Here is a 144179-nt window from a genome sequence, read left to right on the forward strand (position 1 = left end):
TCACAATAGGATGCCGGTTATGATTCCATATTCCAGCAATCCAAATTTGATTCTTTAGATAACCCGAGGGAAGGAATAAAAGTAAATGTTTAATACTTGCATACTATATTGTTACACAATGAGGCATGCCTATTTATTGCAGTATATATGGTCCAATTTTGGCTGATCTAGGCCGTTCATTTGGTACGCCCCATGTAAGATCCTTAACAGCTAAACAATCATATCAATTGAGCAATTCTAACATCAAATTAAATGAATTTTTTGAACAGCGATGTGGACCATTGCCTATCCTTAAGCTCTTAATCAAACGATTAGGAGAATCTAATCCATATGTTTTTAACATGAGTGAAGATACAAGGTGAGGCCCACATCACAACATAGATCGAATCAAAGGCGGGACCCAGTATGTAATAGTAGGCGAGGTTCATTGTATTCTAATGTGGCTGCCCTTACTAAAGCATACCTCATACATGAAAAGGATCATACATACTATATATAAAGCCTAAGACCACTCCTAACTTTTATGTTGTCAATTAAAATAGAACGATTTCCTAAGTTAGGGGACCGACCTACCCTTCAGGCCTTAATAAAATTCCAATTCTATGTTAATATCTTTCATTTGCTTCTCTTTGCGTATGAAATTTTAAGGGGCCAATTAAAATTAGTTTTCTAAGTGAAATGCAAGTGTGACAACCCAAGAGGGGGGGGGGGGGGGGTGAATTGGTCAATTAGAAATTTTAGTCTTAATTAGGTGGGAGATTAAAAGTTAATCCACTAATTAAACACTAATTAGTCCAACCCTTGTTCAAATAGGCATATTAATCAAAGCTAGAGTTTAGACATTCTAATCATGCACATTTACTAACCTTTGTTCCATTAAAAGCATAAACAAGTTAGGGTTAGAGATTACCAATCACCATACGTGCAAGAGAGAGAGAGAGAGAGAGAGAGAGAGAGAGAGTAAGCTTATCCATAAGGCACAAGATCCATAGTGGTTCGGTCTATCGTAAGACCTACTCGACTCTTCCAAGTTTTCCTCTTTGAGATCTTCACTAAAAATGATGAAGCTGTACATCCGACTCCTCCATCTCCAAAGGGAACAAACCCTTTCTGCACGAAGCCTTGGCGAGGGGACACACTCTCTTACATGATTCACCTTTGTTAACGGGCCGAATCGGAGACCCTCATCGTCACAACTCTTAACGGGCTGAAGAGAAGATCCTCATCTTCACGTTTCTTACCGGGCCGAAGAGAAGACCCTCAATGAAGAACAAATAAAAAAGAAGAACTCTCGTGCCTCTTAATAGGCGGATTACAAAGTTATAAGCTCACAATCACTCCAAAAGAATAGCAAAGTAAAGCCTTATGGAGTGCCTCTTGAAAGAATGTGGAAGTACAAGTTCAAAGAGGTTTTGCTTTTGATTTTCAAGTTGAAGCTCAAAGAGAAATGAGATTTGATCTTTCTCAAATATTCAAAAGCTTGTTTAGATAGGTTTTAATGATGTATATATAGTGTATTTGAAAATATGACCGTTTGGGGTTAAAACTGTAAAAAACGAAGTTGAAAATGTCAACCTGCGCAAGCCCCAATGGCTAGTTTGCCAGACCGTCGCGGTCGACCGAGCCACAGTGGGCGACCGCCCCTATCGGGCGTCCCTTTTTATTTTCAAATTTCTTATCGTCGCGGTCGACCGGCCCATGGCGGTCGTCCGATGAGTTCAACCTGTTTATTCAACATTTAAGCTTAAAAACCTATCTCGGTCGACCGACCCATGGCGGTCGCCCGCCCAAATCCATGACGGATTGTTCCTAGCTTTTCAGGGACACCAACCCGGTCGCCCGGCCCAATCTGGTTGACCGACCCGATAAAATTCAGCAAGTGTTGGATTTCCAGCTACCTTGCCGCGGTCGCTCGGGAGACCCCTGGTCGACCGGCCTTGGTAAAAATTTCATTTTTACCTTAAAGCTTAGGGGCTTTGGGCCATGATCTTTGGGCTTAAGTCCTAGGTTTTCAAACACATTTTTGGGTGTGTGTATGATTTCCAAAGATGTAAAAAATCAAGTATGAAAATCATTTTGAAAACCTTTTGAAAGTGCATTTAACATAAAATCAAGAGAACTCTAACTACATCTAAAAATAAGAACATTGAGTCTTCTTGGAATGTATCTAGCTCTTTTGCACTTCCATGGACTTCTTCGACTATAGTGAACATCTTGAACTTGATTCAGCTCTTGTGACTTCTCCTCCAATCTTCAATGCATGTTGAGGTACATGAGGTGTCTCCACAGCGTGTTCAACTTCAAGCTCCTTCTTGACACTTGTTGGGAACTTGTGGAATCTTCACGATGAGCTTCTTGATTTGAACATCTTCAAATGAGGATGTCTTCACTGTAGGTGCAAGCTCTTGGTTCCTTTGCTCCTTGATCCACAAGATCCACAAGCCATGTGTTGAGTTGAGTTGTGTAATGACGATTATGACATGAAATCCTCTAAACAATACAACACCTCAAAGCAACACATTAGTCCATAAATACTAATTAATTAAGTCTGCTAACATCAAAACAAGAAGGTAAGGTGAATGATTAGACCCATGAGAACCCTTGGGCTTACACTAAGTTAGGGGACCGACCGACCGTTCTAAAGTTAATAAAATTCCAAATCTATGTTAGTATCTTTGAAGGAAAAAACTTTATCCTGGAAATATTTTCTAATGATTTTTTTTTGCCTCCATGATTTTGATGTAAATGATATAGCTATGGCTTATTTAGAAGAATATCATTACAAATTGAAGGTTCCTCTAAATAAAACTTTAATAGCTTTGGTTTAAGTTATTTTTTTCATTTTTAAACAAATAATAGAAAAGGAAGAAATCTTGATTTTTTTTACTTTTCCGAACTTTTCAAAAAAATTCCTGAAAACCAAACATGGCCTTACTTCTCTCACTCTGTTTCTGAGACTAATGCCAAATTTTCACTTTATTTCTCTCACTCTGTTTCTGAGACTAATGTCAATTTTTCATTCAACTATGCATTTCTTGAAAATGTTCTTTAACCACTTTTCTTCATTTGGTGATCAAATGATCAAACACTTTTCAATTTGGTGATGGCATAAGAAAAGAGAGAATATGTACGCTTTGCAACTACCATTTTCCATACACAAGTGGGCTGATCAAAATTTCCCAAAAGTGGAAAAGGACCTGTCAACTTTAATTGAGCTTTAATCTAGTATCAAACAACTAAGGGGTAGGAAATTGAAAGGAATCCTCTGCAACTAGTGAGACAAAAGAACTGTCACTTCCACCAATACCTAGTCATCAGCCATTAAATTTTGAACTGAACAAGATCCATGTTTTCATGTAAAACCATGGGCAAGAAGCAAAGATCCATAGATTTAGTGAAGACGGTTGTTGAAATCTAAAAGTTATTATTGCCTCCAACTAGAAGAAACAAATTAAATACATGATTTCTATATGGGGAATTTTTTTAAATTTAATGCCAACAAAGATCTAATACTAATTAAAAAGACATTTTGGTTGCACAATTAGGATGCCTAAGATCTATAGTAGGGTTTTACTTGGGCTTTGGGTGCTATGCCATCAAAGTCCCTTGTTTGATTGCCATTAGAGGAACGAAATCTCCAAAGACTACCAGAGAGTTGTTTCCTCCTTGTATGGTGACATGGAATGCCAGCAAACTCCCAACAAAATTCAACAAAAATAACCAAAAAGGTTATTTTTTGCTTGATTTCTTAGGTTTGATGCTTTATTCCTCTTTCCTCTTTCCATATTGGTAATGAGACCCCCTACCACTACTCTATAGGGTTGGCAACCAAACATTTCTTACCACTATTTTACGGGGTAACTACGAGGAGGCTCCAAGGCTTGTCTCCTCTTGACTACTCACATCACAACTCTAGGACATAACTCCCTCCAAGGCGTGTCTCCTGCCTCTTTAAACATGTTAATTTCATACAAAATAACATGGGATTTGCTTGGCAAATTCGCTGCTCTATTTTGCAGAAGAGAACAGCGACACAGGCTCAATTTTTAACACACTTGTCTTATTAATTTGATTCGTCTGAGGTGGCTGTTTTTCCCAAATGGCTTTCTGCAAAACTGCCTAGCAAATCCCAAATAACATACAGCCACGTTTGGGTTTGGTCATTTGAATTAATTGTCGAGAAATTGCCTGCAAAAGGGAACAAATTTAAGCCAAACGAAATAACATATAGCCACTTTTACAGGAGAGAACAGCCACACAGGCTCTCTGTCTTATTCATCTGAGGTGGCTATTTTTTCCTGCAAAAGTGAGCCACGAAAATGGCTTTCTGAGAAATTGCCTAGCAAATCCCAGATAATGTATAGCCACGTTTGGGTTTGGTCAATTTAATTAAGGGTGATGATATTTTCATCCCCGCTGCATTACTTGCACCCTACCCTTAAAACGTGATTTGACATAAAGTTGCCCACTTTTCACGTCAAATCAAGTTAAAGCGTGCATGTAATGCAGGGGTCAAAATATCATCTCCCTTGAATTAATTGTCGTGAAATTGCCTGCAAAAGTTATGCCAGACGGCCATTTGAATTAATTGTTGCATTTAGGTTTAACCGTATTGAGAAATAAACTTGCAGGGAAAGTCCCCCTATGAGAAATGACTAGGAAAGAAATTGTAGTAGAGATTGGTATTTTTAGGAAAACAAGAGCTTTGCCATCAAACTTTGATATTTATCAGTCCATGCAAACCAAAATTAAAGGTTAGCATGAATTAATTTATTTACAATCTGGAAAGGATCTCAAATATTTACTCATCAGTAGCCTTTTATACATACATTTTATTTCATTGGCAATAGAACCAGAGCTTTGTAAGCTGAAAAACGACAGATGTCCATTTTGGTGCCCACATCACCTGTAGTTACAAGTTTACAACCTTTTTTTTTAACACGGTAACAGAGATTTTATTGTAGATTTCTGCAGAATTATAGATATCAATTAGAACTTATTTCATGGATGAGTGAAAAATAACTCAACTGCAGTAACAAATCCTCAAATGCATATGAAACATATAGAAACTTACTCATGAATCCATTTCATAATCATCATGGGTGAATGACAGATATCAATCTGTATTTACAACTTAGGGCCCTGTTTGGATTGCAGGAATTTTTTGGAGAAGTTTGGAAAAGAATTTTTTATTTTCCGAATATCCTGCTTTTCCATTGTTTGATTACACATGGACAACAGTAACTTGAACCACCGCAGCTCAAGTTTTATTTAAAGGGACCTTCAATTTATAATGATATCTATTTAAATAAGCCATAACCATATCATTTTCCTCTAAATCATGAAAAAAATAGATTCCAAAGGAAAAAAAATTCAGCAAGAAATATTTTTCCTACAATCCAAACCAAGCTATATTTCATGGGTGAATGATAACTAAATGGCTAAACCAACTGTAACAATTCATCGAATGCATATGAAACAAATAGAAACTTACCCATGATTCTATTTCATCATCACCCTCCTCGTTAATGATTTCTCATATATGAGTGGTAGATTTGTCATGATATGGTGACCTCATGTTATAAGAAAGGAGATCACAACCTGACATTAGTTGTGAAGAGTAGCAAAATATTAGATTGTCACTGAACATGATAAACACGCATCACCTGCCCCTATAGCGAATAAGGATAGAGCCTACCTCTTAGTCTTGGGAAAGAAGGGCGTGGGGAAGAACTTTATATGGATTCATAATCCCATTGGGGTCCAACAGCTTCTTGATGGAACCCATCAGTTGCACCTGACCAACATATACCACAGACGGTGTAATCATGCTGTATAGTGCACTCTGGCATCATGTGAAAACAAAAGATGGAGCAGAGCATAATGGGCTAACATCAATGACAGTCAACAGCCTGAACCTTTATAGTTGTATGACAGCATTGGGTTTGGTCAACCATTGGATTCTATGTTGCATCAGTATGGGTACAAGTGTCGGAATCAGACACGGGTATCGAGTGTCGGATTCGGCAAACCCTCAAAAGAAAGATTCTTGGATTCACCAAAATATTTTAATTAATTCTGAAATTTTAATTCCAATAAATAATATATTAAATTTTTAGTAGTTTGAGTAAATATAATGTTTTATTTTTGTATAAAAATATAAAAAAATTACTATTAGGATGGATAAAACTTAAAACATGTGGTAACTGTAAGGTTGGGGTAGCAGTATTCAGGAAAAAAAAAACAATTAAAAGAGACCTAGAAGAGTAGAAGTGTCTCTGTGAATCCTAAAGTATTGGAACCCGAGACGTGTCCGACACGGATTCTTTGCCCGTTCAGAACAATCCGTGTAACATAATTTGGATTACTACCTAAGAATCTTGAAGATGATAAGTAATTCAAAGCTCCCAACAGTAGCTAGAAGTAGATTGCAATAGTTTTTTCAACGTGAGAACTATTGAAAGAATTTTATGGCAAGATTATGGGACCAACTAAGATTGACAGATCAATATTCTCAAGAATCTCAACTAACCGTTCCTTATGTAAACAAACTATTGAACAGAATTCCATAATTGTTAAGATGCAACTGTTAATTGAGAAACAAGAGGTTTCTCTTCACCGATATACACCTATTGGACAGAACTTCACAACTATTCAAGAGACTCGAGGACTTGCCCTTTCAAAGTGCACAACTGTGTTATACAGCCACCTGCATTTATTTGTAGAGGTATTTCCATCATTTTGAATAATCAGGGGAATTACTTTAAGCTCCTTAATGGTAACAAGAACAATAGGCATCCATAAGAAAAACCATTCAATACAGCACTGGTGATATTAAGGACTGTATATAGATACCACTTACAGTTTCTGAGGACTTGCTGTAATGTATTTTATTTGCTTTCATCAGTCCGAGGCCATGCTCTGCACTTATGCTTCCTCGGTGCTTTGATGTCCATTCATAAATGAAGGGTTCAATTTGTGCAAAAACCTGCATTATTTAAAGTTGAGAGCCAGGATGTTCAAGAAAAATGATCTGAATACAGAGAGTTCTTAAAGCAGGAAATGATCACCAAAACAAGCCCAAAAAGAATTAAGACTTATTTCAGGAAGAAGAAAAAAAGGGGAGAAGAATTAAGAGGCCCCAAACATGGCATATTGCTATTCAAAACAATCTCAAACTCTAGCATTGCCGACATTTTTTAAGCTATAGTAATGGATATTTTTTGAGGATTTTGTGAAGCTTATAAGATGGCTTTCAAAGATATGGCCTGCAATTGAACAAAAAATAGAATAAATCCACTAAGAGAAAGTTTCACTGCTTATCTGAAGACTCGAGGGGGCTGAGTTGGGACTGCACTACAGTGTTAAAGTTTAATTGAGAACTTGGGTAGATATGCTTTACAATTTCTGGGTTTCCGTTTTGGTGGATTACGCGTTATAGGGTTTCAGTTTCAATTTCAAATATGATTGTAAGTAGATTTTAGGAGGGAAAGAGGATCAAGTTTGTAAATCTGGGCTACAGGAAGTTCAAATCAAATGAATTTTATAAATATTTTTTGGCGAGAATTCCAAGGCTCTTCTTTCGGCTGTAAAATTTCCCCCCCTGTCTTCTTTCTGAATCAAAACTTTCCTTGCTATAATGGTTCAGTTCCTATTATTATCAATGATACGGGTCTACGAATTGAGCCTACATTTGCCTCCGCCTATGTTTGAAGAGTATAATCTGCAATTTCTGCAATTTGATTTCTTTTGGGTCTGTGTTAAAATTACAGCATGCCAAGAGTTTTTGTGGAGTTACAAATTTAATAATCTAGAATTTCGAGACACCTAAAATTTTGGTAACAGAAATTTCAGGAATGTTCTAAAATTTTAGCAACCTGAAAATTATTTAGAGCAGTGAAATTTCAGATTTGAGGTTCTGTCAAATTATTGGATTTCCAGACTAATTGCAGCAGTAAGTAATTGCAAGTTTAATTATAGTCATTGAATCAATTCTCTAAAGAAGGAACAGATAATTACAGTATCATCGTACTCAGGTGTTGAGACATTCAGATGCAAGTTACTATCTCCAAGGTGACCATATCCCAATACTTTTGCTGACTTGCCTGAAAAGGGTCCCAATTATTTAGACTGAAATAATCTCGTTTTATGGTTGAGTTTGAGTTATTATGATGCTAATAACCTCAGAAGAGAGATAGCTATCACTAGATATACACAGGCTTTTCTCAGCCACAAATCATTTATGAGCTATTCGAATAAAATTGGATGGTAGCAACGACACATTGCTAGTGCAACAAAGGAGCAAAAAAAATGACCAACTACCGAGTCGTAGTCGCATATCCTCCACAATATTGTAGAGCTGTTCAACAGGCAATGACAAATCGTACTTGTAGACTGCCCCTGCTTTCATCAATGCTTCAGTTATACCCTGCCATCATGAGGAAGTAATTTGTAGCATAATCGAAAGTTGAATGATAAAGAAAGAAAAACAGTAAGACTCAATTATTTTCTCAATTACCATCAAGCATGAAAAATACCATTTTGAAGGGGGCTATCAATGTGATGAGAAGATAATAATTGGGGTCATGAGTTCTTTGGACAAAACACACTTCCAAATGATATAACTTATAAGGGATTTTCTAGGGACCATTGCAGAAGGCATTTCACAGAGTGTCTTTTGCTCGAGAGAGCAACCACATAGGCTCAGATTTAGTCTTATTCATTTAATTCATCTGAGACAGCTTCTCTCTCATGCAACAGACGCTATGAGAAATACCTTCTGCGATGGTCCCTAGCAAATCCCATATTCTAAACCAATAATCAACCTATAACTTTCTTCGGGAAATATGTTATATTTTATGACAGGAGCTGAAGAGACACTAAGGTCGGATGGGTTGGGCTGTTCATATAGAAACTAGGGAATGGACGGCTTCTCATGCATACAGTTTCTTTCCCGCCGCACTAATACATATGCATGCATGCATACATGTGCAGACATGTTCATATACATATGCATGCACTATTGCATATGCATGCATGCATATGTATACGTTTTTTTTCTCAGACACCCTTGGCATACATTACACATCATGTAATTTATAAAAAGATACTCTTCAAATGTGTAAAACAAACAATACCAGAATTAGTACAAAAATATGTCTTTGACTAAGGAGGAGATATATGATTTATCATTTATGCATCAAAAGCTTCCTTTAGAGATGAGAATGCCTCTCTCTTGAGAGGCCTTCTATAAGTGTTACAACACGTTAATTGGAGGGTACATAGGAAGGATTTATATGGAGTTATGCACTGCTACATATTTCTCTCTTATTGAATGAATGAACATCTCAATTTGTCTTGATCATCAGTGGTCAACAGGGTTGGGGCTAACCAAAACAGCATCTTGGTTATAAATGAAGATGATTGAAGAAAATTGCTGTATTTTTTAGGGACATGACTTCCTGTAGTGTCCTACAAGAAGTCCCCCAGATAATGGCATTCGAGACTGCTCTGAGTGGAAAGGTCCAAATAATCACACACTAAATATTTGGGTTTGCATATAACCTATACAAATTCGAAATTTGTTTGGGAAGAATATACGCCACACAATTTATCAATCCAAAACAGAATCTTCTGATCATCTATCTTCAACCATGCTTCTTAGGATGTTTTTAAGGTTCTATGATTTCTTCGCAACCGACATGTTAGTGATCTGCAGCTTCCTGATGTCCAAAGGTTCTCCACCACTCCCTCCCTAAAAAGGAAAAACTCAAAGACTCATATTTCTGAATCTTAGATCATCATCTCTCTCAGATTCACATATAACCTACATGACTAGGTTTTTGCATCAAATTTCGATGTTTTATAGAACTATGCTGATACAAAAAAGATTGTTGGTGTTCATGCTTTTCTTGCTGCTATACGTATTCAATTGACAAAAATGAAGTCATTGTGATAAACCCACACCATTCAGATGCACTTTTTGTTCGAATGATACAACTTTTAAGAAAGTTACTCATAGCATACAATAAAAAGTAGATTAAAGTTGAGTACCATTATATCTAAGAACAGCTTTGGGCGGCCATGATATCTTTCCCATATATTGCAGGCGAAATGTAGCTAAGCATATAGTTTTTACTAATTTAGTCTTTGGTTCTCAATCATAAAAAGAGGTGAACGAATAATGAAATGAAGGTATAACGTGGATAAAGTCCTATTAGTTTGCATTCAGTTAATGTCAATCAGCATGAAGGTGTACCAAGATTGAAAAACTTACGAAAGAAATGTCACAAATAACAACAAATAATGCAATATGTCAAGAATAATTGTCAATTTATAAGATAGAACCTCACGAATGCGCCAAAATGAGGATGCTTGGTTTATGTCTTGGGCAACAACACCATCAGATATGAGACCACGTTCCATGGAGCGAAGTAGGAAAGCCTCAAGTTTTTCTCTACAAATGAAAGTAATATGAAATATCAGACTTCCAAAAAGCTAAAGAGATAAAAATCCATTGGAAACATGAAGTACTGATTTAGAAGAAAATACGTTGTAGAAAATCCTTAAAATATCCATTCCCATTCTCCTAAATGTTCTATAGTAAAATCTGTCAATTAAATAAATGACAGAACATCTAACAACAATACTTATCCAATGTTCAATCCAGACATTAGATGCTTGGAAAGTATGATGTATATTGGCCAAATATATATAGAAAGGCCTAGAGCCTTGTTAAAGTATAAAAAGGTTAAATAACGCCTTCTCCATCAGCTTAAGCTTTTGGAGTAATTGGTCGTTTCACATGGTATCATAGCAAAGGTCTTGGGTTCAAAACTCCTTGATATTAAAAATCCATATGTAATGGCCAAACCAAAAGAGGGGCCACATGTGGGCCAAACCTAAAAAGAGGGGCCACACGCGAGGGGCAGTGTTAAAGTATAAAAGGTTAAATAACGCCTTCTCTATCAGCTGAAGCTCTTGGAGTAATTGGTGGTTTCACAAGCCTGACAACTCTTGTACTAATTATTATCCCCAAATCTAAGAGGGGTATTCAATGAGAACCTCAAAGGAATTTATGCCATTATTAGGCTGTCTTTAGGAGAAATACACGTCACTAATAGGAAGAAGGATGAAGTGATCAATGAGTGAAATAGATCAGATACTTTCTTGGTGAATTTAGTTCATTCATTGATGAGGATTTCCAAAACCTGTCTCCTATCTTCAATTTGAGATCCAATTGCGTGCTGTGGGGCTGTGGAATTTCCTTGGGTAGATAATAATGACAAAGTTGTAATAGCAAATCAACTTGAGGAAGGAAAAATCTGTGGAATTATTTCTAATTCTGTATTAAACCAGTCGAAAATCCTTCGTATATTCTTACATTGTTTGTGATCTTTCCATTTTGGTACATTTAGTGTTTTTACTGACCTTTAGAGCTTGAAATCTATTCACACTTTTGTCCAAGGGTGTGGAAATAAGAGAAGACATGCTTGAAGAAAATAATTTTTCCAAATAAAATTAAGGAAAAGCTCCATGATAGGGCTCTGGTTCTTTATTATGTTCCCTCATCACATCAGCTTGCTGATATCTTTACTAAGGCAGTAGGGTCCACACTTCTTTAGGATACAAGGACCAAGTTGGGCATGTCAGATCTATATGCATGATCTTGAGGGGGAATTTTCTTAGGTGCATAAATGTATAATGTTACTACATGTCTTTTTATTCTCTGCCCCTCATTAAGGGTATTTTAGTCTTTGTAATAATCATATGTGAGTTAATATAAGGCAAAGGGGCCTTAATTTACTCATGGTTTTCACACAAATCTTTCTCTCTTCTCCTTCTCCATCAATAATCATGAGATTTATATGTCTGTAGAAGTAACCCAGAATTTCAATTCAATTTATTGACAGGAACATGGCGTTGGTTGAGTTTTAATGACAACACAGAAGAAAAATATTTCATGTAAACCAATATAGAACACCACCTTTCAACTGTCAAAGCACATTTATTTGATCGAACAATGGCAAATACTTGAGATAACCAAGTTACTTGTTATATGATTCGTCGCTACCCGTTGTCTCAATAAGAATATAAAAGTTGTACATCGAGGGTGGTAATGGATTGCGAACACCTTCCAAGTGAGTCAAAACCTGCCTCAACCAAAAGTAGAAGTAACATTAAAAGAACAATAAAGATGAGCAAATCATTAGGATCATGATATTTTCTGAAAAAGATAATTAGGTCCATGAAGAGGATAAGCCAGACAGCCCATGAATGGTGGTAATGAGCCAGAATGTCATGCAATGACATTGATGGATTATGTTTGCATCAAAGGTGAATTTCTATTCATAACTCAGACAACCTAAGAAAGATGTACCCCATCTACACTATACAAACACAATTGATTCTAGTAGTACTAATATTACTCTAGTCTCTATCCTGTTGTACAATATTACAGGACTGCAACAACAGTTAGTCATGGTTATCTTCGTTCTCATACTGTTGTTTATGCAATAGATAAGTGACAGTGTGCCAACAAGGAATGAATGCTGGAATTGTGTACCTTGGCCGTAGGTCCACTGAAAATTAGTTAGTAGTTTGATCTAACATAGATATACAAAGAATCATCTAAAAAATTCCAAAGAGAAAGAGAAAAGAGTGAGACGAAAGAAAAAGGAGAAGAAGGAAAGCAGAAATAGGACAGGAAGCTCTTAGGCAGAACCAGCAGCCAAAATTCCAGAGAGGAAATTGTAAATAATAATGAAAACTTATGTGAGTATTTTTGTTGAGGGAAGGGAAGAGAACCCATACATTTTGTGGGTCCACTATTGGAATTGTATGTGATACCGTTATCTTAGCCACTAGATTTTAGTTTTTTTTCCCTATTGCCCTATTGGACATGCGTTATTTTATATTAGCATTTTATTTGGATTATTAGCATTCTATTTAGCCTAGATGTGGATGATATCCACATCAACCCTAAGACCCACTTAATTTGTTTACTACTTAAGGCCCATTACCTTAGACCCAAGCCTAAGCCCATACCAAGGTTTTAAATTTCGGCTTCGGTGTCGGTGTCAGTTTCGACCACAACCATATTCGAAATATTTCGGTTTCAATGGAAATTTCAGATAAAATTATGTAAAACTCAGTTAAAAATTTGGGAATTTTAAAAATTCAACTGAAATTTTCAAAATTTTAGTGGAAATTTCAGCAATTTTGGTGGAAATCTTTGAAATTTCGGAGGAAATCTTTAAAATTCGGCGAAATCTTGTAAAATTATGAATCTATGTGAATTTCGTGTCAGTTTCGGTTGAAACCTTCACATGTCGGCTGAACCGACACATTTCTCCCGAAATTTTAAACCATGGTCTAGACATCACTAATGCAAAATGCAAATTTACTATTCTTAGTAAGCATAGACTTATTATTTTTAGTAAGCACAAACTTTCTATTTTTAGCTAAGTGTTAAAACCCTTAGTCCATATAAAAGACCAAAAAGGAGGAAGCCCTAAGAAATCTTGGGAACCTCGGTAACAAAAACATGAAAAGAAGCCCCTCATATGTCAAGGTACGCCCTCTCCTCTCCCCTTCTTTCTCCCGTCTCCTCCCCGTGATGGGGATCGTAGGCGCCCAATTAAGACTTACTCTAAGCGCGGTCAGAAACCCGTGGGGCCCAATAAGTGGCATATTTGCCTTTTCCTCTTATTTTTCTTTCCCTTCCCCTTTCCTCCCTTTTTCTTCCCCGCTCTACGTCACCCCTCGTCTACCATTCCATCTCCCTCTTCTCCATTCTTTCATCCTCTATTCATACCCTTTCTCTCTTACATCCTACGTTCATTGTCCCTACCTTTCCCCTTTTCACCATTCCCGGTTGGCCTTATTAAACCGTTCTCTCTTTTCCTCCATTTTCACCCTTCTTGGTTGGGTTTATAAATTGTTCCCTCTTTTTCTCCTTTTTCACCTTTCCTGGAAGGGTTTATAAACCATTGTTACAGCATAGTAGGCCACATCTTTAATTTATCCAAAACATTCATTCGAGAGGGATTTTATATGGTGTGGGGGCGTAAAGGCTAGTATTTTTCAAAAAGTAAGACGAGGCCCACTTCATAGGATGATCCAAATCATTCATTCGTCGGGCCACAATGTAAATTGGCTATATCCCGAAAATCATTTCCATAGGATGATCCTAACCCACCGATCTATAGTTCGGCTGCACATTATATAAACCTCTATAGATCGGAGGGTGAGGATCACCCTATGGAGATGATTTACGGGGTACAACATATTTATGTTGTGGCCCAACAAATGAACTTGATTAGGCAGAAATTCTGTTGAAATTGTGAAACTTGATTTGTAACCCTATGAGAAATGGTGTACGAAAAAATAAAATCAATTGCTGCTCCATAGTGACACACCTCGTTAACGCCATAGTTTTCCCTTCTCATGCAGAATGTTTCGTAATCACAAAACTTGCTCAGTATACATACTTAACAGATCGTAACATACATTTGGTGAACCATTAATTACGTCAATTGCTTTAATCCAATCATTCATGTTGGGATCTTCCAGTCTCTCATTCCGAGGACAACGATATCTCATAATTTTAATAGGAGCTAAAACGAAGGCACAAACACGTTCCTCTTCAACAGCATCGTGAGAGTACACCTCGAATGTCCCTATTAGAATTCTACCCAAGAGTGGCATTGTTAAACATATCACACACACACCTTGGTAACCATGTCAAATGCATGACAACTCAAGGATAATCACGGAGAGTTCAATACATTGAAGTATAAACCAATTGTGCAATGAAATTATATCTAAAGTATAAACCAATTTGTTAGACAACATAATGCACAAGCCTATGCAAGGATAAGCTAAATGCTATACATATACAAAGAAACGTAATGGAATTTTACAATTGGACACAGCAAGTAAATATCTATCACAATGAATAAGAATATTGGAATTTGTTTAAACAATTGAAACAGACATCACAATACTGGAATTTTACAAAATCCTTCTCATAGACATGGTTTTAAATTCCGGTTTCGGGATGCATTTCGGATCCGAGCGAAACCGAATCTTCGACTGAAATTCCAAAATTTCGGTATAATCCCATTCACCGATTAAAAAAATATTATATTCAGTATTAAATTTAGGACGAAATTACCGAAATTTTGACCAAAATTACCATAATTTTGGTCAAAATTTCGAGAAGTGTGGTATTTAAAAAAATAAACACTTAGACTTTTAGTGCGAAATTTCGACTGAAATTTCTCTTCGTTCGAAATTTCAGGAAAAGTGCGATATTTTTGGGAAAAAAAACCTATATCTATCGCATCCCATATTTGGTATCTTTATCCCACTCCCACTGTCTCACATTTGGGTCAAAATTAGAGGGGTAGTTTTGTCATTGTAAGAAAACTAAAAGCCAAAAAATCAGGAAAAGATTACCAACATGTGATAGCCAAAACTGAAATTTCGAGAGTATTATTTAACGGAAGAAAATATGGGTGAAATCCATCTACCATACCCTTACGGAATTCCACCCAAACCCACATTACGGCACCTCCCTACCCGTACGTCTCTACTAGGGGTGGACATGGTTCGGTTCCAAACTGAGGAACCGAACCGAACCGAACCGAACCGGCCAATTTGGTTCTGTTCGGTTCGGTTCCCGATTTATATGGTTCGGTTCCGGGTTTGGAATCCTGGAACCGTGGGAATTCGGTTCGGTTCTGGGTTTGGGAACCAAGAACCGAACCAAGAACCGAGTGGGTTGTATCGCCCAAATACCAATCGGATAAATTCACCCCCCTTTAACGTTTTGGCTTTTAAAGTTTTAACTTTTAATCATAACTTCTTAAAACAATAAAACGTATTGTGGAACTTGAAGCCCTACTTTTCCCCAAAACGAAAAAAATATCGCCGTCTTCAACCTCTTTTGGGTTTTGAGAGAACTAGCAGCGAAAGGAAGAAAAATCTCGCTGTCTTTCTTTTGGGTTTTGAGAGAACTAGCAGAGAAAGGAAGAAAAATCTCGCCGTCTTCAAGCCCCGACCACCTCCACCTCCCCTACCGATGATCTTCTTCATCTCCTTCACCTATCCCTAACCCACCAGCCACCACGACCATTTTCGACCTCTGATCATCATCTATCTCCGATCACCGTCACTAATTCAGGCAATTTCTTCGCCCTAATCACAGATCTGACCACCTTCCCCATCAAGACCTCCATTATCTCTACCAATCTCACCCTCCAAAACCACACGATCAGGCAAAATATCTACATTTGGTGAAGGTTGGGTAAACCCATAACCGAACCGATCCGATCAACTTCGGTTATGGTTCGGTTTGGTTCCAAACATATATGGTTCGGTTCTAGTTCCTATTTCTGGGAACTGATTATATATGGTTCGGTTCTGGGTATACCCCAGAACCGAACCGAACCATGTCCACCCCTAGTCTCTACCCCCGTAATCCCCCTCTCTCTCTCCCTCCCTCTTACGGTCATCCCAGCCTTGATCGTTTACGGCGGACATCTATAGTTTCTTCACCAGTTTAGTCTTTTCAGTGTGAGGCTTGTGAACTTGAGAAACACCATAGGGTGTCCTTCCCTTCTAGGCCTGTTAGTCAGGCCTCGCACCCTTTTGCTTTAGTACATTCAGATGTATGGGGTCCCCTAAGGACTACCTCTGTTTTTGGACATCGCTATTTTGTCATATTTATGGATGATTATTCACGTATGAGTTAGCTTTACTTAAAGACCGTTGCGAAGTATTCTCTGTTTTTCGTACTTTTCATGCAGAAGTTACTAACCAATTTAATTATACTCTTAAATGCCTTAGCACTGATAATGCCAAGGAATAATTCTCCAAATCGAATGGTTTTGATGAGTTCCTTTCCACTCGTGGTATCCTTCATCAATCTTCCTGTGCTCACACTTCTCAACAGAATGGTGTTGCTGAAAGGAAAATGGGATCCTTACTGGATCGAGCTCGCACTTTTCTCTTCCAAATGCGGGTTCCCAAGTCTTATTGGGGTGATGCAGTTCTCACTGCAAACTATCTTCCCAATCGGCTTCCTTCCTCGGTTCTAGGCGGTTTATCCCCGTTTTCCACTTTACGTCCTCATCATGAGACGTTTCCTCTCACTCCTAAGGTCTTTGGTTGTGTGAGTTTTGTCCACAACCTTGGGCCTGGATTGGATAAATTGGACCCTAAATCTGAACGATGTATTTTTCTTGGCTACTCAAGGACACAGAAATGTTATCGTTGTTATAGCCCTCGTTTACATTGGTCTTATGTCTCGAGAGATGCCACCTTCTTCGAGACTGAGTCCTTCTTTCTGAGCTCTCAGGATGCCACGCCTCTTTCTTATCATTCAGATCTTCCTCTGCCTATTCTAGTTCTTCTTGACCTGGTGGTCAGTTCCTCTCCATCGCCTCAATTACCTTCAACTGTTGTGGTTCCAGTTCCCGAGACTTCTGTTCCCTTACAGGTACCTGCCCGTCGTCCTGCACCAGTTACTAAGAAGACCTATCAGCGCCGCCATATCTATGCAGCTCATCCCTCTCCTGCAGCGCCATCGCCAGCCTAGCATGAGCTCCCTCCTTCTAAGAAGCACGGGTACGGGTGCGGGGTACGGGTACGACACGACACGGGTACGCGGGTACGTGATTTTCCAAAAAACCCGGGTGCGGGTACGTTCAGGTACGTTAAATATAATAATATTTTTTATTATTTTATTATATATTTATAAAAATTAAAAACAATTAAAGAACAATCAAATTACAATTAACATCACCAAAATAGCAAAATCTAATACTACTCCATATTTCATAAGTTCCAACTTTAAGTACAAGATGTTACGATCGCATCATTCATTAGATACCATGTCCGTCGCCTCATCTCCAATATCATCATCTACATCATCGGTAAAAACAACGGCTTCCAAATCCGGCTCATCAAGTGAAAGGCTAGCAACTTCAAGCACCCCAACATCCTCAAAAGAGTCAAATGAATCTCCACCTATGTCCCACATCCTCGTCTCTCCCTGTGCATACTGTGGAGATCGTCTTGATAGAAGACGAAGATTACTATGAACAAAAACCAAGTCCTGAGCCCGTTGTGGAGTTATCTTGTTCCTTCTCAAAGAATGCACAAAGGAGTAAGTGCTCCAATTTCTCTCGGCACAAGATGAAGACGAAGGCTGCATAAGAAGCTTCAAAGCTAAGCTTTGAAGCATAGGAGCACACGTACCGTGGACAGCCCACCAATCATGAGGCTCTAAAGTAGCTCGGTCATTGATGGAATCAACGTCATTGAATAATCCAGACTTCATAGAGAAGTGGGCAAACTCCACATTAGCCTTCGTGCGATCTGCTGAATTGGGAAAGTACCTTTTGAGGCACTTTACCCTCTCTGCATAAATCTCTGTATCCTTATGTGGAGGAACACAATTTGAACCGGCACTAAGCCATTCTTCGCTGTAATACCTTCAAGAATAGAAAAAATAATTTAGTTTCATGTTAAAAGTAGGAAATAAAGTTCACAATGAACATAACTAATAATCTAAATAAAATTTGAAGTCACCTAACCTTGGATTCAATGAATGAGCCAAGCAATGAAGCGAAGTGTTGCTCTTGTTCCAACGATCAAAAAGAATTTCTTGCACCACTTCATAAAAGCTAGACTCTTCTTCTTTTCTCTTTGCTTCCTTCCTATAGATTGCCGTCTTCACTTTCTCAATCATCGTGTCCCACATATCATAAACCAAATGAAGACAAGGCTTATCCGTGTTACACTTTCTTAGCATGTCATACATAGGAGATGTAAAAGAGAGTATATAATCGATAGAATCCCACCAAATGTCATCCAACACCTTATCTTTCACAAACTTTGCTTTTCCTACATCATCATCTCGATAGCAATTCCATTTGTCACTAATCACCATCGATTGTAGACCTTGCTTTAAGAGTTTAAATCGCTTAAGCATCACAATAACACTCGCAAAGCGAGTCTCGGCAACGGAAAGCAACTTCAAACTATTGAAGTCGTTGAATATGGCCAATCTCATCGAATGATTCATGATGAAATTCTTCACTAGCATGACATCTCCCGCAATATCCGAGATCCATCTACATTCTCCATACACAATTTGATTTACTTCTACATTTTTTGCCGCACAAATGTTCTTCAAAGCAAGATTGAGTGTGTGCACCACACACGGGGTCCAAAATATGGAAGGAAATTGAGCTTCAACAAGTTGTCCGGCCGCCTTGCAATTTGGAGCATTATCGGTAACTACCTGGACAACCTTATCATGTCCAACCTCATTAATGACTTCCTTCCCCCGAACAATCTATCGCCTTAAGAAACATAGCTCTACCTTCCGATACCGCCATGAAGTTAATGAGAGGCCTCCTCTGTGAGTCGCCCCATCCATCACTAACAATGCTCATGCCTTTCTCCTTCCACGTGTCTCTAATAGGTTGCAACAACCTATTAATATTAGCCCTCTCTCTTTGAAGTAGAGTTGTCCTAAGCAAGTTGTACCCCGGAGGCAAATACCCCGAAAGTGCATTGTTGGCGGCAAAAGTGTAGGAACTAGCATAGTATGGGTTTCTTGCTAGGTGAAAGGGCAAGCCACCGGAGTAAAACATCCTAGCAATCTCGGCATGTAGTTGATCACGGGCCACCATGTTGAAAGCTTTTTCAAGTGCACTCACATTTCCACTTGTCTTTCTCTACTTCAAATCATAACTTGGAGCCACAAACATACTTGTGCAACCCAATGATCCAGTACTCGACGATGGCGGCAATGGCACTTTCTTGGGAGCATTTTGCTTCATAATCTCTTTGCATTCTTCCTCAAACCTTTGCATTGCAAGTAGATCACTTGCTTTCACTTTAGGACATGGTCCGATTCCTTGTCCCGCTATCTTCAACAAGTGCGCCCTAACCCTTGTGTAGGAGCTACTGAAACTCTTACTGCAAAAATTGCTTTGCCACCTCACATTCCCTCCACCCTTAGGATCTTTATCAAATCTAGAGACATGCTTCCATAAAGGCTTCGACAAATCTTCATCAGTAGAAGACGTATGTGTGGCTTGGGCGGCGCTACTAGCACCGGATGAAGACATTCTAAAATCTATTAAACAGCAAAAACAATTTTAGTACGCAACGTTGCAACCCAACAAAACAAGGGACTCTAATTCTCAATTACACAAATTGAAACAAACAAGGTTACAAGGCAACACACCAATTGTAAATTTGTATACACAACCAAACATACCCATGTAAATTAAACAATTGTTTACACAACCAAACATACCCATGTAAATTCAAAAGGCAAGTGGCAAATGGCAAATGGCAAATGGTAAATGGTAAATGGCAAATGGCAAATGGCAAATGGCAATCCAATGCAATGCAATTATAAATTTATAATGAAGCAATTTTAGACTCTCAAGTCTCAAGTCTCAACAGGTATTGGAGTATTGCATCCAAAAATCAGTTTTGGACTCTCAACAGAGTAACAGACAACAGGTATTTGCACCCAAAAATAAGTTTTGAACTCTCAACAGCCAACAGGTATTGCACCCAAAAATATGTTTTGGACTTTCAACAGCCAACACGTATTGCACCCAAAAATCAGTTTTGGACTCTCAACAGCCAACAGCCAACAACCAACAGCCAATAGGTTTTGGACTCTCAACAGCCAACATGTATTGCACCCAAAAATCAGATTTGGATTTTGAGAACAGATTGTGAGTCCGAAGCTGATTCTTGGACTCAAAATTAGATTCAACAGATTGTGAGTCCAAAAATCTGCTTTGGATTCACAATCTGTTCTCAAATCCAAAACAAACAGGGCCCAATAATCTGTTTTGGACTCAAAATCGATTGACAAAATCCAAAAAATGTTCTCAAAATCCAAAACAAACAGGGCCCAATAATCTGTTTTGGACTCAAAATCGATTGACAAATCCAAAAAATGTTCTCGAAATCCAAAACAAACAGGGCCCAATAATCTGTTTTGGACTCAAATCGATTGACAAAATCCAAAACATGTGGTCAAAATCCAAAACAAACAGGGCCCAATAATCTGTTTTGGACTCAAAATCGATTGACAAAATCCAAAAAATGTTCTCAAAATCCAAAACAAACAGGGCCCAATAATCTGTTTTGGACTCAAATCGATTGACAAAATCCAAAAAATGTGGTCAAAATCCAAAACAAACAGGGCCCAATAATCTGTTTTGGACTCAAAATCGATTGACAAATCCAAAAAAAAAAACAGAGAGAGAAAGAGATACAGAGAGAGAGAAACACAGAGAGGAGAGAGGCTGAGAGGCTGAGAGAGAGAGAGAGAGATAGAGGCACAGAGAGAGAGGGAAACAGAGAGATAGAGAGAGAGGCTGAGAGAGAGAGAGAGTAACAGAGAGAGAGATAGAGGCTGAGAGAGAGAGAGGAGAGAGAGAGAGCACGGGGAGAGAGAGAGAATCACACAGAGAGAGAGAGAGGGTTACCTTTAATGGCCGTCGGAGGGGAGGGATTCGCCGGAGTGGAGAGACCTCGTCGGAGTGGAGGGAGCTCACCGGAGAAGATGGGTTTAGGTAGGGTTTTGAGAGAGGGAGAGAGGGAGAGATTTGGGTATAAGAGAGAATCGAGGGTTTTTTTTACCTTTTATTTGTTTTCTAAACAACCCCCCCAATATGTTATAAAGCCACCCCCTTAAGTAGCTGAAACACCCCCCTTCTTAATTAAAAGCCACCCAAACGTGTCGGGCACGCGTGGGTGCGCACCCACGACGCACCTGACACGCACCCAAAACAAAAAATTTTGTTTTTTTTTTTAAATGAGGGGTGCGCACCCAGGACGTACCCGGGGCGTACCCAAACTTACCCGCACCCCATACGTGTGGGGTACGGGTACGGGACCCCCGGGAGAGTACCTGTGCTTCAGAGCCCTCCTTTCACCACCGAGGTACCTGTCGACTCTCCTATCGCCCCATGCACTCGTTCTCATAGTGTAGCTCATCCTATTTCTTCTGTTCTTTCCTATGATTCTCTCACGCCCGTTTTTTCGTAGTTTTGTGTCTTGTTTTCTGTTTCTTTGCACAGTCCTTACCTGCGGCCCTTGATCACCCGGGGTGGCGCGCTGCTATGGACCTTAAGATGGATGCACTTCAGGCCAATCAAACTTGGAATTTAGTTCCTCTGCCTCCTGGTGCTTGCCCTGTTGGGTGTTGTTGGGTTTATACAGTCAAATATTTACCTGATGGATCTCTTGAGCGCCTTATGGCGCGCTTGGTGGCCAAAGGGTACACTCAGACCTTTGGTGTGGACTATGGTGAAACTTTTTCTCTGGTTGCAAAGATTCCCTCCATATGTGTTCTCCTATCTCTTGCTTTCAATCATGGCTGGCCTCTACATCAGTTGGATGTTAAAAATGCCTTTCTTCATGGTGAGATCACAGAGGAGGTGTACATGGAGCAACCTCCTGGGTATGTTGCTCAGGGGGAGATGTCCTCCTCCGTTTGTCGCTTAAAGAAATCCATTTACGGTCTCAAGCAGTCTCCTAGAGCATGGTTTGGAAGGTTTAGTGATGCTATCATGCATTTTGGCATGAAGCAATGTGCAGTTGATCATTTTGTCTTCAGCTGTCGGTCTACAGTTGGTTGTGTACTCTTGATAGTTTATGTTGATGACATCATCATCACTGGCAGTGATTCAGTGGGGATCTAGAAATTGAAGACCTTCTTGCAAAATGAGTTCTCTATCAAAGATTTTGGTCGTCTTAAATACTACGTGGGCATTGAAGTTGCATATTCTACTAAGGGGATTTCCCTATCACAGAGGAAATATGTCTTAGACTTAATTGAGGAGACAGGTTATCTTGGAGTGAAACCTGCCTCAGTTCCCATGGACCCAAATGTGAGGTTATTACCTGAAGAGGGAAACTTGTTAGGTGACCCAGGCAGATACATGAGGCTGGTTGGTAAACTTATCTACCTTACAGTCACACACCCATATATCTCCTTTGCTGTTGGTGCTGTCAGCCAACATATGAGTTCACCTCGTACTTCACACTAGGCAGCATTTCTTCAGATTCTTCGGTACTTGAAAGGTGCTCCAGGTAGAGGGTTGTTATTCAAGAAACATGGACATCAGAAGATAGAAAGGTACACATATGCAGATTGGGCAGGATCTCCAGCTGACAGGAGGTCTACCACAGGATACTGTACATTTGTGGCAGGTAACTTTCTGTCATGGCGAAGTAAGAAACATGATGTTATCTCCAAATCTAGTGCAGATGCGGAATATAGAGTTATGGCCCACACAAGTGGAGAGCTTATTTGGTTATGCTCTCTCTTGTCAGAGATTGGTTTTTCCCCATCATCTCCTTCTCAGTTATATTGTGACAACAAGGCTATGATTCAAATTGCCACAAATCCAGTCTTTCATGAGAGAACTAAACATATCGAGGTTGATCGCCACTTCCTCTGGCATAAGATTCAAAAAGGAGAGATATGCATAGTGTTCACTAGATCGGCAGACCAATTAGCGGATATGTTGACCAAGGCATAGAACAAAGCCAAATTAAGCGATATTTGTAGCAAGCTACGAATGTTTGACATATACATTCTAGCTTGAGGGGGAGTGTTAGTGTATGTATATGCCTATGGGCATATAGGTCATTTGTGTATTTCACTTTTTGTATATATAAATACATAAGTGAGGGGGAGATCTCCCTAACTCACAATTCTCCTTTCTACTCATTCTCTCACGTAATAGCTCTAATTGGGCGTAGTTGGGAATTTGGAATATTTAATAATATCTAGGGTTACTTAAGTCAATCCGCTTCAATCTAGGGTTAAATACTCAGTTATTTCCATAACTCTTTTCTCTTGAGAAAACCCTAGAGAGAGAGAGGAAGGAGAAACCCTAGAAGAGGGAGTTTTTGTTGGAGAAATCAATCTTCAAGGTAAGAGTTCATTAATCATTAATCTAAACGATAGAGAGTAGTTTTAAATTGATTTCAGTATGGATTTAGTATATTTACTATTCGTATCGTGTGTTCAGCGAGGGACGATGTCCGAGGAGATTTCAGCGAGATAGATTCAGAGGGATCCTTGCAATCGCAAAGGTTTCAGGTAGATCCGCATTAACTACCTCGATTTGATATGTTATATTTTAGGGTGTTTTCTTAATTAATTTGAATGTAAAATTCGACTTTGGTCGAAAAATAACAAAAAAGGGTGAGAAATCGTGTTATGGAAGAAAACCCAGATTCGGGGCGCGGTCGACTGACGCCTGATATCAGTCTTTTCCCAAGATGTCCCGGTGGTCGATCGGAGTTGGGCGGTCAACCGGGCATGGGTTTTTTGGGTTTGACCTTTCGGGGTCGTTTTGGGGCGCGAATTCACCAGGACGGGTTGTTTAAATGTAACAAACACTAATTTATGAACAATCTTGATTATAGGGTGATATCACACCGTGACTTGGCTTAGAGAAATAGCCGTGAGGAAGACTTTGATTAACAATTGTAAGTACCTTATCTCTATACCAATGTTTTTGAATTCCTGTTGATTTGGAGATGTTTGTTGTGCTTTCGTGATTATATTCATGTTTATATATTCATGAAATCATATCTTGGAAAAGTGATCATGTTTTTAGCATGCTGTATTTCTGAAAATTGGATCAAGCATGTGTGCATGTTTTTATGGTGGAAAGATTTACTGGTTTAATTACATTGTTGATTCCATGGAATCGGTTTTGGCCTTTGGGTCGTGAAATGATCATGGAGTTGCTAGACAAGCCGTGTACTTGGGTTTTCTTATCTGGCAGTGGAGCTATGGCACTGGAACTAAATGGGATACCCATGGTAACTATGGTGTCGTTACCTGCCAGTTGGGGCGCTGTGGCACTGGCATGTGGTCACGTAGATTGGTCAAATGTGCAATTTTGGGAATTTCCCGTCGTACCGATGTTATCGTTACATGCCACCAGTTGGGGCTATGGCACTGGATGTGACCATGTTAGACCAATCATCCACCTATCAGTTGGGGCTGTGGCACTGACTGTGATGTAGGCTAAGACACAATTGATCGTTGCATGTTTTTTGGTGCATGGCATCGTGGGTAGACTTTTCCGTTTAAAAAGTTGTTTCTGTTTCTCCTTTCATGATAAATGTTTTGGGATACGATTGTGTTGAAATTTTCCAGTTTTAAATCATGTTTTCCTTGCATGCTTGATCCGCCCATTATAATGATTTGGTAATTGCTGAGTGTTCGCTCACTCCAATATATCTATGTTTTTTGGATCACGAGGAATAGGTATGCCGCGGTATTTGGGGCGAGCGCGATACTAGCTTAGTGGGATATTTTCAGATTCATTTTTATTTTGAAACTTTGGCATAAACAATTTATTAGTTATTTTATTTTAGTTGGGAACTTCATGACTTGGAAATTTAATGTGATGGAACATCGTAAGACTTATTGGTAATTAATTGATAGCAGAATTCTAGTTGCTCTGCATACTTGTTTTGTGGAGCAGGTGATGATTCATCTGCTATCACCTTGCCTTGCGCTCCCGTGCAGGTGACCCATGGGCATGCGGCGCTGTCGCGGACCCCGGTTCGGGACATGACAAGTAATGGATTTGAATTAAACATCCATAAAAAATCACTTCATAGAAAGACACATGAAGGTTTAGAAACCAACAACCAACTAGATAGAAAATGTGAGACTTAATAAAGATCTGAATTAAAACCAAACATATAGGACCAATACCAAATCAGCAACTAGAGGCAAGTACATATGAAATTCTGAACAATCAGCAACTAGAAGCCTATAAATATGAAATTCTGAACTGGTCTGATTGAAATAAAGCTAGCCAACAAGTAGAAAGACTAATTAAACATGAAAGGCCACTAGGAATAAAACACAGCAACTAAAAGAAAGCAGGAAAGATCTAACACAACATGATGAACTAACTGGAAAAGACTACAACAACTAGAGAAACGTGGACCAGTTGGAAAAACAACCAGTAACTAGAAAACTGTGAATGAGGCAGCCCATGATCATAATCAAGGAGGTGGCCAACTATATTGTTGTCAGATTGGGAAACCTAGTCCAAATCATTAGAGGGGTGAACAGAATGGAATTGTACAAAATACTTGTCACAAATACCATTCAAGAAGCCAAGCAACAAGAGATACCGTTCAAGACGGGAAATCAAGCAACTTAAGAGAAGCAAAATAAGCAAAGAACCAAGCAAGCAAGCAACTTAGATCTATGTATAAACAGAGAACCAAAATAAAAGTTAAGAAAAACAAAAATTAAGAAGCCCAACTGCATGGAGATACGATAGAGTTTTCTTCTTTTTTTTGGTGGTCGGTAAGCTGGGATCGAACCTCTGACCTCAAGGTTGAAGAGCAGAGCCTTAACCAATTGAGCTAGAGGCTCAATCCTTACCATGAGTTATTTAGGCATAAACAATACAGGATCTGTTGATACAAAATCTGCTTATACAAAATTCAGGTTTAAAAATCAGGCTCCTTTAATACAAAAATAACAAAAAAACAGATATGCTCTCTCTTCAACAGATTAGGCATAAACAGAATTAGGGTTTTAGGTATAAACAATACAGGATCCATTTATACCTAATCAGCTCTCCCTTTAACAGATTAGGTAAAAATAGAACCTTAAAAATCAGGCAAAGGGCAAAGGGAATGACATAGGAGAGTTTCCGTATTGAAAGGACGAACTTCTTGAGGCCTTTGTTTGCTTCAATCTGAGTCGGAGGGTTTCTGAGGCCAGAGGATGGACGATAAATCCAGGAGCAATGTGTGACAAAGGTGAGAGTGAGACCACGAGGCAGATTAGACCTAAACGAGAGTGGCAAGGATCATGACGACGGCTGATTTTGGGCCAGGGCGCTGAGGGAGAGGATGGAGATGGCATCGAGCGAGAGAGAGAATGGAGTGGCATCAAGCGAGAGAGAAAGAGACCGACCTTTGAGTTATGTATTATGTATAACTATTTGTATGAATTACATATGAATGTGGTACATACCAAATAATCAGACATGTGTTAGGCTTTCAATGTTGTTAAACCATTATGAACGGTTGTCTTGCTTATGTGATGGTTTTTAAGTATGTATTTGTGCTTATTCTAGCATTTCGTGAAGTTTCATCTTAAAATTTAATCATTTGCATATGTTTCATAGGCATCCGTGTTTTCCACCAAAATTTCCAACCAAAACCGAAACATTTCTGTTTCTGTGGAGACCAAAATCAATACCAAAACTGAAATTTAAAACCTTGATTGGATGAAGAAATAATCTCTCCCTCTTCGGCACTTTTTCAAGTTTTTCAAAGAGATGGGAAACTATATCAAGGGATTTTGATACTGTTGGATATATGTAATAAGCCTGAGGGCATAGTTGTAATAGTACTTATCTCTCTTTAATTAAATGCAATAGTGGGGGGAGTTTCTTCTCTAACTCACTTTTTCTTCTCTAATCTTTCTCTCAACATGGTATTAGAGCCCTAGGGCTTCTGATCCCTAGGGATTACCTTTAGCCTCCATCTTCTCCACGCCCACAACTCTTAACCCTAACCCTAATCTCTCACCCTCACCTTTCCCTAATTCTAAAACCCTAATCCTCCATTCCCCGCTACAGTACCCGCTACAGTACCCAGTACCCGCTACAGTACCGCTACAGTACCTCCCCCAACCCTTACCCTCTTCAAATCAGCCCCTCTACCCCTTTCCTCCCTCCGTCAAGCCCTTATTCCCTCCACCCCTTGCTTTCCCAACAACCATACCCACCCAATCAATATTTTTCATTACAAATACATAAAACCCTTTTTTATTCTATTTTCTCTTGACGTGTTAAATTAGTCTCCCCTCTTATCTCTTCGCGGTCTCACTTCATCTTCTTCATGGCCTCTACTATCCTGTGTCCTCTCGTGAGGCAGCGCCATTCGTTCTTCTCTTGGGTAGTTGGTTCCTTTCCTCTCGTTTCTTCATATTGCCGTTGCTTGTGGGTTCTCTCATTCTTATGGATCCTCCTGTCATTGTGGATCCTTCTCTCAGCATGACTACTAACGTTCGTGCCAGCCCACCTCCTTCGGCTCCGTCTTCCTCAGCTTCTCCTAGCTATGCATCTGTGGATGGATCTTATCCACAGTTGAATATTGCAAAGTTTGATGAAACCAACTACTTACCATGGAAAGTTGTCGTTGAGACATACCTTCTAGGTCGAGGCAAAGTTAGCTATCTTCAGGATGATCCCCCCGTCTCTCAACGACCCTTCCTATTCTCGATGGGAGATGGCAGATGCCTTGATTCGTAGTCTCGTTTGGCAGAGCATGACCCCTGCCGTTTCATCCACTATGATTCTCCTTCTTACTGCAAAGGAGATCTGGGATCACACAACTGTTACCTACTCTGGGGTTGAGAACCTCAGGTGTATCTGTTCCACTTACTCTGAGTGGATGCGTCTACGACGTGGTGACATGTCCCTCGAGACTCATTATGGGCAGTTTATCTCATTATGTTAGCAGCTTGACATTTTTCTACCTCTCACTGGACAACAATAGTTCAGATTCTCCGCTATTTGAAAGGGGAACCAAGGAAATGACTACTATTCAAGAAAAATGGACATGTCAGGGTGGAAGGCTATTGTGATGCAGATTGGGCAGGAGCTCCAGCAGATAGGAGATCAACCACGAGCTACTGCACCTTTGTTGGTGGCAATCTAGTGTCATGGAAAAGTAAGAAACAAGAGGTTGTTTCGAAGTCTAGTGCCGAGGCAGAATACCGAGCTATGTCCCATACGAGTGGGGAGCTTCTTTGGTTACGTTCCCTCATGACAGAGATTGGTTTTCCTTCTTCTTCAGCTCAGCTTTATTGTGATAATAAAGTTGCGATTCACATAGCCACCAATCCCATCTTCCATGAGAGAACCAAGCATATAGAGGTTGATTGCCATTTTATTCGCCAAAGAATTTATAAGGGCGAGATACATGTTTCTTTTACTCGATCTGTGGACCAGTTAGCAGATATTTTCACGAAACCCTTGCCTAAGTCAAAGTTGAATGATATTTGTAGCAAGCTAGGAATGTATAATATCTACATTTCAGCTTGAGGGGGAGTGTTGGATATATGTAATAAGCCTGAGGGCATAGTTGTAATTGTACTTATCTCTCTTTAATTAAATACATTAGTGAGGGGGAGTTTCTTCTCTAACTCACTTATTCTTCTCTAATCTTTCTCTCAGCAGATACAAATCAGTTTTTCTCAAATACATAGACAAGGAAACTTAACGGGGACCATTTGACAGATATTGGTGTATCTTCTATCCATGTAATCTATTGACCTAATATTTAACTTTTGGTTTTGGTTTGGGCCCTTAGTGATGTTGGGGTCTTGTAATAAGCATTCCTATTTTGTATTTTGCCTCAACTCTCTCTCTCTCTCTCTCTCTCTCTCTCTGTCTCTCTCTCTCTGTCTGTGTGTTTTTTTTATAAAACCCCATTATTCAATTGTTTCTGTCTACATATCATGTAATAGCTTAACCCAATTAAAATTCAATTGGGTTGGCATTTTGCAGTACCCACTACTCATTTAGATTAAGGCACAAAAATGTATACCCAAATAAACAACCAGTTTCAAAATGGCATTCAACAATAATTATGAATATTAAGTAATGCATAAAACAAGCAGATTAATTAATAATTAATCAATGATAACATTCATATCTCTTACAAGAAACCTCTAAGGTGCGTACCATGTCCATAGAATGATCATCCATAAATTCGAAAGCAGAAAGAACATCCCCAAGTGTTCTCTTGGCTTCTACTAGAAGTTCCTAGAGGCATTGAAGAAAATAGTTCATTGAAGCTCAAATATTAGAATATAAGAAAAAAGAAATAAAAATATTGCAAAGACCGAATTAGGGTGCATGAATAAACACACGCACTCTCTTTCCATATCCATGCATATAGACATAGGGACATGCATCCACATGTCAAAGAAGATAATGAAAGAAAATTTTGAGTGTACATTCTACGTTTTCTACCTGACAAGTGAAATAATCTTTACAGGCAAGAAAAGCAAGATTGGTCGATGACAGCTTGGGAGGGGTCAGTATTGAAACCTTAGTGATAATACCCAAGGATCCTTCACTTCCTACACCAATGAGTTCAAGACACATAAATGCAATCCCATAAGTAGTGTCGCAATTATTTACATTGAAACAACACCTTCTCCTTTAGAAGTTAGATGCACACCTATGAAAAGGTGTTTCAAGTCATATCCAGTATTGTCTTTGCGTAAAGTCCCAAGCATGTCAAGTACAGTGCCATTTGCTAAGACAGCTTCAATACCTGGAATGCAACATAAAAGATAAACAAGGGAGGAAGAAATGCTTACAGTACTTGCATTCAGAAACTAAAAGACGAGATAATAACTGGTCATGAATTTTCATATGGCCCTGTTTGGTTGCTCGGGGGTGGCTTGGAGAGTAGTGGAATAAGAAGTCAAAAGGGAGTAGAAAAGCATGGAAGATGTCTAGAATTTCCACTAGGAGAATAGTGGAAGAGTGGAAAGTAGTGTTTGGTTGCTTGGCAATTCTCTCGAAGAGTAGTGGAAAATGTAGGGGTGCCATTTCCAATATAGATTTTGGCACAGAGAGAGAGAGAGAGAGAGGACCTTTACCACTCTTCTTCCACCCAAATTTCTCCATTTTGGTAAAATTTGGTTGGAAGATGAGGGGAGGGAGCATTAGCGCCACATGGGTGCCACGTAGGAAAAAAGGTAACGATGATGTCCCAAACATGTCTGGGCGTCAAATGGAATTTCAATGAAAATTTGGCAATGGCAACCAAACATGAATCGGCATTCATAGGAAGTTCATTGGCATTTGAAACTCCAATGAATGCCGAGACTTTGAGCAACCAAACAGGGAGGTGGAAATAAAGCAGTAGTGATCATCAATGTAGAAATGGATGTCCATAAAAAGGTCTAATAACAGTTATATTCAAATAAATGAATTTTATTTGTAAATAACTGGATGGCCATAAATGAATTTTATTTTAATGATAAAAGAAATATAACACCCAGAGGATCTCTACATAAGTACAGCATATTGAAATAAGGAATAAATATAGAACACTGAAATACATAACATGAAAAGAGGAAAGAGGTGCTTGTTCCTTCGGATACCAAAATGCATACAATTGCATAGACCCACAAGGATTAGAGACAGCGCATGTTATAATGCTAACATGTGCAAATACAGGCAAAGAACTACAAGAAACTAAAGGTACACTGAAGTCTCATACTCTAAATAAACATATATTAGTTGAATACAAATATTAAATTCAAGCAAGAAATTATTTTCCATTTTATAAAGTTTGGCATTATAAAGCGATGAGGAATGACAACTTCCTCTCTTATTCTTCTCTTGTTCTCAAAAACTTGATAGTGCACCCTCTTGTTTTGATAGATGCACCGCTCTCTTGATCTCTTTATTTTTAAGTTCTCTTGTATTGTGACACCCAATGAAAGAAGTTTAAAATAGAAGGTTTATTAATAAAACGAGGGATACGTGTACTAGTTTCCATTGTTTTATTCTTTTCTTAATCTATATATATTTTTCCAAATTTTCAACCTTTTAAATTGATCATCGTTAAGTTGTATTAAGTGTTTAACTTATAAGGGTTTTTTTATTTGCAATTCTACATGTAATTTGATTCAACTAAGCAGGGTAATACAATAGCCAACCAAATCTCCAAATCATATACAAGTTTCATGGTTTCAAATGGACATCTTTAGTCGTCATGTTTAACCTAAAAAAAATACCTTCATCATTAAAAAACATATCCCAAATTCAATAGGTTGCACCTAATACAAAAAATGTGTATCATCCCTGTTGAGAGAGAGGAGAAGAAGAGAAGAAAATGACAGAAAAAGAGTGAGTTAGGGAGATGCTCCCCCTCACTTATGTATTTAAATTAAAGAGCATAATGCCTTTAGGCAAATACATACACCTTCTAACACTCCCCCTCAATCTGGAATGTAGATATCATACATTCCTAGCTTCTTACAAATAACATTTAGCTTAGCTTTACCAACGACTTGGTAAATACATCAGCTAGCTGATCCACTGATCGAGTGAAGGAGACGTGTATCTCGCCCTTTTGAATTCTCTGGCGTATGAAATGACAATCAACCTCTATGAGCTTGGCTCTCTCATGGAAGACAGGATTGGTAGCAATGTGAGTTGCAGCCTTATTGTCTTAACTTACAACCTTCTCCAAAAGCTTAAGCTGTTAGAGAAAGGCATTATTTTATCTTTTATACTTTAACACTCCCCCGCACGTGTGGCCTACTTGGCAAACACGTGGCACATGGGGTCCCACTTTGGGCCGACCATTGCATGTGGATTTTGCTATCCGGGACCCGTCTTTAAAATAGGTGCAATTTGGTTCCTAGTGTCGAAGTGAGGCTTATTTATCACATGCAACTTTATGTCCTTTTTCCATGCCAAAAAAATGTAAAAAGTAATTCCTTTCACCTTCTAACAATCCCCTTAATAGGTGCAATTTGGTTCCTAGTGTCGAAATGGGGCTTATTTATCACATGCAACTTTATGTCCTTTTTCCATGCCAAAAAAAAAAATGTAAAAAGTAATTCCTTGTCCACACCTACCATGTGTCCTATGAAACATAGATGACTTATATACACCATCAGTGGGTCTACTAAGCCAAAGACATTTTGTAACCAAGTGCATCCACACAACATCAAGTGTATACACAAAACATCAAGTGTATATAATTAGATAATTTACTTGTATAGCCCCTTTGACATATACTACAGGGGCATGCTTGTCGGTTCACCCATTTTGTGTGCTTGCCCAAATTAACACAAGAGATTGATACAAGGAAGATCCATCAAACGAAGCCATTTGGTATTAACAAAGGATCCAAATAAGACTTCTTTTCCCAGACCTCTTCCCGCATTCTCCCTTGCCTTTTTTCTGTTTTCCCCTCTCTTCTCTAAGAAACTTCAGATCTGTAACAATATCTCTTCAAAAACCTAGATTTATACCCTCATATGGCTCAAACCCATATATCTACTCCTCTAATCCATTCGCATATCTAAACTTCTTCAAAAAACTGGCTTGAGCCATATCTCAGTTAAAAAATCCATCCTAAGTGTGATAGCCATAAGGTTGTGGGTTCAATCCATCTTACCTATAAAAAAAACCCACCTCATTTGAAACCCAAAACCCAACAGTAAATGTTCTGAAAATCGGAATCGTATCGTAAATCGTAAGAGGGGTCGAATCGTAAATTGAATCGTAAATCGTAAGATTTTTCAGATATATATATATATATATATATATAAATCAGAAAAAAATTATAAAAAATAGGAAAAATTATAAATAAGAATAAAAAGAGTAATTATCAATTTTCCATTCAAAACCATTAAAATAAATACCATGAAATGCTTGATAACCACTTAACCGATTGTCATGATTAAAATTAATTAACCATTCATTACCAAAATGGCAAAATCCATTCATTCTCTCTATAACGATCTCAAAAAGATAAAAAAAACTTAAAGTCTCACATATGAACCACAAAACAAAACATGAAACATATCATGATTGTATAAAATATAGATCGTGGATGTCGTTGATCCCATTCACATCCTCATCATTATCTTCGTCATCGGCATCGGTAGTTCTTCCCTCAATATCAACGCCCTCATCTCCATCATCTGTGTCGGAAGCAGAACCAAATTCTTCTTCATCTTGCAATTGGCGCTTGTCCTTCCTTTTGTTGAGGTTTCTAACGCCTGTTACATTTACAAGAATGAATATCAATAAATCATGTCTTTAACTCTTTATTACTAAGAAAAGAAATTACAAATAACTTACGTCTTTTCTTTTGTTGAGGCGCATGGCTGGAGCCGGCACCTGTCTCATCTCCTGTAGCTTCTTCCACAAAACATTCACCCATATCCAACCAAGTCCTGTCTTCTGGAAGCACAGGTCCATCCTTTTCCGTTATCCACTCATCGTCTGAGTCCATGTCAGATAACGAAATAGGATCAAATCCTTTGTTGTCCTTCTTCTTTGAATTGCGAACTCGAAGTTGAAGATTGTATTTGACAAAAACAAGTGCATTCATCCTCTTTTGTTCGAGTCGGTTTCTTCTTTTTGAATGTATCTAAAATAAAAAAAATTAATAATAAAAATTAAAGGGATACAAATAAAAAGATATGAATAAAAAAAGTAGACTTACTAACATTTACCTGCTCAAATGTGCTCCAGTTGCGCTCGCAACCGCTAGCACTACACGTCAGGCTTTCAATTCGAATTGCAAAATTTTGCAACTCGGGACATTCATCTCCAAAGGCGTCCCCACCATAAACCTATTTTTCCAAAAAATAATTATGATAATTTCTAAATACATAAGATAAGAATTCAATTAAAAATTTTTAGTTAAAGAATTTACCTGGTAACTGTTCTTTCCTCATTAACTTTGCCATTTTCCGTCCAAAGAGACCCTCTGCTTTCTTGAACTTATCAATTTGGTTACCAATTAACACGCTCTCTTTTGAACTTGGAATCATTCTTTCTAAGCAATCCAATAGCCCCACCTTAATTTCAATGTCCACGTTATTTGAAGTCTCATACTGAAACAGCGGATTTAAAAAGTAACCCGCTGCGTGCAAGGGTCTATGAAGTTGCCTGTCCCAACGTTCATCAATGATATTCCAAATTTGCTCATATTTCTTCTTTATGTTGCCCAAATTCTTTGCAATGGCTTCTTTGGCTCGGTCCATAGCCTCATAAATGTACCCCATGGCAGGCCTCTCATCTGAATCTACTAAGCGTAGGACTTTCACCAATGGGGATGTGCATTTCAAACAATAATACACACTGGGCCAAAATGTGGAATCGCCCAACACAATTCCGCATATCTTGCTCCCATCGGCTTTTTTGGAATATGGGCTTTTTTGCCAATCATCCGAGGCAAACATCTGTACAACTCTGCAGGAGAAGATGGAGGAAACCCAATCTCAGATAGTAGAGAACGTAGCCAAATGAGCTCACTGCAAGTGTGAGACATAGCCCTGTATTCTGCTTCAGCACTTGACTTAGATACAACATTTTGTTTCTTGCTACGCCATGACACAATGTTTCCCCCAACAAAGGTGCAATATCCAGTAGTGGATCGTCTGTCAGCCGGAGAGCCAGCCCAATCAGCATCACAAAAGGCCTCTATCTTCATGTGATTATGTTTCTTGAAAAGTAGCCCTTTCCTTGGAGCACTTTTCAACTAACGAAGGATATGTACTACAGCTGCCCAGTGAGAGGTACGAGGGTCACTCATGAATTGGCTGACCACTCCTATAGCATAGGAAATATCAGGACGAGTGACAGTAAGATATATGAGTTTTCCAACAAGTCTCCTATATCTGCCAGGATCCTTTAATAAGTCTCCCTCTTCTGGACGGAGCTTTTTATTTGGTTCCATGGGAGTACTGACAGGTTTGATCCCCAAGGATCTAGTCTCATCTAGAAGGTCCAACACATATTTTCGCTGAGATAGGGAAACATTTGTACCAGAGTACAATACCTCAATCCCTAAGAAGTATCGAAGGCTTCGTAGAGAACTGCTTTTGAAGAAAACTCTTCAATAGTTGAATGCCACAAGTCACTCCCTGTAATGATAATGTCATCTACATAGACTATGAGAATGACAGATTCAGCATCAGATTTGAGGTTAAAGACAGAGTGGTCCACCTCACATTGCTTCATACCATATCCTATGAGAGAATCACTGAACTTGCCAAACCAAGCACGAGGGGATTGTTTGAGGCCATATAGGGACTTGTGAAGACGGCAGACAGAGGTGGTCAACTCCCCCTGAGCAACATACCCTGGAGGTTGCTCCATATACACCTCCTCAACCAAAGTGCCATGGAGAAAACTATTTTTGACATCAAGTTGGTGAAGAGGCCACCCATAGTTGACTGCCAATGAGATAAGGACACGCATAGAGGGTATTTTGGCAACAGGGGAAAATGTGTCAGTGTAATCAATCCCATAAGTCTGAGTGTATCCTTTAGCAACCAAGCGCGCTTTGAGGCGCTCAACTGTGCCGCCAGGAAGATATTTGATGGCATAGATCCATTGGCATCCAACTTGGTGAACTCGAGGAGAGGGGGAACAAGAGCCAAAGTCTGATTCACCTGAAGGGCGCTCATCTCATCGTCCATAGCAACCCGCCAACCAGGGTGTGCCAGTGCTTCCTGCAATGACTTAGGCAAGGAGACAAAAGACAACGAAGCTACAAAGCCACGAAATGTAGGTGAGAAACGGTCATAAGAGACATAAGACGATAGAGGGTGAGCAGTAGTACGTGAGCGTGTACGAGATGCAATGGGAGACTCTAGTGGAGGGCCAGAAGGCGGCAATACCTGTAAAGTAGGTGCTGTGATCTTTGGTTGGGACAAGATTGGCGCAGGCAGAGCTGAAGACAGCTGAGGACAGGATCTGCGCTGGTAGATCCTAACGGGTCCGGGAACCTGCGGAGGAGGTGGAGACGGAGGAGCCTGCGTGGGGGCAGGAAGAGAGGGTACCACATCGGGAAGCACCGAGAGAGGAAGAGGAACTGAAGGGACCTGTGGAGGAGGCGGACTCGCAAAATACGGAACAGACTCGAAGAAGGTAACATCGGCAGAAACAAAGCGCCGATGAAGGCTAGGACTGTAACACCTGTATCCTTTCTGGGTATGGGAGTAACCCAGAAATACACACCGTTCAGCCCGGGAGTCTAGTTTGTCCACACCTGGGCCTAGCTTGTGGACAAAACATACACAGCCAAACACGCGAGGGGTAAGAGGAAATGGTTCACCGTGAGGGTGAAGGACCAAAAATGGGGATTGATTGCTTAAGACTGACGAAGGAAGACGGTTTGCGAGGAAGCATGACGTAAGAATGGCATCACTCCAATATACCTTAGGAACATGCATCTGAACAAGAAGAGTACGTGTCATGTCCAGAAGGTAGCGCAACTTCCTCTCAGCAACACCATTTTGCTGAGAGGTGTATGCACATGAGGATTGGTGTAGAATGCCATGAGTGGCTAAGAAGTCCTGAAACCCACTCGAAGAGGAAAAATACTCTCTAGCATTATCTGTTCATAAACACTTAAGGGGACAATCATATTGAGTAGTAATTTCAGCATAAAAGGTGCAGAAAGCAGTAAACACTTCAGAACTTTTTTTAAGTAAACCCATGTCATTCGACTAAAATCATCCACAAAGACAATAAAGTATGTATATCGAAAAAATGACTTGGTCCACGAGGGATCCCATACAACTGAATGAACCAACCTAAAAGGTCTCAAAACTCTACTATCAGGCTTAGAAGGGAACGACACACGATGGTGTTTCCCGAGTTCACACGACTCGCACTGAAATGGCTGAAGGGTAGATGAGACAATGGAGGTCTGCGTAAGGCGCTGAAGAGATGGATGACCAAGACGACAATGCCATTGATAGGCATCAATAGAGCTGCGCAAAATGGTGGGAGAGGGATGGCACTGGAGGTGATAGAGGCCGCCCAGCTCACGACCCGTTCCAATCGTCTTCCCAGTCGAGAGATCCTGAAAAACACAATATGAAGGGAAAAATGAGACTGAGCAATGCAAAGATTTAGTAAGCTGGCTGACTGATAACAAATTAAAAGGAGAGATGGGAACGCATAAGACAGATGATAGGGTTAGACCCTCATGCGGTGACAGAGAACCAGTACCAAAAATGGGGACTTTGGAGCCATCAGCCAGAGTGACAAAATGAGAATGAGAAGGAAAGGACTGAAATGATGTAAGGGATTGAGAGTTACCCGTCACATAGTTGGATGCCCCAGAATCAATGATCCAGGAGTTGGAGCTAGGGAGAAGGGAAGCAAGTGCACTACCTAACTGGGCAACCCCGGCGGATGGAGGGTGGCTTCTAAGGCGGAGACGCTGAAGCTCCTCATAATCAGCTCTGGTGAACTCAAAAGGCTCGTCTGGAATATCTGAAGCAGAAGACTGGAATGTGCCATCAGTAGGGAACGCAACAGAGAGGTGGGCAGCGCGGGAATGACGGAGCTCTGGATGAAGCACGAAGCAAGTATCAACACGGTGACCATCCCTCTGACAGTGAGTGCAATATTGCCTACCACGACCACCTGTACCACGGCCACCACCCATCACACGACCACGACCATGGCCAAAGGAGCCGCGAGCACGGCCAAAGGAGCAAGTGCCATGACCAAATGAACCAGTGCCATGACCAAATGAACCAGTGCCACGACCGGAAGAAGTCCCAGTATCATAAGAAGCAAAAGTGGAACCCTCTGAAGGAAGCATAGTGGAGGAGCCTCCCGGGGCACATTGCTGAGCACGGGAGTAAATCTCTGGGAGAGAGGGGATGGCCCCTGAGCCAATCATCTGCCGACGGAATGGTAAGAAGTTCGAGCCCAAGGACTCAAGGTAGTGTATAGCCCTAAGCTGATCCCGCTGACGAGCTAGAATCGTCAGATCTGAAGTGAGGGGCATAAATACATCGAGCTGCTGGCATAAAGAGATAAAGAGGCTGTAATGGTCGGAGAGGGATAAGTTGTGACGTTCAAGACGAATCCACTCAGAGTAGGTCGCACAGATGCGAGTGAGGTTATCAACCCCATAGAACATGAGAGCAACATGCTCCCAAATGTCCTTGGTAGTCGCCAAGTCCATCATCGGCCTAGAAATATGAGAAGCCATGCTCTGCCATAGTAACGTGTGAACCATCGCATCATCCTGACGCCACCAGTCATAGGATGGATCTGAGGAGGGTGGAGGACCCCGCTCAATGAGAGACACTCTGCTTCGAGCGAGAAGATAGGTCTCAACAGCCCTCCTCTAGCTAAGATAATTGGAGCCGTCAAGGTGCTCTGAAGTCATCTGGGGAATGGACTGCTCAACAGAGGGAGAGTACACTGTGCGATGGTAGCTCAAAGGAGAGGAAGCCCCGGGAGGATCAGTCACACTGTCAGTAAGGGAGGGTGAGAGAGGAGGATCCGAAGTATTCGATGGATCCATCGGAAGAGAAAATGCTCACGACGGCCCGAAAGGAGATGAAATAGAAGAGACAAAGAGAAGTCACAATGGTGACTCTATCAGACGAGCGCGGCTCCGACAAAAAAAGAGAATGAGAAGAGGCATAGAAAGACAAGCCACATGTAGCATCAAAGAGGAAAAAGGCTCGGGCCAATACCGAGTCATGCGGAGTCACGAAGACGAGGAATAGAAAGAAGGTGGGGATTTAGGTCATAGATAAGGTGGGAAAGAGAGGGATTGAGTGTTGGAGGGGTATGGGGTTGGAGTTAGATAAGGTAATGAATAGGGTTTAGGGTTTAGAGAAAAGAGGGAGTGAAGAAAGATGGACAGCAGGTGGGGGGCGGGAGTGGAGGAGGTAGAAGAAGAAGAAGAAAGAGAGAGGGGGCAACTAGGGGGGGCACGCAGGGGGGCAAGAGGAAGAAGAAGGGGCAGCAGTGGGGTGCAGGGGGCGCGCAGGGGGGGCGAGATGACGAAGAAGGGGCAGCAGTGGGGTGCAGGGGGGCGCGCAGGGGACAACCAGGGGGGTGCGCAGGAGGGGCGAGAGGAGGAAGGAGAAGGAAAAGAAGAAGAAGAAGAAGAAGAAGAAGAGGGAAGGGTTGGGTGGAGAGAGTGGGAAATGGGTTTAGGTCATAGGGTTGGGTGGAGAGAGTGGACAAGAAGAAGAAGAATGAGAAGAATCTCCAATTTGGTCCTTAGGGCACAAAAAAACCCTAAGGCTTTGATACCATGTTGGAGAAGAACCAAAATGAGAGAATAGAATGAGTTAGGGTCTCTCCCCTTCACTCAAGTATATATAAGATGGGAAAGAGGAAAAGACTACTATGCCCTTATGGCATACATACATAGAAACACACATTAGATATCCAACAAAGGTCTCTAACCTTCTTAAACACAATTCTAACACTCCCTAAGCCTCATTTGAATACATATTGAGTTAAAGAACACACTTGAGCCTCTCTTGATTCAAAAACAATGATTGGATTAGGAGCTTTCATTGTACATCTTCTACATCGAGATTGTAACCCTTTGAAAGGGATTTTTGCTTTCTTTCTTTTTTCATCAAACATTGTAATTGGGCGAGTGTTCGGAGACGCGTAGCTTTCTCTCCGTCGTGGGTATCGCCACCAAGGTTAAAGCGGCTGGTTGTATTTTTGGCACCGATCTTCGCCGAGGTTAAGAAGATCAAGTAGGGAAGCCATCAACGTATTTTGTCGGTGGAGTGGTGTAGGCCTCATGGGTTTGACGACCGAACCACTTTAAATCTTTAGTGCACTTCTTATTACTCTCTCTTTATATTTCTTGCACTTAGATTTATCTTTCTTGGTTTAATTTGTGAATTGATCTTCTAACTTCAACTTGGGATAAAATTGGTTAGTTGTTTTAGAAAGGGTAAAAGTTTTTGAGACACCCAATTCACCCCCTCCTTCCCCCCTCGCCCCCCCCCCCCCCCCCGCTTCTCGGGTTGCCACCATCATACTTGGGCCTAACATTGCATTCTCAGTTAACCTGATGCAGCTCACTTCATGGTAGGTGCAATACAAGTCTGTGTATCATGATTGCTACCAGACCTGAAATTCTGAGTTGATCAGCAAAGTGTTGGGGTAATAATCTCAATCCAGTTTAGAATAGAGCACAGTATAAATCCTATTTTCTCATTAAAATCCCAGGTGAATACATTTTTTGGAATTATTTAAACTTTGGCAGTGGATTTTAGATATAGATACCTTTGATGACATTCAGGAATTCTGTGAGGACTGTTGGACTTTAATCTGACTCATAAAGTTCAGATCCCAACGTATGTCCAAGTTATTCAGAAAGAAATGCTGAATTCATGTGTGTTCACAGCAGGTTCAGATTTATTATGTTGCAATCAATTATTGACAGTTGAATTCAAACTGTGGACATCGGTTGATTTTATTACAGAATAGCAAGAAAGTTAATCTCACTAATTTCAGTTTGTGTAAGTCCAGTAATAGCGCCCAATTTCCATTTGCTTACCTTGATTGCTCTTATATGATTATGTGGCTATTTATTTGAGATCAAGGACCAAAATCTTGAATTTATCATTGTGATTCTTGATTTTTTTAATAGTATTCTGATTCTTGATTTTAAAAGGAATAGGATTGTTTGATTTTTGTAGTACATAAGGTCTATCAATAGCGGTATTTGAGCTCCTACTTCTCCTACTTAGGGTCATTCCAGAATAACAATTCAACCTCAGAAAACAAGGATAGGTCCTGTCTTCGTTTGCTGACGATAAAGTGATATTCTAGGATAGATCCTCACTTTTTCATTCTTTAGGATAGTGTTATCCTGTCCTGAGATAGAAACATATGGGTTAGCTCTTATCTACGAAAACTTATCCTGGGATACACTTCAAGGCAGTCCAAAATAAGGTCTCATCTAAGATGACTTATCTTGCAATAAAAAAACCCAATAGAATACAATACATAAAGCACAAGAATGTGTACTTTTTATGAAGAAGTAATGAGTTCATAGCTACAATACTCACCAAGGACGTTTCCATGAAGTGATCCATAACGTATAAAGTGCAATCCACCAGCATTGGTTGAAACATTTCCACCAATTTGACAACTTCCTTTTGCACCCAAGTCAAGTGGCATTATAAATCTGAAGAGAAAAGTAAGCTATATTGATAGAACACAGTAAATTAAGAGAGAGAAGGAGAGAGAGAACCACACACTACAGAAAACTGTGGGCAATAAACATGAAATAAGATTGAATTAATATTAGAGTAACAAAATACAAGTTGCAGTTAATTGATATTACCTAAAAACTTTGTCTAAAAAAAATTATTCCAAGAAAACTGAATGTTGATATTAAAGCCTTTCAACGATGTGATGTAGAGACCAATCTCCTGCAAAGATCTTTCTTCTATAAAATCTTTGCATTTAGGGCCTTGGTGAATCGCTAGCGTTTTTAAACCTTTTCCACTAGCTCAACGAAAAATTGAATGCCTCAATATTATCAAAAAATATGCCAATGTTTTCAAAATTTATTTCATACTTGGATGTAATTGACGTTCCTCTTCAAGGAGGTAAAAAGACCAGGCCTAGTGGTCTAGGGAACCATGTTTTAGTCCTAGAACATTTCTAGAGAAACTTTTCAAAGGATTCTTTTCACACCCTACATGAGCCAATTATTCTCAGCATAAAAGGGGGTTGAAAAGGCCAACCCCTTCTAGAGATGAACAGGCTACTCACCTGGGTTTCAAATCTTCCATGAATACATGGACGTTTTTTTTTTCATTAAAGAGTACCTCACAAGATTAAAGCTATTAAAACGGCTCTCAGCCATGCAAAGAGAATTGTATCAAATTAGCATGACGAACCAGAAGGCCAGAATTAAGGTGACATTGACCTTTTAAATAAGGAGGACAAGACTTCCCCTTCATCTAATATTGAGAATTTCTACAATTCAATTAAAGCAAGAAGAAATATTTTAGCTTTAGAGAAATATGACATTGTGGCTTGAAGTTGGCGGCATGATTCAGAATTTTCTCATAAACTGCTACTTATGGGGTAGGAAGAAAATATTCCAAAAACCATTTCAAAAAAAAAAAAATATATATATATATATATATATATATATATATATATATATTCCAAAAAATATATATGTGGAAAGTTAATCATACGAAGCCAAGGAATGGTGAAAGAAGTCTGTAATATCTTTTCATCTTAATGGCAGGATTTTCCATTGAGTTATGGGGATTTCCCCTTTCTGTAGATGGAAATCCCTTTTTGTAAGTATCTATGAGAAGCTTTCGAAAGGATAAGGTTCGAGGACCAGATGGCTTCTTGGTAATGTTTTGAGAAGGATGGCATTGAGGTTGACATAATGTTGGTGATGCATCTTTTTTTCACCTCATTGTTGAAGCCTTCAATACTTCGTTCATAGGTTTCATTCCAAAAGGAATGTAGAAGCTATATATGGAATTTCGAATCATTAGTCTTGTTGGAGCTTTAGACCCATTGGTCTGTTCATAGGTTTAAAAATATTAACCATCGAAACCTGATTGCTTCATATTGTAGATTAGCATTTCTGGTTTATTCGGAAAGAAAGGAATTATTATCATGCATTTTCTGGAAAAAAAATATTGTTAAGGTAATAAATAATATAACTATTTTAGTCTCGAAAGAGCTTTGAAATCCAATATCTTTCATGGGGTTTTTTCAGGATCTAAGAAATGAATTGGTATCAGAACTTATGGTTCATAATCAGTTTGTTGAAATCACAATCCATGTTGCTTCTATTCCCAGAGAAATTGGGAATAGAAGCAACATCTTGATTAAAATTATATATCTTTTTTCTTGAAATGGCAATAAAATTATATATCTTTGTGACCTAGAATTTTTATGTAGCATAGAAATTGGTCAGTAAGAGCAGAATTTTAATGAGGGCAAAGAAATATGCTGTTAATAATTGACCTTCTTTGGAAGAGAGAAATAAGGAAGTAAATTATGCTACATTCCAGTCGAGCAAAATAAAAATGAACTTAAAAATCTGATAATTTCTCAAACAATGCAAGGAACTGATAAAGGGTTAATAACATCATTGAATCCTAAATGCTGAACTCCAAATCAGCCATTAGGCCCATTACCATTCCCAAAAAAAAAAATCCAAACCAGCCATCCATCTAAACAGGTTGAAGATGAATATGCATAAATTAGAAACAGATGATAAAATAACTCGATGCCCTACTGGAATGATTAGTGTAATCAATTATTAAATGCTAATAAAAAAATAAGAAAACTGTTGTAAGAAGTCGCATTACGCTGAATCTTTTTGGTCCACTTGAAATTGTTAGATGACTGACCCAAGCAAAAGAATCCAAGGTATATAACCCCAATTTTGTTGAAACTCGGAAAGTTAGCAACCTTAGAAGAAAACTGAAAGTCAGTCATTTGGACTGGTTATGGTAATATAATCAGGGTAATATAGCACTAGCCATCACAAGGAAAAACGGAAATTTATAAGTAAAATTTATTGGAGAATGTCAAAAGGAAAAAAAGCATTGTCAGCTGGTCACAGTAACTCATATATGGTGAAGAAGGGCACTGCTTCAAAAATGATAAAATCAGGGTAAGATAGCACTAGCCATCACAAGGAGACACGGAAACTTAAAAACTGGGGAACAAATTTAAGAAGCTGACTCATATAAGTAAAATTTATTGGAGAATTACAAAAACAAAAAAAACATGTTCAGCATATACCTACACAGAATATGTACAATATGTTCCAGGAATGAAACAGAGCCACCCTGATTCGACACGACCCTAATAATTTCTTGTACAATAGTAAAATCAATCAGGAGAGTATTTTAATTCCTCATGATCAAGTATTTTATGCATTAAGTATTTTAATCCCTAATGATCAAGCATATGATAAAGATATTCTTATCCAATAAATCATCATAGAACTTTCAGTTGTCAATAACAAATACCAGGCCCTAAAATTAAGAAAAGTAGACGTACTAGACAGTTACCCTTGGTTTGCCAGGAAGGAATCTAAATTCTCCAATATGCATCCCGCTTCACATACAAGTATACCACTAACCTGAAAAAAACTATCTAACATAAACATCCCATAGAGGAAAATCCAGCTACAACAATGCAACCATGCATTTAGAGGAGTTGAGTGGTGAAAATTTTACAAAACCAAATGATACATATACCTCATGGGATGGTGTTACAAAGAGTAAAGGTTCTTGTTTATACTAAGAAAATGCTAAGATCATAGTTAGCATATTCGAGATCCTGTGGAAAATAGTTGAAAAAAACAACGAATAAATGTAATGCAACTTTTAGCTCGTGAAAATACAAAAGAAAAAGAAAAATGCATGTATCAACTATAATCTTAGAACAACTTAAAAAAAAAACTATAATCTTAGAATACAGAGTCGAATCAGCCATACTCCATTCATCCAGAATCCTCGGATCCATCATCATATTAGTAACTCAGAAACACATGTATCAGTTCTGTTCTTAGAATAACGACTTGAATCAACCATACAACACAATAATAGGAACTCAGAGCGAGTTCATAACTGATTCGAATCAGTTGCCCTTACATGATTAGGGGTGTGTACAATTCATTAATTCTTAACGCTCCTTTCAAGGATATAGCTCACACAGTGTGGAGTGTGGACAGAGTTCACTTCTGAAAAGAAGTAGATCTTCAAAAGTCATTGGTAACTTTTTTAGTTTTTTGGGAAAAAAAACTTGCTAGTATCAAAGCCAATGTGATAAGCTAGGTGAACCAACCCAAAGAAGCGACAAATTTAAGTGATACCAGGAAAGCATAGGATTGCGCACATAGCGATAAAAGGAAGTGTAGTGCGGCATATAACCAGAATGACACGGACCTGCTTTAGCAGTTAATCGCTGAGAAGGTGATAAAATTCTGGAAGCAAGAAACTGACAAGGGATGGAATAACAGGTACAATAATTGATTAAATAAAATTTCACTGAGTCAACCCCAGGGAGAGAGGCATTGAGGAATGGTCTTGACTCTTGGTTACAACTTCCTTTGGCTCTAGGATATGTTTCTCTTCATGAGGTACTCCCTTTACTTTTCTCATTTACTTTCTTTGGATCCTGATACAAGCAGATAGAATTAAAGAAGAGAAAGATGTCATGTGAAGAAAATGGAAAAATTGGTAGAGGAAATACATAACACATAAGGAAGAAGGGTAACAAAAGAGTAACTTATGTAATAGACAAAAAATGTAATTATGGATGATTGTGGGAGAATTAGTAAGAGAATAAAAGGGAAAGAAATAGAAGGGATGCAAAGATTAATGAGGGAAGAAACAAGAGAAATTAAAGACAACGGTAAAGAAATCTCAAGAATGAGAGAAGAGGAAACCTGTATGTAACGACCCAATTTCCGTAACTGGGTCGCTAACAACCACAATAGAAATTTTTTTTTTTTTAAACAATTACTTGAATAATAAATAAACCATAAATTCTTATTCCAATAACATAAATTGGGCCACTACAATTGATTTAACTAAAACTCCCAAGGTAATCTATCTATTCAAAGTCTCAAATAAATTAATCATATCCAACTCAAGAAAACTTAAAATAACTGAAGGCATCGACGAAAAGTATCGTCTCCTTTATTTATTCGATCCTTTATTTCTCCTACGCTTCTAGACATCCTCCTTGGCAAACGCTCCTACGCTTAAGTCTTCTAATCCTGGGGAAAAATGTGGGTCAATAGCAGGTCGATAGAAAACGAGGCAAGTATAAAATTTCAAATCGAACAACAGTTCAAGATCAATATTTAACAACTGAAAAATAGAATAACTTGAACAATTACAATTTTTCCATAACAATGATTTATAAAAAAATTCTACAAAAGAAATAAGAGAAGTTAATTTAGAGAAAACATGACATAGATACAACTGGTATAAAAAGCAAAAGACAACATATCAGTTCAACTTAATCGTTACGAATTCTTAACCCAAGGCACTCCGGCTCCCAACTAGCTTGTTGCCTTCGCCGACACGGTCGGTTCCGTGTGGTCTTATTACGATAGATCATACCGCCTAAGGACTCGTAGTCTCCATAGGATTCCAACATCAACGAGGGGTTGCGCAGTTCTCCCAAGTTGTATACACTTTCATTATCCTTTTCCTTAATTTCGGGGATGACTCAATGGTCTCCCATCACCCTTCCCTATTTCCTCTTTGAATAGTTTTCTATATCCCTACTTTTTTTCTTCAAATCTTTCGTGTTATTGAGATAGCAACCAATTTGGTACTTATCAATTTACATTCAAATTACGTTCGAAAACACATGAAGTATAAAACTACAAGCATTAACCAGAAATACAACTTAGAAAGAAAATACAACTAGAATACCTCACCATCCCTATTGCAAGAATTGAAAGTCCATACAAACAAAGTTTAGCTATCACCTGCCTCGGCTTATGGAAGTTCCGGATTAAGGAGAGAAATTCTGTCGTAGATGAGAAACGCGATGCTCCTGTAATCATATTCACGATTGGAGCGGTGTCAATTTCCAATAGTCCTTGTTCTTAAATTTCCCTAACTCAAGAATGATTTCCACCCTCCAAACATACACGTAAGTGTCCATTAAATCTGGGCTGGGTTGGGGGTTAAAAGTATGTTCATGGAATGCCCAGATCTGGACTGTTTTGCTATAACTATGTAGGACTGTTGGATTGAAAAGATGTCAAGACTACAATATAAATAGCTATATACACTAAGGTCTGTTGAATACAAAACTATCTATATATTTTATTTGATCAATCATGATCACTCAACTGGTGGACTCGAAACCCTTACGAAATTTTTATTTGACCCCACATGGATATTCAACAGGTGTAAGACAAAGTCAAGCAAAATTTTCATCTTGATACTTATAGAGATTAACTATTTTGAACATACCATCAATTAAATTTTCCTCGATGCCCATAGTGTACTGGTAACATTGCTTATATTAAAAATCATTTTTCTTTTTCTTTACTACATACGACTTATGTACCATGTCTATTATCTCATTTCCAATGCACTAACGAAGTTAAGAAGATACCCAAAAAAATCATTTTCTTCCACTTAGGTACATAGAACTGATAGCTAATTGAGATATACACAAAATTTGTTTGTTCTATTCATATATGTATAGAACTGACATAAAAGGAAAACACATAAAAATCATTTTTATCCTATTAAATTACACAAAATAGACAGAGACACTGGATACGTACATAAAATGAATTTGTTCACACAAACTGATGAAAAGTCAAACATCTAGACGTACATCGATACTTAAGTGAATCAGACAACAAATACATAGATACATATATATATATATATATATAAATATACATATAACTAAACTCGTTTGATCTGAAAGATTGTCGAAAATCAATTATTTCATACAAAAAAAATCGTTTGGTCCTGATGACAAGACGAAAGATACGCATACACAGATATATATGTGTGTATATATATATATATATATATATATATATTTATATATATATATATATATGACAGGTACATGGGATAGATAATGCATATAAAATCATTTGATCCACTAGGTCTGTCAAAAATCAAGACCTGTAAATAAAATTATTTAACCCAAAAGAGTAGTCGAAATACACTAGTGCATAGGAAATTATTAGATCAAATGACTAAAAAAATGTTTGTAATATAAAATCATTTGATTTAAAAGTTCATAAAAATAACGTATTGAAAAGATTATCAGATACTTACAGTTATACACTCAAAAATTCATAATATATAAAAAATTTATTCGAAACTATATGCTCACGCACTGTTTTGTAAAAGAACCTTCACTGATGAAATAAAGACCGTTTAAAAATCCATTCGATTAACATAAAAGCATTCAACTAATACTACTAGACCGATAAAAATCCCTTCGATCTATATGATGGCATCAACTGTTGACATAAAGCCCAAAAATTTCGATTCAATTACTATGAAAACAAGAAGCATGAAAGAAGTATTTACTCGGATGATGAAGCTCTCAATGTTTCAGAAGCCCAAGACGACCAGCCACCACTTCTCTTTCCTCTCTGTTCTTTTTTTTTCTCAATTCTCTCTCTCTCTTGGGCGTCCAAAATTTTGGACGTGGGAGAGAGAGTCCCAACTATATTTTTTTTTTTGTCTTTTGATTGGTTTCCCAATTTTGTTAAATTAAAATCCCTCACTCCTTCTAATCTTTACGGTTACTTAGCCTCTAAGATATGTCACCCCTTTCTTTTATTGTTGAATAAATGATCAATAGGATTTTGTTTAATCTAATGGGCCCACAAGTTGACGCCCAAAAGAGGAATGGAGAGGAAAATCGTGCGCACGTCTCCCTTTTTGGGAGTTGTGCACGATTAGAATTTCCAAATATTTTAGTATAACTTCCTTATTTTTATTAGATTACTTAAATACTAACTTCTAATTTTTAGAAAAACAATCCTATTTAAGATGGCTTTACTAAATCTTTTCGATTTCTAAACTTTTTCTTTTTTTTCTAAAGTTGATAATATCTACCCAAGATGGGCCCACTTCTTGGGTGAGAGAGGCAGGAAAGAAAATATTGTCGTACCCACTCCAAGATTAGAGTGGGCGGCTATTTTATTGGAGGATTGGGAATACGCCCAATTTTTTGGGAGTTGGGGGACCACGATTAATATTTAGAGGTTCTACCAAAAGGTACATTCTCGCTAACTTTAACTAACCCCAAAATACCCCTTAAGTCCCTTTTTAAGAAATAAAGCAATTAGGTTTAGATTAGGCATAAAAAAATTTATAACTTTTGTGGTATTAATAACAAGGTTTTTATAAACATAAAATAAAGTTTTCGGGTGTTACAAAACCCTAGGTTTTGAAAGGAGAAAGTGACGACAGGGTTTGTTCGAACGAAATGGGGCATTTTTGAGTAACCGTCTTTTATATTGAATCCTCGCCTAAGTATGTGCTAATGTGAGCATTAAGTAGAGTGCACTTTAGCAAAGTGAGGGGTGAGGGAAAACCTTACGAGGGATAAACAAGTTGAAAAGGTTAAACGAAAAGGTTAAAGATGAAGTGGACAGTAAAGATGTGAGACTAATACGATGATTTTTGAAAAAATCATGGAGAAAGAAATCATTTAAAATTAAAGAAAAGAGGGTATTAGGGTTTCCAAACATATGGGAAAAGAAAAAGAAAGAATAGGTGATGATGATGAGGAGAGAGAGAGAGGTCCCACCCTCCATGGTTAAATTCCATCCTTGTAGTTTGATCACGCTGGCTCTGATACCATGTAAAATCTTCTTCAATCGTAGAATTTTTTATTGAAAGACGACATATTTCATTGATATTCGAATTTGAAATCCAAGTGTGACAACCCAAGAGGGGGGTCAATTGGTCAATTAAAAATTTAGGGCTTGATTAGGTGGAAGATTAAAAGTTAATCCACTAATTAAGCCTTAATTAGTCTAACCCTTGTTCAAATAAACATATTAATGAAAGCCAGGGTTTAGACATTTCAATCAAGTACATTTACTAACCCTTGTTCAATTAAAAGCATAAATACAAGTTAGGGTTAGAGTTTACTAATCACCACACGTGCAAAGAGAAGAAGAAGAAGAAGCATCCACAAGGCACATGATTTATAGTGGTTCGGTCTATCACAAGACCTACTCCACTCTTCCAAGTTGTTCTCCTTGAGGTACTCCACTAAAGATGAGATTCTTCAATGGTGAATCTCCAAGCCGTACACCCACCCAACTCCTCCAACTTCAAAGGGAACAAACACTTTCTGCACGAAGCCTTTCGAGGGGACACACCCTCTTACATGATTCACCTTTGTTAACGGACCGAATCGGAGACCCTCACCATGTCTTCACTTTTCTTAACGGCCCGAAGAGGAGACCCTCACCACGTCTTCACTTTTCTTAACGGGTAGAAGAGAAGACCCTCAATGAAGAACAAAAGAAAATGAAAAAAACTCAATGCCTCTTGATAGGCGGATTACAAAGTTGTATAGTTCACAATCACTCCAAGAAAATAAGCAAATAAAAGCCCTATGGAGTGCCTCTAGATAGAATGTAGAAATATAAGCTCAAAGAGATTTTTGCTTTTGATTTAAAAAGTTGAAGCTCAAAGAAATGGGATTTGATCTTTCTCAAATGTTCAAAAGCTTGTTTATAGGTTTTAATGATGTATATATAGCTCATTTGAAAATATGACCATTTGGGGGTAAACAGGGTTGAAAAAGTCAACTTGCGAAAGCCCCAACAGCTAGTTTGCCATACCGTCGCGGTCGCCCGCCTCTATCGGGAGCCCTTTTTTATTTTCAAATTTCTTACCGTCGCGGTCGACCGGCCCATAGCGGTTGCCCAGCGAAGGCTACCTGTTTGCTCAAAAATTCGGCTCACAAAACCTTTCTCGGTCGACCGACCCACGGCGGTCGCCCACCCAAACCATGCTGGATTGTTTCTGTTTGAAACAGAAACATATCTGTGGTCGCCCGGCCTAACCCGGTCGACCGGCCCGCTCTTTTTCCGCAAGTGCTGGAATTCTAGCAAGCTTGCCGCGGTCGCCTGGGATAACCCCGGTTGACCGGCCCTGTTTGAAAATCCATTTTAACATTAAAAACTCAGGGATTTTGGGCCATGATCTTTCTAGCAAGCTTCCAGAGTACGAATATGCTCTAAACTATAATATAACTTACGAGTTTGCAAATCGCTTATCCCTAGAATGCAAGAGCTCCCATTGACTATGTGCAAGAATACTAAATGCAGTTAGTGTAAGGCACATAGGACAATTGATTTGGGCTAACACCTTTAACCATTTATTATTAATCCATTCAACAAGATTTTTGCATTCAAAATGGGAATGGAGAAGTATCAGACAAAAGATATAGAGATGAATATAGTCTGATACAAAAATGCACATGGATATAAGAATAGAAAATTTAAGTCCAAGACTCATCCATGACAAAGGAAGGTCATGTATACATATGATAGAACAAGATGAGGCTCCTTATACATGAACCAAAAATGGAAGAGATTCAGCAATTAAAGCTCAAGGTATAGTACCATGATTACTCTCCCAAAGAACTTATCATGTGTATGAGATGTCTAAAGTGAACCATACATGATAAGAACAAACAAACATAGACATGTGAAATGCAAGTGTAAGGCACATCTATGTTTGAGGATGGGCATAGACGAAGTAAATTACTGTAAAGCACTTCTATGACCCATGAAACTGCAAAGATTATGCTTATAAAAGTTAGGCATAATGAATGATAAGCATATACCTTGCTCGGAAGGTTGTTAAGGAAGCCTTGGACATGATTAAAAATCCTCTTGGAAATGGCAGGTTTGTTACTTCTTGAGATGATAAAAGTGGCATTTGGAAATCTCTCTAAAGTAAAACTGAACTGCGCATCATCCTTTCCGGAACTCTTTTTCAAAATAATTTAGATGAGCTCTGCAATACTCTTCATATAGTTAGAGCTCTCACGCAAAGCCTTTCGACTCTGTCAAATGAGTTACGGAATGACTCTCTAAGAGGGAAACGATTGAGATACAAGACTACTGATGAAAGTTTAGAAGAACTTCGATCAAAGCTTGATCTTTTCATCCTTGTCCATAATGTTGGCATCCTTAACAATCTCCCTGGTTTGAGGGACTGTGTACTTGTCTTAACTCTTTCTCTCTCAATCAAAAGATCATCCTTAAAAGGATTCAGGAAATGCACATGCTAGCCTTTATGATGAATCATCAATTTTCTTTGTCTCTGTTCATCCTTCACTGTGGAAAGAGCTAGGATTGGACAGAGAAAAATTTGTGTACATCTACCATATTATTACATCTGGCATGATGAAGAGAGACAAGTACCTTAGACGAGCTGCGAAGAACCAATTATCTAAATTGGTCTTTTCTTTCGCAGACAAGCAAGCTGATGAGCAATGGGACATGACAAACTCAAGGATATTAAGAAAGATAATTTGTCACCCCAAAGAATCAGTTCTCCCTCAAACAATTGTCATTAGCCTTTGATAAAACCTATAGGGCAAGGCATGACAATACACAATGGCTATAGATATGACTGTAAATGTATAGCCATTGGATCTTATCATGATGAAAGATGTTCTTCACTTTAAGAGCACATAATAAGAGACTACTTCATAGGCAATGAGATGATCATCTCAAGCACTGTCCTATGAAGGAGAGTTCTAGAGATTTTTCAAACTCTAGAACAAGATACTTATCATTGGAAATGATGATACCATATGAGTCCATCCAAGATAAGTATAAAGCCTAAGAAGATATGGCACTGAGGCATAAGCTAAGGGATTTTATCACAAATGAGAGATGATCTCAAAATGTAAGCATAAGACAAATCCCAACTACCATACTTATTAAGCAATAAAGCTCCATATGAGTGAACTCATCAAATGTAGTGTGATACCCATATCAACCTACATATGACAAGATAGAAAGGACACATATTTTCATGTCTTGCTCCCCCTTTGTTAGAGACTCATACATGGTATGAATCCAAAGTGTTGTCCTAACACACAAGCACCAAGAGATTTTGGGGTGAATGATTGACAAACAACCCTTGGGCTACTAATGCATGATTGTTATAGGTAGTCATATGATACTAAACGAGATGACAACCTAGCAATCCATGCTCCCCCTAAATATGTGCATGCAATATATATATTATAACAAACAAGGCACATATGGCTTATCATGGTTAAGATGTTGGCTAGAAGCCAAAGAAATTAGATGTTTCAATTAAGATTAAGGTACAATCTCCCTCTTAACTAGTAAGAAGGCTAAAAGCACCAATTGAGTAGCTTTTAACTTTAAGGTTTACCATCTAACCAATCAGCTAATACCATACAAGGGGAAATAACTGTAGATTATATATACATATGTCTATTAAGCACAAATCTATAGAACTCAGACAGAAGAGGAATAGACTGTAGATAATAATGTCAGAGAGGATCCACCCTCCATGTTTAAATTCCATCCTTGTAGTTTGATCACGTTGGCTCTGATACCATGTAAAATCTTCTTCAATCGTATAATTTTTTTATTGAAAGATGACATATTTCATTGATATTAGAATTTGAAATCCAAGTGTGACAACCCAAGAGGGGGTGAATTGGTCAATTAAAAATTTAGGGCTGGATTCGGTGGAAGATTAAAAGTTAATCCACTAATTAAGCACTAATTAGTCTAACCCTTGTTCAAATAAACATATTAATGAAAGCTAGGGTTTAGACATTTCAATCAAGCACATTTACTAACCCTTGTTCAATTAAAAGCATAAATACAAGTTAGGGTTAGAGTTTACCAATCACCACACGTGCAAAGAGAAGGAGAAGAAGAAGCATCCACAAGGCACAAGATTTATAGTGGTTCGGTCATTCACAAGACCTACTCCACTCTTCCAAGTTGCTCTCCTTGGGGTACTCCACTAAAGATGAGATTCTTCAATGGCGAATCTCCAAGCTGTACACCCAACTCCAACTTCAAAGGGGACAAAGCCTTGGAAGGGGACACACCCTCTTACATGATTCACCTTTGTTAACGGGCCGAATTGGAGACCCTCACGATGTCTTCACTTTTCTTAACGGGCCGAAGAGGAGACCCTCACAATGTCTTCACAATTCTTAACGGGCCGAAGAGGAGACCCTCAATGAAGAACAAAAGAAAATGAAAAACACTCAATGCCTCTTAATAAGCTAATTACAAAGTTGTATAGCTCACAATCACTCAAAAAAAATAAGCAAATAAAAGCCCTATGGAGTGCCTCTTGATAGAATGTGGAAATACAAGCTAAAGGAGGTTCTTGCTTTTGATTTAAAAAGTTGAAGCTCAAAGAAATGGGATTTGATCTTTCTCAAATGTTCAAAAGCTTGTTTAGATAAGTTTTTATGATGTATATATAGCTCATTTGAAAATATGACCACTTGGGGGTAAAACTGTAAAAAACAGGGTTGAAAAAGTCAACATGCGAAAGCTCCAACGGCTAGTTTGCTCGACCGTCGCAGTTGATAGAGCAACCGCGGGCGCCAGCCCCTATCGGACGCCTTTTTTTATTTTCAAATTTCTTACCATCGCGGTCGACCGGCCCATGGCGGTCGTCCGGCGAGGGCTACGTGTTTGCTCAAAAATTCGGCTCACAAAACCTATCCCGGTCAACCGACCCACGCGCGGTCGCCCGCCCAAACCATGCTGGATTGTTTCTGTTTGAAACATAAACATATCCGCGGTCGACCGGCCCGCTCTTTTTCCGCAAGTGCTGGAATTCCAGAAAGCTTGTCGCAGTCGCCCGGGATAACCCCGGTTTACCAGTACTGTTTGAAAATCCATTTTAACATTAAAAAGTCAGGGATTTTGGGCCATGGTCTTTGGGCTTTAGTCCTAGGTTTTCAAACACATTTTTGAGTGTGTGTATGGTTTCCAAAGATATAAAATGTTACGTATGAAAACCATTTGAAAACCTTTTGAAAGTGCATTTAAAAATAAAATCAAGAGGACTCCAAATACATTCTAAAGGTGTATACCGTTGAGTCTTTTTGGAATGTCTTTGCTCCTTTGCACTTCCTTGGACTTCTTCAGCTTGTGAGTGAACTTCTTCAACTGATTTGGCTCTTGTGACTTCTCCTCCAATCTTCAGTGCAGGTTGAAAGGTACATGAGGTGCCACTATGGCATGTTCATCTCCAAGCTTCTTACTTGACACTTGCTAGGCAACTTGTGGGATCTTCATGTTCGAGCTTCTTGACTTGAACATCTTCAAATGAGGATGTCTTCAGTGTAGGAGCAAGCTCTTGGTTCCTTTGCTTCTTGATCCACAAGCCGTGCGTTGAGAAGAGTTGTGTAATGGCAATTATGACATGAAAATCCTGTATATAACACAACTTCTCAAAGCAACACATCAGTCCATAAAGACTAATCAATTAAGGTTTGCTATCATCAAAACAAGAAGGTAAGGTGAATGATTGAACCCATGGGAACCCTTGGGCTTACAGAATTACAGCAGGGACCAAGAGTCCCGCCCTGTATTACAAAATATCAAGCTGGTTCAGGCATACCCTATACCAGGAGAAAGTAAGACGGGAAAAACAAAGCAAAATACAGTAACTTCTCTTCCTTCATCCTTTACAACCTTCAGATATGCCACACCTGCTCTTACTTCCAAACCTTCAGTGAACAAATTGTAAAGTAGAAAGATCCAGACAAAAATCCAGTCTTAACAAAAAACTACCTTTCAAACCAACGCCGATCGTGGATATAGCCCATATCCAGGACACCTAAGCCGCACACTTCTCCAATTCGTCCAAGATATGTTGAATTAAAAAGTCTGGCATTTCGATGAGAAGCTCCTCCGGAACCCGCTCCAAGCGACTTGGGAATTTTCTGTCCGCAATCCTCTCTTCCACTTGTCAGATACCAACCACCTTATTGGCTTCCCAATTTAGCCTCCTATTAGTCCTTTCTTCAGCCAATAGGAATTTAAAGAAAGGATGCGAAGATAATGGCGATTGGGTTTCCCTAATCTCACTTGTCCCAGAGAGACAGCATACGGTGAAGGGGCAGTCCTGAGCATCCAATTTAAAAATTTCCCATTGCTTACGAAGCAAATCTTTGGCTATCTCTTTGGGCATCAGGTCCATGATAGAAGCCCTTTTCTTCGTCATAGGACATCGATTTAATCCTCTTAAGGATATTTTCTAAAATCATTACCTCCGTAAATAAACGTCTCCTTCCACCGGAGAAAGCAGACAGATCACCTTGATTCTCCATTTCTAGAGGATATCATAGTTGTCCAGAAATAAACTCACCCAGAGTACCAAAAACGCCCCAAATAGCAAATGAAGTCCAAGAAAATCCTTCAAATACTTGCAAAAATGCAGAAGCTGGACTAATAAAGTCCAAGCTTTCCGCTCCTCGGAACCTGAAATAATTATTCCTTTTCGTGATAAGATCAATGAGGCCAACCTCAAAAGGCATTGACGGGATAGACCATTCAGAAATAGGATCAACTCTATCCAATAAAGACAAAAGTACGAATTTGCCTTTCACCATTACAAAGACTTCCAGGAGCCATCCCTAGATATGAGTCGGATGATCAGGGCCCACCCTATCCAAAAGATTTAAACAAATATTACAATCATCATCTAGCCACTTAACTTTCTGTTTAAGGACTAGGGAAATCAGCATCACGGGCTCCACCAACAGGGTGGCGGGATCTGAGGGTCTGCCAACACCAGACATCAAGCTGGATTGAAAACCCACGTTGGCAGAGCACCATGGAAGGAAGATTTGAAATTTGAAAACGGGCAGGGCACTAGGGAGGCAACGAGGCCCCGACTCGTTCGAACGACCGGGTCTGGAGCCGAGACGGCACCGGGCAGCCGTCGAACCAGCTGAGCACCAGGCAAAAGGAGGAGAAATTCATGCGGAGGGGGGAATAGACTGATTATCGTTAAAACACAATAATAAATTTTACACTTTCTTAAATACAAAGAATAAACAAAAATCTAATATACCCTTAAGAACACTCAACTAAACATGTAAAGACACAAACGGACATAAGGTATACAAAGCGGCTGCCCGCATCCAGCTGAGCACCAGGCGATTAACTCCTTTGATCGGGGAACATCCTACACCACCATAAACAGGCATAAGGTATACAAATGTTTCTAACAAGAAAATCCGCTTCCCTCAACATATTTCAAGTCACCAGATCACAATTTTCTCATTCATATTGCTACTGGTTGTTAGAATTACTAGGGAAATGACAGGGAGAGATGTATTGTTATCAATCATCTCGCTCACAGGTCTTTTAAACCGCATCATCGACCATGATCTACTCCTGCCTGCATTTGGGATTGGTCAGACATCGGTATTGATCCACCATGTCGATGGGTGGCAGGCTTAGCCGTTTGAGAACATAGGCCTCACCAACTAAGGACCAATCCAATTCTTGTCTACACTGCGTCGATTGTATTAAAGGAATGCCTCCGTCAAAGGCTTAAGTCATAGGGTAAATTCTTGCTATTTTTGTACTCCTCTTGTAGCACAGTTGGGGCAGGTTGGGGGATTAGGGCCAAATAACCATGGACGGTATGGAGAGGGATTGTCAGAGATAGAGAGGTGCTGAGAAAATCTGCTTTGCTAGACACATTTCATGCCACCAGATCACAATTTTTGTCATTCATATTGCTACCCTATATAAAGATGTGTTCCATTCAAAATGTCAACAATACATTGAGAGAAATTAGAAACAGACATTACATATTGTTCACCAATACAATAATTGAATTTGACTGTATGACAAATCAGGCAATGCTAAAGTAAGAATAGGGTGACCAACTTATGAATCAACCGAATAAAAATTGGGAGATGATATTTTCATCCATCACCTCACCACCCCCCCCCCCCATGACGTGATTTGACATAAAAAAGCGTTAAAGTTGCCCATTGTTCACGTTATAAGGGGGGCGCAAGCGTACTGCAGGGGGAGTGAAAATATCATCTCCCGAAAACTACTGTAAATTCATTATAAAAGACTAGCACTCTTGGCTCATGCTATGCATGGGTGTAAGATAGTGGTCCCACCATATTAAAACATGAAGTGCAAATGGTGGGCCCCACACTATGCATGGGATTGGTGGAGATGGGCGCTACTCATCAAAACATGAGGTGTAAATTGGTGGACCCCAGTGTGCTATGCAGGGTGTAAAATAGTGAGCCCCACCCCATCAAAACATGAGGTGTAAATTGGTAGCCCCACTATCCTATGCATTAGTATAAAATGGTGGCATCACTTCATCAAAACATGAGGTACATTGGTGGGCCCCGGTTGATGCATGGTTTTGAGTAGAGATGGTGGGACCCACTCCATCAAAGCATGGTAAAGATGGTGGACCCACTATGCATGGGTTTGGACGGGGATAGTGGGCCCCACTGCGTTGCATCTCACCAATCAAAGATGGTCCTGATTGCATATTAGATTGATCGGATCGCACGGAGACTTCGAAATCGTGATCGGATTGCTTAGGACTGGTGGATTGACTATCAGACAGTACAGATCGTTTATCAGATCCAGATTATGGCAGGAGATTATCTTTTGAAGGCCGCTGATTTCTAGATGATCACTAGATCGGAACGCCGACCGGGTCAACGGCCCACATTGATCATAGAGCTTCAAGAGTCATTTAGTAGGAGTTTCTTTTGTTTTTTTATTGGAATTTTATTTTATTAGGATTTTGCTGAAGTGGACGAATTTTATTTGGACTATTGGTCCTCCAAAGTCCTAGAAGTTTTAGGAAGTTGAGGCTGTTTAGCAGTTTCAGAAATTTTAGGAAAGTTTAGGAATTTTAGTTGTCCTAGGATAAGAGTTTGAGTTGATTAGGAAAGCAATGAAAAGCCTGTAAATATGGCCATGCAAGTGTAAAAAAAATTGGGCTGAATTATTTATGAAATAACTTTAAATTTTTACGAATTTTATTCCTTCTACCATTCAAGAAAAAGAGGAATTTTATTCCTTCTATCTTCATCTTCAACCTTGGAAATCAAGAAGTAGAACACAAATGATTTTTACTTGACTTCTTCCTTCCCCATCCAATCTTGCACTTGTTTCGAGGCAAGTTTTAATCACCATTGGAAGCAACCACTTATCTGCTAGGATCTCACAAATACATCTTGAAAACCAGCCCCATCATCCCTTTGTATTAGTCTATTCTCAGCCCCTTCTTTATCCACGATTTCCACCAAGATCCCTGGGTTGTTTCATGTGAAAGCCCAGTCCTATCAGCCCAATGAACCTACTAACAGCCTCACAAACAGCCACCTGTGGTCCTTAGTTTTAGGCGTCGAATCACCCTTTTCTCTATTAGTAATCACTCTTTTCTCTATTAGTCAAGCTATGAACCTCACCCTTGATCTTCAACATGTTTCAGCCACGAAAACATCTTGTCCACACCGATCCCAAACAGCCCTGTTTTCCTACTATTTAGGCCCCACCAGCCACACACGAACAACCCCTTTTCTTTGTTAGATTTAGGTGCCACCAGCCACCCCTCCCAAATCACCACCCTTTCCATTGAATTTAAGCCTCCCAAAACCTCCCCTAACAGCAGCCTAAATTCACCATACGTCTAGCAGGTTTTCAACCCAAGACTCAGCCGAATTGAAACGAAGCTTAGTAAGCCTAAAACCTGCAAGTTAGCCGGCCGAAATCTATTCATCTCTATTAACCAAACCCCCTTAAACACCTCTTATCTCAGCTGAATATATTCCCAAGAGAGATTTCCATCCAAAGTCATAAAATCTAGCCTCCTTAACCCATTGTTAACCATCAAAGACCCCTTCTTGAATCTATAGCTCCTTAACTCCCTACAGCCATCCATTCTTGTGTTTCCCCTTAAAATCCCAACCCATTCTTTATTTCCAAGACCAATTCTTGAAAACCAAGATTTATCCTTTTCACCATAATAAACTTCCATTAGCTTACCTGATCATTCCTTACACAACCACCATTCCTCAATAAAGATTTTCACTAGTTTCACGTGCCCTTTCCACCATTCCAATTTCCAAGTGCCCTTTTAACTATTTTCATTGCCCTTTTCAACCCTTTCAACTGCCCCTTTCATTCCCATTTCCTTAGTTTGCCTTCACTTTACCACCACCTTACTCTTAAGCTTCGGCTATAGCATTCATCCAATCGGTATAAGAGCTTCAACTTATTCGATTTCGTCACCCACCCATTGGTGCAAAACGCTGGGCTCTACAATATCATAACATGAGGTGTAAAATGGTGGACCCACCCATGCTATGTGTGAGGGGTAAAAACATCCACCATGAAAAAATTCTAATAAAATTTTTTCATGAAACCAAAATTTCAATAAAATATTCCATGAAAAAAAAAATAAGTAGAAAATGGAATCGTATTACCTCCATTTCTTTAAGAGAGAGAGAGAGAGAGAGAGATTTCATAATAAAATGGAGAGAAATTAGGCGTGGATAAAAATAGAGCTTTGAGAGAGAGAGAGAAGGCTTTCCTAATGAAGTGGGGAGAATAACTACTGAGAATTTTTATTTATTTTTGAATAGTATAACTACAGAGAATAATACCATTAAAAAAATAACTACAGAGGAGAATTACATATTAAACTGCTATTTAAATTTAGTTTTTTGTGGAAAAATATTATTGGTATAAGGCAAGACCGAATGTGAAGGGGAAAAGGTTTATGTATAACAATATGCTGACAGCTGTGAATAACTGCACACTTTAAATTTAGTTTTTTATGGCAAAACATGATTGATATATGGTACAACCGAATTTAAAGGGGAAAGGTTTTCAAATAAAATACTTCTTAGAAAAAAGCGAATTACAATGGAAAGAAATTGTTGGACTCGAAATTTTATAAAAAGGAGATAATAGAAAAATCTCTTAGTAAAATAAGAAGAGAGAAAATGGGTGTTTACACATCACATTATTCCCTAAGGTAAAAATGATAAACATAAAGTTAAAGTACTTTACTAAAAAAATAAAAAAAAGGAGCCCGTGGCTAAGGCAAAAGAGATCCCTAAATTTTAGGGAACAAAATAGCTCTCACAACAGAAGAAGTGAGTCATCCACTATTCGAAAAGAGGAAGTTATGTAAGTCCCCACAAAAAGGGAAGTGGAGATCGTGAAGTTGAGAGATAAGGGATGAGGTGGCAGTTGCCAACCACTTCAAGAGAATTCTATAAATAGAAAGAAGGCTGATGCAGGACAATACCTAATCTAGGGAAAATCCTACACTCCTAATGGGATAATGGTTTTAGGAAAGGCTTAGGGTTGACTCGAAAGACTCAAAACTTCTAAAGGCACTAACCTAGGGCTGATTTAACGAAGGTTTAATTAACGGGCAGCAGCAATATCGAGGCTTAGAATGCATTCAATAATTAGAAGGAACATAATTAGCATGAAATAAATCTTATACAAATCAACCAATAGATAAAGCTCTTTCAGGTGAATTGTTAATGACAAAATTAGGCCTAAACTATGTTTTACGCATGTAACCAATTAAAATAACTAAAAGCTAATGTAAGTACTAATGAAATAGATGTAACACAAGCATGAAAATAATAATATCCAATGAATAAAAACAAAAAAATGTCCAGCAGCAGTAACAGGCTCAAAACGGTCCAGTTTTGGGCTGTAGGGGTATTTTGGTAATTTGGCAGATCTGGGATTTTGGTTTAATACTTCTGTCCAAATCTTAGGTTAAGGTTTAGAAGGTAAAAGAAAAGTTAATCTAGGGTTTAGGCTCTGATTTGATGGTAGGTTTAGGCTAGGGTTCACTAAAACTAGTTTTAGGGCTTGAAAATGGTGAAAATTGCAACAAGGCTCAAAAGGGTTTAAAGTTATGGTTCTTGGGTGTTTAGGCTGAGGTTTAATCATAAAAACAATCCTTCAAAATCTCATAATAAGATCTTGGGGAACAAGGGAGATCTATGGATTTTGGGTTTTCTAGTTTTAGAGTTCAAGAACAAAGAAAATAGAAAATCTGATTTACTAACCTTGTTTGTGTTGATTTGATTAAGAAATAGAAGATAAAGAAGAGAATAGATGAGAGGAGATGAGAGAAGAATGGCTCCAAGCCACCAAGAGGAGAAGAGAAGAAGTCCAAGCTACAATAGCTCTCACAAAACATTCTCAATTAATTCTATTCAATATTCAAAAGTATTTTACATTGCTTTCGTAAGATAGATTTATAAGAAAAAAAAACCTAGAAGATAACTTAAAGTTAAAAACTAGGGAAAATTACATTTACACCCCCTCTAGTTTCTGACATATCCACTTCCACCCCTATAGTTTAAAACGTGACAAATACACCCCTGTAGTTTCAATTTGTTTAAGGTTTGCCCCCTCAGCTGAAGGTTCGTCCATAGATTGAAGGGTTAGGATGATCCGATGGAGCTGATTTTTTGGGCACACCTTATCTATGTCAGGACCCATCAAATGAACGCTTTGGATCATCCAAATAATGTGGGCCCATACCCAAATCCAAACACTACCAAAAAATCATCCAAATAATGTGGGCCCACATTGTTTGGATGATCCAAAGCGTTCATTTGATGGGCCCTGACATAGATAGGGTGTGCCCAAAAAATCAGCTCCATTGGATCATCCTAACCCTTCAATCTATGGACGAATCTTCAGCTGAGGGGGCCTACCTTAAACAAATTGAAACTACAGGGGTGTATTTGTGACGTTTTAAACTATAGGGGTGGAAGTGGATGTGTCAGAAACTAGAGGGGTGTAAATGTAATTTTCCCTAAAAACTAATCTCAACCATTCATCTAATCCAAAGTAAACTAAGTAAAAATAAAAACTTACCTAAAATAGTAATCCCGTAATAGACCTTTACCACTTCCTAAAAACACTCATAACTTGCTCAGATCACATCCAAATCATGTGATCTTGGGCCCATTAGATAGGTGATGCAGCACCGTGAAGAAAAGTTGAGAAAATGGGAGAGAAATAGACGAAAGGGGAGAGAAATAAACGAAAGGGGATAGAATTAGAAGAATAGGGAAAGAAGAGAATATAAGGAGAAGAATAGAAGAGAATAGGAGAAGAAGAAGAAGAAGAATAAAGGAGAAAGAGGAGAAGAAGACTTGGGGAAGAAGAAGAGAGGAAATTAGAGGGGAGAATCTCAATTCATTCAATTAATCATTAAAGTTATAAAATAAGTTGTAAAGAGACCTATATATAGGCAAATAAACAACCTAAAAAATATAAACCTACTACAATAAGAATTCCTAAAAATAACATGGAAATAAAATCCTAGAAACTAAATAATATGGAAATAAATCCCTAAAAGTCCTAATGGGCAAATATGCCACTTATTTGGCCTATTATCTGCATCATTCTCCCCCGCTTGAAAAAAACTCGCCCTCGAGTTCTAGTATGCCTGGATCAAATGTGTAAACGACTCACTCAAGCAGCATGAGTCGTAATCCGTCGAACTCTGGAATGTTGTACAACGCTCGTGATGTCTGTGAAAGTGGTATGGAACGCGAGTGTAGTGATATAGAAGACATCATCCATGGTGAACCATAAAGAAATGAATTTCTCCTAACAAGTAATGAAGCTGGAAAAATGGCAACTGCTATCCCAGGGGTGATGGCAACCCAAGAGGGGGGGTGAATTGGGTTATAATTTTTTTTACCAAAAATGAATGCGGAAGCTAAAAATAATGGCAAAACCAATTAAGCATACAAGAAGTAAAAATCAAAATGCACACCACAAAATAAAGAGCAAGGGTAAAGAGAGAGTGCACCGAGATTTTAAGTGGTTCGGCCCCAACCTCGGACCTACTCCACTCCACCAACACAATCGTTGATGGCTTCACTATAGATTCCCTTAATGGCGGGGAATCAACCCAATTACAACTTGGTTCGGCTCTGCCTCGCAAGCCTCGCCACGAACCTGAGAAAGCTCCGCGTCTCCAACACTCGCTCTTGAGATGGCTCCGCATCCCTTCGCACTTGCCGTATTACAATGATTGAAACAAGAAAGAAAACTAAAATCCCTTCAAGAGGGATACAAATGATGGATAAAAGATTAAAAATAAAAGCCTAATCCACTTCCTTGCTTAGAGATGAGAGAGGCCCTAAAACACTTTGATTTTCTCTTTTAGGATATTCAAGATGATGTAAAAGAGTAGTTTAGGAAGGTTTAGATAGTGTATATATAGCCCATTTGAAAATATGACCGTTTGGGGGTAAAACTGTCAAAAACTGGATTAAAAAAGTCAACCTGCGCAAGCCCCAACGGCTCTTTTGCCAGACCGGCGCGGTCGACCAAGCCACGGCGGTCGTCCGCCCCTATCGGGCAAACCTTTTTAATTTCAAATTTCAAACCGTCGCATTCGACCGACCCTATGGCGGTCGCCTGACGAGGACTACCTGTTTGATAAAAAATTAAGCTCAAAACCTTTCCATGGTCGACCGACCCTTAGCAGTCGCCCGCTCAAACAGTGCCGAATTTATTTCTGTGAAACAGAAACCTATCCGCAGTCGTCCAAGACACCCCGGTCGACCGGCCCACTATTGAAAGCCAAGTGCTGGATTTCCAGCACTCCTTCCGCAGTCGACCGGCCCTGTATAAAATTCCATTTTTACTTTAAAAGATCAGGGCCTTTTGGGCCATGGTTTATGGGCTTTAGTCCTACATTTTCAAATACATTTTCAAGTTTATTTTAAACCTTTGTTAAGTGCCTATGACATCTCTAAAAACAAAGGAGAGGAGTAAAAACTAAATTGACTTGAAAAGCACTTCAATCTTCTCTTGAACTTCAAGGCTTCACGTCAACATGGATCATCTCTTCCATTCTTTTGGCTTCACAAGGCCTTCATGAAATGCTCCAAGCCTTCATCTTCCTTTGACTTCAAATGATCCTCTCCATTTGATTCATGCCACGATCCATCCAATGTCCTTGACTTTTGTGTTTGATTACTTGAATTTCCAACACATGCACTTCAACATCAAACACATTAGAAATATAACACAAATCAACTTGTGTTTGGAATCATCAAAACATAGAAGATTGCCAAGGTGGGACCATTGGGCAGACAGCAATGTACTCCCCCTGGATCGGTATAACAGCTATGGGCAGTATCAATCCATGACCAGCGTCAAGATGGTCATCTTGTGCACTGAAATCGGCGAGCTCGACCTCCACAATCATCTTGATCGAGGCATCTACTGGAGAAGCAATGGTATCAGTGTGCTCATGTAATGATATGGAATCGGCATCCTCAATGATCAGCTCGTTCTGTGTACGCTCTGGTAATGCCTCAACGATCTGGTCACTCGGCTCAGAATCAGGCAATGGATCAGCCTCACGTGGATCTGCCACAATATCTGCCTCAAAAGAGTGGAACTCGCTCTCTAGATGATCGGCAATTAGTGCGGCAAAAATCTCAGAAGCATCATGCGCAACGATGTCGATATCAGCAATCAACTGAGTCTCTAACTCTGGATCGTCCATCTCAGATTCTAAATCCGAATCTGATGGAATCAAAGGCTCAACATCGATGATCTCATCAATACTAGCATCGGGCTCCGTAAGAATATCATCAACAAGTGGTACAGGGGAAGTAGTGAAGTGGCTCTGCAAATCTGACTCACGCATGCAACGCTCTAAATTCTCAGCTTCAATTTTAGCTTCGCGTGCACGACGGGCTGCAGCTTTTCTCTCACTGTGAGCTGCTGCTTCTTATTCACATCGAGCTGCTTCTTCTCGTTGAGCAGCTTCACGCATCAATTGTCCTTCATACCGATATACCCTTATAGCATAAATACCCATAAACTCATCACGGACATCCTCCCATTGACGGAAAAAAGAACTGTGATGACGGTCCGTGATTCGACTTATCCATAACCTCTCGGGTTGTTGTCGTACAGTTTCTCTGGCTGGGTAGATGGTAGCTCGGTGATCATAGCCGTAGTACTCATGATATGCATCCAAAGCATTGATCCACCATAGACAGTCTCATAATAACTATAGGGAGTGTGGTCTTGGAAATATTGATTATCGTACCCGTCAAAATATGGAACATAGGGCAGAGCCATTGGGATCGACGTCGAAAACTTAAATCAACTGTTTGATTTGTTTGTCATGTCGAAAGGAACACAACGCATGTCTCGGATCTCAAATCGGATGAGTGAAAGCTGATAATCGGAAGGGACGCGATCAACGGCTGAGATAGCTCCTAAAACTGTGTTGAAGCTCACTGTCTGTTGCTGAAACTGAGATGGGTGTGCTCTACTAATCAAATACTTCAACTTTCGTGTTGAAGTCTCAGGCCAATTCCAAGCGAAAATAGCCCGAAAACAAGAGAGAAAAAGTAGGGAGAGAAAAAGAAAATTCTATTTCTCTATTTTTTGGATTATTTTTCTGATGTTTTTTTTGTTGGGGGGTGGCTACTGTAAAAGGGGGGGTTTAAATTGGTTTGTACTAAATGGGGGGGGGGGGGGTGTCTGAAGGAATATGGGGGGTGAGATATAACACCTTTTTTTTTCTTCACTTGCCAGCCTCACGTGAAAACGTAAGTAAAAATAGGGGGTTGCCCAAGGAAAGAAGGGGGGGTTGGATAGTAGAGAAACACTTAATATAGGGGGGTGCCCAAGGGGACTAAAGGGGGATAGAATTTATGATGGAACTTTTCCAAAGAAAGGAAAATAATGTGCGTCTCCTGCTTGCCTTGGAATGGTAACCTATTAGGCAAGTTATCCAGCCTACTTTCACACAGCTACCAAGAATAGTTGTTACCATTTTTACTATTACCTTTTTACCCCAATAAATAAGGTAAGCATAAAGTAAACAATATCTTACCTTCTCAGTAACTTGCCTTTGTTGGAAACCTGCTATGCAGTAACTCTTTATTGCATGTCAGTTGCTTATCCTCCGAGTAAGTGTATGGTGATGTGGCAGGCAACTTGCTTTTCTTGTTATTTTTTCACTACCCAACAGATAAACGTGACTGCACTTCCCAAATTGAGGAAAACTGCTTCACCTGGTGGTCCCTACCACCCATGGATTAGTATGGCCTGCAGGCTACCACACCACTTTAAGGCTTTGGTGATATCACCCCTTCAAAAAGAATACCAATCCAACAAGTTATCTGGTCTAAAATCAAGGACTTAGATGCTGCTGAAACAGAGTCTGGCTGGGTGGTTATTGAACAGAATGAAATTGCTGCTGTAGGGTTAAAAAAAAAACCAAAAAAACAAAAGAAGGTTCGAGGGGCTATTTCTCGTAATAGCAGAAGCTACTTTGGGCTGCAACTATGGGCTTCGGATGGTGGTAGAGAATAGGGACCAATTTTGGGTTTAAAACAGAGTGGGTTTGGGGGTTTATATAAATCTACAAGACTAACAGGTTTTGGTGGAGGGATTTAGAATCTGTTTACAGATTTTGTTAATTGAAGGTTGGAAAAAGAAAGGTTCGAGTGATATAGTGGGGCTTGTTTTAGGGTTTATAGATGGATGGCAAAGAGGTGGCTGGCCATGGGATTAAAACTACCAGGTGGTTAGGCTGGGTGTAAGAGGCAATCAAGACGGCAAGGCTTTTAGGTTGGGTAATAAGAGGGTATTGTAGTAGAGGTGGTGAAAGGGTTCTAGTGTTAGGGATAGGGAAGAGGACTGTTGGGTTTTGAAGATGATGAACGAACCTGAATTTAAGGGCGATTCCCAGCTCGATCTTCGGAAACCAATCTTCGAAAACTTGGATATTTAGCTCTGATACCAAATTGATGCAACACCGTGAAGAAAAGTTGAGAAAAGGGGAGAGAAATAGACGAAAGGGGAGAGAAATAGACGAAAGGGGATAGAATTAGAAGAATAGGGGAAGAAGAGAATATAAGGAGAAGAATAGAAGATAATAGGAGAAGAAGAAGAAGAAGAATAGAGGAGAAAGAGGAGAAAGAAGACTTGGGGAAGAAGAAGAGAGGAAATTAGAGGGGAGAATCTCAATTCATTCAATTAATCATCAAAGTTACAAAATAAGTTATAAAGTGGCCTATATATAGGCAAATAAACAACCTAAAAAATATAAACCTACTCAAATATGAATTCAACCAATGATATGATCTTATCTCGACCAAAGTGTCATGCAGTTCCTCTAGCATGTAATTCCCATACCATAAAATCTCGCAAGAAGGTACGAGGCAGACACAACTTAGTTCCCTTGAACAAATAGCCATCCCACATTAAATAATCAGAACGTAAATCGGAATGTCCATCGTTCAAGCTAGCATACACAACTCCAAAGTCTGTGCATTTGACATATTCATCTTTTATCTTGTCAAACCCAGACTTCTACACTCATGGAATTCAATAAGTTCTTAACATGACTCCAACCTTGAAATTCACATGAGGCATTAATCTTCTGGAAGGCCTTAGAAGTCATGAGAAGTGTGACACGACAGAGGACATCTTCCGGTAGAAAGATGACAGAAGACCTTTTTCTTCCGAGATCCGATAGAAAGATGAAATGACTCAAAGGAGTTCCTCTTCCGGAGGACTCTCTTACAAAAGAGTCTAAATAAAATCATACAAGATGACTCAAAGGTGTCTCTTTCCCAAGAAGACCCTTTATAAAAGAGTCGAAAATAGGGCATCTTCAATAAGTTCTTAACATGACTCCACGCTTGAAATTCACATTAAACATTGATCTTCTGGAATGACTTGGAAGTCATGAGAAGTGTGACACGACTGAGGGCATCTTCCAGTAGAAAGATGACAGAAGACCTTTCTCTTCCGAGATCCAATAGAAAGATGAAATGACTCAAAGGAGTTCCTCTTCCGGAGGACTCTCTTACAAAAGAGTCTAAATAAAATCATAAGACATGACTCAAAGGTGTCTCTTTCCCAAGAAGACCCTTTATAAAAGAGTCGAAAATAAGTCATCCGATATGACTCAGAAAACAAGATTACCATTTCTCTAGGATTAAAGGAAATGCCGCATCCGAGAAGATCTGATTACAAAAATCAGATATTTGATGAAGCCCCCCCCCCCCCCCCTCTGGAGCAGCCGATAAAGCCGGAAGTGTACGATCCCTGCCAAAATTAATAAAACCTCTTCTAGCAAAAGGGATTTAATCTCAATGCATTTTTATGTGTGATTCTCTTTTTCATGCATGTGAAATTTGTTGCGAACAGAAACATGCTTAGCTTCTTCAAAAAAAGAAACATGCTTGGTATATATAATATAGATAGATTGAAAGATGGCGATAATGAAAATGTAGATAATTATGTTTCAGCTGTGATAAATCTCTTACCTTGTCAAAAGAGATTACGTTGTTCATGGAACCAATGTTGATAATCACCTGCACAAATATTATACAAAGGTTGATGCTAACATATGAAAGAACAAAATCAGAACTTCGGAATCTTTAAGTGTATGTACTCAGAATATCTCTGTTTGTTTGCTGATGCTGACAAATACTCTATGCATATGCATCAAGTTCAAAGCCATAAAACGTGAAAATATATATTCGAGCAAGTCAGAATACTGAGATAGCAAAACATATTTCCATGGGACTAGAATGTAGACGTGCGTCTACAGATCTGTCGGCAACATGAGTACAAGGTACACTTTTCGTTTATCTTTTTTTTTTAAATCTTTTGTTGTCAACATGTTAGCAACCAAATTACCTCATCAAAAACAGGCACGCTTCCACCAACAAGACCGGTATTACCACCTTGTGGAACAACAGCCAATCGTCTAGAATTACAATATTTCAGAATCTGTGATATCTGTAGAATTGAGCACATAATAAAAAAGCAAATCAAATTCCATGTCTATAATTGGTTGATGCATTACCTAGCTCTACAATCTCTAAAAAGTTCTTCAGCGCTAACTAGGAACATCAAAAAATTATTGGCAAAATGCAGACTGCTAAGCACAACAAGAAAAGATGTCCTGTTTAAGTTGGTCATACAAGTGCCAATTAAGAATTAATAAGGCAAAACTAAAATATCATGAATGTAGAATGCCTCATCCTGGAACATTCTTTTAGCAGCTGAAGAGAAACCATTGCTTTGTATGACCCAAGAAAATCTCATCTTTTTTTTAAACAAACTGAAGTTCTAAAATCCAAAACTCCAGCAATTTCTCAAATATCATGAAATTTAGCGCCCCCCCCCGACACCCAAAAGAAAAAAAAAACAAAAAACAAAAAGAAAAAAAAAAACCAACACTCAGTTGTCAAACTCTTACGATTCGTACGAGTCAACTCCCGAGTTGAGTCGTTCGGCTTTCGAGGCAAGTCACATTGGTGACTCGCCTATGTTGAAGACTTGTCCGAATCGTCTGGTGACTCAAACGAGTCGCTGGGATTCGACTAAAAAAAATAAGACTCTTACGAGTCGAGTTGAGTCACTGGGCTTGGGCATTCTTGTTTTGATGGTTGAAAACTTAGATGTTGGAACTTATAACTTAATTATTTTGTACATGCAAGTTACAAGCATATAGTTATTTATATTTTTTTAACTAAATTTTTGTTCTTGTCAAAAACTCTTTTGAGTCACGAGTCGAGTCAAGTCACAAGTCATAAAATTAAGAAATCGAGTCACGAGTCGAGTCAGTGGTTGACAACTATGCACACACATCAACTTTTCAATTGAAGATATAAATGACCAGTACCAATGGAAATCCTTGCAAACTTAAGAAAATCATAGGGAAAACGAAAATTCTAAATTTGGAATTGTTAAACAACCAGTTACTCCAAAAGCTTAAGCTGATGAAGATGGCATCATTTGATCTTTTATACTTTAACACCCCCCCCCCCCCCATGTGTGGCCCCTTCTTTCTAGGGTTGGCCTACACGTGGCACATGTGGCCCCTCTTTTGGGTTTGGCCATTGCATGTGGATTTTTGCTATTAATGAGGTTTGAACTCAGGACCTTTGGCTTAGATACCATGTGAAACAATCAGTTACTCCAAAAGCTTAAGCTGATGGAGATGGCGTTATTTAATCTTTTATACTTTAAGAGCAATAAACATTTCAATCGAAATCTGTAGAGAAAAATTCCAAATTCATTTTGAAGAACGAGTAGAAATGAAAGTTCTAAACACGTAACAAACATATAAAGCACGTGTGACCCTTCCCCGAAACACATACCAAATGGAAAAAAGCTGGAAGATTCCATCTAAAACACATCGAAAACACTTCTGAAAGTATATAGTCTAAATAAAGGTAAGAATATGTCATCTTTTGTGAAAATAGGAATGAAATTATAAAATCTAATAATTTTGTTGGGTTTTTAGAAAGTCAAATAACAATGGGAGAGAGAGGCAACTTTTCCTAAAACCGGTAAAAATTTATGAATATATTATTGACTTCGTTTATGGGTCAAAGAAGAGAAAGCTTACTTTGTGGCAATCAATTGACTCATTTCCTTCTACAGTTGATTAAGATGGATTGGAGCAGTAACATTTTCCTCTTTGTAAAAGACTTGGTTATATTTAATGAAAAATAGATTTTAGATCTTGTCTATTTTTCAAACTATGTCAAAAATAAGTTCAGACTACATTTGATAGGAATATACCTTTTATGTTCTGAGAATGCTAAAGAGAATATCACAAGAGTTTTATAGTTATCTTTGTTGCATGGTATTCTTCGTCAAATTCAAACCTCTTGTGCTCATACTACCCAACAAAATGGTATGGCAGAATGTATAAACATAGGTATATCATTGAAGTCACTTGTACATTACTTTTCAACATGCATCTACCAAAGGTTCATTGAAAAATGCTTTATTAACAGCATGTCAAGACGCAATTCTCCTCAATTTGCCCTTTTTTTCCGAGCATTGCGGTATTTTCCATTCCTGCTTGTGTATTTGGTAATCTGTTTTTTTTTTTTTTTTTCGTTAGTTAGGTCAACTAACTGATAAATTATTCTCGTGATGTAAAAGTGTTTTTCTAGGATATTCTCGCACCCAAAAAGGGCAATGATGCGATCATCTTAGTGTTCGAAAAAGGTTTGTGTTGATGTTACTATGTTTGAGAATACTCCATTTTTTTGGAGGCGTCTACTCTTATAATTGATTTCCTCCATAATTCTCATGAAATGACATCTCCATCTTTATCTATTCTTGTTCCTCTTCCAGTTGTCTCCAGCATTTTTATCTAGTGAAGTTGTTTCCTATACAACTAATGTGTCCTTGAAGGGCGATGGATGAGATGGCAGCTCTCATGCAAAACAATAATATGTGGGAGCTCATTGATCTGCCTGTCAAAAAAATGTGATTGGTTGGAGATGGATCCATACAGCCAAGTGTCTCCTAAATGGTACAATTGACAGGTTAAAATACAGAATAGTAGCTAAAGGGTACACTAAGACCTCTGGCATTGACAAGTCAAAGACTAGGACATGTTAGCAAACTTAATTATTTGCATGTGGCCATCTCTATTGCTACTATCAAGGGTGTTGAGATGTAGGGGTTTCTTAGTCCTGCTATGACAATTTGGTACACAGGTAATTACTCATGTAGCTGGGGGTATATTTGTCTTTTCATTAATATTTTATTACCCTAATAAATCAATCACAGGGACATGAGAACAACTAATCGCATTTTCCCTTTCCCTATAATTTTTCACTCCTCTTCTTCCTTTCGTCCCATCTTCCAAACTCTACACATTCTGTCAGTATTTTCAATTTGGTGTCAGAGCCACGAGATCGAAACTGCACATATACTGATCAAAAACATCTAGAGAATGTGTAGGAAGCTGCTGACATCAGCAGTTGTAAGGTTATTTTATGGATATTTTTCAGATTCCTTTGAAGCATCTGATAAGAGTTTAATGTTTGGAAAAAATGGGTCAGAATCTAAAAAAAGATGAATGTGATGATTTGAGACTTTTTCTTGCATGGATTGGGCCTAGTCGGATCATTTTTTGGTAAGGAACTTTTTGCTTCTGGTCTCGTGATCGAAACTGCACATATACTGATCAAAGACATCTAGAGAATGTGCAGGAAGCTGCTGACATCAGCAGTTGTAAGGTTATTTTATGGTTATTTTTTCAGATTCCATTGAAGCATCTGATAAGAGTTTAATGTTTGGAAAAAATGGGTCAGAATCTGAAAAAAGATGAATGTGATGATTTGAGACTTTCTCTTGCATGGATTGGACCTAGTTGGATCATTTTTTGGTAAGGAACCTTTTGCTTCTGGTCTCGTGAAGTTTGGATCAGATTTGGGTTAGTTCTAATGATTTTTTAGATCTAATGTGCTGCCCAAAGGGTTTTTCTCAATTTTTTGTTGGCATCTTGAGGTATGAACCTAATAAGCGTTGCTATAGTTTGTTTTAATGATTCATTAACATCATTTGAGAATGTTGGCAAAACAATCAGTGTTTAGTTGCCTTCTAGAGGATTATTTGGGGTTGACAAATGTGAACCTAAACAAGAGAAAGCTTCGAAAGAGTTGTTTTTCGTATGTTGAGATGTCAAAAAGCACTGAGTTAATTCACCTAATACCGGGGACTAAGGAAATTTGAATTTGCTAGGAAATTCCTTGGATAATCTACGAGTGTCAATGATGAAAGTAAAATTGATGGTCATACAAGCAATGGGGCAGTGAAGATGTTTATAGTGGGGAGAGGCAAGCTTGGCGATTTGACAGGAACGACAAAGCAACTGGCATCTACATATCCGACACATGACCGGTAGGAAGCAAAAAGCTCCCTCTCTCGTCTTATCTAGTGAGTTCGATGGAACTTGATATTAGTAGTCGCTTCATGTTTCTAAAAGCAGCCAAAGATATTTAGGATGGTAAAGCTCAAATTTATTCTTAGGTGAAGAATTTTGCTCAAATGTACTAGCCAAGGATAGAAATTTCAGTTTCAGTTTCGCCCTCAGCTGAAAACGAAATTTCGGTGGAAATTGGAAATTTCAGTTTCGGTTTAAATTTCAGTAAAAATGTTACAATTTCGGTCAAAATTTCGGTATTTCGGCCGAAATTTAAAACCATGGTACTAGCTATGACAAGACATTTCTCATCTTAGGCGGGGAAAAAGTTATTGGCCAACTATTTTGTAGCCCTCAGACATGTGGGAGGAGCTTGATTTCTATGACCCTTGAGAACCTATCCACTGGAGATGCCATCACTCATAAGAAGAAGTGGAGTGCAATCGCATCATTGAGTTTCTTATAGGTCTTAATCCAAAATTTGAACTGATAGGGATTTAATTACTTGGACGAGAAGAGCTGCCCTCCCTGAATCGAGTCTATCCTCAAGTTCATAGTGATTAGTACTCGAGAAATTAGTACTTGCCTCTACTAAAAAGGGCGGCCCAGTGCACGAGGCTCCCGCCATTGCGGGGTCTGGGGAGGGCTAGATGTACGCAGCCTTACACCTGCTTTTCAGAGAGGCTGTTTCCGTGACTTGAACCCGTGACCACCAAATCACAATAGAGTAACCTTACCATTGCGCCAAGGCTCGCCCTCTAGTACTTGCCTCATTGAGGTTTAGCAAGAAAAATGAACAGTTGAAGTGTACTCATTGAGGGAAGACAAGGCATGACAGGGAGCATTGTTGGAAGCTTGTTTGTTGTCCAACTATGTACAATCACAAGCATAGTATTCTTACAGCTACCAAAATGTCTACAGTAGAGTATTCTACATCCAATGCTTATCGGTTGTTTCCCATGATTCGTCAATATATGTTGCTACCCACTCTTCTCGGATAGTCTCAATTTTTGAGGAAGAATTGGAGCAATTGCGCCATAAAGTATCCTGGTTAAAGAGTCCATCTACATCATGTTATGGTCACACAGGTACATTGGTTTCAACAACTGTAACGACCCCCTTATCTTTCTTATTGAATTTTAATTATTCTGTGATGTGGGACCACTAAATTGCATCTTTTAATTTCTAAATTAAATTAAAACCTAATTTAGAGATAATACAAATATGGGTATATAAGTAAATAAGAAATAAAAAGATTAAATAGGATTTTCTCTTCGAAAATTTAGGGATGAAATCTCTTCAGATTTTATCGCTGTGCTAGTGGGAGTGTGCTTACGCCATATTGGGCCCACTTTCTATAGATTTAAAACCCCCAAAATCTGTTAATTTCTTTAAATATCAAAGATAAGTATTGAAAATACCTTAAATATAGCAAGAAAACTAATTAATTAAAGAAATAAAGAAGGGAAGAGAAAAAAATGGAATTCGTGAGAGTTTATAGGGATTTAAGATCCCTATTAGGGGAGAATAGGTATACGACTCCCAATTTTTGAGAGTTTTGCGTCAAAACATTGTGGGACCACCGACCACTTATTTTACGTTATGTTCTTTCTTTTAATATATCTAATTAGCTTTTTGATAAGATCAAGTAGATTAGAGGAATTATAACAACCAATTAAAGCTTTAGAGTTATATTGAGAATCAAATTGTAACTATGTATTAAAAACGTGATTTACATGTATGAATGATCCTAAACATACGAAACAGTGTATTTCGTGTTAAATAAGTGATCTTGTGTATAATGATGTTAAAAAAAATTTAGTTGTTGAGAATAGTTATAAATAGCATGATTATTGTGTGTATAGATTTAATCCCTAAACTTAACAATTGCTAGTTTAGAAAAAAAAAATTATGATTGCATATTAACATGGATTCCTTGTACTAACCTACATATATATAAATTATAATTTTTGTGTGTGAAATCTGTAAAGTGATAAAATTTAGAAAGTTAACCTTGGTGTAACTATTGATATGTTTGAATAATCTAAAAATCTCATAGTTGACTACTAGAGGGAAATCATGGAAATCATGTATTGGACTGGACTTTGAATCCTTAACAATTAATTTTATTTTAACTGGTGGTTTTGAATGGACATATGAACCCCAAAATCTAGGATTGAGTACTTGATTAAAACTTAATTAGAACTTGATGGTTTAGATAAATAAACGGATAACTAACGTAAAAGTGAAACAAAAACATAAAAGTGTTTTCGAAATTTAGCCTAGAGGAAAATTAAGGAAACTTGAAAAAATAATGTACATGCTACCTTATATTTCAGGTCGATCACAGTCTCTTCTCACTTAGAGATTTTCAGGTTTTGCCCCACAAAATCCAGTTTAAATTCAAGGGTACTCTATTTTAGTACTTCAAATAATTATTGATTTTAAATGTGAATGATAGGAATTATTTAGCAAGCATGAGATTATTATTATGATATGGTTGAACTGCAGAATCATTGAATGATAGTGGTTTCATATCCTGCTATGTTAGTATTTGTTAAAGTATAAAAGATAAATAACGCCTTTCTCCAACAGCTTAAGCTATTGGAGAAGTTGATAAGTTAACATGGTGTCAGAGCCAAAGGTCTCGAGTTCAAACCTCCCGGATAGCAAAAATCCACATGCGATGGTCGGCCCAAAGTGGGACCACATGTGCCACGTGTTTGCCAAGTGGGCCACACGTGCGGAGGAGTGTTAAAGTATAAAAGATAAATAACGCCTTTCTCCAACAGCTTAAGCTATTGGAGAAGTTGGTAAGTTAACAATATTACTATAGACTGAAGAATTGAAGTATAGAAATTGTTTAAACTGGTATATGAATAATGATTGGTAAATAATACCAATACACTTGCAAAAAAAATAAATGCATGAGCATGAGGGTCATATGGTAGTTTGGGCAAAGGATGAGTCGTCCAGGAATCATAGAATTCCAAGCCGGCCTTGGGTTTTAGCGCACCCACTTGGCGGTAAATGCATCATCTTAGACCACGACGTCAAGAGCCGGAGCGGCCAGTAGACGCATCGTAAAAAGTCCCCCGTGCCCACTATCTATGAGCAGGGGTAGTGGAACGTATCGGTGGGCAAGGTAACAGGCTATTTAGGAGCTTGAGTACTTTAGGAAAGTTATCTCATGTTACACATCTCATACTTCTGAATTTTAATCACATTATTAATAACATATCTAGAGTTATTATTGATTTGCTATGCAATGCTAGTGTAATTATGGTTATGTCGTGATACATAGTTTCTCTTTTTAATTATTTAGTTGCCATATTCTTACAAATATAGTTATTAATCTATGCTCACTAATGGTTCAATTATGCACTTTAATTTAGTAATTATTTTTAGTACTTGTTTAACCAAATGACTCTGTATAGTTCTATGAACTAACAGCAAAAATCCACCCTACAGGTTTCACAACTTTAGATGGCGTTGAGACAAACACAAATGGGGTCGACTAGATCTATTGCGCAGAGGGGGAACGAACGAATGAATAAATTGATGACGGTTATCGTCATCTTTAGTAGAGATCATTTTATTTCTACTTTTATTGTTTTGTTATGTTATGACTGGGTATTCCTAGTGGAGGAGATGAATTTTTATTTAGAGACTATATTAGTTAGATGGTTAATTTCATTAATGTTCAAAATAAATTGCCATGGTTAATAATTGTTCTCTTGTGGTTTAAAAAAAAAATCTTGGTAAATTTTGTTACAAGTTTGTGTTCTGTTTGTGGTAACGGCCTGATACGGTTTTTGGGTCGTTACAACTATTCTACTTCCTCATCATGGCTTATTGATTCAGGTGCTTCTAACCGTATGACGAGCATGCCATATGCTTTTCCTAGTTATTACATCTGATCTAGTAGGAAAAAAGTAAAGGTTGCAAACGGGTCTCTATCTGTTATTGCTGGAAAAGGAGGTCTCTATCCATCCTAGCATCTCTTTCATCTATTCTACATGTCCCAAACCTTACCAATAATTTTCTATCCATAATTACCATCATTAAATCCTTGAATTGTAGAGTGAATTTTTTTCCAACTTATTTTGTCTTTCAGGATTTGCATTCAAGGATGATGATTGGGAGTGGAGGGAAATGGTGATACACAGACCTATGAAGTGGAGTACAAGGAGACCATTGCTTTTGTAGCTAAAATGAACTCTATTAGAGTTTTGCTAACTTAAAACGAATTATTCTAGGCCATGAATCAGATCAATGTAAAAAATGCATTTCTGATTGGAGACCTGTTATATTACATGGTGTAAGAGTGAGAGAGAGAGAGAGACGAGTGAGGGAGAGAGAGACACGAGGCAGAGGGAAAGAGAGAGTCGTAAGAATGAGAGAGTTACTCTCCCCTACCACAAAAATGTATTTTACTATATTTTATAAAATGAATGACTGAAATACCCTTAATGAAGGGTATATACGTCTAACACTCCCCCTCAAGCTGGAATGTATATATTATACATTCCTAGCTTGTTACAAGCATCATTTAACTTAGCTAGCCCCAATGGTTTAGTGAACACATCTGCGAGTTGATCTGCTGATCGAGTGAACATAGTGCATATCTCGCTTATTTGAATTCTATGACGAATGAAGTGACAGTCTACCTCAATATGTTTGGTTCTTTCATGAAAGACTGGATTAGTGGCAATATAAATTGCTGACTTGTTATCATAATATAACCGTGCAGGATCTAGAGATGAAAGACCAATCTCTGACAAAAGAGCGTAACCAAATCAATTCTCCACTGTTGTATGACATAGCTATGTATTCTACTTCTGCACTAGATTTAGATACAATGTCTTGCTTCTTGCTCCTCCAAGACACCATATTACCTCCAACGAAGGTGCAATAACCAGTTGTAGACCTCCTATCTGCTGGAGATCATGCCCAGTCTGCATCAATATACCCTTCTACTCTTTCATGACCATGTCTCTTGAAACATAGTCATTTCCCTGGCGTACCTTTCAAGAACCTGATAATCTGAACTATTGTTGCCCATTGAGATGTGCGAGGAGAATGCATGAATTGACTAACAATTCCCACTGCATACGAGATATCAGGATGAGTAACTGTCAAATAAATCAGCTTCCCAACAAGTCTCCTGTATTGTCCTGGGTTTTCAATCAACTCTCCCTGATCAGGAAAGAGTTTAACATTAGGATCCATAGGTGTTGATTCAGGTTTCACTCCCATAGAGCCTATCTCTTCCAATATATCTAAAGTGTACTTCCTTTGTGACAGAGAAAGCCCGTAGCGAGAACGCACTACCTCAATGTCAAGAAAATATCTTAGGGATCCCAAATCTTTGGTGGAAAACTCTCCCTGAAGGAAAGTATTCAATCTCCGTATACCAGCTTGATCATTTCCTGTGATCACGATATCATCTACATATACTATCAAGAAAATATATCCTGCAGTGGAGTGATAGCTGAAAACGGAGTGATCAACGGCGCACTGACATAAAAAGGCTCATAACTTACTCAAATCACGTTTGAATCGCTAAATCTTGGATCCGTTGGATACGTATTCGAAATACCCATCTACTGAGACCAAAATCATGTCGAACGGACAAGAATTGATGCCCCAAAAATTTGTTATTCTAAAAAACGAAAATACACTTTGATTTTTGGTCTGGGGATCTACGATCCAGAGATTAATTAAGGTTATTAACTTTCTAGGCCCGTGTGGGGCCAGGTCTTTACATTCTACCCCCCTTAAAGGAATTTTGTCCCCGAAATTCGACTCCCTAAATTCCCTTAAGTTAAATTTTTTCATGTATTAAAGTTACAAGACTAAGGCGATATGCAAACAACACAATCAAAGGGGAGTACCTCTCCAAACAATCTTTGAAAATTTCTAAGGTAGATATGGTTTATGAATTTGAAGGGAAAATTTAATAATTAACAAACAACGTATTAAGGATTTCATTAGTGTGTGTCTTAACCCAACGATATATTACGGCGTTCATTAGTTCTAGTCTTTAGCGAATAGTGAACCATAGAATTTAGTTATGAACAAACAACATCTGATGGTATGGCTTGGTTCATTATTCGTGTTGTCAAATGTGATTAAGTAACGTATGTTGGTGATGCGTTTTCTTCAAAGTGTATTATGAGAATCATGAGGGGGGTGCATAGTTTTTAATTGAGTCATGTCTAACTATCCCTTTCCTATGGCGTACCCATACCAGTATAGTTAACTCGCATACTAATCAAATTGCTTTTAGTCCACATGAGCCTATCTCACTTCCTCACACAATTAACTCACTACCAGATTATCCCAGTCTATGTGAGAGAATGACATAATAATTTTTTTCTAAACGAACCAAGCACTGTTAGCGCGTTTGAGTCCACTATACTGTCCCATACCAGCATAATCAACACTCACACAACCAAGCTCTAAATATGTTTGAGTTCTCTACATTGTCCCATACCAGCATAACCAACCCTCACATACTAAGTGTTCCTGGTTAGCCTAAATCGCCCATGGAGCTCTCACCTAAACATTTTTATCTTCCACCACACAACTCGCTCACATGTCAACCAGCGTCCCAGATGCACGTGAGTCTGTTAAGTGGTTTCTTACAACACAATTAACTCATGTGCCCGGTACACACAAATATGTTGTGTCGTTTCCTAATTGCTCCTTCCATGCATCTACCCTTCCCCATGATGTACCCAAACTCACAGGCGCACCTAAGATCACTAAACCTATGCTCTGATATCACCTGTAACGACCCGGATTTTTTGAATAACTCTAAACCCGGACCGTTAACAAAAGACAATAATTTTTTTTTTAAACTCAGTTAAAATTTTACTAAAGGATCCAACAAGAGGATTTGACATAATAACAAAAAAGAAAACAGAAACAAACTAAGAATATGATGGATAGCCGCAAAGGCCACACAGCCACACCAATTACTCTATCCTCGCTCTTGCACACCCCTTTTAATTCTAGATCTCCTCGTTAGCATGTCATCCCATGTTGCGAAACCTGCAACAAAACCTGTGTCGGATTTTTTTTAAGGGGTTGGTTTAACGAACTAAGTAGACTCATTCGGTACCTAAACAAATACAATTAAACAACTCTTGAGTTTAAAAGCATACAAATTAATTCAATAGTGAACATGTGATAATTATTTCAAATTGAAACATGAAATATTAATAAAAGAATCCGCCATAATATTCATTGAATGTGAATCTACTGATCTCATAAAACATACAACATTTTACATTTAAGAGGTTTATGTTTATTATTAATTTAATACATGAGACGACTCTCCAAGGCAATTCAGCTCCTCATAGCTTGTTACCTTGCCTCCAATACGTTCCACTACCCTCGTCAACAATTAGCGGGCATGAATGACTGTTTACGACGTGCTTAATAGCCACTCCGCCTCTTGACATCATGGTCTAAGAGGATGCATTTACCGCCAATGGGGTGCGCTAAAACCCAAGGCCGGCTTGGAATTTCGTTATTCCTAGACGACTCATACCTCCGCTCAATCCACCAAATTATTTTCCCAATACCTTTGTTTCTAAAATACAAGATGACAATCCAAGAGGGGGTGAATTGGCTAATTAAAAAATTTAGGCTTAATTAAGTAGATTATTAAAATCAATTTACCCATTAAGCCTTAACAAGTCTAACCCTTTATCAATCAATAAATATAATGTAGGATAGGGATTAGATATGACTTTATGCTTGTATACTCTAACCCCTGTTCAATGAAACATAAACACAAGTAAAGGGTATAGATTACCAACCACCAAAGTGCAAAGAGAATGAGATAAGAAAGCATCCACAAGGCACAAGTTTTATAGTGGTTCGGTCACAACTTGACCTACTCCACTCTTCCAAGTTTTCCTCATTGGGATCTCCACTAAACCAATAAGATTCTTCAACAGTCGAATCTCAAATCCGTACACCAACTTCTCCTTCAAAGGGATCACACCATTTTCGCATGAAGCCTTGCGAGGCCACCTCTCTCTTACAATGATTCATTTTTCTTAACGGGCCGAATCGGAGACCCTCACAAACAAATGAAGAAATAAAAATAAGAACTCTCTTTGCCTCTTAGATAGACTGATTACAACTTTGAAAGCTCACAAACACTCCAAGGAAGATAAAATATAAAGCCTATGGAGTACCTCATGATAGAATGTACAAATACAAGTTCAAAGAGGTACTAACCTTTCATATAAAAGTTTAAGTTCAAGAGAATAGGATTTAATCTTGCCAAAAGGTTATTTATAAAGGTTTAGATAGTGTGTATATAGCCCACAAGGAAATATTACCGTTTGGAGGTAAAACTGTAAAATACAGGGTTGAAAAAGTCAACATACGCAAGCCCCAACGGCTCTATTTCCATGTCGAGGCGGTCGACCGAGGCACGGCGGTCACCCGCCCTTATCGGGCTCTCTATTTGAATTTGAAACTTCATACCGGCACGGTCGACTGGCCCTTGGGCGGTCGCCCGGCGAGGGCTACCTCTTTGAAATAAATTTTCGGCTCAAAACACTAACGCGGTCGATCGGACCTATGGCGGTCGACCTCCAAGCCCAACTTAGATGTTTTCTAGATTTTCAGAAAACATATTCGCGGTCGCCCGGCTTACCCCGGTCGACCGGCCCGATAATTTTCGAGATGTCCTGGACTTCTAGGCATCCCGCAGTCGCCCGGCATAGCCCGTTCGACCGGCCCTGAGTAAAATTTCATTTTTAACTTTAAATTCCAGGGGCTTTGGGCTTTGGGCTTTGGGCTTTGGGCTTAAGTCCTAGCTTTTCAAACACATTTTTGGGTGTGTATGGTTTCCAAAGATATTAAAATTTAAGTATGAAAACCATTTTGAAAACCTATTGAAAGTGCATTTAAACATAAAATCAAGAGGACTCCAAATACATTCTAAAAATATGAACCATGAGTCTTCTTGGAATGTCTTGACTCCTTGCACTTCCTTGGACTTCTTCTGCTTGAGTGAACATATTGAACTTTGTCTTGGCTCTTGTGACTTCCTCCAATCTTCACTGCATGTTGAGAAGTGCATGAGGAGTCACCAATGGTTTGTTCAACTCCAAGCTTCATCTTGACATTTGCTAGGAAGCTTGAGGGATCTTTATCTTGAGCTTCTTAACTTGAACATCTTCAAATGAGGATGCCTCCAATGTAGGTGCAAGCTCTTGATTCCTAGCTTTCTTGATCCACAAGCTATGTGTTGAGTTGAGTTGTGTACTGGCGATTATGACATGAAATTCCTGTATATGACACAACACCTCAAGACAACACATTAGTCCATAAAAGCTAATTAATTTAGTTTGCTAGCATCAAAACAAGAAGGTAAGGTGAATGATTAACCCATGGGAACCCTTGGGCTTACATTCTCCCCCTTTTTTATGATGGCAAACAAATTGATTAGGGGGGAAGGATATATCAATAGAGCATAGCTCCCCTTCACTATATGCACAAATATAATTAATGACTATAAAACAAATGGTGCATATACAATTGGACTACCTAATCAATTCCCAAAATTCTCCCCCTTTTGGCAACAGCAAAAAGGTAGGGATCTACAAGTGAAAGTGCAAGTGGGGTGTCAAGATGAATACTAGCTTGTCTAAGCTATGTGCCTTGTAAATGATATACCATTCAAGCTCTAAGAATGCTTATCAAAGAGAAAACAAAAGTGAAATGCATGATAAGCCCTTTTTTTTTTTAATCAAATGATTTGCAAGTTAAGCACAAGAATAGGGGTAATAAACCATATGAGCATATCACATAAGTCTATATAAGTATGAATATATGACTATTTAACTCTCCCCCTATGAATTTGTCATTGGCCCTAAGTGAAACCTATGTTGTAGGGCATGACAGAGCAGAATGATTGAATACTTGAGCTTCATTTGCAACTTTTTGAAGCAGATAAGTATCTACCTGAGCAAAGAAATGCCCAATCTATGACCTAACCTTTCACGTTCACAAGTTGCATTATGTAGGGGTTTTCTTGTCATAGGGCATACAAGTCTCTTCATGAGCATGAACATGCTCAGAACTATAAAATAACTTTTGAGTTTAAGTAGTTTGGCCCTAGATAGTTATATGTTTGCAAGTGAAAGCTCCCCCTGACTATGTGCGTCAAGTCTAAATGTAAAAAGTTCTAAGCACATAGGCCCAAGATTTTAATCACTTTAACCATTCCACATTTGCTCCATTCCAGAGATATTCACAATTTGAACATGAATTGATGAATATTAGACAAAATATGATGACCTTGAGGCGAATTCAGTCTAATAAACACATGGATACCAAAATAATGAACAACAAGGGAATACACATCCATGGCAACCAAAAGATCATGTATATATATAGGAAACATAAAACTCCATATACATGAACCAATAGATGGAAGAAACACACCCTCTTCTCACCATTTCAAAACATCATCAGAGATACATGAATGCTAGGTGTGAGGAACAAGAACTCATCGCCACTACAAAGGATAAAATCACATAATCTCTGAATATGAAAAACAAAATGAACCATAAAGCTCAATGCCCCTTTGGGCAAATATCTAAAATCATCCAAACATATGCCAAACATGGCATATCCATCCACATCTACAAAATGAAAGGCCCTACTGGGCATAAACATCCATCAAGCATAAAACCCTTACTGGACAACATTCATCACAACATAATAATAATTTCCAAAAGCTCATCTAGGGCAAGAAGAAATGGAGAAGGATATCCTAGCAGCATTATAGTATATCATTTCTGGTGTACCAACTACAGTTCATCTGTTGTATATAAAAAAAAAACTGGTGAATCCATTACATCTTTGGAGGAGGCTGATCAAGGGGAGGAGTCGAGGAGTAAAGTCGAGGAGAATGGGATCTTGATATAGCCTGTAATAGCTCATCATGCTCTCGAGCTCTCTCTCTCTCTCTTGTCAGTGGCTAAGGTATCCATTAGTTGGGAATGATCACTGGCCCTCTGAATATCAGCCCTAGTAAGCCGACCTATTTCTGCGTTCATCTGGTCAATCCGTCTGACGAGATGCTCATATGATCCCTGAGGCTCAGTAGTCTGTGCTTGCTCATCTTCAGCCTGTCCACATGGTACTCTATTAGAGCCAACTCTACTGCTACCTTCCCTTGTGTATCTCTTACTCCCATTTGAATCAAGGTAGAAGAATCGATCACAGGATCAGGCAATGTGAAGTAGGCCTTCATCAAATCTACTCCGTTATAATTTAGCAGTTTAGTGATGAGCATTCCGTATGGTAAACCTCATTTTCCCTTCTTAACTGCTTCATCCATGAATCCTAAGATAATGGTACCGAGGTTCAGTTGAATCTTCTTAATAATGCAGTGAGTTAAGAGTGCTTCAAATGGTACCGAGGTTCAGTTGAATCTTCTTAATAATGCAGTGAGTTAAGAGTGCTTCAAATGGCTTGACTGCATCAAGATTGCCAGCTCTTGGAGTAAAATTGTGAACCACAATTTTATGGATTATTCTGGCCTGATGATTCATTTGATTAGACTTGATATTCAATTTGTTACCTGTAAGGGGGGAAGATCCTAAGGTTTCGTAAACATCCTTCCTTGTGAAGTGATGATTCTCAATATCATCTTTTCCCCAGAAGAATATTATCTTTCCCTTATTAGGGACATCAAAGATATTACAAATTTCAGCAACATTCAACACAAGCTGTGATCTGTAGTAACTATTCATCACTGCTCCTCCATGTGATATTAAAAGATTTGCATAAAAGAACTTTATAAGCTTGGGGAAGATCAAGGAGTTAGATTCTAGAAATGTTACCCATCCTTGTGCCGCAAAGAGATTGAAGAGATCAAACTCAATAAAGTCAGCAATCTCGACTTTCCTTCCCAAGATGATTGGCCTATCTTTGAGGAGCTCGTACCTTTCTTGTGCTTGTTAATTGAAGAAGTGTTCATTAGGAAATTCCTTTTCTTCGGATTCGGATCTTGGCCTCTTTTCTTTACGTTCAAGCATTTTGCTTCTTGAGGATTCCATTCTAAGGTTAGGGTTTTGTGAGAAGATTAGAAAACGAGGTGAAAGATGAGGGATTAGGTGAAGGATGATGGAGGATGAAAGAAGCAGGTGAAAGATGAGAGAAATCAGTGGATTAGAGATAGATGTGAAGAGAGAAATAAAGAAGAGAAGGAATGGAGTGGAAGATACGAGATGGAAGACGAAGAACGAGAGAATGAGAAGAGGAGATGGAAGAAAAACTCACTAGAACCCTTTAATCTTGAAGTTCTTGGCCGGAAAATAGCTTGAAAGTGAAGAGGGAAGAAAACCATAGGAGAGAAAGGAAACAACGGAAGTGAAGAAGTGATTTGTGGAAGCCCTTTAAAAAGCAGTTTTCGACCGTCGCGGTCGCCCTCCGCGACCTGCCTGTCCCTTTTTATTTTTCCCATTTCAATCATCCACGGTCGACCGGGTAAACGCGGTCGTCCGCCGCATCTAACCTGTTTCGATTTATTTTTCTCCAGGTTGCCTTCCACGGTCGCCCTCCAAGGTCCGGTCGACTGCCACACCCCTGTTTTCGATTTTTCAATACTTTTCAAGGGATTTTGTGATCTAACCAATTTTGTTCTATTTTTCTTGCATCTATGGGATTCTAATGAACATGTAAACTCGATCCCTATGCTATGTGAAGACATCTAAAAATTCATTTCTATTTTTCTAACATTTAAGCTCACGAGAATGAATGGACATATGTTTTCAATGAAGTTCCTTGTGGATGTGTTTTTGATGAATTTTGCTAGATACAAAATGTGACACTTGTTAGATCTATGTCTAGCAATATTTGACATGTTAGCTCATCTAATTGTGGACGCTAAGTGCATATGTGTGTGTTTTTGCACTTAGATGGATTTTACTAAAAGATTTTCAACAAAGCACAACATATAGTCAAAAAAGGTAATTTCTTGTTTTCTTTATAGACTATAAGTGATATATGATGTGATCATGAAGCTCAATAAGCAAAGATACATTCTATTAGAAACATGACTAATGATATGTATCTATGCTTAATTATAAAATGATATATCATTAAAGCACAAGTGATCTAGATAAATTGAATGTAACATTGAAATAGTATCTAGAGAGAATTCATATGATATAGCAATTAAAGCAAAACCCCATATATCAATAATTTCAAACAGTGAGTTGAGTGAGGAATTTTGCGAGTGTATCTTTTCTTACCCAAACAAACTTGCTTGATTTCACAAATCTAAGCCTACACCCAGATTTGTGATGCCCTAATCTACCACAATATGAACATGAATATGTATGGGTAGATGAGGAACAACTATAACCACAAAAGTGAGTACACATGAGAACATGTATGTTTATCTTTATCTTCTTGTAATCTTTGGTTCTTTATAGAGAGTTATTTATTCATTAATTCAAACTCATTCATTTGATTCTTAAAATGATTTATTTGATGAGTAGAATTAATTTTTAAATGTTCTTTATTTTCACAAACAAGTTTATATTTTCCATTTAAATCCTTGTTTGTGTTTTCAAGGCTTTCATTTTCTTTTCCAAGAATAATGCACTTTTTAATTAAGTCATCATTTTTTTTTATCAAAATTTTGCTTAAATGACTTAATTTTTCATTTCTTTCCAAGCATTCATTAACTTCCTATTTCAAATTTTCAATTTGTTTTTCCAAATCGAAAATTGAATGTTTGAAAAAAATTTCCTTTGCAAAAGATTTTTGTAGAATCTCTATTTGTTCAAAAGCAATATTTTTATCATTTGAAGAGAGAATACTATTTTTCTCATACAAATTTTCAAGATTAGTCCAAATATCTTTTGCATTTGTACATCATGAAATTTTCTCAAAAGCATTAGGACATAGTCCACAACATATTGCAATAATAACTTTTCAATTTAATAAAAATAATTTTGCATCATTTTTAGTGCATTTCCTTGGAATAGAAAATCCCCTTTCAATGACATCTAGGATGTCAATGTCTATGGATTTGAGATAGGCAAGCATCTTTACTTTCCAAGCTCTATAATTTGATCCATCAAAAAATTGAGGAATTATAGCGAATTGGCCTAGCTCAAAATCTATTTAGATTGTCACGGATCTTTCTCTTGTAGATTTTTAAAATTTAAACATCTCTTTAAGAGCCTTAAGCTCTGATACCAAATGAAATACAAGGTGACAATCCAAGAGGGGGGGTGAATTGGCTAATTAAAAATTTAGGGCTTAATTAAGTAGATTATTAAAATCAATTTACCCATTAAGCCTTAACAAGTCTAACCCTTTATCAATTAATAAATATAATGTAGGATAGGGATTAGATATGACTTCATGCTTATATACTCTAACCCTTGTTCAATGAAACATAAACACAAGTAAAGGGTAGAGATTACCAACCACCAAAGTCCAAAAAGAAGGAGATAGGAAAGCATCCACAACGCACAAGTTTTATAGTGGTTCGGTCACAACTTGACCTACTCCACTCTTTCAAGTTTTCCTCCTGGGATCTCTACTAAACCAATAAGATTCTTCAACGGACGAATCTCAAAGCCGTACATCAACTTCTCCTTCAAAGGGATCACACCCTTTTCACACGAAGCCTTGCGAGGGCACCTCCCTCTTACAATGATTCACCTTTCTTAAAGGGCCGAATCAGAGACCCTCACAAACAAATGAAGAAATAAAAATAAGAACTCTCTTTGCATCTTAGATAGGCTGATTACAACTTTGAAAGCTCACAAACACTCCAAGGAAGATAAAATATATAGCCTATGGAGTACCTCTTGATAGAATGTACAAATGCAAGTTCAAATAGGTATTAACCTTTCATATAAAAGTTTAGGTTCAAGAGAATAGGAGTTAATTTTTTCAAAAGGTTATTTAGAAAGGTTTAGATAGTGTATATATAGCCCACAAGGAAATATGACCGTTTGGGGGTAAAACTGTAAAATATAGGGGTGAAAAAGTAAACCTACGCAAGCCCCAACGGCTCTATTTCCATGTCACGGCGGTCGATCGAGACACGGCGGTCGCCCGCCCTTATCGGGCTCTCTATTTGAATTTGAAAATTCATACCGGCGAGGTCGACCGGCCCTAGGACGGTCGCCCGGCGAGGGCTACCTGTTTGAAATAAATTTTCGGTTCAAAACACTATCGCGGTCGACCAGACCTATGGCGGTCAACCTCCAAGCCCAACCTGGATGTTTTCTGGATTTCCAGAAAATATATCTGCGGTCGCCCAGCTTACCCCGGTCGACCGGCCCGATAATTTTCGAGATGTCCTAGACTTCCAGGTAGCATCCCGCGGTCGCCCGGCAAAGCCCGGTCGACCGGCCCCGAGTAAAATTCCATTTTTAACTTTAAATTCCAAGGTCTTTGGGCTTTGGTCTTTGGGCTTAAGTCCTAGATTTTCGAACACATTTTTTAGTGTGTGTATGGTTTCCAAAGATATTAAAATTTAAGTATGAAAACCATTTTGAAAACCTATTGAAAGTGCATTTAAACATAAAATTAAGAGGACTCCGAATACATTCTAAAAATAAGAACCTTGAGTCTTCTTGGAATGTCTTGACTCCTTTGCACTTCCTTGGAATTCTTCTGCTTGAGTGAACGTATTGAACTTTGTCTTGGCTCTTGTGACTTCCTCCAATCTTCACTGCATGTTGAGAGGTGCATGAGGAGTCACCAATAATTTCCTCATGAAATACCTGTATATGACACAACACCTCAAGGCAACACATTAGTCCATAAAAGCTGATCAATTTAGTTTGCTAGCATCAAAACAAGAAGGTAAGGTGAATGATTAACCCATGAGAACCCTTGGGCTTACAGTTTCTTAATCGTTTTTTCTAGCATATCATCCATATCTTTTTTTTCAATACCTTAAAGATATTTTTAGCAATTTTCTTGCTTCCCACATTTTTCTTTTTTCTTTAATAAGGAATCATAACATTCATCTTTATCTTTTGTAAGCTACTGGCATAGCATCATTTTCCAATATTTGTTGTTACTAATATAACCAAACACGGGAGCGAGATGCATATTAATAAAAAACAATCATCTTAACTACATCATTAGCATGAACAATTCTATGTCTACAAAGAATTTTCATTGCATGCATATAAATCAATCATTGCTTAAGAGTACAAGTTTAGGGCACCGTCACCTACCTTGAATTCAAAGCTGACTTTGTGAGAGTCTGCAAATTTCTAAGTGAGTGGAGGATGATGATTAACCTTAAAGTAAGAGACCACACGCACTAAGCTTTCCACAATTTTAAGTTTCCTTCTAAGTTGAGTTATGGAAATCCTTTTATGCTTAAATGTTCTCTGTTACCCTAGACTACCTCCCAAATTAGATCACACTTATAGGTCCATATATACATTCGTTTGTAACTAATGAAATCATAAATAAATATAACTAATGAAATTATAGTTCTCGTATGTGTAAGTAACTGACGAAATCTTGAAATTATATCCTATATATGGTTTTGCAAAACTGATGAGAATCACGAGTTTTCATTCCCATATTCTCACATGTATGAAATTGATATAAATCATGGATTTTATACACAAACCCTTTGTACATGAGTATACTAACAATTTCATTGATCTTTATTTATACAGTTCATGCCCTAAGATTATGAATCTTTTATATATGAGGATATGCACACGAAAATTTATATACGTACGAATATATATTAAAAATCAAGATTTAGGTAATTAAAACATGCACATAAATAAAAACCAATCGAATTATGATTTGGTTACAAATATGTGTACGAATAGCTGTTAAAAACATCAAAATATATGTATAATTTATTTATGCCCATGAATAACAGTCAAATCTTAGAGTTATATATATTAAATGAAATTTCAGATTTAACAATATAATTTAACATAAAATTTTCATATTTAAGACTACATATTTAGACGCATATTTTGATATAAAAATTTCAGATTTAATTAAATAATATTTCCAGATTTAATAAAACTAAGAAATACATAGCTTTTAATAAATTAATTAACTGCATAATTTTTCAGATTTATTTTAATATCCGAAAATTACTTTTTTTAATTAATTAACTGTTATATTTCAGATTTAATATAAGATTCGAAAATCATGTTTTTAATATATATTTATGACTATTAAAAAAATAAAAATCTTTTATATACACATACAACTGTTAGGTTTGGAAATTAATTTTCATTCATAAAATCTTTATATATATAATTATATATATTATTCAACTGTTGATTTTGGTCATTATGATACATACACAAAAATCATAGTTTTAATCACATAGATCAACTTTTGAATTTTTAGGGATATATATCAATATGAAAATCATGATTTCTTACACATGTTGAATTTTTAGGGATATATATATATATATATATACGAAAATCATGATTTCTTACACAAATTCAATTGTGAAATTTTAGGAATTAATTTAATTACGAAAATCATATTTATAAAAAGAAAAACATAGATTAAAACACTAAATATTTTGAGAAATAGACATGAGAAAGGAAAAGAAACGATTAGGGCACTGACCCGGACAAGACTAAGGCCACGAAACTATTCTTATTCTTCTTCTTCTCTTTTTTTCTCTCTACTCTCTCCCTCTCTCTCCACGATTTGGGCCTCAGCATAAAGAGTGGGAATAAAGTCACGTTTTGGTTTTTTATAAGAAAAGTCTCATTTTCTATGTTTCCTACTATATCTTGATAAGTTTAGTCACTTTCCTAATTTGTTTCAATTACAAGGTAAGTTTCCTAACTCTATTAGGTCTCTTTTATTCTTATCTTATTACTTAAGTTAACTAAAAAGAAAAATACTAAATTTTAATATTGGCACACCTAAAAATTGCCTAATAAGACAAAACTCGTAACTATGCCTAACCCTGACATAAAAATGGTCATAACTTACTCAAAACATGTCTGAATCGCTAAATCTTGGGTCCGTTTGATAGGTATTCGAAATACCCATCTACCGAGACCAAAATCATGTCGAATAGACAAGATTTGATGCCCCAAAAATTGGTTATACTTCAAAAAACGAAAATACACCGTGATTTTTGGTCTGGGGATCTACGGTCTAGATTTAATTAAGGTTTTAACTTTCTAGGCCCGTGTGGGGCCGGGTCTTTACAGAATGTGTCAGCAAAAAAAGGAAGAGAGCCAGAGCTGACGATCTGCTGGCGTAGTTGAAGATAGTAGGGGCCCAGAGAGTCAAGACAACACGTAAATCCTCCTGACGCTTGGAAAGAACAACAGGATCTACTGTGAACGGCATGAGCAGGTCAAGCTACTGACAAAGAGCCACATAAGAACTGTAATGATCTGCACTGGTCATATCCCCACGATTGAAAACAAGCTAGTCAGAGAAAAGATCACACATCCGTGCGACGTTATCGGCGCCAGAGTACAAAGTTGCCGCATAGTCTCAAACCTTCTTAGAGGAATCAAGATACAACATATTAGCAGCCACCTGGGATTCCATAACACTCCACAGAAAAGAACAAATCACTGCATCCTCCTGTTCCCATCTCGCATAGGAGGGATCTGTGGTGGCTAGGGAGGCACTCTCAATAAAACGAACTTTATCCCGACCAAGGAGATATGTACGAACTGTCCTCCGCCAAGGAGGATAATTTTGCCCATCAAGCTTTATGGAGGTCATCCGAAGAGGAGCCTCGATAGGAGTATAAGGAGCACTAGATGAATGGGATGAATGGAGAAGAATGGCCTCATCAACCGCCGGCTTTGATGAGGAATATTCTGAAGCCATAATAACCACCAACTACAACAATCTGCAATCGTAATAATAATGGCGAGAGCAACCAACAACAAATACCACCAACAAGAGAACTGATGATAAAGAATCTGATAACCACCAACAACCAATCACCAAATCGTGACCAACAATGCACCGAAAGCACAGAAAGAGAGCACCAAGTTTCGAGGGACATATTAAAACAACCAAGAGACGCAACAGAATCGAACATATGGCCACCATAGATGAACACCAATAAACCACCAACAATAATCATCCAATACCAACAACCAATAGTCAACAACACAATCATCCACCAAAAATCAACCAATCACTGATAAATCTCTAACAACCAACTGTACATTTTTCATGTGAAGAGGAAACAACAAGAATGATCACCACTAACCATCATCTAATAAGCACCACCACATCTACCACGGATAATCACCCACAACCAATAAAGACACCAACAGTAATCACTCACAACCAATGACACAATCACCACCACTTCCAGATCTACCGACACAACATACAATCAAATCCACTAACAAATCACGTTCGAAGGCACCAAGACAAGGTTCCAAGACAAATAAAGAAGCAAGAATACCCCAAAAACATAGAAGAAAGAGAGGAGAGACACCAACAAACTTCCCGGAACCAACGATGGAAGAAAATATAGAGGCGAAACAAGTTTAAACCATTGAAAAAAAAGGAATTTATGGACTGATTTGAGGAGTTAGGGTTAGGGTTGCGTGGAGGAAAGGGGTGCGAGTGGTTAGGGTTAAGTTTAGGGTTGGTAGGTGTCACAGCTTAAGTTTAGGAATTGTGACAGAAAGAGTTTTTTTTCGGGATATGTGCACAAAAGTTTTGGGTTTTGGGTATACGAAATCAAGAAATTGAATTTTGGGTTATGTGCATCATGTAAAAGGGTTTTGGGAATTGATTTAGTTATATTGGGAATTGATTTGGGTCACTTCTAGTGGTGGTGGTTATGGTTGGGTTTGGATTTGGCTTTTGGGAATTGATTTAGGTATATTAGGAATTGATTTGGGTCACTTCTAATGGTGGTGGTTATGGTTAGGTTTGGGTTTGGGTTTGGGTTTAAGAATTGATTTGGATGTATTAGGAATTGATTTGGGTCACTTCTAGTCGTGGTGGCTATGGTTGGGTTTGGATTTGGGTTTTGGGTTTGGGTTTTCTGAAGTTAGGGTTTTGGGAATTGAGGAGAGGGGATACGGGTGGAGTGTCAGGGTTTTTTTTTTTTAGGATGAGGGTTTCGATCTTACCTTGAAGCTCTGATACCATGTTATATTACATGGTGTAAGAGTGAGAGAGAGAGAGAGAGAGAGGAGTTAGGGAGAGAGAGATACACGGGACAGAGAGAAAGAGAGTCGTAAGAATGAGAGAGTTACTCTCCCCTCCCACGACAATGTATTTTATTATATGAATGACTGAAATATCCTTAATGAAGGGTATATACGTCTAACAAGACCTACAAAAGGTGTTGAAGTATAAAAGATTAAATAACGCTTTCTCCAACAGCTTAAGCTTTTGGAGTAACCGGTTGTTTCACATGGTATCAGAGCAAAAGGTCCTGAGTTCAAACCTCCTTCATATTAAAAAATCCACATGAGATGGTTAACCCAAAAAAGTGGGGCCACAAGTGCCACGTGTAGGCAAACCCTAAAAAAGAGTTCCTACAACCTAGTGTAAATAACTTATCTACGCCCTAGCTTAAAATACAGTGGGGGCCGCATTGTTTGTATGGTCCAAAGCATTCATTTGATGAGACCTCACATAGATAGGGTGTGCCCAAAAAATCAGCTCCATAGGATCATCCTAGCCCTTCGAACTATGGAGGCAAAAAATGGACAGATTTGTGAAGGTTTATACACGTCCATTTTTACCTCCAAAAATCGTAGGGTTGGGATGATCCTATGGAGCTGATTTTTTGGTCACACCCTATCTATGTGAGGGCCCATCAAATAAATGCTTTCGATCACCCAAACAATGCGACCCCCACTGTATTTTAAGCCTAGGGTGTAGATAAGTTATCTACACTAGGGTGTAGGAACTCTTCTCTCTCTCTCTCTCTCTCTCTCTCTCTCTCTCTCTCTCTCTCTCTCTCTCTCTCTCTCTCTCTCAATGCATGTGCGTGTGTGGGGGCGAGGGGCGTGGGCAAGGGCGCGCGTGCGTGTGCGTGTGCGTGTGTTACCACCTCCATGAGTTTGATCTCCAAGGTAAGGTGTCATTTTTAGGAGTATATTTATGGCCTTAGAAATCTCCACAGGCTTGGTTCGAGATATTTAGCAAAGCGATGAAAAGGATTGGATACAAACAAAGATAATTTGATCACACTTTGTTCATTAAGAGAGAGGGAAATATTCCCACCTCCCTCAAAGTGTAGCACATATGATTATAGTAAGCTTCTCTAGGCCTACTAGAGTATGGAATAAAAGAAGCAAAAAATTTCATTCAGAACTTAAGAAATAAGGCAAGACTCTCAAAGCCCAAAAAAGTTATGTACCTCCTCAGTGCTACTAGGTTGGAGCAAAAGCTGGCTTGAGCCTTTATATTTCCGCATCCAATCCAAATTAGCGGCCAGCAATTTATCTTCATCCTGAATGACATTTTTTTCTCCCAATATATCCTTAAAATAGAAAATATCATCAGAAGTCAATGTTGCGAAGGATGGATTCCTCTGAATTTTTGTGGCTTCTGAGGAGAAAGATCTGCATTGGATTCTGAGACTCCGATCCAGATTTGTAGATATAGAAGGTTGAAGCATGTTTATGCAATCTCTTAAAGGATAACACCAAGTCCATGAGATTTGTTGTCGATAAAGTTCTAAAGATGGATTGATGGATGGACTGCAAGCATTTCCGTGTTTATAAATGAAACCTGCAAATAATGCCCGAAATAAGTTGAAATCAATGTTGCATTTTTTTTCCCTTCTTAATCTATTTCTTAGTTTTCAAAATACATAACCTTCAATGGAGAGGATATAAATTCCAGATTTTCAATAAAATATCTATCATAAGCACAAAATATATTGCTACTTGAGTATAAACTGCAGCAACCAAGATGAATGTCTTCCTAGTATTGTCATTAAATATAATAGAAAATAAAAAGAAGCAAAATACATTCACTTCAAGAAATTCACTTTAGGCACAGAAGATGCAGTTGAGATACCAAAGGTAAAAAAGCATATTTCTTAAGAATGTCAATCATCATGGCATAAATTCGTTCAATTGAAGCCTATATTACAACAAATTCACTTTGGCTTGATGGATGCTCCTACATCAATCTACCATATGATACTGATATTCATACATAAACATGCATAAATGCTTCCTTATATCCATACAAGCATATATGCCAAAAAGCATGCAAAACTCTCGACTAATCCAAAAAAAACTCTGAACTTCCTCTCCTAAATATGCCAAAAAGCAGAGGGAAGGAGATACTCCATAAGCACTTTGATGTTTGAACACTTATTTCCAAAAGCACGATGCCACCATTTCCAAAAATCACTAATGCGGGAAAGATCTGAAGGAAGTGAAGAGACCTAAAATAGGCCAAAAAAGAAATACCATATGTCGACATTCAAATCGTACAATAGAAATATATGTTTCAGCATCAGGTGACCAGAGAATACGCATTAAGACATGGGACAAATCTTATTCTAGAGGGCTAACTACCATTGAAGATTTTTTCATAAAAAGATAGCCAAAAGAAAGTTATTGTTCTAGCAGAAGGAATACCGCCCCAGAAATAAAGAAAAACCATGTTGTGATGTAGGACCAGTAAGGGAAGACTACTAGTGGATGCAGACTTATTACAGAAGTGTAAAAGGTTAAGGGTTGGTAATAGAATGGACATGAGGTAATGGACAGCTGTTAGGGTAGTGTGGGTTTAGGGAACAGGGTAAAAAGTGGACTGTTAGGGATGTATTGGCAAGACAGTTTGACTGTGAGTGGAATGTTGGGTTGTGTGGACCGTGGGGATGATTACAGGGCTTAGTATGATAGGTTTTAGGTGCAGTGAACCAGCGTACAGTAGATGGGTTTCTAAAAGGATTAGGGACTGGTGTAGGGGAATAGGAGCAGGGTGAATGTGCAAGGGCAGATTTATCTGGTTTCTGGGGTCTGTGATAGGCCAACAAAGGGATTGGCTTATGGGATCTAGACTCTGTAGGAAAGTTAGGTACTCGGTGGATGTAGGAGGGTTCAGGGTGAATGTGCAAGGGCAGATTTATCTGGTTTCTGGGGTCTGTGATAGGCCAACAAAGGGATTGGCTTATGGGATCTAGACTCTGTAGGAAAGTTAGGTACTCGGTGGATGTAGGAGGGTTTAGGACAGGTTATTGAACCTGTAACCGATCAAGAATGTAGATTAGGGCTGGCCTACATTCCTATCACATTGCTATGACTGTAAATAAGGAACAAAAGGATTGAGTAGAGAAGGGTCCAGACTTATCGAGGGCCCAAATATCTTCTTCCTTATATCGCACGAGATATATACATTTTTTAAGTTTGCCTTCTAATAGATGCCTAAATATCATTAGGATGGTTGCATAATCCATACATATTTGACAATAAAGTAACACGAGAACTGTGCCAAAGGCTCTCCCACTTATCCATGATGCAATTTTGCCAATGAAAGTTATTGATACTTCAAGACAAGAAGTGTTCCGAAATCGAATGGCCCCTACTAAATACAAACAGGCAATGCTACTAGAGTTAGAAAGTTTGGCTGAGGAATGAATTCAAGCGTTCAATGTGTTCAAAGTGTCACAAGCTAGAACAGCTGTGTCTTATATCAAAAGAGATCAACCGAAGAGCCTCAGTGAAGGAGATTAATCTGAAAAATCATTCTGCCTCAAGCTAGAACAGCTGTCTTATAACAAAAGAGATCAACCGAAGAGCCTCCGTGAAGGAGATTAATCTGAAAAATCATTCTGCCTCAACTATCCAATGAGGGGTATAATTTTTTTCAAAAAATTGGGGGAGTCCTTAGAGAGGAATAAAGTTATTTCATATGGTGGTATGGTTTACATGATACGAAGAAGCTCAAAGCTTCAATGAATGGACCGGTCTTAAAAATATGTATTTTTCCTGCTATAGGAGATGACGGAAATCATTTGTTTAGCAAGAAACGGAAATGTGTTGTATAAAGATAAAAGTTATAGAACCCATCTATTCATAATTTCAGATTTTGTAATACCCGGTAAAAAATAAGAATTATTATGTATAAAAATTATTCACATGTTACAATTCCCCTCGGTTTTTCCTATAAATAGAGCAGCCAGGAAGAGAAAAGGAAGAAAGAGAAAGAATAGGGAGGAAGAGAGAGAGAAGAAGGAAAAGGCTAGGAGAATCACTTCTCTCTGATCATTGTCATCTTCAAGATCAAGCATCTTCCAATTCCCACTTCTCAGGTTTGATAAGGCAGGTGATAGCTAGACTCGACTGGTATCTTTTCTCAATGAAAGTGATGGGGATATGATTATATGTTGTTTTATTCAGAAATTTTTTATCTGTTTTACTTCGAATATTCATTGTTTACATTTGGGAAATATCAAATCATATTTGTTTCAAAATGTGAAATGTGTTTTCTAGAAAATGAAATGAAATGTTGGATTTCATATGCACGAAAAGTTTGAACGAAAATGAGAAATGAAAGAGGTAAATGTGCGATAGTCTCTCTCATGCGACGTGTTTGTACCTCTGAGCCGTCGACTTACTCAAAAGCGGAAGCGGGCCAAGTCCAAAGCGAACAATACGAGGGTGAGACGAATCGCTACAGCAAACTCAGAAATAGAAACAGTTGGAAACTATTGGGCTTTAAATGGTTTGTTTTACTATCTGATTAAATTGTTTCTATAAAAAAATCCTATTAGTATTAGTTTTCAATTCACATTATGTTCTACACAAAATACTGCATATTTTTATAGAACTATCTCTTATTATTGATTTCAGCTACTTGTCGAAGCTTCTATATACATGCTCTCCTAACCCACTTTTTCCCACCAGGATTTGAAAATTTGGATGCGGGAGTATTTGTTAATGAGGAACCTTAGTTATGAGAAGTGTGAAAGCAAGTTGAGGAAATACGGAAATGATGAACCTAGTCAATCTCCTCAGATGTAAAAAGGTTTTAATTATGTCATACTTGGGATTTTTGTAAATTTAGGATGTACTTTAACCTTCAACTGTGTAATTACAGGAATAAATATGTTTTGTTGCCCGTAGCGATTCGTGCAGTAAAAATCCAGGTCGTTACAGATTTCGACTGGATTGGTAACAATATAGCTTCTCAAATTCAGTCGAAGGCCACAGGGACGGGTGGGCGATGTTTGCAACGGAAAAAAAAATATTCCAAGTATCACTAATCATGAACTCCATGTAGCATTGATTATGAAAATCCATGTGTTTTACAAGTTGAGAAAGTTGAGGAGCTTTCATATCATAATATTTTTATCATGGAATATAAAAACTATATGATGATGGATAAAACCCCTTTTTTGATGATTTGTTGAACTTCCATTATGCATGGCTTAAGGTTGAAAATTTTTGTGAAAAGCCCCCAGATATCAATCTGCGATTTCAATGGCAAAGCAAAACAAAGAAAACAAAACACAATCAACAAACAAAAGACACAAAGATTGAGGTGGTTCAGCAAAGCCTACGTCCACGGCAGAGGCAACGAGAAAATCCACTATATAAACAGGAGATTACAAGCAAAGATCAGAATCTCTCACCAAACCCAAATGAAACCCTAGCACACCCTTTTCCCCAATTTTGAGCTCTCAACCCTCTTCAAAGACAAGACCACAAAAAGAAGCCCTAAAATCCCTTTATATAAAGCGGGCCATGACTTATTCTTATCGGGCCAAAAAATAGTTAAGACGAGTAGGTCCAAACGGTATGGGGGCAAACGGGCCGCATCCGGATCGAACAAATATTTTGGGCCCCAACCGGGTTTGATTCAAGACACCCAACTCAACAAAAACCATTAATGGCAAATGCTAATAAATGGTATGATAAACAAGAAGAAACGGTCCTCTTGTCTTTCTCAAGACTTCACCATTTATGGTAATAAGATTCAACCCTTGCAAATCATTTATAGAGATTCTGCCTTTTTCTCAAGGTTATGCTCAAAAATCACTGCTCCGCAGATCCCATCTAGAAATAGTTTATATTTTATATTTTACACTTTTTATTGCTTTTCCTTCCACTTTCTCCTTTTAGTTTGTAAGGATCAATGCTTCTATAAGCATTTCCATTTTCTTTTTCTGTTGAAAGCAAACTTCCATTACTTTTTCTTGTCATCATCCCAATGCAAAGATTGGTGATATGTAATTAGGAGAAATTATATGGTGCTTGAGCGTCATGTCCCGTGCAGGTGGTACGACAAAAGTACCATTGATGTTTGATCCAACAGCAGCCTCTTAAAAAGCGACCTTCTGTTGGATTAAATATCAGGGCAGTACCGACCACATGGGACTTGATGCTCGGGCACCATATAAAAATTCTGTAATTAGTTCAGTTTATTAGAAGTTCATTTACGAGTCATGTTGTTCATGGGTTTTTTCCCAAAAAATCAAAGTTAAAGAATAGATGTAAGCCATAGCAAGAAAATCTCTTCCAGCAGTCCACCTTTCCAAAGTTACAAGAAACCACTCCTATTTAATTTATTTAAGCATTTAACTAAGTCATTTATTATTTATGTAAGCCCAAGGGAACAACCCATTGATGTTTTGATGATCAACAAACCCAAATTGATGGTAGTTTGTTAATGGTTGCTATAGTGTTGTGATTTAGACAGGAATTATCAAAGCCAACACTTGAAGCAAGAAGAAGAAGAGCAAAGAGACAGTCAACCATTGGTAGTCCTTCTACAAGCCTTGAAGCTTACTGAAGAATGAAAGAAACCACAAGCACAAGAACAAGATAGAAGACTCTCCCAAGTCAAAGAACACGTCATGCAAATGCCTAGAAGATGAAGACTCAAGAACACTCAAGGTTTCTTTACTCCTTAGAATGTATTAGAGTCATCTTGACATTAAGTAGTTTGCATGAAGTCATGTGTTCAAAACCTTTTCAAAAGCATTCCAACAAACTCACAAAAAGTATTTGAAAACTTAGGACAAAAGCCCAGAGACCTTGGCCCAAAGCCCTAAAGCTTAAACATAAAAAAACAAGTTTTCAAAACAGGGCTGACCGAGGCATACCGGTCGACCGCGGGATGGATGCTGGAAATCAAGCATCTGCCCAACAAAAGCGGGCCGGTCAACCGAGGCTACCCGGTCGACCGCGGATGGGCTCCTAGAAAATTTGGAGCCATCCAGAAAGGTCACGACGGTCAACCGCCATAGGCTCGGCCGACCGCGAATAGATTTCTGGACAAAAAATAAAAAGTCCAAAAAGCCCTCGGAGGGGGGACCGCGACACCTCAGTCTGTCGCGATGGTTTAGAAATTCAAAAATAAAAATTAAGTGCCCGAAGGGGTGGGCGACCGCGACACCTCGGTCGAATGCGCCTGTCTGGCAAAATAGTCGTTGGGGCTCGAGCGACTTGCTTTTTCTTGGCTAATTATTTACGGTTTTGCTCCCAAATGGTAACATCATTGCTTGGGCTATAAATACCCTATCCTTGACCTTCAAAAGAACCTTTTGAAAGATCATTTATCAAACCCTAGTGCATTTAATCTTGAAATCAAAAGGATTCCTTCTTCTTCCTCTTGAGCATTAATTTTTGCATTTACTTCTTGTCAAGAGGCGCTCCATAGGACTTTCATTTGAAATCATTAGGAGTGATTGTGAGCTTTGATTGTTTGTATTTGCTTTAAAGAGGCTTGAGAGACTTCTATTTTATATTTTCTTCTTGTATTTGCGAAGAGGAGTTCTACCATTCGAGGCGGTGTGCGAAGAGGGTTGATGTCCTTGGAAGCGGTTCTTGCGAAGAGGGTTTGTTCCCTTAGAGGCGGTATTCATTGTAAAGCCCGGAGGATCCTTCTTGGGTTGCCCTTTGGGATTTCAATTGGTATCAGAGCTAAAGGCTCTTACTAAAAGATTTTTTTTTTTTAAATCTAAAAGAGAAAACATCCATGGCAACCTCATCTTTTTCCTCTTCACAATACCTTGAGGATCAATCTTCACCTAAGCCACCATACTTCAATGGATCCAACTATGGATGTTGGAAGGCCCGGATGAAGATTTATCTAAAGAGGCCAAGAATTTGGCATTTGGAAGACAATTGAAAAGGGGTATACCGAACCAACCACCGATAGTGAGACTTGGAAAGACTCTGAAAAGGTCCAATTCACTATGAATTATAAGGCTATGAATTCCCTCATTTGCGCTCTCTCTCCGGAAGAGTTCAATAGGGTTTCCACCCTTAAGACCACAAAAGAAATTTGGGATACACTTGAAGTAACCTATGAAAGGACCACTCAAGTGAAGAAAACCAAAATTAATCTACTACTCAGTGATCTAGAAGCTTTTAAAATGAAACCCGGTGAGTCCATCACCAAAATGTATACTGGATTTACTAATATCATGAATGAGTTGGAAAGCCTAGGTGAAGTCTTTTCAAATGAAGAAATGGTCAACAAAATCCTCTGATCTCTCCCAAAGACTTGGGATCCCAAGACAACCGTCATTGACGAAGCAAAGAACTTGGACACTATGAAAGAGCTAGTGGGATCTCTCATTACATTTGAATTGAAGATGAAGAAAAGAGATACAGAAGAGCAAGAGGCTCCAATAGAAGACCAAAGGAAGAAGAGCATAGCCTTCAAGGCTCAAGATAATGGAAGTGGAAGTGAAAATGAAAAGGAGAATCTCAAGGCTATGAGAGAAGATATCTCTCTCCTCACAAGGAAGTTTAAGAAGTTCACAAGAAACAATAGAAGGGACTTCCAAAAGGAAAAGAGTTCTAGAAGAGAGAAGGAAGACAATGAAGAATTAAGATGCTTTCTATGTCACAAGCTTAGACATGTAAGATCCGATTGTCCACTCAAGAAGCTTGATGACAAGTTTATAAAGAGAAGAGGGAAATACAAGAAGAGCTTCAGTGCAACCTATGATGGGCACAGTTGCTCATCTGGAAGTGAAGAAAGTGATGGTGAAGTTTCCCACATATGTCTCATGGGAATTCAAGAAGATCAATCACCTAAAGGTAAATTCCCTATTCGCTCTTAATGTAGAAATTAATGATGAAGACGAAAACATTTCCTTTACTTATGATGATTTGTATGATGCTTGTAAGAAATTTCAAGAAATACACATTCTTGAAGTTTCCAAAAACATCAAACTTACAAAGGAAATAGAAAAGTTAAATCAAGAACTTGATAGGTTCAAAAAGGAATGCAATGTTCTTACTTGTATAGTCAATGAAAACAAAACCTTGATAGATATAGTAAAGAATTTTGAATTGTTAAATCAAGAGTTTCTAAAGGAAAATCAAGAAATCTATCAAACATTGAAAAATTGTATTTAGAAAACAAAGAATTGAAATGGGAAAATGAAAAACTCTCACTAAAATTCAAGTGTGGGAAGAGTAAACTAGATGAAATACTTGATATGAAGATTTCTTATGAGAAGAGTGGTCTTGGTTACGAACCCTCTCAAAAGAAACCTTCATATAAGAAAGATAGCCACAAGTCACATATTTCTTTTGTAAAGGCTAGCACGTCACACTCCCATTCAAATCATCATGCATTTACTCCCACTTGTTACTATTGTGGTAAGCTTGGTCATATCAAATATTCTTGTAAAATTAGAAGATCAAACAAATATGTGTGGGTAGTTAAAAGTAACATTTATGGCACTAATCTTAATGGACCCAAAGAAATTTGGGTACTTAAGCCCAAGAATTGATTTCTTGTTTTGTTGATGTGCTTGAGTAGCAACTCCACATTGGACAAATGGTACCTCGATAGTTGATACTCAAGACATATGACCTTTGACCCGTCAAAATTCTCCACTCTCAACATGGAAGATCAAGGAAACATGACATTTGGGGACAATGCCAAAGGTAAAATAATTGGAGAAGGTACTATTAAATTTAAAGGCATTACTATTAGAAATGTATTACTTGTTGATGGGTTTAGACAAAACTTACTTAGTATACGCCAATTATGTGATAATGATAATGAAGTTTTATTCAAAAATTACAAATGCATTGTTAGGAATGCAAATGATAATAAAACTGAATTTGTAGCTACTAGAGATGGAAATATCTATACTTTTATGCTTGAGGAACTTACATGTCAAAATGTTACTTGCCTTGAATCTTTTGAAAACAAAACATGGACAAGGCATAGAAGATCATTGCTAGAATCTCTAGGAAAAACATTGTAGATGGACTACCTAAACTAAATTATCTTAAGAATCATGCGTGTAGAGCATGTCACCTTGGAAAACAAGTAAAAGACTTTTAAACCTAAGAACATCATCTCCACATCTAGACCACTACAACTCTTCATATGGATCTATTCGGTCCCGTGAAGACATGCAGTTTGGTGGAAAAAGGAATGTCTTTGTGGTGGTAGATGACTATTCTAGGTTCACTTGGGTTCTATTCCTTGCTTCCAATGATGAAACATTTAGAGAATTCTACAACTTATGCAACAAGCTACAAAAAAATAAGGGGTGTCACATTAAACAAATAAGAAGTGATCATGGTACTGAATTCGAAAATCATCAATTTGAAGAATATTGCATTGAACTAGGTATAGATCATAACTTCTCAACTCCTAGAACTCCTCAACAAAATGGTGTGGTAGAGAGAAAGAATAGAGTCTAACAAGAAATGGCTAGAACACTACTTCATGATAACAATATATCTAGACATTTTTAGGCAGACGTTGTGAATACAGCTTGTCATGTAATAAATAGTGTTAATAAGACCCCATACTAGCAAGACACCATTTGAGCTTTAGAAAGGTAGAAAATCCAATATTAGCTACTTTAGGATTTTTGGTTGTAAATGTTATATAAACATCAAGGACAATCTTCATGAAGGAATAATTTTAGCGTATTCAACTAGTAGCAAATCCTATAGGGTGTTCAATCAAAGAACCTTAACAGTAGAAGAAGCCATACATGTCAAATTTGATGAACAAAATAAAGATAAGAGGATGACAGTAAGCCTAGATGAGGAAGATGAAACTCACCCTATAGCATATGAAAAGAACACCACATCCTTGATTTACCCATTGGAAAACCTAAATATTGAAGGTGGATCAATTGGAGATAGAGAGAATGAGGAAGAAGATCTAAAAGGAAAAAGAGAATGAGGAAGAAGATCTAAAAGGAAAAATAATCATTACAAGCCATCCCTCTACTCAAATCATGGGTGAAGCTTCACAAGGAGTTAGGACTAGGACTCATTTTAGGACTGTATGTGGTCATTTAGCATTTATCTCTCAAATAGAACCTAAGTCCATTTTAGAAGCAGAGAAGGATGAATTTTGGATGATTGTCATGCAAGAAAATCTAAATCAATTTTAAAGAAATAAAGTATGGCAATTAGTTCCAACGCTAAAAGATCATCCTGTGATTGGAACTAGATGGGTCTATAAAAACAAATTGGATGAACAAGGAGATATTTAAATAAATAAGGCCCATTTAGTAGCCAAGGTTACAACTAGGAAGAGGGGATTGATTATGATGAGTCTTTTGCCCCAGTAGCCCGGTTGGAGTCCATTAGAATGCTTCTTGCATATGCATGTCATAGAGGATTCAAGTTATATCAAATGGATGTCAAAAGTGCATTTCTAAATAGATATATTATGGAGAAGGTGTATGTTGAGCAACCTCCTAGATTTGAAGATTTCAAGCACCCGGACCATGTCTATAAGTTGGACAAAGCCCTCTATGGTTTAAAGTAAGCTCCTAGAGCTTGGTATAAAAGGCTCAGTTCATTCTTACTAGACAAACGATTTGAAATGAGAAAAATTGATAAAACTTTATTTATCAAAAGGAAGGATGAAGACATACTCATTGTGCAAATTTATGTAGATGACACCATTTTTGTGTCAATTAATGTGAGTATGTGTGAAGAATTCTTCAAATGCATGCAAAAGGAATTTGAAATGAGCACGATAGGAGAACTCAAGTACTTTCTTGGTCCACAAATCCAACAATTAGAAAATGAAACTTTTATAAACCAAGAAAAATATACAAAAGAACTGCTAAAGAAATTTGGAATGGAAAGCTCTCCTCCAAAGTCCACTCCCATGAGCACATCTTCAAAATTAGCAATAGATGTCATTCGACCTAAAGTTGATCAAAAGAAATATAGGGGCATGATAGGAAGTCTTCTCTATCCGACCCTTAGCAGACCTGATATCATCTTTAGTGTTTGCCTATGTGCTAGATTTCAGTCAAATCCTGGGGAATCTCATCTACTTTCTGTTAAAAGAATTTTCAAGTACCTGAGAGAGACCCCTAGTCTAGGTCTATGGTATGAAAAGTCAAACTCTTTTGAACTAGTGGGATACTCGGATGCTGACTTTACCGGATGTAGAATTGATAGAAAAAGTACTAGTAGTACTTGTCAGTTTCTAGGGAGATCCTTGGTGTCTTAGTTTAGCAAGAAACAAAACTTTGTTGCTCTGTCTATCACATAAGAGAGTATATTGTTGCAAGAGCATGTTGTGCACAAATCTTATGGATGAAGAACACCTTGGAAGACTAGATTTGAAATTTAAATGTGGTCAAATCCACTGTGATAACACAAGTGCAATCAACCTAACCAAGAACCCAGTTCAACATTCTCGGACTAAACATATTGATATAAGACATCATTTCTTAAGGGATCACTCACAAAAGGAAGATATTGCTATCACTTATATCAATACCAATGATCAACTTGCGGATATATTCACTAAACCACTAAGTGAAGAAAGATTTTGTGATATTAGAAGTGGTTTGAATATGTGGACACTTAATCAAGTAAAAGAATTTGAATAAATCACTACATATCTATATCTATCTTGTATATTATATACTTGATTGTATGTTTGCTATTGGATGCATGACTAGATGTTCAACCCTTAAATTAAAATTTTCTCAATTGGTACTCATGCCCTTTTTGGGAACGGTACCATCATCTCTAATTAAAACATCTAAAGATTTTGGCAGAAGCCTACATCTAGCTCATGAACATGCCTATTTGGATGATATTTGACTATATATGTAGGCATCACGGTAGTTAAGTAGGGGGAGTTAAATTTGACTACTCAAAACAAAAAAATAAGGGGGGGGAATACCCAAAACAAAAAACAAGAGGGGGGAATTTTGCACTTCACATATACTATCCTTTCCCTATTTTTTTGGTATGACAAAAGGGGGAGAAAAAAGTAAAGTGATTATGTTTTTCATGGTTATGCACATTCTATTGATCATGTTTCTCATAAACCATACATTTGATTCCTCTAAGTCACTCACACTGCACTACCAATGCTTATCTTGTGCTATAAGTGTATACTCATACAAATCATGTATAATTTTCCTTGAATCAAAGATTATGATAAGCATATAATGAGGTGGAGGCATAATTTACTTGTCTACCATACTTAGGGGGACCCTCCATCCAATAATCAATTTAGGTTTGTCATCATCAAAAAGGGGGAGCCCAAGGGTACAACCCATTGTTGTTTTGATGATCAACAAACCTAAATTGATGGTAGTTTGTTAATGGTTGCTCTAGTGTTGTGATTTAAACCAGGAATTATCAAAGCCATCACTTGAAGCAAGAAGAAGAAGGGCAAAACTTAGAGACAGTCAACCATTGGCGGTCCTTCTACAAGCCTTGAAGCTTACTGAAGAATGAAGGAAACATAAGCACAAGAACAAGATAGAAGACTCTCCTAAGTCAAAGAACACCTCATGCAAATGCCTAGAAGATGAAGACCCAAGAAGACTCAAGGTTTCTTTACTCCTTATAATGTATTAGAGTCCTCTTGACATTAAGTAGTTTGCATGAAGTCATGTTTCCAAAACCTTTTCAAAAGCATTTCAACAAACTCAAAAAAGGTATTTGAAAACTTAGGACAAAAGCCCAAAGACCTTGGCCCAAAGCCCTAAAGCTTAAACATGCAAAAACAAGTTTTCAAAACATGCTTAAACATGGATGCTGAAAATCCAGCATCTACCCAACAAAAGCGGGTCGGTCGACCGTGGATGGGCTCCTGGAAAATCCGGAGGCATCCAGAAATGTCACGGCGGTCGACCGTCATAGGCTCGGCCGACCGCGGATAGGTTTCTGGACAAAAACTAAAAAGTCCAGAAAGCTCTTGATGGGTGACCGCGACGATTTAGAAATTCAAAAAAAAATTGAGTGCCCGAAGGGCCGGGCGACCGCGACACCTCGGTCGACCACGCCCGTCTGGTAAATAGCCCTTGGGGCTCGAGCGACTTGCTTTTGTTGGCTGATTATTTACGGTTTTGCCTCAAAACGGTAACATCATTGCTTGGGCTATAAATACCCTATCCTTAACCTTCAAAAGAACCTTTTGAAAGATCATTTATCAAACCCTAGTGCATTTAATCTTGAAATCAAAAGGATTCCTTCTTCCTCTTAAGCATTAACTTGTGCATTTACTTCTCGCTAAGAGACACTCCATAGGACTTTCATTTGTAATCATTAGGAGTGATTGTGATCTTTGATTGTTTGTATTTGCCTTTAAGAGACTTGAGAGACTTCCATTTTATATCTTTCTTCTTGTATTTGCGAAGAGGAGTTATACCCTTCGAGGCGGTGTGCGAAGAGGGTTGACGTCCTTGGAGGCGGTTCTTGCGAAGAGGGTATGTTCCCTTGGAGGCGGTATTCATTGTAAAGCCCGGAGGTTCGACGTGCAGAATCTCATCATAGTGAAGAAAAATCCCAAGAAAAGACCAAGTACTTGGGTAGTGGAGTAGGTCCATTTGTGACCAAACCAATATAAAAATCCTTTTCTGGTCTATTCACTCTTATCCTCCTTCCTGTGGTGATTGGTAATCTCCTTCTTTTTCTTGCAATATCAATTTAAAAAGGAGTAGAATAATCTAGGATTAATCTCACACATCCTTATAGTTTAAGCAAAACTTTAAATTACCCAATTCACCCCCTCTTGGGTTGCCCTTTGGGATTTCAATTTATTAATGTTATATGTCCTATTTCATTCCATGTAATCGTATTGTAAACACCCCGTCTCATTATGTGAATCCAAGTTAAATATTGAAAAGAGAACCGAGCCATGGTATAATCCCCTTATTAATCATTGGTCCTCCCACTTATATCAGACATTCTCAATGGGTCTAGCATTCGGCGTAATTTAGATGCCCAAACTATTGAACCTAAGCTCACAGTGGGATCAAGATGTTCTATAGCTTCTAGAGCGGGAACTGCTAAAGCTAATAAGAAAAGGGAAATTTTATCAGCACTACCATATTTTGATGATCACACTCCTCACTTTATTAAAAGGTAAGGTATGGCCCGCACCATAGGATGATCCAAACCGTCCATTAGATGGGCCACAGCCTAAATAGGTTGTGCCCCAAAAATCATTTCCATATGTTGATCCTAAACCTCCGGATCTAGAGGGACTGAATATTAGAGGGTTGATCCTAAACCTCTATAGATCGAAGGGTTAGGATCAACCTATGGAAATGATTTTTGGGGCACAACCTATTTAGGCTGTGGCCCATCTAATGGACAGTTTGGATCATCCTATGGTGCGGGTCATACCTTACTTTTTAATAAAGTGAGGAGAGTGATCATCAAAATATAGTAGTGCTAATAACATTTCCCTAAGAAAATCTATTGTGGGGAGGCCCATTACCTCCCGGCGAAGTTTTTTTTCCCACAAAATCAAAGTTCGGGGAGGCCCATACCTCCTGGCATAGTTTTTTTCCCACAAAATCAAAGTTCGGGAATAGTTGTAAGCCATAACAAGAAACTTTCTCCAACCAATCCACCTATCCGATGTTACAAAACCTATGTCACCTATATTACTTATCAATGTGATATGTTCTATTAAATTCCGTGTACCCGTACTGGCCTCTCTTTGTAAACACGATGTTCCATTATTTGAATCACTCCAAGTTAAATATTGAAAATAGATCCAAACCTTAGTATAATCCACTTATAATCATCGATCCGTTGTTACGGTCCTGAGTGGGGGCCTGCCTAGGTATGAGACAAGGTAGGACCTAGTTTGGCATGGGACAGGTTTAAAAGGCGTAGCCTAACGCGTTCTATCAGCTCTTGAGCTTTTGGTGTTTGGTTAGGTACCTAACATTTGGTATCAGAGCAGCCATCATGTCCTGTGTTCAGGTCACATAAAGGGCGACCTGTAGAGAAGAGTAGAAGACTACCGGGAAAGGGCTACCTGGTTAAAAAAAAGCCAAAGTAACAGCCGCTAGAGTGATGTTGCCACAGAGTGGGCTGCCCCGGATGGGGCAACCCGCGGAAACGGCTACCTAGAAAAAAGGCTAGAGTGAAAGTTGTCATAGAGTGGGCCGCCAAGGACGGCGGATGCTAAAGCCCGGTGAAATGTTATGGTCCCGAGTGGGGTCTGCCCAGAAGAGTGCACAAATCTCCGTTAACAAATTTTACTGAATAAATAACCAGGCATCCAATTTTCCAAACATTAAGACATCATGAAAGAGGTAATACGATAGTCAGATAAAATATATAAATTCCTTATTAGAATCTAGCATTGGAAAACCAATGATCGAATTTGCCATTTTTGCGCCACACAACTACAGTTCGTGAATGTAGAAAGAGAAGGCTCTTTTTTCAGTAGATATGGAAGAATTGAAAATCCATTAAACATCTATGGAATTAAAAAAAAAAAACCCTAGTAATAACAATTGGACATGCGAGTGATGCAGAGAAATTAGTTGCGTCTGGATCAAGAAAGCTGGCTGAACCTGATTGTGGCATCGGATAGTCGGATCTGAGACTGAATCGACGACCGAAAATGCTTCTGTAAGTGTATTTCAGGAATTGCTGAGAAGCTCTCCATTTCTCCATCGTAGACAAAGAATTCGCTGTCGTCGTTGAGGACGAGGATTATGCGTTTTGAAGTGCAGCATAAAGTAAGAAGAGGTTACCTAAAAAAAAAACAAAAAGGGGATAATTACATTTACACCCCCTCTAGTTTCTGACACATCCACTTCCACCCCTATAATTTAAAACGTGACAAATACACCCCTGTAGTTTCAATTTGTTTAAGGTTTGCCCCCTCAGCTGAAGGTTCGTCCATAGATTGAAGGGTTAGGATGATCCGATGGAGCTGATTTTTTGGGCACACCATATCTATGTCAGGACCCATCAAATGTACGCTTTGGATCATCCAAATAATGTGGGCGCCTACCCGAATCCAAACACTACCCAAAAATCATCCAAATAATGTGGGCCCACATTGTTTGGATGATCCAAAGCGTTCATTTGATGGGTCCTGACATAGTTAGGGTGTGCCCAAAAAATCAGCTCCATCGGATCATCCTAACCCTTCAATCTATGGACGAACCTTCAGCTGAGGGGGCCTACCTTAAACAAATTGAAACTACAAGGGTGTATTTGTCACGTTTTAAACTATAGGAGTGGAAGTGGATGTGTCAGAAACTAGAGGGGGTGTAAATGTAATTATCCCAAAAAAAAAAAAAAAAACACTTAGACCCGTGTGGTTTCTGAATTCTGACACATTAACTTAACCCCTAATGTTTAAAAAGTTACAAGTACACCCTAGTGGTTTCAATTTGTGTGAGGTGACGGTTCGTCCACAGATTGAAGGGTTACAATGATACTATGGATCTGATTTTTTGGACACACCCTATATATGTCGAGGCCGATTAAATGAACGCTTTGGATCATCCAAATAATGTGGGCCCACTGTGTTTTTTGGAGTGTTTGGATTTGGGTATGGGGTTTGGGCCCACTACCAAAAACACAGTGAGCCACATTGTTTGGATGATCTAAAGCGTTCATTTAATGGGCCCTGACATAGATAGGGTATGCCCAAAAAATCAGCTCCATAGGATTATCCTAACCCTTCAATCTCTTGGACGAACCGTCAACTGAGGGGGTCTACCTCACACAAATTGAAACCACTGGGGGTCTACTTGTAACTTTTTAAACATTATGGGTTAAGTTGAATGTGTGAAGCCACAGGGGTCTAAGTGTATTTTTCCGAAAAAAAGAAGAAGAGTACGGTATGTGATAAATTCGCTCCACTATTTACTTTGAGCAGCCGCTCTGACGACCGTGTTAGGGCTAGAGGGGCTGTCCCAAGTAAAAAAGGGAGGGAGAATATATCATTTCCCTGAAGTTATTATTTTTCCAAAAAATAAATAAATTTCCACTTCCTAAATGATCCAAACTGTTATTTGATAGGCCATAATATACCCATCTCCGTAGGATGATCCTAACCCTCGGGTCAGTAGAGGAACCGCACACTATCGAAACCTCTACAGATCCGACGGTTAGGATCATCCTATTGAGATGATTTAGGAGATACGAGATGATTTACCAGTACTGCCTAATTTCTTCGTAGCCTAACATATGACCGGCTTGGATGATCCCAGTAAGTGGGCCGCACTGTACTTTTGAGAAAAACTGGACTTGATGCACACACACCTCTGACTCTTTTGAGTAACTATAATATAATTGGGGGACTGACACTCACCCAGGTTATTAGTTAAGTTTTAAGGTAAAGAAAAACGTTAAACGGGGTGAATTAATTCTCAAGCAGTGAACCATTCTCACATAAACCGTTAGAAAAAAAAAGGGGGGGGGGGGGGGGGGGGGGGGGGGTGGTATCATTTATAATTGCCACAATCTCACACCATTCACGTGGCATAGGTGTTTGGTGATCTGGGCATTGATTTGATGAGCCGCTAGCGGCCCTTTGGGTCCAAGTCTTATGCCCAAAACAGATATCCACTTGAAGCGTGCAAAGAATCAATGGCTTGAAATCATCATAAAAGAAATAATTTGCAGGGGCAAAACAAACTACATAGGGCCTGTTAGGCCTAAAATCGGTAACAGATACGGTAGTAACGGGTGAGCTGAGTTGGCGGACCCGAGAAGCTGAAGTGAAGGAACTGAGTCCTGGACAAGAGCGCACGAGGTCAGAAGACCAACCCGGAGTCGTTGCTCCGGATGGGCCCTTCGACACTCAAGTCAGTATAAGCAGAAGTGCAGAGTCAAAAACTTTAAGAGTGGTAGTTTAGAAGTTATCTCCTCTTGCTTTGAGCCTTGAGAGGTCTTTTATAGAGGGAGGCTTGGGGTGGTTGGATTACCTACCCCAGGACAGGTGTTGGCCCTTTTGTGGGTTTAGGTTTACCTACTCTCAGGTACTTACCGGATTACCCTTGGGCAGGTGCCGAATTCGTGGTGGGCCCTTTAAGGGGCACGTGTCGACAGCCAATTGGTCGTTGCTTTTCATACCCCATCAGTTGCCCTCCAGTTCTCCAAGTCATTGTAGTGATTTGGGGAAGTGCGAGGAGTTATGTTCCTGAACGGTAGAGTGAGCCAGTGTTCGGGATGGCTCGATGAAATGAAAGGTCTGGCTGGGGCTGACCGTGATAAACGGGGTAAAATCTGTCCGGCTAAGCCGTCTGTCCGGCCTGAGACGGCCAGAAGTTGAAGTTGTAAAATATGTCCTGCTTGGGACGGCCAGAAGTTGAAATTGTAAAATCTGTCCGGCCTAGGACGGCCAGAAGTTGAAATTGTAAAATCTTTCCGGCAAAGCCGTCTATCCGGCCTGGGGCGGTCAGAAGTTGAAGTTATAAAATCTGTCCGGCCAAGCCGTCTGTTCGGCCTGGGACGGCCAGAAGTTGAAATTGTAAAATCTGTCCAGCCAAGCCGTCTGTCCAGCCTGGGACGGCCAGAAGTTGAAGTTTGTAAAATCTGTCCGGCCTGGGGTGGCCAAAGTTGAAGTTTGTAAAATCTGTCCGGCCTGGGACGGCCAGAAGTTGAAATTGTAAAATCTGTCCAGCCAAGCCGTCTATCCGGCTTGGGCCGGGCAGAGTTTTGTCTTTTAGCGGGCGCGTCATATTCTGTCCGGTTTGGGCCGGGCAGTTTTTTATCGTTTTGCGGACGCGTCATATTCTGTCTGGCTTGGGCCGGGCCGATGTTTGTCGCTTAGCGAATGCGTCATATTCTGGCCGGCTTGGGACGGACACATTTTTGTCGTTTGGTGAATGCGTCCTATCCTGGCCGGCTTGGGAAGGACACATTTTTGTCGTTTAGCGAATGCGTCATATTCTGTCCGGCTTGGTCCGGGCAGATGTTTGTCTTTTAGCGAACGCGTCATATTCTGGTCGACTTGGGACAGACACATTTTTGTTGTTTAGCGAATGTGTCATATTCTGTCCGGCTTGGGCCGGGCAGATGTTAACTCGTCATATTCTGGCCGGCAGGGCCGGGTAGATCTTTTAGACGAGCACAATCACTTAGAAGGTATCCCGTACTCAAGCACTTCATGGACAACCCTTAACCTCTTGGAGATTTTTTTTTGTTTCTTTTTTTTTACATCATACGCGCGTAGTCTATACACGCGCGCATTTACTCATGCCCTTTGCCTCAAAGTGTGTGCCCTTCATTAATGAGGGACACGTGATATCATCTGGTTCACGAATGGAAACCGCCTTCAGTCTCAAGGCTATAAAAGGAGGTTTTCACCTTTCACATTTCACTTTTTACTCCTGCCTTTCTCTTGCTCTGCCTTCTCTGCCTGTTCGGCTCTGCTAGCCCATGGTTGTGGTCGTCCGCAAGTTTAGGAGCCTTTCTCGTCAGGCCGGTAATCTTCTTTTTAGCACTTATCTATTTGATTTCTCTTTCAGCGTTCTTTATGTCCGGTAGTGCTTCAAGTTCTGAGTCCGGTTCTAGGTCCTCTTCAGGGGAGTTCGCATCTTCTAGTAGTTCAGGGTCTAGTTCGTCGGAGAGGACCCAAACTAATCCGACCAGGATTCCCGGCCCGTATATGGCGAGTCCTGATGTTAGCGTAGAGGTCGTAGATAGTGGGGACGAGGTGATTTTGGATTTAAATACCACCCCGCCCCCAACGGATAGCTACTTCTGAGCAGAGGCAAGTGCAGATAGTGACGCCGCCGAGGTGTCCACCACATTCCTTCCGGGTCGGGCCGTCGAGGCCACTGCTAGGGCTCAGATGGACGCCGATCCCAAATATAATATTCAGGCTCTTTACGAGGAGAATATCCTTGATGAGTCCAGACTAGGGGACATTAGAGATAGGTATTGTATTCCCCAAAGGTTCAGGCTGAGGGCTGCGATAGAGGGAGATAGGGCTTGCAACGACAGTACCGACGTTTGTATATATGATGAGTCATTAAGAGCAGGGCTCAGGTTCCCTTTGCATCCATTCTTCATCGCAGTCCTTTGATATTACAGCCTGGCTCCGGCTCAGGTCGCGCCGAACTCGTGAAGGACACTGGTCGGGTTCATATACCTCGTCCAAGGCCGGCTCCAAAGGAGCTTGTCCATACCGTTGTTTCGGATGTGTGCGCACCTGAAGAGGCATAAGGACGGAGGTTGGATTTACATCAGCCAACGTCCTGAGGTGAAAATGATTACTGGCATTCCATCCTCCAAACATCTATGGAAGAACAGGTTCTTCTATGTCGAGGACGGCGAGCCCACTGAGCCCTGGCCAGTTCCTTTGAAGTGAGACACCCCAGATACACTTACGTTGAGCCGCAAGCTGCTCTTGGAGGGTGAGGATATGAGAACCTTTGCTCTAGTCTGTGAGGAGTTGCATCGGGAGGGCCTGATTCATTGTGCGGACTTTTCTAGGGAAGAGGTCCTGGTCGTGCTCGACATTAGTACTGCGACCCCGACACGTATGTAGCTAGTCTTGCTTTCGAGCTCCTCCTTTCTCTTCTTTGTCCCTGACCGGTTTTTGTTTGTCCTGTTGAATTTCAGAAATGCAGACGCAATCCCAGCTGGAGAAGGTGAGGCAGGTGGCCTTTGGCAGGGGCCAGGGCCAGAAAAGGAAAGCCCCCGAGATTTTAAGTCCCGCACCGACTAAGGACGCACCGCCCCCCAAGGGCAAGCCCACAGTAAAGCTGGTCGGCTCCTACGGCCGGGGAGCGGGGACCTCTAAGCCAGGGGACGCAGCTACCGGAGCCCGCCCCACCCCCGTGTGGTCCGGTGACAATGTTTTCCTGCCTAACTGGGCCGTTCAGAAGAGCGACACCGGCTTGGGTGACAACCGGGTGGCTATGGAGATCATCACCAAAGGCCTACTGAACCAGGACCAGCTCCGCCTTCTAAATGAGTCTCCAGATGCGGCCGATGATGCCATTTTCTCCTCGCTTTATCAGATCGGATTGTATTATCATGACTTCTGCAAGAAGAGTCGAAAGTTCTCTGTCACAATCACTCAGTCCGAGGAGGAGAACGGCAAGCTGATGCAGGAGGCTGCCGAGCTCCATAGGTCCATCAGGGAGAGGGACGAGGAGATAAAGAGGCTCAAGGCCGAGATGGCCTCGCAAAAGCAGAAGCCACCGAAGCCCTCAATGCACAGAGGGAGAGAGCCTGGAAGAGGCAAATAGGGGCCGTGGCAGAGGCCGTGCAGAAGAAGGAGGACGAACTCATCAGTTTGTCTACTGAATCTTACAAACTGGGATTCATGGAGCGCCTTGAGCAGGTCAAGGGATCCAACCCGAATGTCGCTCTGACGGGCATCATCCTTCCTGATCCACCGGTGGCCAGGGATGATGACGAGTAGGATGCCCCTGCAGCAGCTGACGCCCCGGGGGATGGGGGTCACGGGGTGTCTTGAGCTTACCACTTTTCCCTTTTTGGCACCATTTCAAAATTCTCTTTGTAATGGCCCTTGGAGGCCCCACTTTTGTAATGGCCCTTAGATGCCCAACTTTTTGTAATGGCCTTTAGAGGCCCAACTTTTTATGAATAGAAGTTACATTTTGCTGTCTACTGTTTTCGTTTATGTGCCTCCGTCCTTTTTTTTTATATTTTTTGAACAAAACGGCGCTCCCGGCAGGCATTCAAGTTTTGGTTTTTCTGCCCGGGCCCGTTCCTGACCAGGAGTGCGCTCCCGGTCTTTGTGGAGACGAGCCGGGGCGAACCAAGCAGCGACTACCCAAGTTTTGGTGAAATGGGTTTCTGAGCAGGTTTGGTTTTTCTGCCCAGGTCCGTTCCTGACCAGGAGTGCACTCCTGGTCTTTGTGGAGACGATCCGGGGCGAACCAAGTAGAGAGTACCCAAGTTTTGGTGAACTAAGTTTATGAGCAGGTTTGGTTTTTCTGCCCGGGTCCGTTCCTGACCAGGAGTGCGCTCCCAGTCTTTGTGGAGATGAGCGAGCCGGGGCGAACCAAGCAGCGAGTACCCAAGTTTTGGTAAACTGGGTTTCTGAGCAGGTTTGGTTTTTCTGCCCGGGCACATTCCTGACCAGGAGTGCGCTCCTGGTCTTTGTGGAGACGAGTCGGGGCGAACTAAGCAGCGAGTACCCAAGTTTTGGTGAACTGGGTTTCTGAGACGGAGTGCTCGGAGATTTACAAAGAAACAGTATCCTTTTTATCATTCACATTCAAGCGTGCTTACAACGGCATTCGCCTTTGCGTCAAGTGGCTAGCTATTGATAATATTTTTGGAGGTTCTTCGAATTCCAGGCGTGGGGTAGTAGGTGCTCCCCATGTGTTTCCAGCTTGTAACTTCCTGGGCGAATTACCTCTTTCACTTGGTACGGCCCCTCCCAGGTCGGGGAGAGTTTGCCTACCTTCTTCGGTTGGGTGATAGCTGCTTTCCTCAGGACTAGGTCCCCTACTCGGAACTCTCTCGGACGTATCTTCAGGTCGTGATAGTTGGACAGTTTCTGTTTGTAGGCTGCAACCCTGATTTGGGATTCTTCCCGGGCTTCTTCCAGCAGGTCAAGGTTTGTGCGGAGCCCATCTCCATTAAGTTGCTCATCGAAGCTGGTGACTCTGGGAGACGGGACGCCCACATCGACGGGTATTACGGCCTCTGTCCCAAAGGACAAGTTGAATGGTGATTCCCCCGTCGCGGTGCGCGGGGTGGTACGATACGCCCATAGGACATGATAAAGCTCGTCCGCCCATCGGCTTGCCTTTTTGTCCAGCCTCTTTTTGATCCCCTGGAGTAGGATTCTGCTCGTTAATTCAGTCTGCCCATTCGTCTGAGGGTGTGCCAAAGAAGTGAATCTCTATTCGATCTTCAAGTCGAAGCAGAATTTTCAAAAGTTCTAGCAGTCGAACTGTCTGCGGTTGTCCGTTATCAAGACCCGGGGTATCCCGAATCTGCAAATGACTGACTTCCAGAAGAAATTCTGCACGTTTTGCTTCTTGATCTGGGCCAGAGGTTCAGCCTCCACCCACTTGGTAAAATAGTCAATGGCCACCACGACGAACTCACGTCTTCCGAAGGCTGGTGGAAAGGGGCCCAAGATGTCCATCCTCCATACTGCGAAAGGGAGTGGGCTGATGATCGGGGCCATGGATACAACAGGTTGGTGGATGGTGGGAGAGAACTTTTGGCATCTCTCGCACCTTTTGACCAGGTCCAGAGCGTCTTTCCTCAAGGTCGGCCAGTACAGGCCTCTCAGCAGCACTTTGATGGCCAAGGCCTTGCCCCCCAGGTGTTCTCCGCAAATTCCTTCGTGCGTCTCTTGCAAAGCGTATGCGGCGTTGCTTGGCCGGAGGCATTTTAGGTACGGAAGGGTGTACGACCTTTTGTACAGACTCTCACCATCTAGGAAAAACCGGGATGCTCTCTGTATCACTTTGCAGGCTTCCTTCTTTGCTTCGGGAAGCTTCCCGCTATGCAGGTACTCAATGATCTCGTCCATCCAGCATGGTTCGTGCTCGACCTGCATTACTTCGATGGCCTCATTTTCAATACTGGATTTCTTCATAAAGTCCATACATATACTCCCAAGAGTAGTGTACTCGGATGCTGCCAACTTAGACAGCACAACCGCCTTTGTATTTTCCATTCTAGGGATTCTGATGACCTCGAAGTTTTTGAACTTGCCGGCCAACTGGCGGACCTTGGAGAGGTACTTGATCATTCGCTCGTCGCGGGCCTCATAGACTCCTTAGATCTAGTTTGTGACCAGCTGGGAGTCGCAGTACGCCTTCAGCCTTTGGGCGTTGGTCTGGACTGCTAGGTTCATTCCGGCGATGAGAGCCTCATATTCTGCCTCATTGTTGGATGCACGGAATCTGAACCTTAACGCGTAATCCAGAACAAAGTTATCGGGCCCGGTGAGAATCAAACCTGCTCCACAACCAACCTTGTTTGAAGATCCGTCCGCATATACTTCCCAGAGCGGTTCGTTGGACGATGGACTATGTTATGCCGGTACAGGGATGTTTTATGTTCTTACTGGTTTAGTCTCAGCTTCTGTTCTTTCCCCAGTTGTAATTACCTTCTCTACCACCGGAGTTTGGACAACTTCGGATTCGATGCTTTGCTGGTGGATGGTGCACTCGGCCACAAAATCTGCCAGCACTTGGGCTTTTATTGGCGGCCTAGGCAGGTACTGGATATCAAATTCGCTCAGTTCCACGACCCATTTCACAAGTCGTGTCTGGTCTGTGAAGAACCTGTCTGAGCGGCTGATCGGTCAGGACCTTTATTGCGTGGGCTTGAAAATACGGCCTCAGTTTTCTGGCCGCCATGATCATAGCGTATGCCAATTTCTCGACCCGCTGGTACCTGATCTCAGCGTGGTGTAGGACCTTGCTGACATAGTAGACCGTTTTCTCCTGGTTGGGCTCTTCTCGGATTAGCACAGCTGCCAGTGCCAGGGGGCTTACGGATAAGTACAAAAGCAGCTCCTCCCCCGGCTCTGGCTTTGTCAACAACGATGGAGAGGACAAATATTGTTTTAACTCTTCGAATGCGACTTGGCACTCCTGTGTCCAGGGTGCTGTTTTAATGCCTTTGACAGCGTTGAAGAAAGGTAGGCATCTCTCTGCGGACTTTGAGATGAAGCGCCCCAGTGCGGCTACCATCCCTGTTAGCCGCTGCACTTCTCTAATGGTCTTTGGTGGAGTGAGCTCCACCACGGCTTTTGAAATATACAAGAGGGGGGGTGAATTAATTTTAACACTTAATTAGCCATTTTGAAAATTAATTATAAACCCTAATTTGATTTTTCTTCTCTTGATTGAATTTTTGGTTAGTGCAAATAAGATTGAAAGACAAAGTGAAATGTTAAACCAAAAAGAATGAAAGTGCAAGATAATGGAAGAGACACACCGATGTATAGTGGTTCGGGCAAAGCCCTACTCCACTCTTCTTAAGATCGTCCTTAAGGATTTCCACTATGCGAGACCTCCACGATGCCCGGCTCCGAGGCGGTTACACTTCCAAGGGATATTAAATGAGGATGCCCTTACACCTTTACAATGACTCTCCTTCTTCGCCGAGTTCTAAGCGATTGCTTTCTAGGGAATTAAGATAGGATGTCCTTACACCTTTACAAGAATTAGAAGAGAGATAGCTTGGCTTCTTCTTGAAAGCTTGATGCTCTTTGTAGTCCCTTGATTGCTCTTCAATGATGGTTGCAAGTGATAGCTCTAAATCCAAACTCAATAGATTTGCAAGTGTAAGGCAAGTTTGGAAAAATCAAAATCTTAAGCTTGAAAGGGTTGCAAGTTTGCTTGAATGCTTAAGGGAGTTTTTCAAATGATCAAGAGAGGGGAAATAATCCTCTTGTATGAGTATATATAGTCTCTTGCAAAAATATGACCGTTTGGGCTTAAGAAAATTAAAAACCAATTTTTAAATCAAATCCCAACGGCTCTTTTTTGAGCTGTCGCGAGGTTCTCGGAGTTCCGAGAAATATTCTCGGAGTTCCGAGAGAACGGCCAGAAGAAGAAAATATTCTACTGGACCATTTCTCGGAGTTCCGAGAAAATGGCCAGAAGCTACTGGACCATTTCTCGGAGTTCCGAGGGAACTCTCGGAGTTCCGAGAAGCCTAAAAATCAGCATATTTTGAGTTTTTATTGCTTGTTTGATTTTTGGCTTTTGGAACTCAACTCCTATGATAATTTTAGAATGTTTATGAAGGTCCCAACATGTTGGTCCACCACATAACCATTCGCTAAACCTTTAAAGTTCTTTAAGTGTTTTTGAAAACTATTTTTAAGACACTTTGCCTTGACTTGAAAATCTAAAGAGAAGGGATGTACAATGATACCTATGTAGCTTTCAATTTTTCTTTAGTCTTGGTCTTCAATTGATCTTCCATCTTGTGTATGCTTGCTTGAGAGATGAGGTGAGCTTCACTTAGCTCCTTTGACTCTTGTATGGGACATCTCCAAGCATGACCATGTAGTGTGTTGGTTTCTTCAATGATCAATCCTATCTTAAACACAACACTTCAAGGCAAATTGATTAGTATTCAATAACACAATCAATTATGTTTAGAATCATCAAAACAAGATAGGAGAGTAGACCCTTGGGCTTACAATCTCCCGCTTTTTTATGATGACAAACAAAATTGATTATGAGGTGTGTGTGGAGTGACATAGTAGGCAAGTGAATGCTGGAACTCCCCCTCAATATATGCACACAGAAAAATGATAGTAATTAAAAGCATATGGTGCATATAGTCAATTGAATAGATAATCAATTTCAAACTTCTCCCACTTTTGTCATCGACAGAAAGGGTGTACTAAAAAGTAAAGCAATTTAGGAGTAGATGAAGATTGAGTTAGGTACTCCCCCTAAATCAATGCTTATGGTATAAAAATATATAACCAAGTAATGCACATATACCTGTTCATGATCGAGATGTTGACAAATGTCAAATTGTTAGGTATTTTTAATTAAAGTGAAGGTACCTCTCCAACTTAGAAAACTAAGAAGGCTAAGAGTACCAATTGAGTGATTTTTAAGATTAATATTTGGCATCTCATTCATGCAGATACTACCAAACACGGATGATATATATAAATACTATATAGATAAGCTGGTGAAAGGCACAAAGTATTTATTTGGCGATTTCTTTGACTTGATCCGTACTCCAAATGTTTAAATCACTTCGGATATAACATATTCTATCATCACTAAGGGGTTTTGTAAAGATATCCGCTAATTGTTCTTCAGTGTTGATATATTTTAAGCAAATATCCCCTTTTTTGTGAGTGATCTCTAATGAAGTGATGCCTAATCTCAATATGTTTTGTTCTAGAGTGTTGTATGGGGTTCTTTGTCAAACTTATAGCACTAGTATTGTCACATTGGATGAGAACATTTTCCATTTTAATTGCATAGTCCATCAATGTGCTTTTCATCCATAGGACTTGTGCATAGCAAGCTCCAGCTGCCACATATTCTGCTTCTGTTGTGGACAAAGCTACTGAATTTTGTTTCTTGCTAAACCATGAAACAAGTGATTTGCCCAAGAATTGACAAGTCCCACTAGTGCTTTTCCTATCCACTCTACATCCAGCAAAATCTGCATCTGAATATCCAATGAGAGTGAAGGCAGATGATCTTTCATACCATAGTCCCAGACTTTGGGTTCCTCTTAAGTATTTGAAGATCTTCTTGACTGCCGATAGGTGAGACTCTTTTGGATCCGATTGAAATCAAGCACAGAGACAGACAGTAAACATAATGTCTGGTCTGCTGGCTGTCAAATAGAGTAAGCTACCTATCATTCCCCTATACATCTTCTGGTCCACAAATTTACCAAATTCATCATTTTCTAGCTTAGCAGTAGTACTTATGGGAATTCTTGATATCTTACTGCTATCTGTAGACACCCCCATTTTGCTCTGCCTTAATCGATAAAGAAATTAGTGTTTTTCTATCGGTTTTCCAATGTCTTTCCTTTCTGCGTCCGTCTGTTACATTTCTAAATATTTTGGTCGTTTTCGTCGTGTTTTGCATATTCCCGCTAAGTGATTGAGAGGGGTTGTTCGCAAGAATTAAAGCAAGAGAGAATTGGGACCCATTTGGTGGGCCCGCATTGAGCATTTGAATTAAATTTGGATCGAGAAAGTTGGCCCATAAAAGAAATATCCAAGTTATCTGTGGAGTTTATCATGGATGTTAACGATCAAATTTTATAGGAATAATTGCGCCCAACATGGAGTGGAGTTCACTAAGTTGAAGCAAGCGGACCCGCCTAAATTTTCGATGAATGGATCTCATGGAAAATTCGGCCAAGGAATAGGCCTCGCGTTTGGTTGAGAAATTTAAAATGGAATAGCCCACTAAATATGCGTGGGGCCCACCCAAGGTAATTCAATCTTATTCTTCGGGGTCCGTATTGAAATCTAACGGAAAAAGAATCGTGGGCCACCAATTAAACAATATGGAGTGATTTAAGAGGTGGTGTAACCGATCCACATTGCAGCCTACCGATTGGATGGCCAAGATCAGCTTGCTACGATGAATTAGAAGAACGAATCATTTATTCGGTAGCCCATTGAAATGGATGGTTCGGATCATCCTATGAACGATCTATAAGGAATGATTTATTGAGCATATCCCATTAATGACTTGTTAATTGGGTGGTTCAGATTGTCCTATGGAGTGGGCCCACCATTTTGAAGGAGTTAAAAATATTAAAATTAAAATCTCGGACCATTTGGAATGGGGCCACATTGTCGAAATTTAAATATTGGACTTGATGGTGTTCGACCATCCCAAGTATGGCCTGCATCTTTGGATTTAAATCATATATGGTTCGGCCATAATGAGGCCTATATTTAATAGGAAGGGCTTGAATTTAATCCCATGGAGTCGGCCAACATGCGTTTAAGAAAGGATACTAAAAACAAGAAATCTATAAAGACCCAACATAGTGAGTCGGTGGCTGACTTTTGGCAACCCTTCCAAATTCGTTACTCTTCCTCTTTCAAAAGCATGCAGCTCTCGTACATATCTAATTTGGTTGGTCTTCGCCCAATTTGGAAATAATATTGGCAGCCATTGTGGAAAGAAGATTGCGTAGCCTTCTTTTGGAAATCACCTCCTGTTTCTCTTTCCTTTATTTCATCTCAATGGCTATATGGGTAGGAAAAAAAATCTTTGGCAGAAGTTATTAAAAACAGCTCATTAACTTGCTATATAGCCAACACTCTTTCCCTAATCCAATGTTTTCTTGCTCCCACCCAATACTTGGCCGAAGAAGAAGGTTCGTTTTCTTTAGTATCTCTCGCTCACTCATCAATTGTTACTTACTTGGGAATTTGATAAAAGAGGATACTTGCCCCACTTAAAAGAAAAGATCAAACAAAAAGATGGAAGGGTAGTCTCTCAAAGGGGAGATATCTCACATTCCCTTCGGGGGGCAGCAGCTGGGAGAGAGGTGGCTATATGAAGAAAAAAAACAAAAAAAAACAGAAGGCTCTGGTTGATTGGGCTGGGGGAAGAAGCTCTCATTTGGTGATATCTCAATCTCCTCTCTCCTCCACCCACGATCTCTACAGACCTCTACTCCCCACGATACTCCTCTCGTCTCTCTAAATCCCTCCAAATAACAGAACTCTGTTTTTCTTTATTTTCTCACTCTCTTCTCGGTTTTCATTTTACTCTTCCTCCACCTCCACGATTTCCTCTCCCTCTCCCTCACTCTGTTTGTCCTCTCACCCAACTCCATCATTATCCTCTTCTCATCCCTCTAGCCTTCCTTCTTCAGCAAAGGAAAAAACTACAAAAAAAAAAACAGAGTGTGTTTAAACGTTTTTTTTAACACTCTTTTTTTTGTAGTTCTCTCTCTCTCTCTCTCTCTCTCTCTCCCTCTCTCCCCCTCTCTGTGCCTCACCTCCCATCCTCTCAACAGCAGATCGTTTTTTGTTTTGAAAAAAAGAAAAAAAAACAACAAAAAAGAGAAAAAAGAAGAAAACAGAGTCTCGGTTTTTAAAGAAAAATCGAGACATATTATTTCTCTCTCTCTCTCTCTCTCTCTCTCTCTTTGTCTCACTCTCTATCTCTCTCCCTCAATCTCTACTACTCTCACACTCTCCATCTTACTCTCCCTCTCTCATCTCTCTCATCTATACTCTCTCCAACAAAACCAAGGAAAAACAGACTATCTGTTTTTCTTACACTCCATCTGTCTCACGGCTTTCCCTCTCCCTCGGTTTTTTACGCTTTTCTCTTACCCTCTGTCCCTCCCATATTCTCACCACCCTCTGTCATTCCTCACTCTCACCATCATTCTGCTTATCTCCCTCTCTCAATATCTATCTCTCCCTCTCTCAACCTCTGTTTGTCCCACTCTCTCTCATTGTCTGTTTATCTCATTCCCTCTCTTTGTTTATCCCTGTGGACCCCGATCCGAGGACGGTGCCGAGGGACGCGAGATCCCTCCTGCAATCCTCAAAGATCTCCACAACGTGAAGGAGAGCTCTACCAGGGAACTCTCGAAACTGTTGCCACCCTCACAGCATAGCATGAGTGGCGATATAAAAAGAAAGAGATACATCCTGATCCGGAGCCAGGGCTCGAAACCAAGATATATCTAAAAATAACTCAGAGTCGCCATCCATGGACATGCCATGGAACCAAAACAAATGCTCTGTTTGCAATGGATAACCAGAGATACAAAAGGTCCGTGCCTGATGACGAATGGAGAAGGTCCGAAGAGCGCCCCCAATTCGCCCGAGTGCGAACACTTGGTCTCTTATGCCATTTATTATTAACCTTGAAGAGTTTCAAGTGAAAATCATATGAAATGGGAACACGCATCTCCGAGAAAACGTCTATCTAATCATGCATGTCTCGGAGATGAAAATAAGCACACACAAAAGAACTGAAATAAATGTCACCTAATGATAACTAGGTTATGAGAACATGCCTAATAGGTGTCTAAGTTCTGATGTGCGAACACATGCAAGCTACAGCTAAAGGTATATGATCAGTACAAAAAAAGTAAGAAAACATATCAAATCATACAATAACTACACAACAATTCCTAAGACTCTAAATTATTAGCCTGAGTCATCGAATAGTCTGGTATTCATCCAAAGAAGCCTACGTATCCCCGCCTCCACGAGAATCAAGGCAACGTAGTTCTTCGCGCCTATTCTAAGCTATGATGCCTAAGACACCTAGCCCTCTATCCTAGACTCGATCTAAAAGACCGGACCAATTATTAAAGTTTCTTGTACGATTATTTAAATTTCAGTGAATTGTGAATTTTAGGACACCCTATATGCCCTAGCTAAATGCGGGTTAGCCCTAAGCTAATACAGGTGGTTCCTACAACCTATGTGTAACTAGGCTGTGTGTCCTAAGGAAAACAATGGGATCACTAACGCATCTTAGACCTAGTCATCAGTCGGCGATGTGAATCGCCAACTGACCGGACGGAGGCGCTCCTATAACTCTAGGACGAACCCCTAACTCTAAAACAAACACAGACAAGCACACAACAAATCAATGACAAACCCCCTAACTCTAGAGGAAGATCTTGTTGAAAACAAGGTTCTGAAAGATTTTTATATTTTTAAAAGGTTTAAAAGATTTATTTACAAAGTTTGGCTGGACTTGGGATAAAGATCCCAAGCTACACTACGTACCTCGTGAGAGAGGATCAAGCCAACGTAGTTCGAAAATCGAACTTTCCTAATTCACTTCTAAAAGAAACACTCAACACTTTAGATGATTTTGAATTTTTCTGGTTTTCAAATGTTTTTTGATGTTTTTATATTTTGGTGATTAAAAGTGTGTTAACACCCTTCAGCTACATGGGATCCGATAGAAGAGCCTCCTTACCCACCATATCGCGGTAGAGTAATTAGAGGGAAACGGGATCCCTAAAGCCTAAGGGGAAAGAAATCAAAATAGGGGGGACTAAAATCCCAAAGAAAGAACAATCTCGAAGAGACGAGAACAAAACTAACTAGCTCTAATCAATCTCTAAAGGAGACGATATCTAACTGTGGACCCCGATCTGAGAGAGAGGCGGGGGACGTGCCCCCACGCGCAGTCTCAGGATCATCCACGTGAATGGAGAGCTCTACCAAGGAACTCTCGAAAGAAGAAATGCCTCTCACAGCATGAGTGGCGATATAAAAGGTGAGATACCTCTCGATTCGGGGACTAGCCCAGATTCGAGGCGTACCTTAAACAAAGAAGAGTCGCCATCCAAGGAAGTGGGCCAAGGATCCCATACTATGCTCTGTTGCAACGGATAACCAGAGATTATAAAAGAGGGTTCGTGCCTGGTTACGAATTCGAAAGGTCTAAAGAGCACCTCATCCGCCCAAGTGCAAACACCTGATCTCTTATGCCATTTATTATTGATTTTGAAGAGTTTTAGGTGAAAGTCATATGAAATGGGAATCAATATCTCCGAGAAGACGTCTATCTAATCATGCATGTCTCGGAGATGAAAATAATAAGCACACATAAGATAAATGAAATAAGTGTCACCTGAGAATAACTAGGTTATAAGTGACATGCCTAATGGGTGTCTAAGTTCTGATGGGCATACACATGCAAACTACAGCTAAAAGTATAGGATCTGTACATGAAAGTAAGAAAACACAGCAAAACATATAACACAAATCAACTCTATACATGACTGGACAAAATGAGTCCTAACTCTAATGCGACCTGACTCGGACCAAGATGACCGTCCATCCCAGCTGCTCTACGTATCCCGGCCTCGGGAAGAATCGGAGTAAACGTAGTTCGATGACATGTTCTAAGACTACGATGTCTAACCATCTAGAACCGCTATCCTAGACTCAATCCGCTAGACCCGACTGATTTTTAAAGTTTTTGCACGATTTACTTAAATTCAAATGAATTGTAATTTTTAGGACTCTCTCTATATGCCTTAACTAATGCAAGTTGATTAGCCTTAAACTAATGCAGGTGGGCCCTACATCCTATGGGTATCTAGGCTGTGCAACCTAAGAAAAACTATGGGCTGACTATATGCTTCTTAGTCTAGCCATCGGTTCGACTAAATGTCTAACCGATCGACTTGAGGCCTCCTAACTCTAAGGACACTCACGCGACGGGACACACCATATCAACAAATCAGGACAGACTCTTAACTCTAAAACAGCCTAAATAGCTAGGACAGACTCCTAACTCTAGGGGAAGATCTTTTTTTGAAAATGTTTTGAAGAAGTTTTGTAATTTTGAAAGGTTTGAAATGTTTATTTTTAAAGGTTTGGCTGGACTTGGGATGTGGATCCCAAGCTGCACTACGTACCCTATGGATAGGGATCAAGCCAACGTAGTTCAGAAACGATTTTCCTAACTACTCCTAAATGACTCAAGATTTTTGAGATTTTTGGATTTTCAGATATTTTTGATGTTTTTTGACTCATGAGGACAAAATCCTATCATCATAAGGGGAGGACAGACTCCTGATATCCCGCAAAGGTTGGACAGCATCCTATGCTTTGCGGGGGAATGAACAGAAACACGACTCTGCAAGGGTTGGACAGCATCCTATACCTTGCAAGAGCGGATAGAAGAACATGATCTGATGAAAGATTGGATAAAATCCTAACCCCTATGATGATAGAATTTGATTCCTGAACAAGAGGACTGACTCTCTAGACTAAGGACGGATTCCTATGCTAGTGGACTATCAAACCAAAATCAAAGCTCACAAGTAATAAGGAAAAAAGAGACCCTGTGTATATTTGGCAAAGGAAAAAACACCCAGCCGGGCCGGACAGCTACCTAGCCCTAGGGTGCAACAAATGTGTAACCCAATACCCATAAGGGTAGGGGTATGCTGCCAAGCCGAATAAGGTGTTCTCCCAAAACCAAACGACGCACAAAGAGGAGGTTTAGCAAGAGAATGAGACTGGGTAAGTCTCTTAGACACAGAGGTAGGATAGAGAAAAATGCTAGCAAGACTGGGCAAGTCTCATAAGCATAAGGATGGGCTCCAAGTAACCTTATCATTGCCTAAACAATGATAAGAAAATGAGATAACTGACAGACCAAGTTGGTCTTCGACTAGAAGAGGGTTTACGACCTGTGAGACTAGAGGTAGTCTCCTAGGGGTTGACTCAGGTTGATTAATTAATGAGACAATGCCTGTCTCCAAAGATTTGGATCTAAAAGACTAGGCAAGTCTTTTGAGAAAATGGAATGCTATTTGGACTGTGCAAGTCCTCCTATAGATGTATCATATCTGTAACCTCAAAAGTTCATCTTCTTGGGTACTAAACAAAAGAAATAAGCAATAATAAGAATGGGCAATGAATGTTAAGAGCAATGTCCTATCCGAATTTTATTTGATCATAGCAGCAAGGTCCAACCTCAAAACAGATTATACAATAGTCATTAGAATGGTCATGACATAATTTTCTAAGTGTTTGAACATAAACCACTAATCAGAGGAAGAGAATCAATTTCTTGAAAGCTTAGGATGAAAAAACAATGAAGAATACAAAGATCTTCTTATAGGCACTTGATCAAACGGATTATGGGCCTATGTAAGCACAAATCAGAGAAAATATGTATCATATCTGTAACCTCAAAAGTTCATCTTCTTGGGTACTAAACAAAAGAAATAAGCAATAATAAGAATGGGCAATGAATGTTAAGAGCAATGTCCTATCCGAATTTTATTTGATCATAGCAGCAAGGTCCAACCTCAAAACAGATTATACAATAGTCATTAGAATGGTCATGACACAATTTTCTAACAGATTACCATTAGGCCATTAGAATGGTCATATACACATGATACAGTCATGTATAGAGTTGATTTGTGTTATATGTTTTGCTGTGTTTTCTTACTTTCATGTACAGATCCTATACTTTTAGCTGTAGTTTGCATGTGTATGCCCATCAGAACTTAGACACCCATTAGGCATGTCACTTATAACCTAGTTATTCTCAGGTGACACTTATTTCATTTATCTTATGTGTGCTTATTATTTTCATCTCCGAGACATGCATGATTAGATAGACATCTTCTCGGAGATATTGATTCCCATTTCATATGACTTTCACCCAAAACTCTTCAAAATCAATAATAAATGGCATAAGAGACCAGGTGTTTGCACTTGGACGGATGAGGTGCTCTTTAGACCTTCCGAATTCGTAACCAGGCACGAACCCTCTTTTATAATCTCTGGTTATCCGTTGCAACAGAGCATAGTATGGGATCCTTGGCCCACTTCCTTGGATGACGACTCTTCTTTGTTTAAGGTACGCCTCGAATCTGGGCTAGTCCCCGAATCGAGAGGTATCTCACCTTTTATATCGCCACTCATGCTGTGAGAGGCATTTCTTCTTTCGAGAGTTCCTTGGTAGAGCTCTCCATTCACGTGGATGATCCTGAGACTGCGCGTGGGGGCACGTCCCCCGCCTCTCTCTCGGATCGGGGTCCACACTAACCCGCGAGGGAAAACCCTAAACAAACGATAGATGAAAAGCTTCTAACCCTAAGGGTAGACTTCTAAACAAAAGGGACACACAAAAACTCTATAAGAAGAACTACTAAATCAATAGAATCCCGAAACTCGAAAAGGATCCCGAGGAACGTGCAAAGAATACTCCCGAAAAGAAAGGAAACCCCTCAAACCCAGCGAACACCCTAAGACGGAAAAAAATGATAAGAAGAGCAAGGGGTTGGCTCAAGAAATATTCCGTTATCGCCATAACCGACTGAAATTTTCCGAAATCAATGACAGTACTAAACATTGGAGACAAACCTGAACTCCGATGAGAACCCCAAAGTCATGCGACTCAACCAACTATGACAACTATGCGACTCGCTGATTTCATATAAAGCCTTTCCCAAAACCCAAAGCGAAGAAAGTGGTGTATGGATTCAACCAAAATGAAATAAATGTTCAAAAACACAGATAGCTTGAATTCAATTATAAACTGAAAATCTCAACGGCATTACAACTATCTAAAACACACCTGAATTCACATGAACTGCAGAGAAACATGTCCAAACATATGAAGAGATGAAATCCCAATTGCTTTGTAGATACCATATTTTACTAACATGTCATGGAATTATCACTTCCTACTAATGATCGTTATGCAATCCCGACCCTGATTCCTCCAAGAAAAACAAAACCCAATAGAAGGCAAAGAACCAATAATCGTTGCATTCCTTATACTACGCCAGAAATATGTATCATATCTGTAACCTCAAAAGTTCATCTTCTTGGGTACTAAACAAAAGAAATAAGCAATAATAAGAATGGGCAATGAATGTTAAGAGCAATGTCCTATCCGAATTTTATTTGATCATAGCAGCAAGGTCCAACCTCAAAACAGATTATACAATAGTCATTAGAATGGTCATGACACAATTTTCTAAGTGTTTGAACATAAACCACTAATCAGAGGAAGAGAATCAATTTCTTGAAAGCTTAGGATGAAAAAACAATGAAGAATACAAAGATCTTCTTATAGGCACTTGATCAAACAGATTATGGGCCTATGTAAGCACAAATCAGACACCAAGACCGTAACTGCATAGCACAGTGCTGAGATCATAAGGAAGTACGAGAAACAGAATATTGACAAAGAATGGAAGGAAGAGAATGAGAAACTTATTTGGGATTATAGACCTGTGTGTTCGAATTCTTGTTTCTTCTTCTTCTTCTTTTTCTTCTAGCACTCTGTAAATCCTTTCGATGGAAATGGGTTGATGAAGAACGGAGATGATCAGCATTGGTACTCGCAAACCCTCTTCATTTTCCTCTTTTCCTCCTCCTTTCTTACCCCTAAACACTAAAAATGAGAGAGAGATGAGGGTTTTAGCTAGGGAAAATGGTGATGAGGAAAAATATGGGCGGCTCCGGTGGGATGTGGTGGTGGCTGAGAGAGTCGAGGTCGGGATCGACTGACGAGATGGCCGGAATTTGGAGGCAAGGGTGGATGCGGTAGTAGAAGAAGGGTGGTCGGAGGTGGAGATTTGGTTGGGGAATGTGGTCGGTGGAAAATGGAGGTGGGTGAGGTGGAGGTAGCAGCAGATCTTAGGAGAAAATGAAAGGGGTTTGGGGTTTTGGATTTTTGCAGAGAAGAGGAGATGGGTTTGGGAGTGGTGATTTCTCACTGAAGAAGACAAGGATCAGAGGTGGTGGTGGCTGGAATTTGGTGGTGGGGATGTGGCAGAAATGGAGAAAATGAAGTGGGTTTGGGTGATAAAAAAAGAAAAATAAAAGAAAATGGTGGAAATAGGACTGCTGGGGAGATGGACAACCTAGATGGTGGAGATGGAGGGAGATTGAAATGGGAAAAATGGGGGTGGGTTTGATGGGGGTTGCAAGCCCGGTTCGAGATGGTGGTGGACTTGGCCGGAGCTCCGGTGGGAGTGAGGCAAGAACAAGAACAAGGTGGAGGTGGCTATTAATGGAGGGGGTCGGCCGGAGAAGATGGTGGGGTTGGCCGGAGTTGCAAGGAAATGGGGTTTGTGGCCGGAAGAAGAAAAATAAGAAGAAGAAGATAGAAGAGGCCGGAGCTCCGGCTTGCCAGCCGAAGGAAATGGTCGGAGATGGGGAGATGGAGAAGCACCAACACCTCACCCTCCTCTCTCTCTCCCTCTCTCTGCTTCTCTGCCCTTTTTCCCCCTCTTTTTTTTTCTGTTTCGGTGGATGGATGCGGTTGCAGAGGAGAAGAAGGTGGATTTAATGGAGGTCGGATTTAATGAGGTTTGCCGGAGATTGTGAGTTTGGGTTTTGAAGTGGGTTTGGCTTGAGTAGAAGGAGAGGGGAAGATGATGGTGGTGGTGGCTGTTGGGGAGACTTGAAAAGAGGGTTTAATGTTAGCCCAAATGGAGGAGAAGATAGGTGGCTGGCCGGATTTCGGTGAACGTCCCACCGGAGAAGAAGGGTGGTGGTAGAGAGGTTTGGGTAAAATGGGTTCTAAACTGAAAATGAAGAAGAAGAAGAAGAAAAGGGGTGGTGGTTGACCAGTGGTGGGAAGATGAGACCGGCCGGGGTTGGTGCCGGAGAAGAAGGCCGGCCAAAATCCCTCTCCCTCTCTCTCTCTCTCTGTTATTTCTCTCTTGCGAATGAGCTCCTCCCCTCCTTTTTTTTTTTTTTTTTTTCATTTCAACCTTTATTCGTTTCTGAATTGCTAAGAAAACAAAATTTTTGCCCCCCCTCCTTTGCTCTCAGGACAGCCATCCTAGTGCATTTATAATTACTTTTTACCAACAGGGGGGATCAAGCAGAAACAGGGGGAAATATTTTTGAGAAAATATCTTCTCCTCCCCTTTTGATCCTAGCCCTTCAAATCAACTTTTTGTTTAAGGGCTGGGATCAAAGCAAGCTTAACCACCTAGGAAGCTTCTAAAGATTCTCCCTAACTAATTTTGCTACACACTAATCTGTATGCCCCCGTATCTCCCTGGACAACCCACTATGGCAAATTTGAACTGGCTTTTTAGGTTCCAGAGCACCCCCTTTTCAGGCTAAATCGCTACCCTTCTGAACTTGCCCCACGACACTGCCCTAGCTCGTTCGCTAGACGAACGGGCTCGGATCGCGATGAAATTTTACAGGGACCTTGGTGGGATCCTAAGCTAACTTGGTAAGAAATTTGGGGTCCTATCTCATTCATTTGATGTGGTTTTGCTCCAACAGGGAGGGATTAGGACACGGTCAAAATGGGGTGTCTACAATCCCTCTCAACTCTCTCTGTTATCTCACTCTCTCTTGCTTTCAATCACTCTCAGCTCACTCTCTATATCTCCCATTCTCTATATTCCACACTCAACAGAGGGACGGCATTCTCACAGTGGTAAAGAATATAAAAAAAGAAGAAAAAAAGAAGAAGGAAGCGGGTCGGATCGCAGCGTCGGCGGGCTTTCTCGGACTTTTCGGCTCTCAGATTCGGCGAGGAACTCCATCACAGGTTCGTACACTGTTCTCGGATTTTTTCAGAATTATTTGGTATTTTTTTAGATTTTTGCATGATTTTTAAGCATTTAAATGAATTTAATTTAATATAAAATGTGTGTGCTTAAAATCATGATCTGCATGAGTGTTTCAATTCTGTTTTGTCTCAAAATTTAATACAACGATCTATCTAAATAGAGTAAAATAACTATCGGATCGGATCGAACATTGGATCAACGGTTTTTTAGAATTAGAGTGAAGAGTAGAATTTTATTTAAAATAATGGCTGAGAAATTACGAAATTCGAAAAAATAGCCATCTCAGGATGATCTATTTTTTGGAATTTTAAATTTTTCTTGTGTTCATCACATCAGAACAAGGTTGGAGGACATTTTTCGGAGTCGTAATTTTCTCGAAAATCGTGTTTTAAAAATAGAAAACTCTTTAAAAATATCTTTTCGACGAAGAAAAATAAAAGATATACTAAACAGATTCCAAAAATAATGTAATTTCGTGGAAAAATAATATGATACTGATACATTCTACCATAAATTTTTGAGAAGTTTTGGATTTTGTTTGGTATATTATTTTATGCTTTCTTTGAAAATTATCAGATTTTTGGAGAATTTTTACTAACATCAGATCACAGATAAAATTCTCAAAATTTTTACAGTAGTCTTATATTTCATATTTCTTGCTGCTGTAAAAATTTTCAATTGTTTTGGATCTTGTTTCATATGGGATGTAGTGTTAATTCATTATCTGGTCTGAAAATTGAAAAATCCGAAATTAATAGTAAATAGTTTCTAAAATTCATGAACATCTTACATCATGCGATTTTTACTTATATCTTACTACTGTAGAAATTTTATTGAATTTAGATTTCTATTTCTAGTAGTTTCTATGTTATTTTGCAATCTGGTCTTATTATTGTTAAATCAAAATTAAATATGAGCTTAATGTAAAAATCTACAAAACTCATCCAGTAAGCTACATACATTCCCATCTTGCTTTTGTAGAAATTTCAACTCATTTCAAATTCGTTTACAATAATTTCACTTGTAAAATCACTCATATGGTTTAAAATTCATTGAAAATCCGAAATTAATTAAAAATCATCACAAAGCTTCTAAAGAACCGTAAAATTTTGTCACATATTAATTCCTTAATCCATCCAAACAGAAATTTTAGGATTTTTTGATTTCCCTGGAAAAATGGCCAGCGCATCGATAATCGTATCCCTATTGCACTCGATCTTTGACAATTTGAATATTTAAGCTATAGTACGTTGTTGACTCCGAGGTTACTGTCCACGGAAATCCTGAGATATGCCAGGCAATAAGGTGCTATAACCTAAGTATTAAATTGCACAAGGAAAGAGGGCATGATTCCCTTCCTTGGATGCTATTCTGGGCCGAAATTGGTGAACCCTAGAACCATTGGTAATCCTTAAATGTCCAGAAACTGAAAATCATTGAAATCTGAAATTCATTAACTTCAAGAACTTGAATCGATTTGTCTCGAGTCTTTCGGAACCATTGGATTATGGTTTCCGATATAAGAACCATTAAAGCCCAATTTAGGAACAATTATGTCGGGTCGTGTCCTAAGTTTTAGGGAGTCCTAGAGTTAGGAGTCCAGCCTCATCACGTACCTTTGCTATGGATAGCAACCGTGCCATAGGTTTAGTTACACTAGTCTTTCCCTAGGACAAGCCTAGTAAACTAGGATGTAGGCTAACCTGCATTAATTTAAGGAACAACTTGCATTTAGATAAGAATCATATAGAATCTTAGATGAAATTCTAGGATAATAAAATCCTCAACTTGAATTAAATAACTCCTCTTAAAACTGTTGAAACAGTCAAATCCGTCTAGGTCGGTGTCTTAGTTGAGTTAGGCATATGTAGTTTAGCTTAGGTGCACCGAACTACGTCGACTCTGATCCCAGTGAGGCTTTGGTACGTAGGCAGCTTGGATGTCTGATGACATACCAACCGCGAGTCGGCACTACAACAAATTGTGGTGTTTTGTATATTAATTTTCTTGTAAATGCTTAATCAAATCACTTAGGATTTTCCATGAAATTAGAATTTTAGGAGAACTTTCACTTAGATTGAATCCAGACAAATTAAGAAATCAAGATACACATTTAGGATTCACTTTGAAATTAGATCATAAGATGCATGTTCCGTAGTTAGCACATTAACAGAGAGTTGAATGAGCCATTTAAAATAAATTTAAAAGAGTTAGCTTTTGGAATCGAAGACCGATTATCGGGCGGGAATGATGTATGTGGTGGATAACTCCCCATACCTTCCATTCTCGTAACCAGGTAGCGAGTCTAGATTTCTGGTTAATTATGGGTCCTAGATCCCACATCTAGGTGGCGACTCTGTCAGTCTCTTTTGTGTGGAATTCGGATTGCCTTAGTGATCCCAAGTTCACATAAAAGATGAATTAAAGTCAATAATAAAAATGCACACGCCAATCGCGTGGGTACGAGAGACCAAGAGGAGGCGTGGCGGCTCGCGCCCCACCCCTCTCGCGGGATCGGGTCGCACACTATCCATGCCATACTTCTTTAATAACTCATTTGTATATTTTTCTTGATTTAAAAATATCCCATTTTTGTATTGTTTAATTTGGAGTCCCAAGAAGTAGGTTAACTCACCCATCATGCTCATTTCAGATTCATCTTTCATTAGAGTTGCAAATTCATCACACATTTTTTGATTAGTTGAGCCACAGATGGTATCATCCACATAGATCTGGACAAGGAGGATATCTTGATTTTCTCTTTTGATAAATAATGTTTTATCTACCTTTCCCATCTCAAAACCTTTTTCAACTAAGAAAGTGCAAAGCCTCTCATACCAAGCTCTAGGAGCTTGCTTTAATCCATATAAAGCTTTATCAAGCCTGAAGACATGATTTGGGTGTTTGAAGTCTTCAAAACCTGGAGGTTGCTCAACATACACTTCCTCTTGGATATAGCCATTTAGGAAGGCACTTTTGACTTCCATTGGATATAGTTTAAATCCTTTATGAGATGCATATGCCAAGAGTATCCTAATAGCCTACATACGGGCAACAGGAGCAAATGTCTCATCATAGTCTATTCTCTCCTCCTGATTGTACCCTTGGGCTACAAGCCTAGCTTTATTTCTAGTGATAATTTCATTCTCATCCAATTTGTTTTTATACACTCATCTCGTGCCAATGACTGGATGATCACTAGGTCTAGGCACTAGCGTCCACACCTTGTTCCTTTCGAATTGACTTAGTTTTTCTTGTATAGCCATCAACCAATATTCATCCTTTTCGGCTTCCTTGATGGACTTAGGCTCCAATTCGGATAGGAACACCAAGTTACTGCTCACACTACGATAGTATGATCTAGTTCTTACCGGCGATGTGGCATCACCTAAGATTTGGGATTCAGGATGATCTACCAATATTCTCATGTCCCTAGGCAATGAGTAATCTTCTTCATTTTCTACTTTCTCACTAGGCAATGTATTACTTGTAGATGTATGGGGAGGAGCACTTAACTTAGGTAAGAGATGTTCATTAGGTTCATCCTCATCATGTGGCATTTCTTGAGGTGTTGGCTCTCTCTCATCAAATGTCACATGCATGGATTCTTCTACAACTAAGGTTCTTCAATTAAATACTCTATATGCTTTGCTATGTGAAGAATACCCTAAGAATATGCCATCATCCGACTTCTTATCAAATTTGTGCAAATTATCTTTAATGTTTAAGATGAAGCATTTACATCCAAACACTCTAAAATAGCTTATATTTGGTTTCAAGTTTTTCCAAAGCTCATAAGGTGTTTTCTTAGAAATTGGCCTTAAATATACCCTGTTTATGATATAGCAAGCGGTGCTAACTGCTTCCGCCCAAAAATATCTAGGGAGATCATTTTCATGCAACTAGTTCTAGCCATTTCTTGGAGGGTTCGGTTCTTTCTTTCTACAACCCCATTTTGTTGAGGTGTCATAGGTGCGGAAAAATTGTGTTTTATGCCATGTTCATTACAGTAAGTGTCAAAATGTATATTTTCAAATTCCGTTCCATGATCACTCCTAATGTAAGAGATGGCAATACCTTTTTCATTTTGTATTTGATTGCACAATTTAAGAAAGTTTTCATAAGTTTCATCTTTATGTGCTAGAAATATGACCCAAGTAAATCGTGAGTAGTCATCCACAACTACAAACACGTACCTCTTTCCTCTTAGGCTACTAGTCTTCATTGGTCCAAAAAGATCCATATGAAATAGTTCCAAGGGGTAGGAGGTTGAAATCATATTTTTAGGGGCAAATGAGCTCTTCAATTGTTTCCCTAATTGACAAGTTCTACAAATGTGATCTTTGGTGTATTTGAACTTAGACAATCCTCTAACAATTTCTTTTGAGGAGAGGGTCAAAATGTGATCCATTCCGGCATGACCCAACCTCCTATGCCACAACCAAGAGTCTTCACTAATGGCATTAAGACAAGTCACATTTTGGAATCTAAGATCATCTAGTCCAATAGTGTAAATGTTATTGTCTCTAGAACCTATGAATTTTACTTTTCCATCTATCTTATTTTTAACAATGCATTTGTCGGGGTTGAAGACTACTTCAAAACCATTATCACATAATTGACTAATGCTAATAAGATTATGGGATAAGCCATCAACATAAAGCACATCATGTATGGGAGAGGTAGAGTTACCTATGGTGCCTTATCCTTTGACCTTTCCTTTCTTATCATCTCCAAAGGTAACGTCTCCACCATCCTTGAGTGATAGGGATGCAAATTGAGTGAGGTCTCCGGTCATATGTCTAGAGCATCCACTATCAAGGTACCATGTGTTCTTCTTGTTATGGCTTTTAAGGCATACCTACATATGAATAGGCAAGTGAGATCCTTTAGGTACCCAAATCTTCCTAATCTTGCTATGTTCATTTATTTTCACTTTAGAGTTCAATTTGATTTTGTCTTGTTTAGCATGCAAGCAAGCAACTTTATAATGACCTTCTAGACCACAATAAAAACAAATTTTGGTACCACTAGAAGAAGCCTTTACAAGTTTGTTTTTATAGTTTGATATTGTAGTATTCCATTTATGTCCCAGTCCGCTTTTATCATGTGACATTCTTTGAATATTAACAAGCCTATCCAATTTCAATGAACTATTTTCAAATTTTTCAAAAAGTTTCTTTAGTTCATCATATTCAAAAGATAGTTTACCATTTTCATGCTTTAGCTTGTTGTTTTCAATAGAAAGTTCTTGTCGATTTTCATTCAAAAACTTAATGGTAGCATTTAACTCATGAATTTCAACTTTATATTTTTCATTTTCATCATCTAAAAATTCATGGTCTTTCTTTAACCAACCAAACTCTTTTGTCATGTTAGCAAGAGAATTTTCAAGTGATGCATTTTTATCAAATTCAAACTCAAGTTCATCATGTGCATTTTGCAAGGAATCTAGAACTTCTTTTAAGACAGTGACATCATTTAAAGTGTTTACCTCTTTATTGTCGTTTGTTGAGGCCATGAAGCAAACGTTTCTTGCTATCAAGCAATCTTCACCATCATTTTGTTCGCCTTCGCTTTCAATTTCCTCATCCCATGTGGCGGTCATTCCTTTCTTGCCTTCTCTTCTCTTGAAGCGGTTGTTTGAAGAAGGCTCATTGTTGAGTGGACAATCCGGGCGAATGTGTCCAAGCTTCTTGCACCCATAGCATCGGGGTTGAGAGGATCCATCACCGAGTTCTTCTTTCTTCTTGAATGGAGGATTGATCCTTCTATTTTTCATGCCTCCCATGTTCCTTTGCAAGAATTTGATCATTCTTGTTAGGAGGGCAACTTCATCTTCCATGTCTTCCTTTGTATCTTCATTGTCACCTACATTACAAGCAAAAGCAACTCCTTTTCCTTTTTCAATTTTAGTTTCAATTTCGGATGCTTTTGTTTTGAAAATCATTTCATGGGTTATCAAGGACCATAGTTCATCTAGGTTCAACGTATTCATGTCTTTGGCTTCGGTGATTGCGGAGGTTTTGGATTCCCATGACAAAGGTAGGGACCTAAGGATTTTGGTCACTAAATCTCTATTTGAAAATTATTTTCCAAGTCCCCTTAGTCCATTTACAAGGTTAGTGAATCTAGTGTACATGTCGGCAATTGTTTCATCGGGTGTCATTTGAAAGAGTTCATATTGCCGAAATAGATGGTTCATTTTAGATTCTTTGACTTGGTTGGTTCCCTCATGGGTGACTTCTAAGGTGTCCCAAATTTCATTAGCCGAATTCAAATTAGACACTCTATTGAATTCTCCGGGAGACAAAGCACAAATAAGGGAATTCATGGCTTTGGCATTATAATTTGAAGCTTGTTGTTCGGCTTCGGTCCAATCATTTAGATTTCTTGTGGGTAATGTATATTCATTATTAATGGCTCTCCACATTTGGTAATCTTGGGTTAAGAAGATTTTCATTTTAGTTTTCCAAAAACCATAGTTTGTTCCATCAAAATAGGGTGGCCTAGTGTTTGAGTAACCTTCATGGTGTTGAGGATGGTTTGCCATTTTAGAATCTTTACTCTAGACCGGTTAGGGTTTTAAAAGCTTAGAGACGAGGCTCTGATACCAATTGAAATATACAAGAGGGGGGTGAATTGATTTTAACACTTAATTAGCCCTTTTGAAAATTAATTATAAACCCTAATTTGAATTTTCTTCTCTTGATTGAATTTTTGGTTAGTGCAAATAAGATTGAAAGACAAAGTGAAATGTTAAACCAAAAAGAATGAAAGTGCAAGATAATGGAAGAGACACACCGATGTATAGTGGTTCGGGCAAAGCCCTACTCCACTCTTCTTAAGATCGTCCTTAAGGATTTCCACTATGCGAGACCTCCACGATGCCCGGATCCGAGGCGGTTACACTTCCAAGGGATATTAAATGAGGATGCCCTTACACCTTTACAATGACTCTCCTTCTTCGCCGAGTTCTAAGCGATTGCTTCTAGGGAATTAAGATAGGATGCCCTTACACCTTTACAAGAATTAGAAGAGAGATAGCTTGGCTTCTTCTTGAAAGCTTGATGCTCTTTGTAGTCCCTTGATTGCTCTTCAATGATGGTTGCAAGTGATAGCTCTAAATCCAAACTCAATAGATTTGCAAGTGCAAGGCAAGTTTGGAAAAATCAAAATCTTAAGCTTGAAAGGGTTGCAAGTTTGCTTGAATGCTTAAGGGAGTTTTTCAAATGATCAAGAGAGGGGAAATAATCCTCTGGTATGAGTATATATAGTCTCTTGCAAAAATATGACCGTTTGGGCTTAAGAAAATTAAAAACCAATTTTTAAATCAAATCCCAACGGCTCTTTTTTGAGCTGTCGCGAGGTTCTCGGAGTTCCGAGAACCATTCTCGAAGCTCCGAGAATTCTCGGAGTTCCAAGAAATATTCTCGGAGTTCCGAGAGAACGGCCAGAAGAAGAAAATATTCTACTGGACCATTTCTCGGAGTTCCGAGAAAATGGCCAGAAGCTACTGGACCATTTCTCGGAGTTCCGAGCTCGGAGCTCCGAGAAAAATCTCGGAGTTCCGAGAAGCCTAAAAATCAGCATATTTTGAGTTTTTATTGCTTGTTTGATTTTTGGCTTTTGGAACTCAACTCCTATGATAATTCTGGAATGTTTATGAAGGTCCCAACATGTTGGTTCACCACATAACCATTCACTAAACCTTTAAAGTTCTTTAAGTGTTTTTGAAAACTATTTTTAAAACACTTTGCCTTGACTTGAAAATCTAAAGAGAAGGGATGTACAAAGATACCTATGTATCTTTCAATTTCTCTTTAGTCTTCGTCTTCAATTGATCTTCCATCTTGTGTATGCTTGCTTGAGAGATGAGGTGAGCTTCACTTGGCTCCTTTGACTCTTGTATGGGACATCTCCAAGCATGACCATGTAGTGTGTTGGTTTCTTCAATGATCAATCCTATCTTAAACACAACACTTCAAGGCAAATTGATTAGTATTCAATAACACAATCAATTATGTTTAGAATCATCATAACAAGATAGGAGAGTAGAACCTTGGGCTTACAGCTTTGATCTTTTTCGGATTGGCCTCTATCCCTCTTCGACTGACCATGAATCCTAAGAATTTTCCCGAACTGACATCGAAGGTGCACTCGGTGGGGTTGAGCTTCATGTTATGCTCCCTTAGGACTTGGAATGTCTCTTTCAGGTCGGAGACATGATCTTGTGCGCTTCGACTTTTGACCAGCATGTCATCCACATAGACTTCCATTTTACGGCCGATCTGTTTCTCGAAGAGCTTGTTGACGAGCCTCTTATATGTGGCTCCTACATTTTTAGGCCGAAAGGCATGACACGGTAACAATACGTCCCCTGATCTGTTATGAAGGAAGTCTTTGGTATATCTGATTCATACATTCTGATTTGGTTGTACCCGGAGAAGGCGTCTATGAAGCTCAGCAGTTTGTGACCTGCGGTGGCATCAATGAGCTGGTTGATTTTTGGGGGCGGGTAGCTGTCATTGGGACAAGCTTTGTTCAAATCGGTGAAATTAACGCAGATCCTCCACTTCCCATTGGCTTTCTTTACTAGGACCACGTTCGCCGATTTCTTGAATGAAGTCAGCCCTCAAGAGCCTCTCCACTTCTTCCTTGATCGCCTGCCGCCTTTCCAGGGCAAAATGTCTCATTTTTTGTTTCACCGGTCTGCAAGTGGGATCAACACCGAGTCGGTTCGTGCTGACCTCCGGATCTATGCCGGGCATGTCTGCAGGAGCCCATGCGAAGACGTCTGCATTGTCTTGAAGAAGCTGGGTGAGGTTCTGCTGGGTGCTACTGTCCAAAGAGGAGCCGATTTGGACGACCTTCTCGTTATCGGCTTCGCACAGAAGGATGGAGATGAGGTCTTCGGCGGGCTGATTCACCTGGGCTTCGTCTCTCAGATCAAGTAGCTCAATTGGCAGTGATTCTGAGGCATTTTTGCCTTTGAGTGCCATGGCATAGCACTCCCTGGACTGTGGTTGATCTCCTCTGACTTCTCCCACGCCGTTAGGTGTTATAAACTTCATTTTTTGGTGATATGCTGAGGCAACTAGGGCTGCACAAAAAACCATTCAAATCGATAAACCGAATCGAACCGGACATTTCGGTTCGGTTTGGTTCGGTTTTTTTGCCCCTCGGTTCGGTTACGGTTTCTAAAATCAGAAAAACGATCCCATCGGTTCGGTTTACGGTTCAAAGAAATTTTATCCGAAAAATCCGAACCGAACCGGCAATTGTTAGAAACGCATAAAAAAGTAAAAAACCATGAAAGATTACAGATTACAGAAGGGAGTTGATATTTTCACCCCCCCATGAAGTACGCATCCGCCCCCTTTAATCCTTTATAACGTGAACAGAAGTACATAACAGTGGGCAAAAAAACCATGCTGGAGAAGTGGAGAGGTCGTTTTTTATTTCTTATTGCCTTATTGGTCCATGAAAGTGGGCCCAAGGGGAAAGAAAAATAAGAAAAGTAAAGTTGAAAGTTGAAACCCTAGCTCTCTCTCTTTCAAATTTTATTTTTCAATGCAAATCTCCCTTCTCTGTTTGTCTCCGCCGAGAGCCGACCCTTCAGTCCTTCACCACTTACCACTTAGCACAATAGTGATCTCGTCATTCTCTCTTCTCTTGTCTCCTTAAAAAAAAAGCCAATCTTGAAAAGGAGAAAAGACTGAGGTGGGTTTTGAAAAAGGTAAGAAACCCTAGCTCTCTCTCTCTTTCAAATTTTATTTTTCAATGCAAATCTCCCTTCTCTGTTTGTCTCCGCCGACAGCCGACCCTTCAGTCCTTCACCACTTAGCACAATAGTGATCTCGTCATTCTCTCTTGTCTCCTTAAAAAAAAACCCAATCTTGAAAAGGAGAAAAGACTGAGGTGGGTTTTGAAAAAGGTAAAGACTCACCCCATTTCCATCTTTGGGCCGACCCTTCACCCTAGCTCTCTGCCTCTCTTTGTTTCCATTTCCATTTTTATTTTTTGCCCAAATCAGCCTCCATCACCAGCCACCATCATTTCTGCCCTTGATTCTTTAGTTCTTCACCAAACATCATATCCACCATTTTCGCCCATTTCCAGTGACCTAAACCATTTTTTTTAACCATAAACCCCTCAACCAATTGAACGAAGAAGATGGAGGCTTGACTCGCATCTCAAAGCGCCCAACGTCGATCATTTGGCTCTGGTGATTCCCAAGTATCAGAGAAAATAGCGAAAGAGGTAATAAAGCATTTAATGTGTTGTAGAATTTCTGTGGAAAAGTCGATGATTCTCTTCTTTTTCAACTCCTAAAAAAACCAGTGATTCTTCTTTTCCAGACTAGAAGAAAATAATTTTTTTTTCTGATTCAATAAGTTGTATTGACTAGGGTTTTTCCATTCAAAACAAAAGCTAGGGTTTTTCCATTAAAAAAAAGCGCTTAGGTTTTTCCA

General features: G+C 39.2%; 2 protein-coding genes across 4 annotated transcripts; both read right to left on the bottom strand.

The window, feature by feature from the left end:
* Positions 1-4683: 4683 nt before the first annotated feature.
* Positions 4684-110922, bottom strand: D2HGDH (FAD-linked oxidases family protein). Of its 3 annotated transcripts, none has more exons than XM_077391695.1 (17): positions 110772-110922; positions 95370-95743; positions 69937-70038; positions 69561-69608; positions 44699-44769; positions 41702-41820; positions 30310-30405; positions 30099-30208; positions 29808-29888; positions 12052-12152; positions 10348-10456; positions 8323-8428; positions 8020-8105; positions 6863-6988; positions 5699-5797; positions 5495-5601; positions 4684-4906 (listed from the first exon to the last, which is right to left on the bottom strand). In XM_077391695.1, exons 1-15 carry the CDS (start codon positions 110872-110874, stop codon positions 5702-5704), a joined length of 1728 nt encoding a protein of 575 aa, XP_077247810.1. In that variant the 5' UTR covers positions 110875-110922; the 3' UTR covers positions 4684-4906; positions 5495-5601; positions 5699-5701. The 3 variants fall into 3 exon arrangements, with proteins under 3 accessions (XP_077247810.1, XP_077247809.1, XP_077247811.1); XM_077391694.1 differs by having other exon boundaries at positions 4684-4968; XM_077391696.1 differs by lacking the exons at positions 4684-4906; positions 5495-5601; positions 8020-8105.
* On the bottom strand, positions 33561-35409 carry LOC143887058 (uncharacterized). The gene is made up of 4 exons (XM_077391167.1): positions 34546-35409; positions 34343-34462; positions 33966-34257; positions 33561-33883 (listed from the first exon to the last, which is right to left on the bottom strand). Exons 3-4 carry the CDS (start codon positions 34216-34218, stop codon positions 33687-33689), a joined length of 450 nt encoding a protein of 149 aa, XP_077247282.1. The 5' UTR covers positions 34219-34257; positions 34343-34462; positions 34546-35409; the 3' UTR covers positions 33561-33686.
* Positions 110923-144179: the final 33257 nt, after the last annotated feature.

The sequence above is a fragment of the Tasmannia lanceolata genome, unplaced genomic scaffold, assembly GCF_043159265.1.
Source record: "Tasmannia lanceolata isolate RefF3 unplaced genomic scaffold, GAP_Taslan_0.1 ptg000012l, whole genome shotgun sequence".
NCBI lineage: Eukaryota > Viridiplantae > Streptophyta > Magnoliopsida > Canellales > Winteraceae > Tasmannia > Tasmannia lanceolata.

Excerpts from the sequence above, each read along its gene's own strand:
- LOC143887058 (XM_077391167.1), bottom strand. The coding sequence starts at position 34,218 with ATGAATGCACTTGTTTTTGTCAAATACAATCTTCAACTTCGAGTTCGC. Across the intron at positions 33,884-33,965 it reads GCCTCAACAAAAGAAAAGAC|GCGTTAGAAACCTCAACAAA; the intron begins GTAAGTTATTTG and ends TAAATGTAACAG.
- D2HGDH (XM_077391695.1), bottom strand. The coding sequence starts at position 110,874 with ATGGAGAAATGGAGAGCTTCTCAGCAATTCCTGAAATACACTTACAGA. Across the intron at positions 29,889-30,098 it reads AAGATTATTTCACTTGTCAG|GAACTTCTAGTAGAAGCCAA; the intron begins GTAGAAAACGTA and ends CAATGCCTCTAG. Across the intron at positions 8,106-8,322 it reads GGATATGCGACTACGACTCG|GCAAGTCAGCAAAAGTATTG; the intron begins GTAGTTGGTCAT and ends GACCCTTTTCAG.